The 125,371-nt window shown below is 46.8% G+C and overlaps 3 protein-coding genes and 1 pseudogene across 10 annotated transcripts; 2 read left to right on the forward strand and 2 right to left on the reverse strand.

Annotated features, from left to right (window-relative positions):
• Positions 1–3,453: 3,453 nt before the first annotated feature.
• Positions 3,454–19,484, forward strand: SPRYD3 (SPRY domain containing 3). The gene is made up of 11 exons (XM_084877320.1): positions 3,454–3,585; positions 4,986–5,132; positions 6,340–6,415; positions 6,915–7,039; positions 7,905–8,040; positions 8,832–9,017; positions 16,032–16,181; positions 16,574–16,631; positions 17,476–17,595; positions 17,684–17,856; positions 18,192–19,484. The coding sequence occupies exons 1-11, from the start codon at positions 3,509–3,511 to the stop codon at positions 18,324–18,326; spliced, it is 1,383 nt and encodes a 460-aa protein (XP_084733446.1). The 5' UTR covers positions 3,454–3,508; the 3' UTR covers positions 18,327–19,484.
• A 206-nt stretch (positions 19,485–19,690) lies between these two features.
• On the reverse strand, positions 19,691–37,925 carry TNS2 (tensin 2). Of its 4 annotated transcripts, none has more exons than XM_084877294.1 (29): positions 36,802–37,925; positions 32,234–32,342; positions 31,746–31,783; positions 30,831–30,869; positions 30,460–30,498; positions 30,002–30,051; positions 29,592–29,763; positions 29,292–29,342; positions 28,859–28,981; positions 28,709–28,773; positions 27,823–27,906; positions 26,690–26,802; positions 26,542–26,602; positions 26,205–26,280; positions 25,827–25,956; positions 25,672–25,737; positions 25,490–25,603; positions 24,108–25,319; positions 23,820–23,970; positions 23,124–23,713; positions 22,911–23,000; positions 22,446–22,571; positions 22,156–22,248; positions 21,954–22,031; positions 21,753–21,830; positions 20,715–20,883; positions 20,556–20,624; positions 20,408–20,437; positions 19,691–20,281 (listed from the first exon to the last, which is right to left on the reverse strand). In XM_084877294.1, the coding sequence occupies exons 1-29, from the start codon at positions 37,333–37,335 to the stop codon at positions 20,143–20,145; spliced, it is 4,689 nt and encodes a 1,562-aa protein (XP_084733420.1). In that variant the 5' UTR covers positions 37,336–37,925; the 3' UTR covers positions 19,691–20,142. The 4 variants fall into 4 exon arrangements, with proteins under 4 accessions (XP_084733420.1, XP_084733419.1, XP_084733421.1 ...); XM_084877293.1 differs by having other exon boundaries at positions 24,108–25,322; XM_084877295.1 differs by lacking the exon at positions 36,802–37,925 and adding an exon at positions 33,933–34,223.
• Positions 37,926–41,143: 3,218 nt separating this feature from the next.
• EIF4B (eukaryotic translation initiation factor 4B) lies at positions 41,144–76,504 on the reverse strand. 4 transcript variants are annotated; one of them, XM_084877308.1, is made up of 15 exons: positions 76,250–76,504; positions 66,796–66,933; positions 65,093–65,301; positions 61,808–61,924; positions 59,702–59,756; positions 58,973–59,107; positions 52,616–52,759; positions 52,344–52,517; positions 48,977–49,205; positions 47,833–47,945; positions 45,676–45,889; positions 44,899–44,954; positions 44,239–44,344; positions 43,972–44,044; positions 41,144–43,166 (listed from the first exon to the last, which is right to left on the reverse strand). In XM_084877308.1, exons 1-15 carry the CDS (start codon positions 76,260–76,262, stop codon positions 43,086–43,088), a joined length of 1,857 nt encoding a protein of 618 aa, XP_084733434.1. In that variant the 5' UTR covers positions 76,263–76,504; the 3' UTR covers positions 41,144–43,085. The 4 variants fall into 4 exon arrangements, with proteins under 4 accessions (XP_084733434.1, XP_084733436.1, XP_084733433.1 ...); XM_084877310.1 differs by having other exon boundaries at positions 47,848–47,945; positions 76,250–76,471; XM_084877307.1 differs by having other exon boundaries at positions 44,239–44,347; positions 76,250–76,415.
• Positions 76,505–98,578: 22,074 nt separating this feature from the next.
• LOC311619215 (protein mago nashi homolog) lies at positions 98,579–99,082 on the forward strand (annotated as a pseudogene). The gene has a single exon. The product of its transcript is annotated as a protein mago nashi homolog (transcript).
• The last annotated feature ends 26,289 nt before the right edge of the window (positions 99,083–125,371 follow it).

Consider the following 125,371-nt stretch of genomic DNA (forward strand, 5'->3'; position numbering starts at 1 on the left):
AACCTATTAGGATGGCTAAAATCTAAAAGAATGACAGACAATGTCCTCACTGGTTTGGCTCAGTGGATAGAGTGTCGGCCTGCAGACTGAAGGGTCCAAGGTTCTATTCTGGTCAAGGGCACATGACCAGGTTGCACATGACCAAATTGGGGGCACGCAGTAGGCAGCTGATCAATGATTCACTCTCATCATTTTTTTTTTTTTTTTTTTTTACTTTTTGGAACTATCCTACTTTATTTTCCTTATTTTACAAGGCATCTTAGGCCAGGCAACTTGTCCAGGGTTATAGGACTGACAGGTGGCTGATCCAGAAATCAAACTTCAATCTTCTTGACTCTCAGGTACACTCTTTGATCCACATCACCTTTATCCAATGTTGGGGTGAGATGTCCTAATTATAGCTGAGGCCATGATGAAGGTTGTAGAGTCAGAGGGGGCCCTTTTAGGCTGGTTTCCTTAGGCTTTTACAGCTCCTCCGCTCTTCCTTCTGGTTTTCTCCTTGTTTCTCATTGTAGAATTTCTAGTCAGTCGACTTTCCTGTAGTTCTGGGTAATGTCCATTTTATATTTTAGTTGTATTTTATTGAAATTGTTGTGTGTGGCTGCAGCTAAGTGTTTACCTGTGCAGCCATCTTGGATTCCATCTCACTCTCATCATTGATGTTTCTATCTCTCTCTCTCCATCCTTTCCTCTCTCTGAAATCAATAAAAATATATATATTGGCCATTTATGCCTAAGTATCTACTCAAGAGAAAATGAAATATATGTCCATACAAACATGAATGCAGCCTTATCTATATATATAAAAGCCTAAGCTACCGTTACAACCGGCCAACTGAAAGAGAGGTTGACCGGTCACTATGACATGCACTGACCAACAGGGGGTAGACACTCAATGCAGGAGCTTCCCCCTGGTGGTCAGTACGCTCCCACAGCCAACCTCCTGTGGCCAGTCAACCTCCTGTGGTCCTTCCCCACAGCTGTCCCTGATTGCCCCATCACTGGCCAGGCTGAGGGACCCCACCTGTGCACAAATTCATGCCCGGGGCCTCTAGTTTGTAATATTGTCCCAAACTGAAACAATCAAATGCCCATCAATAAGTGAATGATAAATTGTGGTATATTCATACTACTCAGCAATAAAATAGAATGAACTATTCATATATACAATAACATAAACAAATCCCAAAAGAATTATGCTGAATAAAAGAAGCCAGACCTTCCCCAAGAGCATATACTACAAGATTCCATTTATACAAAATTCTAGAAAATGCAAACTAAACTAATGACAAAAGCAGATTAGTAGTTTCCTGCAGATGAAAAGGAGGGATTATAAAGGAGCATGAGTACACGTTTGGGAGTGATGGAATGTTCACTATCTTGATTGTGGTGATATTTTCATGGGTATATTCAAAAGTTATCAAATTATATGCCTTAAATATGTATGGTCTATTACATGTCAATTATACCTCAATAAAGCTATTTAATAAAATCTATTTAGATATTAACCACAAATTATCAATTAGGTTCTGAGAATGTCAACAGATTGAGGATTCACCAAAAAGGCAGCCCCATTTGGCACCTGAAGATGAGGAAATCCCGAGTAGAAAAACAACCATCAGTAACATTTCAGAAATACCTTCTGCCAGCCATTTCTCTCCATCTCAGGCCCTAGCTAGCTAGTTTCTGGAGGGAGTCAGGAGACCCAGTTGTGACCGTGGACATGACTCTAGGAGCTGCGTGGCTGGTCACGCTTTAGCTGCCTTTGGGAAGAGCTGAGTTGACATTTGGGGTATTTTCACAGCTCAGGAAGAAGGGGTGGAAGAGAGGAAATGAAGGAAACAGAAGGAACTGGTGACAAGTTAAGGAGAGTAACTATCCGGAACCATGTAACTCAGGGGCTGGAAGGGAGCTAAGAGAACACATTTCAATACTTTTTAATAAGAATACCAAGATCTAGATCAGTGTTTCCCAAACTTCTCTCATGATGAGAATCACCTGGTGGAGTTGTTAAAACACAGATTCCTGAATCCCAACTAAGAAGTGCTAAACTAGAATTTTTGGGAACATATAGGTAAAATTGTATACTTAACTAGTGCTCTAAGACAGATTTTATATACAGAGCACTAAGTTAGGTATGCAATTTTACCTATATGTTCTCAAAAATTCTAGTTTAGCACTTCTTAGTTGGGATTCAGGAATCTGTGTTTTAACAACTCCACCAGGTGATTCTCATCATGAGAGAAGTTTGGGAAACACTGATCTAGATCTTTCCGTCACAGAATTGGGGCTCTAACCTAGGTTCTCAATTTTTCATCAACACCTATTTCCAGCATGCCAGTGGTCACTGTGTATGGTGTAAGAGATGATGACTTCTGTTTCATTCAACATTTGTGGATTGTCTATTTATAAGAATAGGATAAATCCCAGTGTCTGAAGTAGCTCACAGGCTAGCAGAGACAGGTCTACACACAGAGGGGACCTTAATAATACAAGTATAATTGTAATAAGGGCTATAAATGAGGTGCAAACAAGATAGAATAAAAATACAGAGGGGAAAAAAACCTCCTGATTTGGAAAAGGGATTTGGTGATGGGAGGAAATCAAGGAAGTCCTCCCCAGAATGGCAATAACACTTTCGAAGGTATTCAATAAATGCTTGTATCCTTCTTCTCTTCACATTATGACTCCAACCCCACTTTCTTATCACACCAGACTCCTTTGTTCCTGACATGCCAAGTGTTTGGGCTTGCGGAAGTTTCACGCCACTGTGCCTTTTGCATTCGAAATTCTCTCCTGGAATGGAATGTCCCCTAGTGAGCAAAAGGTTACAAAAAATGGAGCTCGCCGAAACCGGTTTGGCTCAGTGGTAGAGCGTCGGTTTGCGGACTGAAGGGTTCCAGGTTCGATTCCGGTCAAGGGCATGTACCTTGGTTGCGGGCACATCCCCAGTAGGGGGTGTGCAAGAGGCAGCTGGTCAATGTTTCTCCCTCACCGACGTTTCTAACTCTCTCCCTCTCCCTTCCTCTCTGTAAAAAATCAATGGAGGCCTGCTTCAGGCTCTTCATTTACAAAAAAAAAAAAAAAAAAAAGAGAGAGAGAGAGAGATCGTAATAAGATTCATAAGACTATAGAGTATATTAAAAGGAATCCCCACAAAGCTTTTGGCATCACATCTCGTGCAGACCGCGGCTCAGGAAATACTAGCCAGTATTTATCCGCGCGCTTCTACCTTCTCCGCCTGCCCAGGAGCCACCCCGCTATCGCCCCGTCAGCGCCCAGACCGCCCGGCGCTGCGCGCGCGCCGCCACGTCGCCGCCTCCCACGCCCCGACACCCCGGTTGGCAGCCCCACCCAGCGCTAGGTACCCGGTTCACCGGGCCGCGCCCGACCCCGACTGCGCCCTCCTATTGGCTCCTGCAGATGCCTGTCGTCCGAGGTCGTTTCGGATTGGTCTAGGAGAGTAGTTAAAGGCGGGCCTTAGGGAGTAGGTAGGGCGGGGACCCGGATGTGTGTGGTGGCGGCGGCCGAAGAGCTGGAGTGCGAGCTGAGAGGCCTATGGATGAGGAGGACGCGGCGGCCCCGGTAGGCGGGGATCGGGGGCGGGGTCCCAGAGATCCCGGGTCTCCCCCGGGCCTGAGGCGGGAGGCGGGAGCCCAGGGCGGCGCCTGGCGCTCTTGCCCGGAGGCTTCCCCGGTCGGGACCCTCGCCCCGCGCCAGGCTTGGGGAGGCTGGGCGTCGTCATCTGACAGGCTGGCCGCGGCGCCCCGGGCTCTCCTCTCAGTGGCCGGGCGGGTGGAGGCGGGGCTGGTGCTGCCGCCGCTGGCCGGTGCCACGGCTGCGGGGCTCTGGGGAAGCAGATGCCCCGGAGTCTGGGGCGCCGGCGCTACCTCGGATCAGCCCTGGCCGAGGGAGGAGAGGCACAGGCTGCCCGCAGGTGCTTACCCTTCTGGGCCTGCCCTTACGAAGCACCTACTGTGTGCAGAGCACTGTCAGGCCTGAGGGGACCCCTGTCTCAGGGTTTGGGGAACAGGGAAAGTACCGCACCCTTTTCTCACTTTTGGCTTCCAGGAAAAATTCATTCATTCACTCACTCACTCATTCATTCATTTGTTCGTTCATTCGTTCATTCATTCCTATGTTAGCACCATTGGTGGTTCAAACACCCAGATCATTCTACTACGCTCCATCTTCTCTGCTGCCCTCTGAGTGGATGCTGGCTCTCATCTGAACTGGTGCCACAGCCTCGTCATTCATGGTTCACCACCCCCGCTCCTCTTTTGGTCAGTTCTCCCACAACGGCCTGAATGATCTTTAAGTCTGAATGGCCTTAAGTCCGTATCATTTCCTCGCTTAAAACCCTCCACAGGTTTCCCGTCACACTTGGAATAAAGCACACAAACTCCTCGCTATGGTCTCTAAGGCCTTGATCTGGCCCCTGCCTTCTCGTTTTCCTCTTGTGTTATCTTTCCTGTTTCCTACACATCAGCCACCTGGCCTTTTGTTTCCCTCCCAGGCCCGCTCCCTTCTACCCCAGGACCTGTGTCCTGGCTGTCCCCTGGGCCTGGAATGCCCTTTCTTGGACTTGTAACATGCCTGGCTCCTTCTCGTCCAACTCTAATGTCTCCTCCTCAGAGAGAGGCCTTCTGTAGACAGAGGTCACCCCATGTTCTTGATCCCCTCACTCTGCTTTTTCCTCCAGTGTCTAACATGGTCAGATCTGCCTATGTTCTGGCCTGCCTCCTTACACTAGAATGGAAGCCCTGTTAGAGCTGGAATCCCCTCCATCTCGTCCACAGCGTGTCTGTAGCACCCAGAATTATAAAACGTTTGCTGAACGGAAGAATGAGGACGGAGATTGTTGAGGTCCACCTGGGCAACTGGCTTCCGGTCCAGCGCCCTCACCACATTGCTGGTAAAACAGGCTGAGATGCTTTGCTAAGGGCCCTGCTTCCTTCTCAATCCCTCTCTCCCCACCCACACAGGTTTGTTCTCATGAACAAGATGGATGACCTCAATCTGCACTACCGGTTTCTGAATTGGCGTCGGCGGATCCGGGAGATTCGGGAGGTCCGGGCATTCCGGTATCAGGAGAGGTTCAAGCACATTCTTGTAGATGGAGACACTTTGAGGTGAGTTTAGGGGAGTTTTCCCACATTTTCCTTCGTGTGCCAGATCTTAGAGATGAAAACGGGCTTTTTTTTAGGCAGGGGACTGTCTATCTGCCCGGGGAGGGTGGTGCCGTTGACCGTGGGGGCCTTTCTGCGTGGAGCAGTGTGTGCTGCTTCCCCCTGCACCTTCTTCTGCCCGTGACTCTGGGTCACTCTCCTGTCTCATTGGAAGCCGTCATGTGAGAGGCAGGAGGCTGCTGGGGGTCTCAGGAGTTGCCCAAGCGCTCAAGATTGAGGTCATCCATCTTGTGCAGAGAACAGACTTGCGTGCAGGGGTGGGGGTGGGGTGGATGGTTGAGAGGGTGCCAGGGGTCTCGTTGCCTTAGGTCAGTGGTCGGCAAACTCAGTCAACAGAGTCAAACATCAACAGTACAATGATTGAAATTTCTTTTGAGAGACAAATTTTGAAAACTTAAACTATTGTATATAGGTAGGTACATTGTTATTAACTTAGTTAGGGTACGTGGTATTTTGTGGAAGAGCCGCATGTGGCTCGCGAGCCGCAGTTTGCTGACCACTGCCTTAGGTGAAGAGTGACCATTTCAAAGGCAGTGGAGTTCCTGTTTGGGGAAGGATGGTTCTGTAATGCATCCTGCTCACCGCCTTACAACCCTTTGGGTTGTGCTTTTTCTCCCTCTCTCTCTTTTCTGGCTTGTACCCCTTCCCTGACTCCTTCCGAGCCTAACTCACAAAGTTGTCACTGAAGGGGGGAAGAAAGTAGTGTTATTTAGCCTGGAAACAAGAAAGCTGAGGAGTGGGGACTGAATAACTGTCTTCCAGTCTACGAAGGGCTATGGTCCAGAGGATAGAGACCAGCCGTTCTCCAGCTCCCGGAAGACGGAGCCAGAGGAAAAGGGCCGGAGCTGCAGCAGGAGGGATTGAGGTTAGACAGAGTTGTGAGACCCTTAGTAACTAAGGGAGGCCCTGCTGTCTTTTCCCCCTGGAAATGAAGAAACCAGGTTGCATTGGTCAGGGTGGCTTGGACCCTGATTGGAGGCAGCGGGAGGACCTCAAGTATCTTGTTACGGTGTCTGTGCCGATGTCCTAACGTGTGGCCTAGTGGATTCTCCTCTGTGCGGGCCTTCGCAGGGTCAGGGCTGGAGATGAGGCCCTTCCCCCAACTCCTGGGCTAGGTTGCTAATGGAACTTCCCACTCATTCCTCCTCAGTTACCATGGAAACTCCGGTGAAGTTGGCTGCTATGTGGCTTCTCGACCCTTGACCAAGGACAGCAATTATTTTGAGGTGGGCAGAGCAGGGGGTGAGATCATTACGCTCCAAGAACCTTTCTTTCCTTTTTTTTTTTTTTTTTTACTGGGTTCACAGTGTGGGCCTTTCCATTTTCCGTCAGAGCTGTCCTGTTGGCCTGTTGGCTGGGAAAAGGGCACAGGGTAGCATGGTGCCCAATCTGAGAGAGAGGAGCCCTGGAGTCCTGTCATGCCATCCCTTCAGCTCTCCTGCCCCTCATCCAAGTAGACTTTGATCCATGTCCTTTCCCACCATTAACCCAAGCCCAGCCTCTGCGTCCAGTCCTATCCATTAATTGGGAAGTATTTTCTAAGTAATCACAGTAAAGTAGGCCCCACTCTCCCAGTTCCCCCTCTGAGTGCCCTGTCTTTTTCTCCGATTCCCATGTCTGTTGTCTCTTTGAGCTCAGTCCCCTTTGATGGCTAGCCTCCCTTCCCCACACCAGCAGCAGTTCCCATTCCGATCTGTGCTAACTGCCCTGCTCTCCTCCCTCCAGGTGTCGATTGTGGACAGTGGTGTCCGAGGCACCATCGCGGTGGGGCTGGTCCCTCAGTACTACAGTTTGGATCACCAGCCTGGCTGGTTGCCTGACTCTGTAGCCTACCATGCTGATGATGGCAAGTGAGTTTCCTCCTGCGGAACCTAACCTCCATCCTATGGATTCGGGGGTTAGGGAATCCTATATAATAAAGAGCTAATATGCAAATGGTCATCACGCCCTGGAGCCCTCGAGCTGGGGCCAGGGGTCCTCAGGCCGAGCTGGGGGACCTAAGGCTGCGCCCCCCACCCAGGGGGGCTTGACAGGGGATCTGAGAGACCTGAGGCTGTACCCTCTGCCTGGCAGGGCTTAACAGGGGACCTGAGACTGCCCTACCCAGTGCCAGGCCGGGGGACCTGAGGCTGTGTCCTCTGCCCTGAGGGGTTTGACAGGGGTGGGGCAGGCTGGGTCTGGGTCTCATCCAATGGGGGTGAGGTCAACTGAGTCTGGTTCTCCTGCATTTTCGAAGCATGTGTAGGTGGGCAGGGACTTGACTCTAGGTCTCATGGTATGCCACAGACTCTGACAGGAGAAAGATTTTCATATACATTTTACTAATTTTCTTTCATCACTGATACTTTTATTATACAGAAAGAGCCAATAGCAATATTAAAATATTTCCTCTAATTAATTTCCTTTTAATGTGCATGAATTTTGTGTACTGGGCCACTAGTCTTAGATATAAAGGACTACCTCAGAGTGCCTTTGCCATTCCTTCACTTATCTTGGGGTATTTTCATAGACTTTTCTGATCAGGACAGGAAGATGGCTTACTGGCTACTCTTGGAGGTTTGTAGACTTAGAGGAAGGGTGGAACTTGTGCTAGGACATAGGTAGATGCTGTCACAGGATGACTGGGAAGCAGCAAGATGAGGCCTCAGCTGTTGGCACCGGGAAGAAGTTGAGAGGCTCAGCTCAGGCCCCGTGTCTGTGCTGCTCTGTCCACAGGCTGTACAATGGCCGAGCCAAGGGCCGCCAGTTTGGGTCAAAGTGCAACTCCGGGGACCGGATTGGCTGCGGTATTGAGCCTGTGTCCTTTGATGTACAGACTGCTCAGATCTTCTTCACCAAAAACGGGAAGCGGGTAAGTGGAAATCCCAAGTTGGTTTTAAGCAGTTTGAAGCTGTGTAAGAATTTGTGGGAGTGATAAGAAAGAGGCTGCTGGCTGGCGCTTGCTCCATCCCACCTCCTTCCGTCCAGCCTCAGGTTCTCCTGACATCTGGTGTAGGAGAAGACACTTCCCTGCCCAGGGAAGCTGGCCATTACCCAGATGAAAGATGCAGAGGGGCAGCTAGTGCCATGGCGGATGAGCAGAAATTGTGGGGGACAGAACTGGGGGAGGGTTTTGAGCAGGAACAAAGACGAGAAGATGATGGCCTGGCTATATAAGTTGGAGGTCCTCTTTGGGTTTTTGACTTGAATACTTTCGAGGATATGTCTTTTCTGTGTTTATTTTCTCTGTTTCACTTCTCCTTCCCTTTCTTCTTCAGAGAGAGACTAGAAGTAGGGAAGAGGTGGGATAAGAGCACACAGCAAAGAGAGCCACCAGCTCTGTGCCCAACCCTGGGAAAACTGCTTCCTCAGGCCGAGGCTGAGAATCCCTACTCCCTCAGCACCTAGGCCTCAGCATTTTCCTGCCTCCATGCACACACACGCATAGCAAGTTGAAAGCCTTGTGTTTGCCTTCTAGCTCTGTGAAAACCTTCCTCGGCTAGGAGTACTTAGCAGCTTTAAGTTTTTTCTCGACACCTCTGTTTTTCTGTCTGGCAGCGTATGTGATAATTGTTTTTTGCATCATCTCAGAAGCAGCCTGTGAGAATGAGATGAGCTATGCAAAAGTGAGCCGGATGGCAGCTCCTCTCTCCCCCATTGCAGGTGGGCTCCACCATCATGCCCATGTCCCCAGACGGGCTGTTCCCAGCCGTGGGCATGCACTCCCTGGGTGAGGAGGTACGGCTGCACCTCAACGCCGAGCTGGGCCGTGAGGACGACAGTGTCATGATGGTGGACAGCTATGAGGACGAATGGGGCCGCCTGCATGATGTCAGGGTCTGTGGAACTGTAAGTAAGGGGCAGCGGGGGTGGGCGGGAGGACTGGGCAGGACACCCGTGGGCACATAAGCAGGTCTGAATTGCTTAGAATTGGGGGTAAGGACGGTGTCTTTTGTAAGGTTTGGGGAAATGGGAATTTTGGCAGCATAGCCTGGGGGAGTCTTGACACGATTTTTTAAAATCTGTTTTCTTCTTAGCACTGATTCACTTTCTTCCCATCCCCTTCATTTGAGAGCTTTACTCTCGGAACAAGTAGCAGTTCTCCTTTGTCTTCTTTGGCTCCTTCGGCACCTGGTGAGCCCTGCTGCCCTGCACACCTGCCTTTGAGAGGCTGGGGCTGACTGGGAGGCAGGATGCCTGCATCCCCCGCTGGGCTGTATCACAGCTTAGCTCCCCAGGCTTTCCATTCACTGCTGTGGGGCAAGTGTGGTCACAAGTCCTGCTCATGTGGAAAGGTTCTTTGAGCTCATTTTGAGTAAATGTCAATGTCAATATCTTCTGTTTTCCCTCTACATTCTATAGAGGATGAGACTAGGGGCATAGGAAGGTCCGTGAGAACTCTTGTCAATGCACTGCTTGCTTTTTTATACATCTTGGTTAAAAAGATGTATTCTCTCTCTTTTCTGGCTTGTACCCCTTCCCTGACTCCTTTAGTCTTTTCATGCCTGCTTTAGTCTTTTCTTGGATTTTAAATTTTGTTGGGATGTGTGTGCACCTTCACATCTACCCTCTGTACCTCATGCTAGGTTGGGAGTGAATGGATGCTGAGTCGGGGTCTGGCCCTGGTCTCCAGGGGACTGCTCAGACCTCCCACTTCGAATTGTCCCTCTGCTGCCCCCCTTGCTCCCAGCTCAACCTTTTCTCCATCCTCTGGCCTTCTCACCGCCAACCCAGGCTGTTTTCAAATCAGCCTTTGAGAGCAAAACAGAAGCATGGGGGTGAGGTTGGGGGGTAGAAGTGGATAATGAGCAAGGCCCCCCCTCCTGCCCTTCTGGAGTTCAAGGTGAGTTAAACTCAAGGAAAATGGCAGAAAGTGTGTCGTCCTGCTGCTTCGGACACTAGGGTCCAAGGACTGCTATGCTGTGAGCCAGGAGGCCTTGGATGCCCACTCCTAGGCCCTTTTCTCTTTCTTTTCCACTTCCACCATCATTTTGACAACATCTACAGAGCTGAACTTGGGACTCAGCCAGGGCTGTGTTCCCGCTCTCATCCCTGACCTCTCTTCAAGAGTGTTTTCCTGGCGTGCTTTCCCTGCCTGGACCTGTCCCCACTCTGCTCCCGGCTCCTCCCAGGCAATCTTTTCTAATTGATGCAGAATCCTGTAGACATTTATAAATAGCCTTCATTTCTCTCTGCCCTTCCCCCAACACCCTCAGGACAAGCGTGGAAGATTTTTTTTCTTTCTTAGACATAAGCCGTTACATTTGGCTCTTTTTTTCAGACCCTCCAGCTTCTAACAGCTAGCAGAGTGGGCACACTACTCCCTGAACACTTGCTCCTCTGGAGCAGATTAGGCATGCGCCTCCTGAAGGAAATGTGCCTTTATGGGGTGCATCTTTCTAATAAGGGGACTTACCCACTTTCTTCCATCCCCTGGGCCTCCCGTCCACTTGTCTGTTGATCCCCTCCCTTTTGTGGTCATGCACTGAATTTCTGATCCAGCAATCAGAGGTGTGTCAGTCTGGAGGAGCCTAGGGGAGGTCATTTGGACCATGCCTGTGCCTCCTATTTCTATGTTCAGCACGGCTCTTTCTCCTCTTTGCCTTTCCTGTTTTATCATTCCCCTCTGTGGGGAGCCCTTCCATGGGACCTCAGACCTTTGCTGTGTTGAAGCTTGTTTATCCTGCCCTGGGTGACGTTCCCAGGAGAGCACCCTTTAGAACCACAAAGATTTGGGAGAGGTTTTGGTGCCCCCTAGTCCAGGGTTTCTTAGTACGAAGGCTGTGGGCATTTTAGGTGAGACAGTTTCTTGACGGACAGGATGCTTAGCGTCTCTGTCTCTGGGCATTGTGATGGCCACACGTTCCCTGATACCATGTTATGCTGTTGATCAAAAAATAGTCCCAGAGAAGTGAAGAGACTTGTTCAAATGTTAAAAAGTGAATTAGTACCTGGCCAGTGTGCTCAGTGGTTAAGCATTGACCTATGAACCAGGAAGTCACGGTTCGATTCCGCTCAGGGCACTTGCCTGGATTGTGGGCTCGATCTCTAGTGTGGGTGTGAGGCAGGCAGCCGATCAATGATTCTCTCTCACCATTGATGTTTCTATTTCTCTCTCTCTCCCTTCATCTCTGAAATCAATAAAAAGATATTTTAAAATGTTAAAAAGTGAATTAGTGACAAAACTAAGCCCAGATATTCATTCTTTGAATCCTACCCACTGCCTTTCCACTGCCTAATATGTGCTGTTACCTTCTGTCCAAGCCCACTCTCCTGTCGCCACTCATCTCCCCTCCTGCTGCCCTCTTCTCCTGCCCCCTTCTCTTAAGATGAAGCTGGAGTTCCTGGGCCTCAATTCCTCCTTCCCAGGGATTCTCTTGTCCTTCAGCCAAGGCCCTCCTGGGTGAGTTTATTTGGTTGCCTTGGTATTCTTTTATTCCTAGTCCTTTTTCTCAGTTTTGGAATCTCAATCATCCTTTCTTCTCCCTTTTCACTGGTTCTTCCCAAAAGAAGAGCAAATTCAATTTCTGACCTTTTTCTCTCCAACATTCATTATGGAAAATTTTAAACATACAGAAAAGTTGAAAAAATAGTACAGTGAACATTCATATACCCACTATTTACATTATTCAACAGGTGTTAATTTTTAAAAAAATATATTTTATTGATTTTTTTTACAAAGAGGAAGAGAGAGGGATAGAGAGCTATTGTAGAAACATCAGTGAGAGAGAATCATCGATCAGCTGCCTCTTGCACACCCCCTATTGGGGATGTGCCCGCAACCAAGGTACTTGCCTTTGACTGGAATCGAACCTGGGACCCTTCAGTCCGCAGACTGATGCTCTATCCACTGAGCCAAACCGGTTTTGGCAACAGGTGCTAATTTTCAGTCATGTTTGCTTAATCTGAGTGTCTATAAAGAGTTAGACCTGGCTCCTTTTTTTTTTTTTTTTTAGTTGATTTTTTGAGAGAGAAGAAGGGAGAGGGAAAGAGAGAAACACTGATGTAAGAGTGAAACATCAAGCAGCTGCCTCTAGCACGCCCCCTACCGTGGATTGAACCTGGGCATGTACTCTGATTGGGAATCAAACCAGCAACCTTTTGGTGCACAGACAATTCCCTGATAATGCCTAACCAACTGAGCAACACCGGCCAAGACCTGGCTTTCTTGAGTGGAATTCTTCCCCTGCTTCCTGTGGCCTCAGCTTACCCTCCTTCCTGGAACTCTGAGGGTGTTGGAGTGTAGCTGCTGCATTGCTCAGGAATGGGGGTGTTATCCCTCACCTCACCCATGCCCCAAAGCCTCGCACATGAAGGTAATGAGTAGAGGATGGGGGCGGTTAGTAAAGCTTGGAGATTAGACTCATTCTGTCTTTTCTTTGTTTTCTAGTCAGAGCTCCTTTGACAACTCCATAGTGACGGGGCAACAGCTTTGATACACAAAGGGGGGTGAATGAGGCCCCACCCTCCCAGGGGTCCTTCATGGCCCTAACTCAGGAGGGGACCATGTTGGGGCCTGAGCTGGCTGGTGGGGAGCATGTTCTTGGTTCCTGTTTCAGCTCCTCTACGCCCTCAGGGCACTGAGCCTTTCATTGCTCCTGTCAAGAGGGATTAGGGCTTCCGCTGGCAAGAGGAGGGCAGATACCAGCAGGGAGCACAAGCTGAGAAGTGCTATGGTACAGGGAGAGGGGGGGTGCAGTAGGCTCTCTGCATTCGAGTCTGCAGCCTCCACTCTGGCATTGAATCCACCTGTTGGCCTTTCAAGGCTTTGGTTGTGTTTGGAGGGACACATAAGAGGCAGGGGGGTATGAGAGCCCCAAGGAAAGGGTTCCCTCTACCTCCACCAAAGGTATAAAGGAGCATTCCTGCAGATTGGGCACTGTCTGAAGAGAAACACTGGGAGGAGGACAGATGGTCAGTTGGGGCAGAGTCATCTGGGAAGTGGCCATCTGTCTTGGGAAAACAGGACTTGGTGCTGAGAGCCTAAGGGCCTGTTCCCTTTGGACGTAAAGGCTGAGGTGAAACATCATTTCCTAATTTGTGATCGGCATGTCCAGTCTGCCGCAGCTTTGGGGTGACTATTAATGTTTAGGGAGCACTAATATGTTGGCCTGTTTCAGTATAACCCCCATTTCTGATTTAGGGAAAGGCAGAAATGTGTATTGATCACCTACTGGGTGTCAGGCTCTGTGATAAGCACTTGACACTTAATTTCGTCTTCTCACCTATTTTTAGAGATGCAGATAGTAGTATCCTGATTTAACTGATGAAGAAACTTAGGCTTAAGGAAATGCTCAAGGTTAGTGGCCAGTAAGAAATAGGAGTTAGGATCTGAACCCCGGTCTGATTGATTCTCTTTCAAACTAAGGCATCTGAGGCACAAATAAAGGACCAGCATCAGGCTTTACAACTAAGACTCTCCTCTAGGTGCCTAATAGCCCTAGTCTAAGGAGGGGAGGAGTGGATTGAAGCAAGGATGGTCAGGAAGGCCAAACTTCCCCTCACTCCATCCCTTAAGTTCTCTGAGAAGGTTCTGGAAAGCTTGGGGGGGACTTTGCCCAGGAGCAGGTGAGTGGATCCAAGAGGACCAGATGAATTGGGGTGGCTTCTGTCCTGAGGGGTGGGTGGCACCTCTCTTGAAGAGGGCACATTGTGCAGGGGTCTAGTCCAGCAGGCCGTCAGCAGTCTGCCTGAACTCTGTGAGTGCCTGTTAGTGTGTTTTATCTTCCTGGCCCTTTAGCGGAAGGCTGTCCATAGACGAGTCTGCAGCGCTGCCCTTCTCGGGGCTGAGCTAGAGGGAATGGTTGGATGGGCTTTCCCCAAGGATCAGGGTCTGGATCCGCTGTCTCTTGGCTCTGGGAGTGGAGAACACTTTGCTGTCTACGCTGAGGCCAGTTGGATGGAGTGGGTCAAGGGCAGCTGTGGAGTCTCCCACCCAGTTCTGCAATGCTGGGTGGAGAGGGTGGTCTGGGGGCAGCTCGGACTGGGTGGGATGGAAGCTCATTAGTGTGCATCAAGCTACAGCCCTCCCGGCTGTGGGGAGAGGTGCAGAGCAGGAACCCAGGCCAAGCAGAGAACACGCAGAGGACCATGAGCAGAATCTAAACAGTGTGGGTCTTAATCAGTGTCCAGAAGTCCAGCAGGTGACGCAGGGCACCCCGCTCTGGTGAAACAAAGCGGTGCGATCGACGTGTGGAGAAGACTGGGCTAGAGCGTAATGCCCTGGCTGCAGGAAGGAGAGGAGAGCCGGCCTGGGTGTGGGTTTAGGTGGTCTGTACATCCCTGGCTTTTACCCTGACACCCGCCCCCACCCTGCCTCCAGTTCTCTTTGGCGAGAAAGGGAGGCTGGGCTTGTGGTGGCAGGGCTTTGGGAGCCCAGAGATAAGAAGGGGACCAAGTCCCTTTATTTCCTCTCTGAAGGGGATGCCGAAGACAGGCTTCCTTGTTGTTGCCGGTGAGCACAATCCCTTTCCTGTTCAGGCAGGTGCTTTGGTGGGGTGAGAGGCCAGTGTTCCAAGGCGTCCAGGAGTATGTGAAGGAGGTCCCCAGGGAAAGTGTATTCTTCAGGGCTGGAAGGGTGGGAAGGTAGAAGAAAGTCTTAAGGGGCAGTTTGGCTAATGAAAAAGGGATTAAGGAATCCCAGGCGAGGCTGAAGGTGGGGGGAAAGAGGGAATGGAGTTGAGTCATAGTTCTGTTATTACCATGGCGACTGACAAATAAATCCTCCCAGATTGGAGTTGCCACCCCATCATGCCCAGGCAGGACCATGGTGTACTGAAGAGCCCTTCAGTCATCTCCCCTCTCGTTCCCTCTCCACACCTTTGCTCCAGCTTCGAAGAGCCACGAGGGGTCCTAGCTGGTTTGATCCAGTGGATAGAGCATGGGCCTGGGGACTAAGGGTACTGGGTTCGATTCCTAGTCAAAGGCACATGCCCGGGTTGTGGGCTTGATCCCCCGTAGGGGGCATGCAGGAGGCAGCCAATCAATGATTCTCTCTCATCACAGATGTTTCTCTCTCTCTCTCTCTCCCTCCCTCCCTCCCTCCCTCCCTTCCTCCCTCCCTCCCTCCCTCCCTCCCTCCCTCCCTCCCTTCTTCCCTCTTTCTTCCTGTCTGAAATCAATAATAGATAGATAGATAGATAGATAGATAGATAGATATATGCCACGAGGGGCTGGGAACTGGAAAGCTTGTCTTCCTAGCTTTGTTCTGCTGCTCCCCTCCCTCACATTAAATGAAGGAGGAGAGATGTCCTTTTGAGTTCTCTGGCACCTCCCTGGCCCCAGCTACAAACAGCTCTGTTTGAAGTCAAATAAAACAAACACCTTGAGAATTATTTCAGTTCAATCCCAGACGGAATTGGCTTCTGAGCTTCTCTCCCCTCCCCCGAACACCTGGCGTTGGCACCTTACCTGTCCCCATTAGGCCCTCCATGAAAGTGGCCAGGTCTCCTCAGAGCCTCGTCTTCTCTTCGCCTTTTCTCTTGTTCAGGGTGTACCTTTCCCCGCAGGGCTGTCCAGGGAAGTGATGATGTATCCTGTGGTTCCCAGCACTCAGCCATCCGCACTGCTGTGCTGTTCTCCCTGTCTCCCCCAAAACAAGGCTCAGTAGGCAGGCAGGTGCAGCATTCTGCAAGGGGCTCAGCCTTCTCGCTCATGCTGCTGTCGTTGCTACCCTGGCCCCATCTCTCTTCTCCCATGCCTGCCCAGAACACTAAGGCCCACATTGTACCTCTAGGATCTTTTACCTTTCAGCCAGGGTTTTTTGTCAGACACAGGAAACTGGTCCCCAGATGGCCTTGGGACCAGGTTTCCAGGGCGGTGTGAGCCTGTCTCCTTATCCTCCTCCCCCACTCTTCCCCGCAGCTGCTGGAGTACTTGGGCAAGGGCAAGAGCATCGTTGATGTAGGGCTGGCCCAGGCCCGGCACCCACTGAGCACACGGAGCCACTACTTCGAGGTGGAGATTGTAGACCCTGGAGAGAAATGCTACATCGCCTTGGGGCTGGCCCGGAAGGTGGGCACGAGTGCTGCTTTCTGCCTGTGGAGCTGCTCAGCTCTGGGGCTTTTGGGATGGGGCTGGGGATCCTGGTAAATCTGAGACAGAGCCTGGTTGTGTGTGTCTGCTGTGTAAGGGTACAGACCCCAAGTGACCCTAGGACTGCGAGTGTTGTGACTGCATCACATGCACTGAGCCCTGGGTGTGGGGTGGGGACAGCTTGCAGCCCAGGCCAGGAAAGCCAAGAACCCTTCTCACCTTCCCTGCTTCCCCTGCAGGGGTGAGGCTGCAGGGTGGTGAGCAGCCGTCTGGCTTGTAGCCTATTCCAGAAGACTGAAGGTTCAGATGCTACCCCCTCCTGTCCTCTTTTGTGCATTGTACACAGGTTTTCTTTCTTCTTTTTTGTGCAGGATTATCCCAAGAACAGGCACCCTGGCTGGAGCAGAGGGTCTGTGGCTTATCATGCAGGTGAGCAGGGGCTGCCCTGGGGAAGCTGGGGTTGAGAGATGTAGAGACTCAGGGACATCCATTTTCCTGGCCCCCCACAAGTGGCCTCTCCTCCAGCTTCTGGCTGGAGAGCTTTTCCCTGCTGTCATCTGCTTTTCTTCCAAACTGCTTTCTCCTCATCTGTGTTTTTCCTCCAAGCCCTAAAAGCCCGGGGAGCAGAGCCAGGGCGGGGATCTGGGCCCAAACTGGACATTCCAGGCCTCTGAGTTGGCTCCCTCTGTGCCCTTCCTGCAGATTCTGCATTTTCTTTTTTTGGTCATCTTGATTTCCTTTGGAGCTTTCTTTAGAAAGAACAAACCGGGAGCTCCCGGTCCCACCTGGCTCCCCTCCCCTCTGACCAGGTCCCTGAGGACTCTCCCCCTTAGCTCTTGATATGGGCCCTCATTGTCTCTCTCTGTATTTTTTAAAATATATTTTTATTAATTTCAGAGAGGAAGGGAGAGGGAGAGAGATAGAAACATCAATGACCAGAGAGAATCATTACAAACCCCCTACTGAGGATCAAGCCCGCAACTTGGGCATGTGCCCTGACTGGGAATTGAACCATGACCTCTTGGTTCATAGGTCAATGCTCAACCTGAGCCACACCGGCTGGGCTCTTTCTATTTTTTAATCTGGAGCCCTCCTCCTGCTTCTGTCTCTACATCTTTGTTTCACCCGTCTTCCCCCTTCCTCTGGGTCAGAAAGATGAGTAGGGAAATATCAACTTCAAGCAGGGGCTGCTGGGTGTGTGTGTGTGTGTGTGTGTGTGTGTGTGTGTGTGTCAGCCCCTCCCTCACTGTATGCTCTCCTCTCCCTCCAACAGACGATGGGAAGATCTTCCATGGCAGTGGTGTGGGGGACCCCTTTGGGCCACGCTGTTACAAAGGGGACATTATGGGCTGTGGGATCATGTTCCCGCGGGACTACATTCTGGACAGTGAGGGTGAGTGGGGTGGGGCAACCAGGCTGGTCGGGTGGAGGGTGGAGGGTGGGGGCCGTACTCCAGGAGTTCAGGTTTTCTGGTTTCCTAGGTGACAGTGATGACAGTTGTGACACGGTGATCCTGTCCCCGACTGCCCGAGCTGTCCGGAATGTCCGGAACGTTATGTACCTGCACCAGGAAGGGGACGAGGAAGAGGAGGAAGAGGAAGAGGAAGAAGATGGGGAAGAGATAGAGCAGGAGCATGAGGGCAAGAAGGTGGTGGTGAGTGTGGAGGGTTTGGGGTTGGACTAGGGTTCTTGGGCCTGGGCAAGGGCTGGTGTTGTTAGGAATAGAAAGTGGAGCCAGGGGAGGGAAGAGGGAAGGCCTGGCTGTGGGTGTGTCCTGTTCTGAGGCATTGGGAGTGACGAGTTGCTGAGACTTGGTTTCCAGCCTTAGGACGCCCTCTTGTGGTCACTTCTTGGATCATCCCAAGTCTCTCCTAGAGCGATGCTGGGGTTTGGCAGTGAGTGGGGTTCAGTCCTGTGTAGCTAGCTGGTACATCCTCAGAGAATAGGCCAGAGCTGCCCGCTCCATTCTTCTCCCACTCCCCCCCCCAGGTGTTCTTTACTCGGAATGGCAAGATCATCGGGAAGAAGGATGCTGTTGTACCCTCTGGGGGCTTCTTCCCCACCATCGGAATGCTGAGCTGTGGCGAGAAAGTCAAAGTGGACCTGCACCCCTTGAGTGGCTAGGGACTTTTCTCACACGCCGGCCCCTTCTCTCTCTCCTGTCCCTTCACAGGACCAGGTGCCCAGTTCCTGACTTCCCTGAGGATTTCTTTACCTGAGGCCCCAAGGGTGTATCGTCACTCTGCCCCTACCAGGTTAGGCCCCTGCCAAGCCATTCTGCACCCATGTTTCTGACCCGGTGCCACCCCTATCATCAGTCCCTGGGCCCTAGTCCCTGGTTGGACGGGGCAGACCCAAACGTAGTGTTATATCTGTGGGCCCCACTGCCCCCACTGCCCATGTGTGCGGAGAGGAGTGAGCACCTGCCTCAGCTGCTGTTTGGGCCTGAGGCTCTGCAGAGGGCGGAGCAGACAGCCCCTCCCCTATTTCCCACAGTATTTCTTCTTGCATTTCTTTTGTGTTCCCTGTCCTCATCATGGGAATCAGTTGCTGCTATCATCTCCTGGCTGGGCCAGGGGGCCCTCTCTCCTTCCACTCACTGCTGTCCCTCGAGTCTCTGTCCTTTCTCCTGAGAACCGCTTTCTCCCTCACCACCTACCTGCTCAGGCACCAGAGTTCCACAGAAGCTCAGTCTCCGACTCCCCCAGCCGGACACACAGAGATGGGTGTTTAGCGGTGTGAGAGAGGGGCTGCAGGCGGGGGGCAGAGACCGAGGCCTTTGTTCCCGTCTCCCCCTTGCCATCCTTCGTCTGCCGGTGGCCCCCTTGTGTCTAGTTCCCTGGGATGCAGGCTGAGCATGCCTCTCCTGTGGTAGAGAGGGCCGGACTCGTGCCCTCACGAGGGTCCCCACGGGTAGCTGGACTCCTCCCCCTTCCTCCCTGCTTGCTGCCTGTGCCAGTTGTCCGTTTTTGCTTCAGTGTTTGATTCTTGGTGGCATGTCTCCCCCCACCAAGACCTCCTGTCTCCTAGCCCCTTGACCTCTGACCCCCTCTCTATACAGTGACTTCTCCTGGGAGGAAGCGGGAGCAGGAGCTGTTGGCCTTGGTTTGCACAGAGCGGATAGGGCTCTGGGGAAAGGGGGGGTAGCTGTTGTGCTGCTGGGGCTGCCCCGTGGGCCCTCCCTTCGGTCCCTGCACTATGATGTATGAAATGTATGTACAGACAGAGATGTTTATACAGCCAATAAAGATGGAGTTTCCATATTTATCAGCATGGCCAGGACACAGGAGTCCTTTCCAGTGCACAGGGCCGGGGGACAGGGCTGAGGTGGGGGCAGCCAAGGGCAGCTTGCTCACTAGGACTCGTGGACCAGCGTGAGGCCCAGGATGGGGCTGCGTGTGCTCCGTGGACCTGGCTCTCCCACAGGCACGGCCCCGGGGAGACGTGGGCTTTGCCCTCCTGTGAATAGACACGACTCCACCTCCAAGTAGACATCATAGAAATTCTTTATTATTAGACAAAAATAGACTCTTTCCCCCCCTTTTCCTGTGATCCCACTCTGATCCCTCTGCTCAGAGAAGGCAGAGGAGGGAGTACGTTGCTCCCCAGCCTGCTCCCCTCTCCCCGCCACACTGGGACCTGCAGCTGGGTGGAACTGGCTCCTCTCCAGGGCTGACGTACAGGTGGGGCTGTCCTGATCGCTTCCTCACCCTTCACATGCCCATCTCTGCCATCTGCTCACGTGCAAGGTCATCTCGTGGGCCCGTCCACTTAGCTTAGCAGGCTGGGGCGGGGCGGGGGAGCAGTGTCCCAGGCTGGTGCCCACTGCCTATTCCTAAGGGAGAGGGCCGGCTCCGGGGCCCAGGCCGGGGGAAGTGAGGGCTGTGGGGTGCTGGGAGGGACGCAGTGTTGGTGTGGGCTCTGAGCTTGTGGCCTTCCTTCATTTCCTCTGGCCCAGTAGAACTTTGGTGATAAAGGTGACAATGGCGCCTGCAGGCTGATCAGGGTCAAGCTCTGCGAAGAGGTGACACACATTCTCCCAGGGGCTTGCCGGCTTCTTGGCCACGAAGCCAAAGATCCTAGGGGGACAAAGGTGGTCAGGTGGGGGCTCAGCACCCTTCCACAAGGGATACAGAGCCGGGGTGGGGAGGAAGGAGGCACGTCAATCCCGTGGAGGAAAGGGATTGCACTGATGGGAAGCTTACTTGGAGGTGGTTCCATCGGGGTTGGTCCATCTGCAAAAGGAAAAGAAGTGTGACGAATGCACCCCAGGGAATGGCTACCAGAGGAGGAGCTGGCCAGGGGCCTGGTTTGCAGGGCCCGATGGGGAGAAAGGGCAGGAGGGAGAGTCACCTCCGGTCCTGAGGGTCAGTGCTGGAGAAGGTGATGCTGTTCACTGGATAATGGCGGCGAAAGAAAAGCCTGTGAAGAGGAAGGGGGAGTCACACCCAGAAATTGGGGTCCCGAGGGCCTGTGTTTGGGATTCCCCAGGCGCTCAGGGCACACACTCACTTCCTTTGGTTGTCTGTCAGGGTAATGCCCTGGGCTGAGACCTTGAAGTGCACTACAGCTGGCGTCGGGCGGGGGCTGCAGCCCAGAGCTGCCGAGCTTGCCCGGGCGACCGCCTGGGGGCCCGTCAGTGACTCGGTCTCCACGGAAGTCAGGTAGAGCACACTGCAGGCTTTGGGGACAAGAAGAGGGTTGTGGGGGAGCACTGGCTCCATCAGCCCTGAGAGTTGTCTCCCCTCCCCCTCCTCCCCACCAGCTCTTGTACTTTTCCCTGGCTAGCTCTGCTCAAAATGCATTGGAATCACAAAGGTAACTTTTTTATAAATATATATTTTATTGATTTTCACAGAAAGGAAGGGAGAGGGACAGAGAGCTAGAAATATCGATGAGAGAATCATCGACCAGCTGCCTCCTGCACACCCCCAACTGGGAATGTGCCCGCAACCAATGTACATGCCCTTGACCAGAATCGAACCTGGGACCTTTCATTCCGCAGGCTGATGCTCTATCCACTGAGCCAAACCGGTTTTGGCATAAAGGTAACTATTAAAAAAGGCAGATTCTGCCAAAACCGGTTTGGCTCAGTGGATAGGGCATTGGCCTGCGGACTGAGAGGTCCCAGGTTCAATTCCGGTCAAGGGCATGTACATTGGTTGCGGGCACATCCCCAGTGGGAAGTGTGCAGGAGGCAGCTGGTCGATGTTCCTCTCTCATCGATGTTTCTAGCTCTCTATCCCTCTCCCTTCCTCTCTGTAAAAAAAAAAAGGCAGATTCTATGACCCCTAGATCTACAGTCAGAGATGCTGGAACTGGACCTGAGAATCTGCATTCCGACGAGCCCCCTCCCCAGGATTCTCATGTTCACAAAACTTTGAGAACCCAGACTGGGGACCTCCTTATCCAACCTCCCTACAAAGATGAGGCTCCCCTGCCTTATGGTTTAAAAGCATCTGCCAGCGCCCGTCCATCTCAAGGCCTTTCCGTGTGCTGTGCCCGTGTCTGCAGTGCCCCCGTGGTGCCCAGGGAGGGAGAGGCCCCTACCGGCGCCCTGCCGCAGGAGGTCTGCCGCTGTGCTCATGTTGGCAGGCACCGGGATCTCCGGGGTCTCCTCCAGAGGATCTGAAGAGAAGAGCCAGCAGGCAGGTCAGCAGGGAGTGGCATTGGAGAGAGCTGCAGAACTCCCTCTGCCATCCCAAAGGAGGGCAGGCTGCGGTGGGCGGGGAGGACAGACAAAACACCCACCTTTGCTGGGAATGCGCAGGCAGCAGGGCAGGGACAGGGGGGAGATGGAGTGCTGGGAGACCAGGGCGGAGAGGCTGCCTGCAGAGAGGTGAGAGAAGTCCTGGGGTGCCCGCAGGGTGCCCCAACCTTCCCCCCACCCTCCTGAAATCCCTTGGCCTCCCTAGACCCACCCAGCGTGGCCTCCCCGGCCCCAGCTTCTCACCAAAGTAGGGCTCGCTGGGACAACCCTTGATCTTCACGCCTTTGGGCCCGGTCTCAATGAGAAAATGGCGGACCAGCTGTTCCAAGGGGTCCCCTGAGAGGCCGGGAGGGGAGAGAGAGGCTTTATCAGATTCCAGGTTCCTGCCTCTATCCTGCTGGGATTCTTTCCAGTGCCTGAGAGTCACTTCCTGTCCCTCCCACCAAGAAGGGGCAGGGCCCGCCACCCCTTGTCCTGCCACTGTGCCTGCCCCGCCCCACTCCCCATCCCATTTGGGTCTGGGGGTTCTGTACCTTTCCAGGGCTGAGCACTGGGTGGGGGTGTAGCCACCTTGAGGGCCAGCCCATAGGCTCCTTGGAATGAATGGCTGTCCCTGATGAGGAAGGCCCCAGGGTCCTTGTCCTTCAGCAGGGCGATGGCTGGGGGAGGCAGAGTGTTCACTCACAGTGGCTGGCTGAGCCCCAGGCGGCTGCTCCTCGGCTCTGCCAGCCAGCTCCCCAGGCGCTGTCCTGACAGCTGGGGCAGTGTTGGGCATCTGGGCACAGCACTTTAGAATCAACAGGGAGGGTGCTGACAACAGCCAGTCTACATCTCCTTGGGCACAAAGCCGAGAATCACCTGCTAGTGAGGCGCTCCGCTCAGAGTCAACACTGAGACGGGTGGAGGCAGTAAGGGCGCCAACTGGAAGGCTGGCTGGATCGGGCAAAGCCCAGACAGAGCCCTGGAGGGTGGGAGCGGTGGGCAGGCTGGCTTCTCACCTTGGTCACGGGACAGGTGTGGCTTGTACCAGAACTTGGACGTATCCTGGACAAACTTGACGTTGCTCTGGCTCTCTTGGAGGGGAGGCTCTGGGGCAGGGAAGGACTGAGCTTGGCCCCAGGGCTCCCAAGTGCCCACACCATGCCCACCCCTGGGGAAAAGGTCTCTTCCAAGGTGGCCCCCCTCACACCCCTTCCTCGAGGCCTTTATACCTGGGGGCTGAGGGGTGTTATCTGGGAGCTGAGGTGCGAAGGTGACGTGGTGACTGGTGCCTCTGGCTGGTGGTGATGCCTGCCCTGGGCCCCAGGGGCCCGGCTGTGGCCCAGGCCCCGGCGGGTGGCGTTTCTCAGGAAGTGGGGGCTGGGTGGGGCCATTGATATCATAGGATGCTGCCACGGGGAAGGCAGGCGTGGGTGAGCTCTGAGGTGGCTCAGGGCTGGCCACAAGCCAGGGCATCTGGGTAGGCACAGGCGTGAGGGGGGACCCGTCCGGGCTGTCCGGTGGCTCTCGAAGGCCCTGCCAGGGGGCGTGGCGGAGGCCGGGCAGCGTGGTGGGCACAGGGCCCCTTGGGCTGCCACTGTCTGAGCGACCCCCGGGACTCCTCTGCTGAGGCCAGTCGTTGGGTGAGCTGGGCGGGGAGGTCGGGGATAAGGGGCTTGGGGCCGGAGGCTCAAGCCCACTTCTTGCTGGCAGCTCAGGAGGCTTCTCAGCGCCCCCCTGGGGTACAGGCAGCAAGGGCTCGCCAGGACTCAGTCTCTGAGGGGGTGCCAAAGTGGGGGACCTGGTGTCCTGCCGCCGGGTGCTGTGGGGAGGGAGGACAGGTAGTCAGCAGGGCCTCAGAGTCCCCCGTGGTGAGCTGCCCCCCCACCCCAGCCTTCAGTGTGTGGGGCAAAGAGCTGTTTGCCTACCTTTCCTTGCCCTGGACCGGGCTGCTGGTGTGCAGGGGTGTGGAGGGACCAGACATCTCTGAAGAGGTACTGCCCGGGGCATCTCGGGGAGACCGAGGCAGGGTGCTGTGCCTGCTGGGGCCCTCCCTCCAGGGCGCCGGCTCAGGCGACTCTGCAGGGAAGGGGAGAGTAGAGGCCGTGAGTCAGGAACAGGCCTCTGCCTGGCTTAGGTCTTTCGCTCTGTTCCTTCCCAACCATATTCTAGAGCCCTCCTCTGCCCGGGGCACTTCCCACCCCAGGGCCCCTCACCTGCAGATGTCAGGGGTCCTGCTGGGGCCAGGTGGCCGGGCAGCGGATACCTGTCCCCTCCCTCCTCTGCAGGGATCTCGTAGCTCAGCTTCCTGGATGGTGGGTAGGGTGGGCTGCCCGGCGACACGGAGCCAGCCCGTGGGGAGTGGGCCCCAGGGCTGGGGTACCCTCTGCCCTCACCCGCAGAGCCGAAGCTGTGGGGCACCCGGCCATACGCTGGGCAGAAACTGGGAACCGCACCTCCATAGCCGTAGGTCACCAGGGCAGGGTAGCCCGGATGCCCATACCTGCCTTCTGGGCACAGGGCATAGGAGCAGCCCTCGTGCCCTTCCTCGCCTGCCTTGGGTGGCTTCAGGCAGCTGTAGTCAGGTATTGGGGCATGGTGGTGCCCGCAAGCTGGCACCAGCAGGGGGAGCGGGTGCCCGGGCCGCACAGGGTGCAGGAGAGGCTTGCTGGCCTCGCTCGCCCACCCCTCTCCAGCCTCCCTCTCCAGCCGTAGCCCATACAGAGCCGTGGTGGGCAGCGCCAGCTTCTCCTGACAAGCGGGGCAGGAACACAGGGCGGTGGGCAGCCCAGGTTCCTCCAGGATCACCACCTCCCGGTAGCCTGGGGCGCGGTAGCCGAAGTCCCCGCCGGCCGGCTTCCCCAGCTCGGGGGCATAAGGGTACGGCCCCTCGGACAGCGACCTGCAGAGGCGCCTCTTCTCCACGGAGGCCTCGGCATAGCCCTGGGCCGGCCCCTCGTACCCATAGGCCAGCCGCCGCCTCTCCAGGGTGCCCTCTGGCTGGTAGTAGCCCCCATTGGGGACCCCGCAGGGCTCCCGGTAGCCCTGGCGGCAGGAGCAGTGGCGGCTGAGGGCAGGTCGGTGGCCCGCGTACGTCCCAAGGTGGGCGCCTCCGCTGGCAGGGGGCTGCTCCTCGTCATCCAGGATGGCCGTCTCGCGCCCGGCCCCCCGGCCCCCGCCGGCCACCCCGCAGCCTCCCAGGAGGCGGTCCAGCTCCTGCCGCTCGGCAGCGGTGGGGGGTGGCCGGCCGGGGGACTCCGCCGCCGGCTCAGTGGTGATGGTGGACGAATGGCCGGAGTCGCTGCTGATGGACAGCAGCGGGGCTGGGGGCAGCTCCGGAGAAGGCGCCGGCGGAGTCTGGCGGGGGGCTCGCTGCACCTGGGCGTACGGACTGCCATCGAGGGGGCCCCGCGTGTGGGTCAGGGAGCCTGCGTGGGGAGAGGAAGGGTGGCAGGCAGGGAAAGGAGAGTGTTAATGAGGGGGACAGCCCTGGAGACTCCGGCTCAGGGGGTGTCTCTTGGGAGGCGGACCTGCTTGGGGAGGAAAGAGCGCACCCCCCCACCCTCCCCTCCCGCCGCGGTTGGGCCGCTGCACACACCTTCCGCGCTGTCCTCGTGGTGCTGGTTGAAGTTCTCGTAGGAGTCCCAGCGCACAGCGGGCTCGGCCGTGTTGTAGTCCACGGTGATGGCGGGGTCGTTCCGGGGGGTGTTTCCTGCGGAAGGCCCACGCGGTGAGAAGCAGGCCCTCGGCCTTCAGCCCTGCCTGCCCCCCTGCGCTTACCTTTCATCTTCTCGGGGCTGGAGGAGAAGAGGAACTCCACTGACGCTTGGAAGGGGAACCTCTCATCTGTGAGGAGCGGACAGTGAGAAGCCAGGTCCCCCGCCCGCCTGCCCTCTCCTGGGACCTGGCCCTCACACCACCTGTCTCCGACTCACCCGTCCAGGCCTCGTCCAGCTGGTCTTTGGGAAAGGAGAGCCGTGGCCCGTGGATGGTGCACGTGTGGAACTGGACTCGGAACACCAGGGTCCGGTCTGTCCCCCGGCCACTCTTGTGATAGCACGTCACCTGGCGAGGGAGCCTGGGGTCAGGTCCTCATGTCCACTTCCCCCTCCTCTGTGGTTCTACCCTTTGGGGTGCCTGCCTACAGCCCTGCCTGGCCTCAGCCTCAAGGTGACCCCCGTGTAGGAGACCTCCCTTCCCCCTCCAATATGGATTGAATTCATGATTCACTAGAGCTTGTGCTGCTGGCAGGAGATGACAGTACCACCCGTCGGCCCATCTCCAAGCCTCCTCTTGTTGCCAAGGCCCCTCACCATGACGTCGCCTTTGAGGAGGAGGGCTGGCTCCAGGCTGATGCAAAGCTGCTGGGGACCAGGGCCTGCGATGTGACTGGAAGAGAGGGAAAGGCAGAGCGGAGTCAGAGGCCCTCAGGCTCAGTGGGAAGAGTCAGAAGGCAGTTGGGAGAGGGGAGTCTGAGCCCTGGGTGAGAGACCTTTAGCTGAGCCTCAGCTTCCCCATCTATGAAAGGGACCCCATGGTGGTGTCAGTTTCCGGTACAGTGGCTAGAGCTGGAGGCCTAGGTGCTTGGGGAGGCTGGAGAAACAGGGAGCTGGGGCCCAGGGGAGCAGGGGATGGGAGCACAGCACTCACTAGACTCCAGATGTGTAGACAAGCTGCATGGACTGGTAGATCTTGAGGAAGGGCTGGAAGCCTAGACGGGCAAGAAGGCACATGAGGAGGACTGAGTGACGGGGGTGGGGGAACAGCCCCCCATGGCGTACATCCCAGGCAGACTCACCTGTGCCAGGCTCAAAGGCTGGCAGCACAGGCACGAGCACATAGTGCAGGAAGAGAGGGCTGCTGTTCATTCTGATGGAGCCAGACAGCAGGCCGCTGAAGTAGTTGATGTATCTGGGGGGGACGGAGGGGGTGTCAAGAAGAACATAAGCCCCTTCCTCTGGAGGTCCCCTTGTAGCACTTCAACTGTGCACACCTCCCACCCACCCTTAGAAGGCCTGCTCTTCTCCTCAGCACTTTCCTCCCATTCCAGCCACCAGAAAGTTCTCCCTTGTATCTAACCTCAATCCTTCCTGCTGCTTCAAGATTTTATGCTTGCTGCCCCCTTTGCCTAGACCTTAGAGACAGAACCTTAGAGACAGAACCTGCAAGTTTCTCTTTTTTATGTTTTTTTTTTTTTTTTTTTTAAGTCTGTTTTTATTGCCGAAACTGGTTTGGCTCAGTGGATAGAGCATTTGTCTGCAGACTGAAAGGTCCCAGGATCGATTCCAGTCAAGGGCATGTACATTGGTTGTGGGCATACCCCTGGTAGGGGGTGTGCAGGAGGCAGCTGGTCGATGTTTCTCTCTCATCGATGTTTCTAGCTCTCTGTCCCTCTCCCTTCCTCTCTGTGAAAAAATCAATAAAATATATACCAAAAAAAAAAAAGTATGTTTTTATTGATTTTTAGAGAGGAAGGGAAAGGGATAGAGAGCTAGAAACATTGGTGAGAAAGAATCATTGATTGGCTGCCTCCTGCATGCCCTCTATTGGGGATCGAACCCACAAGCTGGGCATGTGCCCTGACCAGGAATTGAACCGGTGACCTTTTGGTTCATAGGTCAGTGCTCAACCACCTAACCACACTAGCCGGGTTGCAAGTCTCTAAAATAAGACTCAGCTTTATTTTCTTCATAGCACTTGTCATCCTCCAACACGATCTTGTCTATTCATCACAGGTTCATTGCCTTCTACTCCCCTGGAATGTAAGGTCCGTAAAAGCAAGGATCTTGTTTGTTCTGAATGCTCAGCACTTGGCCCAGTGCCTGGCACATCCAGGTGCCCGTTAAAGTGTGCTATGTGAGTGAGAAAAACTTGACCTTGGTAGCCATGGAGAGACTACTCCTCCGGCCTGTCCCCACCCAGGTGGCTCACCGGCGCTGGGAGGGCTGCAGATCCGCGGCCACCTTGTCCTCACAGAACTTCCGCATGGTAAGAGTGGCCAGTGCCTGGTCCGCCCTGGGGAGAGCAAATAAGTGCAGGGGGTGAGGGGATGGTCTCCATCCTGGTCTCCCATCTCTAAGCCCCAGGGGAGGATGAGAGAGGGGACCCCCAAATCTAGAGAAAACTTATTGTAGTGGTAACGAGAACTAGAAACCCCACATAAGTCGCTTTACTAGTTGCTGGACCTCAAACAGTTGTTCCCTGAGCTTTAGTTTCCTCATCTGTAAAATGGGGCAATTGGCCATGTTATGGGTTGAATTGTGTCCCCCAAAAAGATATATATACCTCAGAATGTGACCTTATTTGGCAATAGGGTCGTTGCAGATGTAATTAGTTAAGGTGTCATACTGGAGTAGGGTGAGCCCTTAATCCAATATGATTGGTGTCCTTAGAAGAAGAGAAGAAACACAGACACACAGAGAGAAGGTCACGTGACGACGGAGGCAGAGATTGGAGGGATGCAGCCACAAGCCAAGGAGCACTAAGGATTGCTGGCCACCACCAGGAGCTAGGAGGAGGCAAGGAAGGATTCTGCCCGGAGTCTCAGAGGGAGTGAGGTCCTGCGGACGCCTCAGTTTTAGATTTCTAGCCTCCAGAACGGAGACAATCAATTTCTGCTGTCTTAAGCCACTTAGTTCGTGGCAGCCCCAGAGAACTGTGATGAAGTACAAGTGAGAAAAAGGAGGTGGCAATGTCAGGTTATTGGTACATGGCTCTCTGAACACAGAGGTGGGGCTTCAGGGGGAATGGGCTGGCCAAGGACCAGCTGGAGGAAGGGCCATTGGGGAAGGGGCCACTCAAGCGCCAGGAGCCTCACCCTGCGGAGATCTTGCTGTAGTGCATGTAGGCAGAGACGATGACCCCGAGCTTGCTCTTGCTCCCCTGAGAATAGAGACGGGGATGCAGGGCCTGCTGGGACCCCAGGCTGAGGACAGCCCGGCCCTGCAAACCCGAGGTCCCAGCCCACCTTGCAGTACAGTACGACCACATGCTGTGGGTCAGCACTGAGCCAGGTCTCCATGGCTTTGCAGATGGAGCACAGCTTGTCCAGGGGGGGTGCGTGCAGCTCAGGCCAACCGAAGTCCTGGACCTGGGGGTGGGGGGTGCAGGGGTGAAACTTGGAGGGGGGGCACAGCCAAGAGAGATGGATGGAAAAGGGACATGGTGTATGGGTCTGGGGCAAGGTCGGCCTCTTGGCTGTCCATAGCAGCCTCACCACTTTCCACCTCTGTGCAGTGGGTTGATACCCGTGGCACCATGCTTTGGGGTGACTCAAATATATGTCATATGATAACGTGCTTAAGCGTGAAGTAGATACCAGTTGCTACTGTTAATAACCAGGAGGCTGGGGGCTTCTTGTGTGGGGATGATTCTGTTTGATGGCTTTAATGCCTGCCTACCTTGGGATTTAGGCGGGTCAGGTCGTGTCTTTTTTCCGAAAGGTTGAAGAACTGCAAGAAAAGGGGGGAGGCTTTAGACCTGACGCATGAAGATGGTAACGCCCGCAGTGACCCTAAGAGTCCTTCTCCAGAATGAGGAGGTTGCCAGGGCCCTGCCCGCAGCGACAGAGTCGTGGGCACTCCAGGGCGGTTCCAGCTGCCCCGGGCCCCGCCTCCGATGGCGTGACGTCAGGGCGCAGCCTAGCCCATCCAGGCCTCCCAGCCCTCCCATTGGCTGGCGGCGGCAGGCCCCGCCCTCACCAGGTACTTGTCCCGGTGCTTGGACTGCAGCACGTGAGCCAGCTCGCGCAGGTGGCTCCGGTGCCGCTCCTCGTCCGGCCGCGCCGGGAAGGCGGCGGCCAGGATCCGCTCGGTCACGTAGGTGAGGTCCAGGTCCCAGCGGCGCTCCATGAGCGGGTCCAGGCTGAAGCTCCTGGAAGGTGCGAGGCCGCGTGAGGGACGGAGGGGCGGGGTCTCGGAGGGGCGGGTGTGATGGATGGGTGTCTGTCTGACCGTGGGCGGGTGAGGCCTCCTGGTCCCCAGTGGGTGGGGCTGTCCACTTGGGCGGTGGAGCTGTCCCAGGGGGTTTTGCTGGGGCCCCTGCCCCTGGCTGAGGGGTGGGGACGGCGTCAGGGGCATCCCGTGGGCCCACCTTCGGCGCCCGCACTTACCTGGGCAGAGTGCTGCGCTGCTTGGAGTGGTTCAGAGACTTGGTGGATCCCTGGAGGGTGAGACGAGATGATGAGCAAGCGTCTCTTTGGGTGTCTTCCCCCACAACCCCCCACACTCCAGGGTTCTAGGGTCCCCACTCCAGAGATCTAAGAACTTTTGTCCTCAGAAGAGGCCTAGGTTCCTTTATTTATTTATTTATTTTTAATTTTACAGAGAGGAAGAGAGGGAATAGAGAGCCAGAAACATCGATGAAAGAGATGAGAGAGAATCATCGATCAGCTGCCTCTTGCACACCCCCCACTGGGGATGTGCCCGGAATTGAACCCCAGACCCTTCAGTCCGCAGGCCGATGCTCTATCCACTGAGCCAAACCGGTTACGGGAAACCTAGTCCTTCCTCCCATACTCCCAGCGCTTCCTGCTCCCGCCCCCACGCCGCCCCCTCCAGCATCACCTACCAGGTGCTCTATGCGCCTCACGGGGGCCGTGTTTCTCCGCTAGAGGCGGGCGGGGCGGGCGGGGTGGAGAAGGGGTGGTTAGGAGAGGAGCAAGGCCCTGTCTGGGCCCCGGGAAAGCGGAGACCGCCTGCCAAGTCCCTGGAAAGGCTCTATTGGGAAAGGGAGGAGAGTCCTACGCCCAAGAGCTCAGAGGAGAAGAGAGAGAAGGCTGAGACCATGTTTCCTTCTATCTCAGGATGAGCCATACCCACAGCAGTCCATTCAAGGTAACTCTGCCCTCCCTCCTCCCGCCCCTCCCCCTGTGGCCACCAGACTTTTGGACCCTGCAGCCAGGTTCCTCGCCTCCCCCTTCCGTCCCAGCGCTCACTCACCAGCTCTGCGGGAGGCACGGCCTGGCAGGACGAAGTCACCTGGAAGGAGACCTGAGTGAGGGGCTAAGCTCCCGGTGAAGCGGGCTCTGCTGGGCTTAAGGATGGGGCCACCCCTCCGCGTCAGCGAGGTGGAGGGGCTGTTAGGAGATGGGTGCAGGCTCCAGCTGAAGTCCCTCTATTTAAGGGAGCCTCCCCTCTGGCTCCTAGGTCCCTCAGCCCAGGCCCCCCACTTGTTGCTCTTGGCTCCCAGCCCCGTGCCCACACAGACCCCCATTCATCCAGCTGCAGGGCAGGAGTTATATATAGAGCCATGCAGGCAGGCCACGGCCAGGCACTGACACTGGCCTCTTTCACCGGAGACCCCGCCCCTGGGCACACAGCTCCCCCAAGCTGGCTCCAGGGCTCTGGGGACCCCCATACTGCAGGAGGGGGACCAGGGACCCTCCTCTGGGATGGGGTGTCTCAGGTCCCCAGTGGACAGGGTGTGCCGTCTCTACAGCTTGCACCTCTGCCCAGCCTCTCCGGGGCTGAGGACAAGACCCACCCAGGCATCCTGGGGCCCCCTCCCCAGAGGGAAGGCACAGCCCATCCGGCTGCCCAGTCTCTGAAATACTGCTCCCCCCACCCCCCACCCCACCCTTCCTCCTTCTCATTCATTCCCCACCCCCACTCTCTTGCCAGCTGCAGCCTGGGCACAGCACCAAGACAAACGCTGTCTAGCTGTCCACTCGCCTGGGCCAGACCTCCAGGGGGTGGAGTAGGGTGGCTCTTAAAGGGCCCGGAACAGCACCCTCTCCCACCTCAGCAGGGGCTCCCCAAGGAAGAGAGGGGTGGAGGGGTGGTGCCAGAGTGGCTGGAGAAGCCTGTTTTGAGGAGGAAGGGACCTCCGTTCCCTCCTCCCAACCAGGTACCCACCTTGGCTTCACATTTTCTGTGTGTGGCCACCTTGCAGACTGAGGGGAAAAGGGAGAGGAAGGGTTAGCAGGGGCTTTTCTGGGGTGACCCTCTCCCGTCTCCCCAGGCCCTGGAACCAGACGCCCTGTGACTTGCAGGAGGAAGGGTGGGGTGGGGGGTGGGGGGAGCAGTATTTCAGAGATGGAGTGGGGGGAGCAGGGGCAGAGATGGCAGTGGAGTACTACTGCCTAGGCCGGGATTGGGGAGGGGGCACTGACAGGGAGGGAGGGAGGCCCCCAGCCACAGTCAGGGTGGGAAGGTGTTGCTGGGGGTGTTGGCCATGGGGAGCAAGGGCTGTTGGGAAGGGGGGCAGCTGCCTCCCGGAGCCCATGCTGCCCAGGCACGGGGCGGTGTGCACATTTGTTTATGTTCCGCGGTCCTGCCAGCTGGAGCTGTGAGACAGAGCGGTGCTGGGCAGAGGCTCTCAGCCGCAGCACAGGGTACCTCACCTCTGCAGGACACGCCCGTCCCATCGATGGTCACCTTGCACACTGCACAGACAGGTGGCTTCTTCCGGAAAACCTTCTCCCGGAAGCTGTGTGGCTCAGCTTTCCTAGGCTAGGGGGGCGGGGGACAGACAGACAGGTGTCCGTTCACAGCGGGCCCGTCTCTGGGGTCAGGCCGGTTCCTTTCTGCCTCCACCCGACTGATTGAAGTCCCTAAACCGGTAGGACGCGCCGGCCACAGCTGTTTCCGGCCAGCTGTGGGCCTGTCCTTGACAGTGCGTGGAATCTGGCCCGTTGCAACACCCTCGCCGGGTCAGCTCCTCCCCACGGGATCACTCAGGCCCTGCACGTGGCCCTGGTGTGTGACCCGCTTGTGGTCACCGCCCCCCAGGAGAGCTTTCCTCCCGTGGAGGGGCCCTCTTACTCTCCCCTGTGAGGCCCCCCGTTTCTCCTCCCCTCTTACCCTCCCAGCCGAGGCTCATGCGCAGAGGGAGCAGCAGGGGGTCCAGACATGCATGTCGGAGGACAGTCCCTCAGCAGCACCCAGGCTGGCTGGTGGGAGTGGCCTCGGCCACTCCTGGTCCCCTGGCTCCTGCTGTCCCCACGCTCCAGGCAGCTGACAGGCCCTCCCTCCCTCGCCCCCCCCCTCCAAGAACAACATGTTTACTCATTGTGCACTGAAGCTGCAGGCAGAAGTTGTGTAAGAAGGCGGGCGGCAATGCTGGAGGGAGAGGCAGACCGGAGCGTGACCTTGGGGGAAATTTTTAGCTGCCTTGCTACTGGATGGAGTGAGCACCCCGTCGTTTGAGGGGGTTCAAGTGGGATCCCAGCATCGGCGGAGGGAGCGGGTCAGGGGTTATGAGGAGGCCCCATCCCTCCCACGGCGTTCCCTCCTCCCATCCTCTGTCTGAGGACCATTTGCCTCCTCTCTCCTGCCCATTTTTTCTCTCCTGGAGTTCAAGTTTCTGCCCCCTTCTTCCCTTCTATATATAGTATTGTCTCATGCTCCTTTGGGGGTAAAGCTGAAAAAATGTGGAGAAAACCATACCCCAACCCCAGCCTCCGACAGTGGGGGCTTCCAGGATCCCCAGCCTGGGGACCCAGGCAACACCCCTGGTCTCTTGGCTGCCTGTCCCTGAAACAGCTGGATTAAACCGGCAGCTGAACGCTCCTCAACTGGACCAACCTTGCTGGACCCACTAAGAAACTTGGGTGCAATTGGCATGAGCGGCACACAGAGGAGTGGAAAGCAAAGCCCCTGTGCCTAAGGCAACCCTGAGACCCGGCCGCCTCCCTCCCTCCCTCCCTCCCTCCCTTCCTCCCTCCCTCTCTCCCTACCGTCACCACCCCACCCCATTCCCCCTAAACGCCTCCACTTGGAGAAGGAGCCTCCTCTCCTAGCCTCGCTCTGGAGCTCCAGTGCAGCGCCCAGAAAGGCCCTACAGTGAAGCGTACCAAGACGCAGGTGTAGGGGCCGGGCCCCCCCAGGGCTGGCCTGTGTTGGGGCAGGAAGGTGACAGAGGAGCCAAAGCATCCCGGTTCTGCCCTGGCCACCCCAAAGGGGCAGAGTACGGGGATGGAGAGTAAGGGAAGAGGGCTGAAGAAGAGGGTCTGGCCCGGTAATGTGATCTCCTAGTCCCCTCCCCCACAGCCCCCACCTCCACCGCGGCCCCTCCTCCGCCCTGCCGGTGGGCACTCCTACCCTGGTGGTGGCCCGGCTGCTGTCCCTCCTCCCTAGGGCTCTGAGCAGCCGCTCCACGGGGCCGCTGGACTTCATGGTGTCCGGCCGTGTGGGCGCCGCGGCGGGCCCCGAACAATGCTGGGGCCAGGCCCGGGGCTTCCTGGAAGCGGCTGGCGAGGCCGCGGCTTCCCCTGGGTGGAGGGTAGGCTGTCTGGCTGGAGTGAGGAGAAGCCCAGCCCTGGAAGCGGAGGGGAGTACAGGCGGGAAGGGGGCAGGTCGCTGCTCCAGGAAGTGGGGTGGGGGGAGGATGGGGGAGGCCCGGAGATCAGGTTCCCAGGATCTATCCTGCTGGGAGTGTCAGCCCAAGATCTTCTGCCCCCACCCCCAGCCCTCTTGCTCTGGAGCGGCCCTGAACCTAGGAATCTATCCTAACCAGGGATCTGCGATGACCCTGAGATCCGCTTCCCCCGCCCCTCCCCGGCGGTGCGGCCGGATGGGGGCAGGGTGGGAATTTAGGTCTCCGGGCAGGGCTCAAGGGCCAGCAGGGAACACGGAGTCCTGACCAGGCTGGCCTCCCAGCTGAACTCTCAGGCTCTCTGGGGACTTCTGGTGTTTGGGGGGGGGTGAGGGGGGTGAGGGGGGGTGGGTGGGCCCTAGGAAACTGTCCTGGCCAGCCCAGGATCCTAGGATCCAGAGTGCATCCTGCGGATCAGGGAAAAGGGGGCTGAGGGCCAGCTTCTGCCTCAGTGTCACAGGTTGTGAAGTAGGAAAAGGAAAACATGCGTGCCCCTCCTTCCCCCACTCACGCTGGCAGGCAGATTCCAGCCAGCAGGCTGCTTTGCCCGCAGGAGTGATCCGTCCCCGCCCGGCCCAAGGCGTCTGAGGCCCTTCTCCTGACAGCCCCCAGATGCTCTGCTCTGACACAGGCCCCCGCTCACTCACTTCTCGGGCTGGTTTCTGCCCAGCTTCTCAGATCCCTGGCCCCTCTTTGGGCTCTGCCACTGCGGCCCCAGGGCTGCCCCTCCCCCAAAGCCTGAGTACCACGTTCATGGCTCCCCGAGCTCTGCCCTCCTTCCTCAGCAGCTGTCCCAGGACCTGAGTATGGACAGGAGTGCCCCCCCGCCCCCCCACATACTCCACACCCCTCCGTGGGCCTCCTGCCTCCCTCCTGGGCACTGGGCCAACTTCCTGTCCCGGGAGTCAAGGGAAGGAGGTGGTTTGGGGCCTTGGAAACAGGGGAAGTGATCTTCCAAAAATATAAGGGGTTCATGCTCTGGGGTCTCAGCCCCAAGCCTCGGACAGCACCCCTGGGACCAGCCAGAGCTGTCACTTGAAAGAATGTGCAAATACCTACCCCCCTCATTTGCATGGTATTTACTGAATGTCCCAGCGCTGCGCAGCTCCCCCAGCTCTGGCATCTCCCACCAGGTCCTTACCCGGCCCTCTCCCGCCCTCTTGCCCCTGGGCTGGACCGGTCCTGCCTTCTCCGGATGACTCCCCTTGTGGGAGCCCACTCAGGACACTTCTGTGGACCTGCGTGGGCTGGGCCTTGCCTGAGGCTTCTCTCTTGAAGCTCTAAATCTCCTTCCAGGTCAGGGGGTCTGTCCCCAGGGTACCTTGCCCAGAGGGAGACATCTGTGTGGCAAACGAGGGCCCCTAGCCTGTAACTGGAGAGGGGCACTGGCTCTGCAACCCACTCCCACCCCACCGGCTCTGGCCGGGTCCCAGGACATTCCAGGCCCCAGGCCAATGTGGGCAACTGGGCCTGGCCTCCTCCAGTCCCCGGCGCTGCTGGGGGAGGAGGGACGCTGGTAGGTGGGTGGCCTTTCTCTGCTCCAGTTGCTCACACCCTGACCGGGACCCTTCAGCGTGCTCTTTCCTCCTGCTCCCTCCAGAGGGGCTGAACGTCCCCTCCCCAAGAAGCCACCCTCCTCTGCAGCAGGTCTTCCAACATCTCCTGACCCTCCCTCTTTCCTTGTGGGGTCTCACTGAGCCCTCTGGGTGTCTGGGGAATTCTGGCTTTGGGTCCTTCCCCACCCTGTGAGGCACCTCGGAGGGAAGATGGAGAGAGGGAAGCACGGGTCCCTCGGCCGCGCGGAGCGGGAAAGCAGCTCCCTGGGGCAGGCCTGGAAAGGCATGGCCAGACCCCAGGACCCTTCTCCTGCCTGCCTGGAACATTCCAGAGCCCGTCAGCTTCTCCCCCGGCCTGGCCCCCATCGCACGCCGAAGCCCGGGGTTTGTTTGGAGAAACCCCTCCACCCACACTCCCCCTTCCTGGAAATAGCTGTGGTTGGATGAGAGGCCGGGAGCCCGGCCGCCACGGAGGAGGGGTGAGGCGCGGGAAGGCGGGCGGGAGGGAGGCGGCGTCTGCGGGTGTGCCAGGGGGGGTCTGGGGAACTGAGAGCAGCAGCAGCCCCAGGGGGCCGAGGAGTGGGGCTGGAAAGTGAAATCGGCCTCCTGGAGGCCTGCTTCCTGCCTCAGTTTCCCCGATGTGAAGTAGAGAAGGAAAATCCTCCCAGGCAAGGGCGGTCCGGGGCCTGCGCGTGGGAGATCGTGCCCCACGGCGACCCGGGAGCGGCGCCCGGTGCGGGGAGCGCGGGGCCCGGGGGCGTGTGCGCACCGGGCTCGCCAAGGCGTGACGGCCCCGACCGGAGTTTGACCGCCACCCGCGCCCCGCCCCCTGGTCCCCGTCCCGGCTGCCAGCTGTCTGGGCTCGCCGCGGCCCACGCCATCTCGGACCCCCGGCCCAGGGAGGGCCCAGGGACGCCGGCCCGGCTCCCCGCGCCCCCTCGGGCCCGGCGGCCCCGCGCCCCCTGGCGCCCGCCCCCGGCACTGCCCCCCGGGCCGTGACGCACAGGCCGCCGCCCTCCCGCCCGGCGCGGCCACTCACCTGCGGGGGGCGCCCGGCGGGGCGGGGGCGCGGCGGGGCGGGGCAGCAGCAGCAGGGGGAGCCCCCGGGCCAGCCCATCCCGGCGGGGCCCGCGCTGAGCGGCCGCGCGGGAGGCGCCGGAGGCGGGAGCGGGCGCCGCGCTCCTGGGCTCCCTCCCGCCCGCCCCGCCGCGCTCGCCCGCGCCCGCGCCGCCCTCTCCTCTCCTCCCTCCCGCGCTTCTCCCCTCCCTCCTGCCCCGCTCCAATCCCCACCTTCCGCTCGCTCCCGCCCCTCGGCCTCCTCTCTCCCCGCGCTCCCCACCTTCTGCGCACCCCGCTCACAAAGCGCTGGGAGGAAGGAAGGAGGAGCGCAGAGGCGCCGGGAGATGGGAAGAGCCCGGGAGGTTTGGGGAAGGTGGACACGGAGGACACAGGCCACAGAACCCTCACGAGCCAGACGGACGCAGAAGAGAAGGTGGGCCCAGGTCCAGACGGCACTGGAGGCCGGGGAGAGAGCTGCCTTGGCCTCTCCGATCGCCCCTCCACAGGGGTGCATTGGACTGGGCCTGACCCCGGAGCTGGAGCCACCCGCGCGGCGCGGCCTGGCGGGGCCAGCGCCACCTGACCACGGAGCACTGGACTCAGAGGAAGATGCCTGGGTCACCTGTGTTCCGAGTCTCTGGACACCCTTTCCTGGCCCTCAGCCTCACACGAGACTTCGCAGGTGTCACCTGGTCTCCCCGAAGGACTTAGCAGCGAGGACCTCCATACCAAGTTCAATACCAACCTCCCCAACCCACACACACACCGCCATTGCTAAGCAACTCCAGGCAGCCCACCCACTGCCCTGCTTGGGGGCTGGACGGTCACTCCCACTCCCTGGGAGACTTTCATGAGGTCTTCCTCCCATTTAACTCAGGCCCCAGGCTTCCAATGGGGTGGAAGTTCATTCTGTGGTTTAATATCACCCCCTTCTTTTGCAGAGTCTGAATCTGCCTCTGGGTAGTAACTTCTTGTAACGGACTTACGGGGCCATGGGGCGGGTTTGGGTTGTGCCGCCCTGGAGGGGAAGGTAAAGGAAAGGGGTCTCTTTCTAGAAGCTCTGAATCTGTATACATTCCCAGATCCCCCAATGTTCTTTAGCCGTGAGCACTTGCTGAACCTCTGTCTCTTCCTTCCCCTCCCTACTGGATTTTCCGTGATGAAAACAGCGGGAGTTGGGGGAGGGGGGCGGGGCGGGGGCAGCGTCCAGGGGGAGGTGGCTTCTGAGGAGCCAGGGCCCAGGGCTCAATGCCCAATGCCTGCTCAAAGCAGCCAGTACCATCACCGCTAAGGCCCTCCATCCTTTTTATGCTCAGCCTGCCTCTGGCAAGAGCTGGGAAGTCTGGTTCTGATTACCAGGGGGTGGAGCCCCTGATTTCAATCTGTCCAATCTAGCAGCAGGGAAGAGGCTGGGAAGCAGCACATGGTGACAGTGCGGTCCCCCAGAGACTGGCATTGGGAGGGGTGGGTGTTGCTGGGACTAGGGAGCCATGATCTTACTGCTCTTGGCTGAGTTGGTGTCCAACAGGCAGTCCAGAGGTTAGAGCAGTCACTGGGGTCTGGAGGGAGGGGCTGGGGGGTTGGAATGGAGCTGGGGAGGGAAGAGATTGGGAGGAGAGACAGGAGTTAGGAGAGCAACAGGGATCAGAGGCTACTGGAGGCGGGTAGGGCTGAAGGTCACTGTATTTTGGCAAGATTTGATTATGTCATTGAGAAACATGCGACGTGAAAATTGGTTCAATTCTTTGGAGCATATGCTAGTTCTTTAAATATCTTGCCTTTTCCAGAGTCTTTGGTTGGCCCTCTGATACATGTTAAGAGGGTAGGTTCTAACCTCTAAAGGTATCTAAAGGTGAGATGGGATTCAGCCAAGAGGCACTTGATTGAATCTCAGAGTGGTGGGTGGGCTAGAGCCTTTCACTCAAGCTGGTGTTGCTGTCCTCCAAGGAACTGGGGAGGATCATAAAGTGGGTAGCTGAACTACCAGCTCAGACTCGATGCTCGCTCTCACTGTGGGGGAAGGAGGCTGCCAAAAGGAAGCTGATGAGAGGCTGAGTGAAAAATTATTTTCACATAGGGCCAGCCAGGCAGACCAAGAGCTGCAGGACGGGGAAAGGGAGGAGGAAGCCAGGATGATGTTAGTAAAGTGAAACAATTTTAGCAACACCTCACCCACCTCCCTCCAAGCAGGTTTTCTTACCTTGATTATGCAGAGAGCAGCCCATCTTGGCACCGAAGGCTGAACCTCCGCTTCCAGGGTCTGGGGCCATCCCATGCCTGTGACCCAGTGTGTGGAGATCCTTGGGGTGGGGATTCTAGGAGGAGGGCACTGAGGGTTGGAAGAGCTCTTGGTCAGGGGAACTTGTGGAGGGCTGGGCGCTGGGAACCAGGAAGAGTGGGGGGAAGAGCAGAGCTGACCCAGAGGCGGATCTCCTGGCCGAGGACAGAGCTTGTATTGTCCAACCCGGAGGCTGCTGCAGTTGGGCGGGGAGCAGCACAGCTTGCTTCTTCCAAACCCCTTCTCTCTGGTGAGGTGGGAGGGGGAGGGGAGGCGAGTCCCCCCTTCACTTGTGGCCCTGGGGGCTACTATGGTTGCCGAGAAACAAGTTTTATTTGAGAAATAATGCTTCCCAGGAGCAGATGTGTAGCTCTCCCACTTCCTGTGAAACCAGATGCTGTGAGCTCACTTAGCACTTGAGGTAATGCCCTCAGCACTAACTGGGATCCAGAGCCTCGTGCTTGATTCTGTTTAGGAGAAAGTAGGCTACATGGCCCATTGTACACATGGGACCCAACCAACCTAAACGGGATCCTTATAAAGTAGGATGTCATACCTACACCCTCTGGTTGCTTAGGATTTGCAGCAAAGGCTGGCCAGGCCTGAGGTGCATTTCTGCTGCAGGACTGAGCGGTGGGGGCAGACCAGTGCCTGCCTTTCCCTCTTGGGACATGGGAGAGGGAGCTCCTTCCTCCCTGCCCCTTCTTTGCTCAACCAACATGAACCTCCTTCATGTTAGCCTGTCCCACTTTCATTCCCTCCTCCCCATCACCATTCACCAGACCTCAGTATTGCAGCGAGGGGAGTGGCTCGAATGAAGGCTTGGAGAGTGAGGCGGCCTGTGAAGAGGCAGTTCAGTAAGCACTGCCAGGTAGGTCCTCAGGCAGCCTGGGCAGGCCCTTTTCCCTTCCTAAACCCACATGGGCAGGCTGTACAGGGAGCCTCTTTCTTATCCCTCAACTTAGAAGAGATCAATGTACCAGCAAGAAACCAGACCAGTTGCTGCAGTTGGCCCAGGGGAAAGCCACTTATGTAACTCCCAACTCCCTTCACTTGCCCCTAGGCTCCTAGTCCCCAAATTGAGGTTTCCTGGGCTTTCTGTGCTCCACCCCCTTGTGACCTTAAGGATTCTCTGCCGCTCTCCTAACCTCTTTCCTGCCCTTGCAACAATGAACAGTTTGTCCCCGTTTGGAAAATTCCCACTAAGTCGGAGCCATGATTAAAAGTGGTAACCTAGCCCTGGCCAGTGTGGCTCAGTTGGTTCAGCTTTGGTCCCATGCATCAGGACACTGGTTCAATTCCAGGTCAGGGCACATGCCCGGGTTTCAGACTTAATTCCTAGTTGAGGGTGTATAGGAGGCAGCCAATATCACTCTCATATCAATGTTTCTAACCAATTAAGGAATCTTAAAAAAAAAGTGATAACCTAGACTTTGCCTGTGCAGTTCAACCCAGGAAAAGAGGCTGCAAGGGCGAGGCTTATGGAGGCGGCATTGCCTCAAGGACATGAGGCTTTATCCGGAGGTCCCACTTCATCTTAGTAAACAAACAGCATAAGAAACGGAATGCAGATATGCTCAAGTGATAAGAAAAGTTAACACCAGCCGAAACCGGTTTGGCTCAGTGGATGGAGCGTCAGCCTGCAGACTGAAGGGTCCTGGGTTCGATTCTGGTCAAGGTCATGTGCTTTGGTTGCAGGCATATCCCCAGTAAGGGAGTGTGCAAGAGGCAGCTGATCAATAACTCGCTCATCGATGTTTCTGGCTATCTCTCTCCCTCTCTGTAAAAAATCAATATATATATAAAGTTAACACCAGACAAAAATGCTGGAGGGCAGTTGATGTGAATTTTGTTCTTGGGCTTCAATGACGAGATCAGTTCCCCTTGTAAACCCGCCCCCCCCCTCCCCCCCCCCCCCCCCCCCCCGTACTTGCACAAAATGGTACGGAGATGGGAAGGCAGGGAGGGTAGCACTGTCCGTGGGGAGCCCACAAAAAGGACTTGGGACCATGGAGGGCATCGTTAAAGAATTTCAGCATTAAAATGAACTTTAAAGATCAGATTTATTTGGAGAAAACAAAAAAAACCCACAACCCAAAGGATGGGATTCACATCTCAAGACATCTCCCAGGTAGTAAGTCTACAGATTACAAATCATTTTCATAGAAGATATTTTTGTACAAATTTTACATGTATTGAGTAGGACATAAATCCCTGTTTGTTTTAATGGGGGACATGGTAGGGGAGTGGGGAAGAACCGCTTTTTTGGACACAACTATTTGGAAGGAGTAGACTTGAAGAGGGCAAACCCTATCTTTTCATCATCTACAGCAAATGGTTAAAAAACCCTTTCCTGGCCATCCAAGCCAATTAGTTACTTCACTTGTAGTTTTTTTAATGTCCACTGGGTAAATGATTCATTATGCCAAGTGCTGCAGCACTCATACACCAACACCCCGCATAGCTGGACAGGCTAACCCAGGACTGATGGGAGGAGGGCTGCAAACAAGAGACCAAGCTCTCATTTCTGTGTTAGATACCAATATTGCCCATAGGGATTCCACCTACTGAGCTGACAGCACACAGGAACACATGGAAGCAGGCAAGTTAAGTTACTGTGTTGCAAGGGAAACCAGGACCTCATTAAAGAGTTCTCTCCATTATCATTTATTTTCAAGGGAAGCTAAAAACAAAACAAAACATCACACTGATCTAGGCCACATTATAAATCCAAACATTGGTGTGGGATTTCAGTGGAGAAAAGGAAACTTGTAGGGGGAAAAAAAAAATAACCCCACCCCCCAAAATTAAAAACCTTGAACAAAAACCCCAATCAAGGTCATAAGAAAGGCTCCCCATTTAACTGTCCCTATTTATCCCCCCCCCTCACCACCTAAGACCATTCTAGTTTTCTGAGGTGTGAAAGGGGCCAGGACTGAACAGGAGAGTCAAAAGGCAAAGGAGCCAGGATTTACGTGAGAAGAGCAGTGATTCCTCATTTGACAGCTCCCAGGGGCTGATCCAGATTGGCTGGGGCACTGGGTCTGTGGCTTCCACAGAAGCTGCTTTTTGGGAGGTATAGGAAAGAGTAGCATGAGGAACACAAGACAAAAGTCTAAATTTAAAAGCTTCAAGATTTCAACAGAATGTGGGTATTTGAACTTTGAGAAAGGATAGTGTTGAAGAAAGGGCAAAACCAGGACACTTAAGAAACTTGGGAATTCCCACACCGCTAAGTGCTTCCTGCTCCAGGAAGTAACCATTCATGTGTTTATTGGAGGTCATATCATTTTCCCCTATTTCTGGTTCAAAATAATTCATCACCTCCCCAAAGCTTCTTTTCAAACCACGATTTTCCCAGTTATTTTGGTCACCGAGCAGTCCTATCCTTTAGAGGCTTGTAGACTCACTCCCAGCTACCCCCCTGGGGGGTAAAAATGAAGGCATTCCCCCTAGGCTGGCCCCGGGAACTCAGAATTAAATAAGAGGGGCTGGCAGCCTCCTGGAGACTAAAACTTCAGAGACTAAACCTACCTTTCCAAGAATGGGGAATTTATTCAGATATTTGAGAATTCATAAATGCCACATTAGGATGTAAGAATTAAAGGTACAAATCTTATCCTCTTCCTCATACCTGTCCTACTGCCCTACTGGACTCCAGACATTGCATCACTGTCACTGCCATTTTCCTAAATGGAGGCCCCCAGGCACTGATCACATGGGGACTGCATGTGTCATAAAAGTGCACAACTTTCCCATTAAAATATGCCTGTCTTTCTGGCTATATTGACGATTCTCCAGTTAGTTCAATACTTTAAAGGCTGCAGCAGCATGCAAAAAAATTTCATTTCATTTCGCTTTTTTAAAAAAAGTTAAGAAGTCTCCAGGAGATGTGAGTTTTATTTTGTCTTGTCTGGCTAGAGGTTTGGTTTGCTCTTGAACGTTCCAGGGTAGAGAGAGACTCGGAGAAAACAGGATGTAGAGGTCTAGTCGGTGTAATCTTCTCCCTCGTTTTCATCTTCACCATCCACAGAGAGAGCAGCATACTTGCTTGCAGAACTGAACTTCTGTAACAGAGAAGAGTGATAAAGTGACCAAGGCGTTAAATCCTCATGTCAAAATCCAAGAAACAGCCGAGACCGGTTTGGCTCAATGGATAGAGCGTTGGCTTGGGAACCAAAGGGTCCCGGGTTCGATTCCGGTCAAGGGCATGTGCCTTGGTTGCGGGCATATCCCCAGTAGGGGGTGTGCAAGAGGCAGTTGATCGATGACTCTCTCTCATCGATGTTTCTAACTATCTCTCTTCCTTCCTCTCTGTACAAAATCAATAAAATATATTAAAAAAAAATCCAAGAAACAGCCCAGCCAGTGTTGCTCAGTGGTTGAGAATCAACCTAAGAACCAGGAGGTCAAGGTTTGATTCCCAAACAGGGTACAAACCCAGGATGTAGATAGGCAGGAGGCAGCCAATCAATGATTCTCCCTCATCATTGATGTTTCTCCCCCCCCCCCACCATGCTCTCTCTGAAACCATTAAAAAAATATTTAAAAACAATTCCAAGAAACTGGATTCTGATACTTTAGACCAGATCTCAACCACCTGCTTGCTCATTAGCTTTTACTGAAGCATTTCCACAGTTAGGGAGAGCTGTCAAAGGCATGCACGCGTGTTCTCATCCAAGTCACACACCACCCTTCATCTTGAAAAAGGGATGAGGGCAGTGAAAGGTAGAACAGAGAAAAATGCTAAACTTTCATTAGTTCCAATGAGCAGCAGTGCCTTATTTCCAACCACTGTTTGCAGCCTAATGTAAGTGGGGTTTAAAGGGAAAAGCTAAGGGGAGTAGAGTTGGGCAAGCCTTTGACACTTACAGAGGCTGGACTTTCTTCAGGTTTCTTTGGCTCAGGTGCAGATCGGGAGTCTTGATCCTTTTTGCCATCTTTCCTGCAGAGATGAACATAAGACCACATCTTTAGGAGAGGACTCTCTCAAAACCTGTAAGCAGTTCTGAGGCATTCAAGAGGCACCTCCAGTCAACAGTTCTTGATACCTAGACACTGTTATTTCTAGATTCTCAGAATAACAACTTTTTTTAGTGATTACACAGTTACGAACAACAGGAAAGGGAATACACGTACCTCTCCGACTCCTTCCAATGGTCTTTGTTCCCTCCATCTCCTGGACCACGGTTGGAGCTCCCGTTTTGGCCTTTTGGGACACTCACCCCATCGACTTTATTTTCATCTGCTTGAGTGGAAATGCAAAAACAAATGGAAGGCACGTAAATAACTACTCTCCCTCTCCTAGGTTTCCTAAGGGTTGGAGAAAAATGTGCTCATCATGTACCCAGGGAAATTAAACCTCACCCCAACCCGACTTCCTTCCTAAGCCCTTCTTCCCACGTACTCTATATATATCACACACACCCCTCCCCCAACGAGATCCACTAAAAAGTTCCACTGTAGGATTACACCATTATGAAAAGCCAACCGGCAATAAGGCTATGACGCTGTATTGTGAGTGACCTTGGCCTCGCAGATGGTGACATTTCTAATCTGTACTGAGCATGTTATTTTCCTTCCGATTCCCCCGCCCCCTGTTCTACCAGGAAAGGGCAGGGTTCCATGCTTTCTCAAGAGAGACCACTCCTGCCCTCTAATGGCAAGAAAAGACAGATAATCTAAGAATCTTAACACAAAACCTGGTGCAAAATACACTGAAGTCCAGTATTTCATGACTTTATAAGCCTTTTAATTTAGGTCTCTAGCTGAAAAATCCCGTTCTCCTTTTGATCTTACCTTTCCTTGCTGGTCCTTCCTCAGATGGTTGAGCTGGAACCACTTTCCCCCCACCACTAAAAGAAAAACATGTAATCACATCAACAGTTGTCTTAAAGAAGAGATAGGAAACTTATCATCCTCTAAGCTATATGAAGAACCAAAAATACATAATGCTGTGATGCGTTAAAATACAGGAAAGACAGCAACAACAAAAGCAGTTATTTGAACACTTTAAGTGCCATGTCCTTTAGAATCATCACAATCACGCAAGGCTAATATTATTCTGTTTTACAAATGAGGATCCCAAGACTTATGGAAGTGATCCTCCCATTGCCAACATGTGGCTACTATGGGTTCTAAGTCTAGTATTTACAGATTTTGAGGCTATAAAAACCCTAGAAAATGGAACAATTGGTGCTCAGGAGCCAGCTCCAGTATACCACTGAATCTGAACTAACAGAGTAGATAGGTTAGGTGCTATCTAAGGCCAACCTCCCACAGGGCACTTTCTATCATAACATCACAACATTTAAGTGTCTACAGGTGCCCTGGTTGGTCTTGCTCAAATGTTAAGAGCGTCAGCCCGCAGACCAAAGGCACATACTTTGGTGCAGGCTCCATCCCTAGCCCAGGTAGGGCCTGCTGTGCAGGAGGCAACCCCAGTGTTTCTCTCTCTCCCCTCTCTCAAGAAAAAAAGAAAAGAAAAGAAAAAAAAAAAGTATATCCTCTGGTGAGGATAGGAAAAAAAAAAAAAGATTCTACAGCTAACCGACTGCTGTTTCCAAGCTGACTCACCTTGTAGGGGATTGCTGCTCTGTGTCTGAGCTCTGAGATCGAGCAGGAGGGTTAGAACTTCGCTTCACCCAAGCATTCTCCTTTGGTGGAGGGGCTGGCATTACCTTTAGAGGCTGTTCAGGTTTGGGAGGCTTAGAAGTTGGAGAGTGACAGTCTTCCTCCTTATTGAATGTTTCATTTTCTAGAGACTTCTCACTCTCTCTCCTTCGTGAATCTGTGAAGTCAGAGTGGGAGAGGGTCAAATGATCAAAAATAGGCTTATTGTGTGGGAAATGGTCTACATCCATATTTACTGCTATCATTTTCCTTAAATACAGACTCTAACTTGGCTCCCAAAATATGAGAAAATGTTTCACTAGTGCAAGAGAAACTGGAAAAATGACTCTCCAAGGATAGCCCCTGACCTTTAGGATGATAGCTTTTCTAGTCCGAATGTTAAAATGGTCATACTTGGAGAATGATATTATCACACACACACATACACACGTGTGTGTGTGTGTGTGTGTATGTGTGTGTGTGAAGGGGACCTATGGCCCTAGCCGTTTGGCTCAGTGGATAAAACGTCAACCTGTGGACTGAAGGGTTCCGAGTTTGATTCCAGACAAGGGCACTTGCCTGGGTTGTGGGCTCAATCCCAGTGTGGGGCATACAGAAGGCAGCTGATCAATGATCCGCATCACTGATGTTTCTCTCTCCCCCCTTTCCTCTGAAATCAATTAAAAAAAAAAAAAAATCTCACTCATATGTTGGATATAATGATCAACATAAACTGATGAACAAAAATGGATCCAGACACAAGGTAGCACTGAGCAGACAGTCCAACCTCAGGGAGAAGACCGGGGGAGATTAGAGATCAAAAGACTTGTATGTATGCATAATAGCATGATCAATGGACACAGACACTGGGGCGGTGGGGGCTTGCCCCTGGGAGTGGGAGGGTTATGATGGGGAGGGGAGAGGAGACATGTAATACTTTATACAAATAAGAAAAAATAATAAAGGGGTCCTATGTTAAATCTGCAAAACCCAGAAACCACCGATCAATTTACAGGCTCAACATACACAAATATATAAGTAAACATGATACAATCAGATTTATACATTTATGAAAAGTATAACACACTACTCCCTACCTCCCCCTTTGTCCCCCCACCTCAGAGATTGAGCCCACAACTGGGCATGTGATCTGACTGGTAATCTCCTGGTTCACAGGTCAATGCTCAACCACTGAGCCATGCTGGCAAGGCTCGTGTATCTTTTTTTTTTTTTAAAGCACCAAATGTCTCCTCAAAACTAGGAGCTTATTTTATCAGATTCTTTTTACTCTTTGAGTGCAAGCTCTTCAGAAGTAGGGATATAAACCCAACCATCATATTCCTACCTGGGTACAAAGAGGCATTATATCCTGTTACTAAGAATCTACACCAGCATGAATAATTTATTACCAGGAAACTGCTACAGCATGTGGACAACTATTTCCAAATCACCCCAGCCTTGAGCCATGTTTTGAAATGCTCAAGTACAAATCAATTTAGCGGTGGAAGGAGAAGCCTTAAAATAAAAAACACCAAAAAACAAAAGACCAACCCCACCCCAATAAAACAAAACAAAACACTGGCTCACATTAAGGGAAGAGAGAGGTGTTGTAACTGAACAATTCAGTTTCCAAAGCACTAGCCATGCTTATGACCAAGCAGTAATTCAAGGGAGGAAGAAAGAATCAAGAGCAGAATATCATCACTTGAAACACTGGCTGCTCTGAATAAACAAAACTCAGATGTCAATACATAAAATGAAAAGACAAAATGTAATAGAATTATTGATTGGCTGCCTCCTGCACGCCCCCTACTGGGGATCGAGCCCGCAACCCAGGCAAGTGCTCTTCTTGACAGGAATCAAACCTGGGATCCTTCAGTCCGCAGGCTGACTCTCTATCCATTGAACCAAACCAGCTAGGGCTTTAGAAAATTATTAAACAGATCATTTAAGCCTACCTCTGGTGCCCATTTCTCAGATTTTTCAGAGCAGGAGGTGTAAAACTAATACCAATCTGAACTAATCCAAATAAAGAGTCCAAAATTGAATTCAACACCCCAAAGTCTCTGCATAATTTGAGTATGAATAGGTTATGGAAAATGGCAACAATATGATACCCACCCTGGTCTGACTTACTTCTGCCAGACGTGGCTGAGGTCCCAGACTGTGATGACTCACTTCCTGTCCTTGACCGTTCCCGTTCCTGAGTTTCTTCACTTCGCCAGCTTGGGTGCCTGTATAAGAGATTTAACAAAATATGTACGTCTAGCTCAGTGAAGGCCACCTTGAACTCATGCTGACCCCCCAAGTAGGATCACTTTTTGCATTGGCTAGGATTACGAACATTTTCCTATATAATCTACAACACTGCCCTCCCTTACTGAAAATACAATTCTGCAAGTCATTTAAAACTAGGCCCAGTTGCTGAAACTGGTTTGGCTCAGTGGTAGAGCGTCGGTCTGTGGACTGAAAGGTCCCAGGTTCGATTCCGGTCAGGGGCATGTATGTTGGTTGCAGGCACATCCCCGGTAGGGGGTGTGCAAGAGGCAGCTGGTCGGTGTTTCTCATCAACGTTTCTAGCGCTCTATCTCTCTCTCTTCCTCTCTGTAAAAAAATCAATGAAATATATTTAAAAACAAAACAAAAACTAGGCCCAGTTGTCCAGAACATTGCTGTAGATGGTTTCTACCCTATTAGAGCCAATGACACCTGTAATGACTCCTTTAGTATCTTAACACTTAGATAGTGTAACCAACATACACACAAGTAAAAAAAGAAAAATATAAAGAAAACAAAATCTGGAAAAAAAAAAAAGAAAAAGAAAAATCGTAAACATCTCTCTACTTTATCTCTAGTAAATTGAAAGAGGTAAATCTGCCCACTCACCATGGTGGGATTTTACTTTATATACTAAAGCAGGGCTTGCAAATTTTTCTTAAGGGCCCAGATAAACTTTACTTATAAACACATGCCCAGATCATAATTTGTGGACTCCTGTATTAAAGTACCACCAATTTATATCCATTGCAGATTAAACTGAGCAGGCCTTTTGAAAAGTGTGAAGGATAGACAATGACTCTTCACAGGGTTAAACCGTCCATGTCCTGCAGACCACCTGACAGCCCCAGCCCATGTACACTAAATACTGATAAATGACAACCAGTAACACCCACACAGATTTCCCAAGTACCCCCTGGGGATATAATGTCCCTACTAAGAACCACTGGATTCAGAGATGGGAAATTCATATTGACAATAACCTCACCTCTCTCGAGGCCGCCGTTCTAGTTTTGGCTCATCCAGCTGACGCTGCAATTTCTCTTGTTCCTTCTGTAGCCGCTCCTCTACTTCTCGTTCTCTAGCAGCTGTGTCAACAGGTTTTGCCCCTCCAAAGATGGAGGCTGCTCGACTGGACTGGGAGGTGCTGGCAGAGGAATCTTCTTCCTTAGGAGCGCTCCGAGGCTTTAGATTCAGTTTGGGTCTTTGGAGGGGACCTACATAAAATAAAACTCTAAGTAATAGGTTTTCTTTCTTGATTAAAAAAAAAAATATATATATATATTTATTTTATTGATTTTGTACAGACAGGAAGGGAGAGAGATAGAGAGTTAGAAACATCGATGAGAGAGAGTCATCGATCAGCTGCCTCTTGCACACCCCCTACTGGGGATATGCCCGCAACCAAGGTACATGCCCTTGACAGGAATTGAACCCGGGTCCCTTCAGGCCCCAAGCCGACGCTCTATCCATTGAGCCAAACTGGTTTTGGCTAAGTAATAGGTTTTCAAAACAGAAGCTGATGGCTGGAAGCCAGATTCCCAGACAAAGCTTTTACATGGAATTCAGATTAGTGGCCTAGCCAATGCAGCAGAGGTTAAGAAAGGAGATTAGAAAATGGGTGGTTTGAATAATCAAGCCCAATCAATCTTTTCATTACTACATCCATGATGTACTACTAGACTAAGAGAAAGACTAAAAATAGTAAAAATTTACACAAAATAACCAATCCTTTATCATGATTATTATTATTACTACCTGGGAAGAAATTTTCAACTACAATAGACTACTACATGAAAATATCTTGTTCAAAAATGTGGTCTGCGGAAGATGAATTACTTCAGTAGGTTAAGAGCTTGTATGACAGGGCTCTATCTAGTCCTATACTCTTGCTCTGCGCATAATATATATTTGACAGTGATTCATAGGGCAAAGCATGCAACACTGAACTTCTGAATGAGCTCTACAGGACTCTGATTCAAGTTACCAACATTTCTCAAAAGATAAATTTGAGTGTTTCAAGGAAACCATGTTTCTCAAATTTGGTGTTTATTCTAAATATTTCACACAGAAAAAAATACAGAAGAAAGCCTATGTGCATTCTCCCTCCCAGGAGCAAGCCCGTGCCCTTCCCCTCTCCAAGTCTCCCCCGGGTGTGAACCTCTGAAACTCAACCAGGAGCAACGAGCACTGAAGCTCATCCTGGGCAAACCCCATGAACCTGTCCCCAAGGACCGCTCCTAGTGAGCCAAAGCAGCTCAGCCCAGGCTCATTTCCCCAGGCCCTTCTCCCCACCTCCCCGCCCTTAAATTTAAAACAATATATATTTATTTCAGAGAGGAAGGGGGAGGGATAGAAACATCAGTGATAGGAGAGAATCATTGATTGCTGGCTGCCTCCTGCACGGCCCCTACTGGGAATCAAGCCCACAATCCAGGCATGTGCCCTGAACTGTAATCGAACTTGGGACCTTTAGGTCCACAGGCAGATGCTCTAAACACTGAGACAAACCAGCTAGAACTCCCTAGCCCTTTTTCTTTTTTCTTTTTTTTCAAATATATTTTATTGATTTTTTACAGAGAGGAAGGGAGAGAGATAGAGAGCTAGAAAACGTCGATGAGAGAGAAACATCGACCAGTTGCCTCTTGCACACCCCCTACCGGGAATGTGCACGCAACCAAGGTACATGCCCTTGACTGGAATCGAACCCGGGACCTTTCAGTCCGCAGACCGACGCTCTACCACTGAGCCAAACCGGTGCCGGCTCCCTAGCCCTTTCTTATTTCACTGTCCCCAACTTGCATACAGGCACTGAGCAAGAAGGAAGCCAAGGGAGCAGAGCGATGGAGAAGGGAGGGAGGCAGCAGAGACAGGAGTGAAGCTTGCCTTGGTGGGCATCGCTCCTTTCTCTGCTTTGCTTGGGCCCCACCCAGGAAGCCCTATTCTTGCAGGAATCTTCCTGCAACGGGCCTCTATATTTATACATTCCTTGAATGGAAACAGATAACAGCATTGCTTTTAAGAATTAAATAACTTGTAGAAAAAAACTGGAAACGCTATTTTTGCTTTGTGTTTTTGAGGGAGGAAAGACTACTGTGCTGGACTTTCAATATGGCTCTTATGACTTCTGTCACCCCACTGTGTTTTGATAGTTGTCTAGGTCTACCTTCCTTAATTGGGGGACTATAGGTGATGATATACATAAAGCACTTGGCACCAAGTCAGGGCTGATAAAAGGTTGTTAAAAGGCTGGGGTTGGCTGAGACTGGTTTGGCTCAGTGGATAGAGTGTCGGCCTGGGGACTAAAAGGTCCTGGGTTGATTCTGGTCAAGGGCATGTACCTTGGTTGTGGGCACATCCCTGGTGGGGAGTGTGCAAGAGGCAACTGGTCGATGATTCTCTTTCATCGATGTTCCTAACTCTCTGTCCCTCCCTCTCTCTCTCTGTAAAAAAAAAAAAGGCTGGGATTGTTGTCTGAAAATAGAAAAACTGTGGGCCAGATACCTTAATTTTTCAATGATATCACTAAAGTCAGAACACAAATGTTGGCCATTTAGTAATACTTTTTTGAGAGGTCAGATTTAGAACACACACTTTTATAGAAATGTTATAACATTAGGGGCATAATTTTAAAATAGGTATACTAACATCTTAGCATTAATTAATATCATCAATTTACTGTGGTAATTAGTAATGGCATTGAAATCAATAACAGTTGGTTTTGAACCCCATAGTGCCAATTACTAGCTGTGAGACTTTATTACTGCCTTCATTAGAAAGCTGGGACTAAATACCACCCACTTTAAGTATAGCTTATTAAATGTGATCATATCGCTGAAACCGGTTTGGCTCAGTGGATAGAGCGTTGGCCTGTGGACTGAAAGGTGCCGGGTGAGATTCCAGGCCAAGGGCATGTACGTTGGTTGTGAGCACATCCCTAGTGGAGGGTGTGTAGGAGGCAGCTAATTGATGACTCTCTCTCATCGATGTTTCTAACTCTCTGTCCCTCTCCTTTCCTCTCTGTAAAAAAAAAAAAAAAAAAAAAAAAAAAAAAAATATATTAAAAAAAATTTGATCATATCATAAAGATGTCGGAAAAAGTTTTTTTTTTCCTTTCCAACTTAGTTTACTCAATACTTTTTGACCCAAATATCTATATACTAAAGGAAGTTAGAAATACTTTTATTTCCATTATGTCACCCATATCCAATGCTCTTTCCATTACACTCTGCTGCAACCTTTACAATATATAAATTTTATCTGTGTCCACTTAAGGGGTTTGAACATAACTGAGAATTTCCCCATCAGTTTGTTCATTGGTCTGCCTCATTAAGCAAGCATAATAAAATGATTACCTCTGTCATCACGCCTATAATCATCCCGAGAGTAATCATCTCTAGAGCTCCATGACCGATCATCACGTCTCTCATATCTGTCCTCATAGCGGTCCCCGCCTCCTCTGTAGTCATCATCCCTTCGGTACCCACTACCAAATGCTCTTCTGCCACTGCCTATCCTGGAATCATAGCCTGTAAATAAATATACACCAAATTGTGATCATCACACTGGAGGGAAGAAAGAAGTTTTTAAAAGAAAGCAATTTAACTTAATGGTGTTTTATAATGACCTCTATCATAGTCTCTGCTGCCTCTGTCATCATAGCGATCTCGGCCACCATATCGATCCATATCCCGGCGTGGGCCATCACGATAACTGTCCCGATACCCATCACGATATCGGTCTGAATCATAACGATCTCGATCTCGATACTCTGGAGAAGAGACAAGTAAAAAACATATTTTTGGACACTAAAGAAACAAGAGAGGCAATTAGGTATTTGATTTCATGAGTTCATATTCATTGCTGTATTGATTTTTATAAAAATAAGTCACATTGTATAGAAGAATATGTATTGAAGTATTTGGTATTTACTGAAGTATTCTTGGTATTTGACTTCAAAATTTTTTCTCTAGCAATCCAATACACATTGCTGGACTAACAATTTAGGAGGAAGTTAGGGGAGAGAAAAATATACATTCCACAATAAATTTCCCAGGATTAAAGATTTAGGTATTAAAACATCTATATAATAAAAGCCTAAGTGACTGTTATGGCAGAATGACCCATCGCTATGATGCGCACTGACCACCAGGGGACAGATTCTCAATGTAAGAGCTGCCCCCGGTGGTCAGTGTGCACCCACAGGGGCGAGTGCTGCTAAGCCAGAAGCTGGCTCATGACTGTTGAGCTCAGCTGCCACGGAGGGAGCCTCTCCAGATTCCATGGCAGCAGGTTAGGATGAGCAAGAGTGGTGTGGTGTAGTACCCAGCCCTGATTTGGGCTTCTCCCTGACCACCTGCTGCTTGGTGCACTGCTATATCCCCCGAGGTGTCCCGAATTGTGAGAGCGATGTCCGATTGCCAGCTTAGGCCCTTCCCCTCTGTATATCCAGTGGCTGGCAGGCTCCGTCCAGCCTGGCCCCTATTGGGACTGGGCAAGATGGCTGGATAGGCCCTGATCACTGGCAGGCCTAGGGACCCCACCCATGCATGAATTTAGTGCACTGGGCCTCTAGTGTAAGTATAAAACATTTGAAGAAAATATAGTTGGAATCTTATAACCTTGGTGCCAAAGATCCAATCAGATATCAGTTAAGTTTAGCATGAAAATAAATGAGACATCTTGTGTTGGCAAAGTTTAGAAGAGAAAGTCAATTCCTACACTGTTAATGATTTTAAAATAGTACAACTACTCTCAAAGTTGTTTGAGAACTATGTATTAAATTCTGTATTGTGGGCCAATATTTCTAGGAATTTTTCCTGAGCTAATAACTGGACACAAGTACAAAAGGAGGTTCATCGTAATGTTCTCTCATAGATTAAGTAAATTAGAGGGCATCCATACAAAGCAAAACTGGTAAATGTAATTACTAAATGTGTTCATGACATTATTTGAAAAAATTATAAACTTTTATTTTACACACACACGTTAATGACAGAAATTTTTACAAAAAAATGTAGCTCAGGAGGCAACTGTGAATAGTATTGTAAAAGGGAGTAGTGGCTATTTAACTTCAGCAAACTTGCTAGATCTTCCGATTTTCTGACAAAAGCTGGGAACTCATGCCCTAACCCAGGGGTCCTCAAACTTTTTAAAGTGGAGGCCAGATCACGGTCCCTCAGTGAGCTGGAGGGCCGGACTATATGAACTACTAATTCCTACTGTAACACCTCGGCTGCGCTCACTGCCCAAAAAACCTGGCGGGCCGTAGTTTGAAGACCCCTGCCCTAACCGGTTTGGCTCAGTGAACAGAGTGACAGTCTGTAGACTGAAGGGTCCCAGGTTCAATTCCAGTGAAGGGCATATTACTGTGGTTGTGGGCACATCCCCAATAGGGGGTGTGCAGGAGGCAGCTGATAAAGCTGGGAAGCCAGATTTTTATAAGAGAAATTTCATTTTCTAAACAGGAACCAATACTTTGAGTTTAATCATTGATGCATAAAGACCAAAGAGGAGTATTAATTTTGTTACTACATTTTTATAAACAATTATTTCATTTTGCAAAGGCCATCATTTTGTCTATGTGAACAGACATTCTATGATAGTTTAAATTTATAAATTGAAGGACACGCCGAAACCGGTTTGGCTCAGTGGTAGAGCGTCGGTCTGCGGACTGAAAGGTCCCAGGTTCGATTCCGGTCAGGGGCATGTATGTTGGTTGCGGGCACATCCCCGGTGGGGGGTGTGCAAGAGGCAGCTGGTCGATGTTTCTCTCTCATCGACGTTTCTAGCTATCTCTCTCCCTTCCTCTCTGTAAAAAATCAATAAAATATAAATAAATAAATAAATAAAATAAATTGAAGGACATGCTGATGTTAGTAACTATATACAGGAAAGCATGTGAAATAGAATTTAAAAAACCAAACATACAAAAAATCTGTGTGTGTTTATTTTTAAATAATTTTTAATTTCTGGGGAGGTAGTGAACTCTATACTCAATTTCACTTAGATAATATTAAAAAAATTATAAACTTGTATTGACTAAGAAAACAGGGATCAACAGTGAAGAAAAGAAGCACATCAGCACACTGTTACTAAGACAGCCAGGAAATATACAAGTTTCGAGATTTAATATAGATGTAGCTTAAGAACTCCCTCTACCCTCTATCCACAATCATGAGGGTGGTTACATCACCATGCAAATATTTTTACAACTTATCTATTAACACCATATATATATATATTTTTTTACAGAGAGGAAGAAAGAGGGATTCTCAGAAACATCGATGAGAAACATCAATCAGCTGCCTCCTGCACAGCCTCCACTGGGGATGTGCCTGCAACCAAGATACATGCCCTTGAATAGGAATCGAACCTGGGACTCTTCAGTCTACAGGCTGACACTCTGAGCCAAACCGGTTATGGCTACATATATATAATTTATAATATAAATATATAATTTATCTTTAATGTTTTTATTTTTTTTTAATCTTTATCGTCTAGATTTTTATATCGTTCCCCCCTCCCCAGTTCCCCTACACCGGTTCCCACCCCACTCTGCCCTTACCCCCTCACTGTCCTCATCCATAGGTGTGCGATTTTTGTTGAGTCTCTTCCTGCACCCTCCACACCCTTCCCCCGAGAATTGCCAGTCCACTACCATTCTATTATATTCACCAGTTTATTCTGTTCCTCAGATATTTATTTTTAGGTTCGCTTGCTGATAGATATGTATTTGTTGTTCATAATTTTTATCTTTACTTTTTTAAGAATACCTCTCAGCATTTCATATAATACTGGTTTGATGGTGGTGAACTCCTATAGCTTTTTCTTATATGTGAAGCTCTTTATCTGGCTTGCATAGTTTCTGTTGAGAAATCATCTGATAATCATATGGATGCTCTCTTGCAGGTAACCAACTGCTTTTCTCTTGCTGCTTTTAATATTCTCTCTTTGTCTTTTGCTCTTGGCACTTTAATTATGATGTGTCTTGGTGTGGTCCTCCTTGAATACCTTTTGTTTGGGATTCTCTGGTCATCCGGGACTTGTAAGTCTATTTCTTTCATCAGGTGGGGAAGTTTTCTGTCATTACGAGAGGCCCAATGCACAAAGATCCGTGCAAGAATAGGACTTCTTTCCCCTGGCTGCCAACACCGGCTTCCCTAAGGCACCCAGGACCCAGGCTGCTTCGCTCCTGCCACCACCACCCACCAGAACCTGGGCTGCTTTGCTCTGGCCACCACTGCCACCCATCATGGGCATGCTCTGAGCTGCACCAAGGCTCTCACAGCACACTCCCACCCGTAGCGTGTGTCCACTGGGGCTGGAGGCAGCATACAGTCCCCTCCCGCCCATCTGTGCGCGCAGCTCCTCCTGAGGTGGTTGTGACGCCTTAAGATGTCCTAGCTAATCTGCATATTACATCTTTACATATATTAATTTCTTCAGTATCTTGCTCTCTCTTCTTCTGGCACCCCCATAATTCGGGTGTTGGTACGCTTGAAGTTGCCCAGGCTTCTTACACTATCTTCATATTTTTGGATTCCTTTTTCTTTTCCAGTTGGGTACTTTTTGCTTCTTTGTATTTCAAATCTTTGACTGGATTCTTATAGTCCTCTAGTCTGCTGTTGGATCTCTGTATATTATTTTTTATTTTAGTCAGTGTATGCTTAATTTCTAGTTAGTCCTTTTTCATATCCCTGAGGGTATCGCAAAATTTATCAACATTTTCTAGAAAATTCTTAAAAAACCTTATCACCGTGGTTTTGAACTCTATATCCAGGCGTTTGCTTTCCTCCATTTCTGACCTGTTCCTTTATCTCTGCATTTTGGCTGCTTTCCTGAGTTGATAGAATTGCTTTATGTGCTAGGTATCCTATAGGGCCCAGTGGCTCAGCCTCCCCAGTTACCTGAGGGGACACTCTTGGTGCACCCCTTTGTGGGCTGTGTGCAGAGTCTTGTGGTAGTTAAGCCGTGATTGTTGTTGGTATCACTGGCAGGAATTGACAGTCAGGACAATTGGGTGTGATGATCAGCTGTGTCTATGACGGGATAACTTCTGGGCTGGAGACACCCTTATAAGACTTGCTTCAGTGCTCAGGGAGTCTGACCCTGAGTATGTCCCTTATGGGTCTGAGAAGTTATAATCTGTCTGGTCCCACTCTGACCCCAGGGTACACTGGCTCTTGGGTCTCCAAGGAGGCGCTAATTTAGCCTTTGGCACCCAGCAGGAGCTATGGAGAGATGTGCCCAGATGAGGCCCATCTGTGAAGCAATGTAAGCTGCTATGGGCCTTGGGCCTTCTTTTGGATGTTCTGAGTCTCACTGACTCAGCTGCAGTCTATTAGGTAAGTTTAGAATTCAAAGGACCAGGGCATTCATATGCAAAATCCTTTGTGCTCAGATAGGATGGGGCGGAGTCTCAGGGCAGAGCAACCAGCAATTGCTTCCCATCAGCCTTGCCCTAAGAGACCCCTGGGTCTCTGTGTCCCACGATAATCGCGGCAAGCACCTCTGAGAGAAAGCCACCCTTGAGTTTTGCCCACTGCCAGACAGTCCAGTTTCTCCCCAAATGAGTCTGGGTCCCCAAAGTCTTGCCTGGAACTGGAGTTCAGAACAGTAGGGAGCTTTTGTCTCTCTCCCACTTAAAAAAGACAGCTGCATATATTCAATTGTCAGCCCTCTCTGTGTGCGTGCCACCATATCTCTGCCTTCTGCAGCTCCTGTGAGTCTCAGCGTGCTTTTCTCTTTCCTTCTAGTTGTAGAATTTCCACTCAGCCAGCTTCCTTGTTTCTGGATGTCTGTTTTGTCTTTTAGTTGTAGTTTTGAAACTGTTGTGTGAGTCAGCAATTCTGGTGTTTACCTATGCTGCCATCTTGGTTTCTCCTCCAACACTATATATATTGTTTTCAAATTTTTACACTCCCTCCCAAGGTTTTGAATTTTATCCCCATTGTTACATGGATATTATAAAGTAGTACAGTATAGAAGCAAACTAATAAGTTAGTAACTTCTTTACTGAGGAGTAAATTCTTTCCCTTTAAAAAATACATTGTTGAGTATTTCTGCATGTATTTTAATAAAGTTGCATAATTTTCTCCATAAACATTTTACAAAGCTTCTGTTGCACTTAGGTGATATGTGTAAAAGTTGTAATTCATCCTAATTCCTACTCCATGACACTCTTTATTCCCCTTTAAATTATCTTTTAGTTGCAGTCTAAAGGCCCGGTGCAAAAAGGGGTCCCAGACTAGCCTGGACCCCTACTACTTAGCGCTGCTGTGGAGGCAGGAGAGGATCCTGCCACTGCAGCTGTGCTTGCCAGCCATGAGCCCAGCTTCTGGCTGAGCGACACGCCCCCTGTGGGAGTGCACTGACCACCAGGGGGCAGATCCTGCACTGAGCGTCTGCTCCCTGGTGGTCAGTGCTCATCATAGCAACTGGTCACTCTGCCGTAATGGTAACTTAGGCTTTTGTTATATAGATTGTTTCTCTTTCTTAGTATAAACAATGTCCAATGAGTATAGGATTTTTGTCTGTTTTGTTTACTGCTGTAGCCTGAATTTACAACAGTGTCTGGCATATGTAAGGCAGACATTTAGTATTTTCTAAGTGAATGAATTTTGTAATTTTAAAAGATATTTTTACAAATTTACATTTTGACTGCTTCTAATAATGCAAGAAATGTTTGTACAGGAAATTATCCAATAATGTAGAACTTAACTCTTGTTTCTATCAATTAGCCTGTGGTAAAACTGGTTTCATTACATGCCATTTCACTTAAAAGTTGCAGAACCTACCAATGATATCAAGTGAGGACTACTAAATACTACTCTATACCCATCAATCTTGCTGGACTCTTGTTAATTCAAGTACTTTTTACTTTGTAGAATCTGTTGGGTCTCTATAACAACTGTCTCTAAAAAAAAAAAAAAAAATAGAGAAAGTAACACAGAAAGAAGGAACTTGATAAAAATGAACTTACTGTCTCCAAAACTATCATCACCTCTTCTAGGTGGGTAGTCATCAAAGCTGTCTGTGGCAGGACGGGCCCTCCAGTCTGTATCTGTTTTGTCAGAATCCCGATTTCTATCTCGGCCAAAAGAACGATCATCCCTGTCTATAGATATATAAAATAAAACAACAAACAAGTCCATAAAAACATTTGCTCAATATTTATTGCATTCATAGAAAACTACCTTTAATTTATTTCTTGCTCATACCACAGCACAGTCACGAAGTTACAAGTGCACTCTCCAGTTCAAATGAGTGACATATTACCTCACATTTATTCCTACTGGCTTAATGCTTATTTGTCAACTTCTGTATTAGGAGGATTCCTGATATATATATATATAAATAAATAAATTAGGGCCTTCTTGTGTCCAATGTGCCGTTGGGTACCTAATTATACATTTAACACTCACTTATGTCAATCAGGGCTTCTCAATCAACACTACCAACATTCTGAGCTGGATAATTCTTTCTTGTGGGGGGCTGTCCTATGCATTATTGGATTAATCCTGGATTCTATTATGTTAGTAGTACTCCCCAGTTGTGACAACCCAAAATGTCTCTGAACATCAACAAATGTTTCCTATGGGCAAAAATCATCCTTAGTTAAGTACTGCTCTAGGTTAAAGTAGGGCTACCACTATCTACCTCTATTAAAATTTGACAATAACCAAACAAGAGAACTGGTCAGTTTCCTTACCTTTATCCTGGGCTTGATCAGCAACGTCCACTCGAATTCTCCTGTTACCTAGAGACTAAGAACATAGGACTATATTAACCAACCTTTTGCCCCATTATGCACAAATCCCATGAGGGACTTTGAACATCTGGGCAAAGCAGAAGCACTGGGGGAAGGAAGATAAAGGAAAAACATTGTAATCTACCCAACACTCCAATTTGTTGGCTAAAGAATCCTTTATAAAAACTTGAAAACTGAGATAATCCCTTAGTTAAAGTTGGGCTTAAATGATGTCAGACCCATTAACTTACTATTTTTATAAAGATAAATTTCACAGAATAGTTAATTTAACTTTTCAACTATCAAAGGCAATTTAATACCAAGTACAATAAATTAAAAATAATTCCCAGGCAACTAAACAAAACACACATTTGGGTCTAGAGTAGTTATTCATTCAAGCATTTATAGAGCCCTTACTATGTATCACAAAGTTGCTTAAAGCATGGTCTCTGTATAATCTTAAATTCTTTCACTTAATATTACCTTTGGGTAAATCAGTTTTTCCAGGATACCATACCCCCTGATTTCCCTTGCCCACATCATTATTTATATACTTTGAACCCAATTAATTCTACTGCTGATTTTTCCTCATTTCACAGTAGAATCTATAATTGAAGAAGGATAACATTGCATTTGTTAAAAATACCCAGAATTATATTAAATACTACTATAATAAAATCTCTAAATACACAGCAGCTCCACAGTTTGGACCATGAGGACATTTTAACATTTAATCTAGCAAACTTCAGATAACTATATGCTATTCTTTTAAAAAAATTTATCTTTATTGTTCTATTATAGATGTCCTCTCTTTCCCCCATTGACCCCTTCCACCCAGCACCTGTTCTCCCATGCTATTCTCTCTTATAATCCAGACTGAGAAGTTAAAAATTAGTAATATTAATAAGATCTAAAGAAGAAATATTTTGGAGTAATTTCAGCTTTTCATCTGTTTAACTATATCAGTGAACTTTTATTTCTAACTAGCATTTACTTCAGATTATCAAAATATTTTTTTCTTCCCAGATGTAATTAGTTTGATTTCTAAAGTCACTAGAGGTAAAAAAAAAAAAAAAAAAAAAAAGAAGTTACATGGGTTATTTAAGTGTTACACTGTTAAATAACCCATGCTTTACTAAAAGGTAAATAAATGCTTTAGTATCCTGCTTGCCTGGCCTATGTAGTACCAACCATGTAATAACTGTATCACAATTAGATTTAATTTCTATTTTGATCTCATGTATTATTGGCTGAATCTCCTCTCCCTACTGAACTACCAATGTATCTAGATAGAAAAACATCTATGGTCAATGATAAAAAGCAGGACTGAATGTTCCTAAGAGCATGTATTTATTACAAACGACATTTGAATGAGAAATGTTTCCGAACCCTCTTAAAATTATAACAAAACATGCCGGGACTGGTTTGGCTCAATGGATAGAGCGTTGGCTTGGGAACTGAAGGGTCCAGGGTTCGATTCTGGTCAAGGGCATGTACCCTGGTTGCGGGTATATCCCCAGAGGGGGGGTGCAAGAGGCAGCTGATCGATGACTCTCTTTCATTGAGGTTTCTAACTCTCTATCTCTCCCTTCCTCTCCATACAAAATCAACAAAATATATTAAAAAAAAAAATTATAACAAAACATGATTATTTCCTTGAAATGAGATAATACCTTTTAATATTAACCTGATTAATAGGATTTTTCTGCTTGGCTTGATTTGGTCAGAATACTTTTGGGGGGGAGAGGGGGCGGGAAAAGAGAAGACACCAGAGCTTAGGCAAAACTAAGAATGAATGAATGTGAGATTCTATTAAAGACTTGGTGTGGTGAATTTCTTCCACAATTTTCCACCTAAATACCTCCCTGAATTATTGGCGCCTGTTGAACTTGCTGAATCGCTGTGTGACTTTTAAGTGTTACACTGTTAAATAACCCATGCTTTCCTTCTTAGATATTCTGGGAACCTTTGAAACAGTTACTGAACCAATTTAAAGAAATATCAGTTTGATAAATACCAGATTTGTCAGCTCCCACCCCTCAAACGCTCCACCCTTATTTTCATTACCTCTTCATTGAGGCTCAGGGCAGAGAACAAGGAATCCAGGTCTTCGAACTCAGCATAACCAAAACCTTTCAACCTCTCTGGATTGCTGGGTTCACGTGGTAAACGCACTGCACTGATCTGAAGTAAAGAAAGAAACAAACACAAAAAATGTTTCCCAAATCAATGTTTTGGTTCATTTGCCTCTTTTGACCACCATAAATTATATGCAATAAAATTCAAAGGGATAGAAGACAGACATCATTATATACCTTATCAAACTTCTTCAACTTGAATATAAATTTAACCCTTGAATTTGATTGTAAACTCTCTCATCCCTAACCCCTCTACTGAATTCTAAGAAGGCAGCCACTGATTTTTTACTCTTTGAAGCACAGGAAAAAATTCACTCACCTAGTTTTAATTTGAGGGTAAGCTCTCTGTGGCTGCAGCCATCTTGGTTGAGTTTGTTTGCATATTCACTCCTGATTGGCTTGTGGGTGTAGCAATGGTATAGTCAATTTGCATATTATGCCTTTATTAACCACTGATTTGATATTTATTCTGGGTTCTGATATGTAGATTTATTATTCTGATTGTAAAGGCAGGCTTTTTTTCTTTTAAAGTTTCATAAAACATTCCCTGGTACTAATTTTTATTGATTATTTACAACAGGTTATGTTTTATGTCCAATTTTAAGACTGCTTTCAAATTCTTTTATTTTCTCACCATCTCCTTTCCGTCATCCACATGTTTTCCTTACCCTTTTGATTTACTACTAGAGGCCCGGCGCACGAATATCGTGCACAGGGAGTGACCAGCCCAGCCTGCACTCTCTCCTATCTGGGACAGCCCTTTCACAATCAAAGACTGCTGGCTCCCAACTGCTTGCCTGCCTGCTTTCCTGATTGCCTCATAACCGCCTTTGCCTGCCAGCCTGATCACCCCCTAACCACTCCTCTGCCAGCCTGTTTACTCCTAACTGTCCTCCCCTGCAGGCCTGGTCCTTCTCAACTGCCCATCTTGTGTTGGAGTGATGGTCAATTTGCATATTATTCTTTTATTAGATGGATGGGGGCCAGCTGGCTTGCCCTGAAGGATGTCCCGGATCAGGGTGGGAGTTCCCTTGGTGCATGGGGTAGCCTGGGCGAGGAGCTTGCGATGGTTTGCAGGCTGGCCACACCCCCTGACAACCCAAGTGGAGGCCCTGGTATCTGGGATTTATTTATCTTCTATAATTGAAACCTTATAGCCTGAAGTGGAGACCTGGGCAGGCAAGGCAGGCGGAAAGCTTGGATTCCTCCATCTCAGGGGGCAACTCAAGCCTCCTGGTCTTTCCAGTTCTGTGGCTGCTGCCAATTTTGTTGGGTTTTATTTATCTTCTATCATTGAAATTTTGTAGCCTTGAGTCGAGGCCTAGGCCGGCAAGGACAGGCGGAAAGCTTGGCTTCCTCCATTGCTGGGGAAACACAAGCCTCCGTCCTGCTCTCTGTGGCTGCAGCCATCTTGGTTGATTTTATTTGCATATTCACTCCCGATTGGCTTGTGGGTGTAGCGGCGGTATGGTCAATTTGCATATCATGCTTTTATTAACCACTGATTTGATATTTATTCTGGGTTCTGATATGTAGATTTATTATAGTCTTTAAAAAATTCTAGTTTAATTAAACTCATGATACAGTAGAAAAAGGAACAAAACATGAAAGGAGAAGTATCTAAAAACCAGTTCCCGGGCATACAGGTGAAAAGCCTGAATGGACCAGATTTTATCCAACATTCAGAGAAAGAGGCCATTAGAGGAAAATCACGAACAGGTCAGTCTTCTAGTTGGTCTACATAATTAAATAAAAGAAAATTTGTAGGTGGCAGTATTTAATCACATCAGTGCCTGGCTGATGAGGCTCAGTGTTGAGTGTTGACCTATGAACCAGCAGGTAATGGATGATTCTGGGTCAGGGCACATGCTTGGGTTGCAGACTTGATCCCAATTAAGGGACGTGCAGGAGGCAGCTGATTGATGTTTCTCTCTCTCCCCCTTCCTTTCTGAAATCAATAAAAATATATTTAAAAATATTGCCGGGACCGGTTTGGCTCAATGGATAGAGCATCAGCTTGGGGACTGAAAGGTCCCGGGTTCGATTCCGGTCAAGGGCATGTACCTTGGTTGCGGGTATATCCCCAGTGGGGGGTGTGCAAGAGGCAGCTGATCGATGACTCTCTCTCATTGATGTTTCTAACTCTCTATCTCTCTCCCTTCCTCTCTGAATTAAATCAATAAAATATATTAAAATATATATATATATATTTAAAAATATAATCACATAAAAATAAGTACAAAATAGAAGGGAGCAGCTTTTAAAAATTTTTTCTCATTGGCAAAGTCTGGAGAAAAACTGGATAGAACTTGAACCTGTTGCTCATTTGTTTCATTTTTTTCAAGTCCTTAGTATTTTTTAATCAAAGGTTTGAAAAAAAAAAAAAAACACAACTTCTAATCACCTCTATACTCTTGAACTTTCTAGACCAGCATTTTGAAACATACCATAAGAAGAGATGAAAAACTACCATTTGCGACAATATTGATGGATCTTGACAATATTGTGCTAAGCGAAATAAGTCGGTCAGAAAAAGCCAAGAACCATATGGTTTCACTTATATGTGGGATATAAAACTGAAACTCACAGAAACAGGCAACTGTATGACGGTTACTAGAGGGAAGGGGAAAAGGGACCAAAAATATGGTAATGGAAGGTAATTTGACTTTGGGTGTTGGGCACACAATACAAGATTCAGATCATGTACCATAGAAATGGACACTTGAAAACTTATATAATCTTATTAATCAATGCCACCCCAATAAACTTAACAAGAAAATACTATCTTAAGCTTTTAAACCAAGCAAACTGTTAATATAAACTATGTTATCTGCTAAGTTAAATATGTTCTTACAAAAAATTAATAATCTTGATGTATGGCTGAATATCATTAACAGAATGGCTGAGTTCAGAGAAACTTTCTACCTTTTAACATTTAACAGGGTATATCACCTTTAAGCTTCTTAATGAGAAGGGGCATAGGTTTGAGAGTCTCTCCCTGTATCAATAAGGTATTGTTAATTTTTCTAAGATTGTCCTATTGGTGTTGGATGAGAACATTCTCAGCCAAGGAGCCTAAACATTTAATTATACACCTCCTTCTTCCAAGTCTAGACACAGTTTTAGAATCTTTCTCAACACAGAAAATCAGAGAGCGTCATTATCAATAATGCTACTTTTCATATCTAGGTAATTGCCTAACCTTTAGACTTACATTTAATCCTCTAAAGAATTCTTTAATGGATTCTTCAGTCACATCATAGGGCAGGTTCCCTAGAAAAGCAGTGTAGGGTGGCGATTTGGGAAGACGGCTCCTGTCAATATTGGGTTCCCGAGCAGCCCGTGGAGCAGTGGGCAGGATGGAACGGTCAATTGGAGGTGCCCTATACACATCATCATCATTACTGTGCCAAGTGGTTGAAACTAGAATAGAAAAGTGGACATAATTAGAGGAACCTTCCCTCACTGCCATTGTAGAATAAAGGACCTATGCTAAGTGTCAAGTATTAAATAAGCTACCCTAAGAAAGAAACAGTAATATTATAATCAGAAAAGCAACACAAAAAGACTCAAGTCTATTTGTTTCTAAGTATTTCAAGGCCCAGGCTTTAGTTAATAGAATCATGGTGATTCTTATTCTTTATGTAGAAAAAAAGGGGGAGAAGGGGGAGAGAGAGAGAGAGAAGATATATCAACTACTTATGGAATATTACTATGTGCTAGATACCTCATATTTAATTACACCCCATCTTATCTTTTTAACAATCCTGAGATTGTTCCTCATTCTAAAGAAGAAAACTCAGATTGCCAAGGTCACACAGATGGTAGAGCAGTAGCTTGTGATCCTGGTGGAGCTAGGATTCTGACCTGGGTCCCTCTCATGACAGATGTATTTAACCACTATGAATAGCTCTCATTCTTACCTTTCAGCTAAAGGAAGAGTTTTCTTCATATTTTACCCTCCCTTTATTAAAAAAAAAAAAAAGATTAGCCGGGACCAGTTTGGCTCAATGGATAGAGCGCCGGCTTGGGGACTGAAGGGTCCCGGGTTCGATTCCGGTCAAGGGCATGTACCTTGGTTGCGGGCGCATCCCCGGTAGGGGGTGTGCAAGAGGCAGCTGATCGATGACTCTCTCTCATCGATGTTTCTAACTCTCTATCTCTCTCCCTTCCTCTCTGTACAAAATCAATAAAATATATTAAAAAAAAAAAAAAAAGATTAATTTTGCTCCTATAGCATTGCCCATTAATTTGTACTTCAGGTATCAACACTTATGGAAAGTACAATCTATGAAACTTATTATGAAAATAGGTTACAATAGAAAAATTATTTTCAGTCTACAACAAAAGCTTTTAGGAAAAAAAAAAAGGTTAATCAGATTTATTCCATATCTAATGATTATATATAGCTCTTACCTAGTCATAGAACTTGTCCAAATGACATCCCATAATTCTGCTTATTTTTCCATCAGTTACTATTCCTATACCCTTTTCTCAGACCACTTTTATTTACCCAGGCACACTGACTTCATAACAGCTCCTAGAATGAATTTCCTTGACACTATGAGTATAAGCAGCTTATAGATTACATTGCAATATTCCTTTTATGAGGACTTCAAAGAAGTTTAAACCAGTTCTTACTTTTCACATGAAGAATGAGACTAAAAAGGATGTACCTTAAGAAAAATTTGTTAATGCAAGAGCCAGAACTAGCTTTCTTGAGTCACAACTTTAGACCATATTACAAACTCTCAAATCTACACCTAAACCTAAAATTCCATAAAATATATAAACATAAGACTTCAGGTTCTACAAAATGAGTCCTTTCAAATTGCAAGTGTGAGCCACCATTATTACACAATAGGTTTTGTCTAGAAGATAATGAAAATCCGAAGTATGACGGAAAAGAAAAATTACCATCTCCTTCCAAGTCGTCGGTTTCATCGGCCCAGCTGACTGGTTTGGGGACATAGGTGCTTCCTCCACCACTCCCTCCATCCTCAGCCAGAAAGTCTGTTAGGGAGATAGTCTTCCCCTTCTTATTCTTCTTTTTTGCTGTTTTAAAAAAGGGCAGAAAGATTATTAATCAATACCTGGGTATTTACAGGGTTATTCAATGCACTATTGTTAAAAAGATTTCTAAAGAAAGTAACACAGCCCTGGCTGGAGTGGCTTTGCTAGTTGGTTGGGCATTGTCCTATGCACCAAAGGGTTGCAGTTTCAATTCCCACTCAAGGCACATGCCCAGGTTTCAGGCTTGATGCCCTAGTAGGGGGGTGTACAGGAGGCAATTAATCATTTCTTTCTCTCCCTCTCGAACAAAATAAAACATAACACACAAAGCAACATAAAGGTTTATCTAAGGTTTAGAAGATGGCATTTATATGGAGAAATACTATGCATATGTATATAAGAAAACAATATATTGGCACAGAAAAAAAAAAGGTTGCAGAATACATATTCTTTAAGTTCTTTTAAGTTCTTTTTGTTTAAATACACAGTATTCTTATGCATGAAAAAGGGTCTAGAAAGATTTTCAAGGGTGCCTTATGTGGAGAAAGGCTGGGGTGAGGGCAACCATTTAAAAAATATATATATTTTATTGTTTTTTTACAGAGAGGAAGGGAGAGGGATAAAGTTAGAAACATCGATGAGAGAAAAACATCTATCAGCTGCCTCCTGCACCCCGCCCACTGGGAATGTGCCTACAACCAAGGTACGTGCCCTTGACCGGAATCGAACCTGGGACCTTTCAGGCTGACGCTCTATCCACTGAGCCAAACCGGTTTCAGAGAGGGCAACCTTTTATTCCCTACTCTATTCACTCATGTAATTTGAGACTTTTTAATTTAGCAACTACTTGCATTTTTAAACAGGTTACAAATTTGTTGTTCCTGGGATAAAAATAAAAACAAAATCCCTATCCCTATAACATTCTGTATGACACTACTGTTTATTTTAAAAAAAATGTTTTCATTGATTTTTAGAGAGAGAAAAGGATAGATAGAAACATTGATGAGAGAGGATCATTATCAATTAACCTGCCTCCTGCATGGTCCCTCCCGGGGATCGGGCCTGCAAGCCGAGTATGTGCCCCGACTGGGAATTAAACTGAGACCTCTTGATTCCTGGGTTGACCCTCAACCACTCAGCCACGTCGACCAGGCTATATGACACTTGTGAAGATCGTCTGATACTTGTAAAATAACCATGAGAGGTTGGAATCACTGCCATCAAAATTTACAGAAAAATAAATGAAAACTCAGACAAAATGATTATGCTGAAGTTACAGAACTATTGGATGGCAGAGCTAGAACTGAACCCGGGGTTTTGTATACATGTCTTTTAAAAAATATATTTTATTGATTTTTCACAGAGAGGAAGAGAGAAGGATAGTTAGAAACATCAATGAGAGAGAAACATCTATCAGCTGCCTCTTGCACCCCTCCAACTGGGGATGTGCCCGCAACCAAGGTACACACCCTTGACTTGAATCGAACCTGGGACCTTTCAGTCCGCAGGCCGATGCTCTATCCACTGAGACAAACCGGTTTCAGCTGCATACATGTCTTGAGCTCTTCCCAAAGGAGCCCAGCTTGTAAGCAGCTTGTTATTAGTTCCATGGCAGGTTATAATAATCATGGTAACATGCTGTATGCACTGTCATTTGAAAGTGTTAAAATGGTAAGATTTGTATACATAGCTGAGTCTCTCTGCCCTCTAAAAACTTTTTTTTATCTCCTTCCCTACCTTAACAACACATATGAAAATGAGATATTATACCAAAGGGAATAAATAAGAAATTCCTAAGAATCAACACATTTAAATGTTTTCCAGTCATGAAATCTTCAAGAATCTTCAAGAGACTCCATTTAGTGGACTGATTATTTAGTCCTCAGTACTTCCGAGATGGCACCAACCAATAGCTAATGCAGAGCTGAAAGGACTAAGTCAAGTTCTAGAACTGGCCCCCAAGAGCAGTCACTACATGGTAAAAGAAGCTTTATTGTAACAAAGATCAGTTTCATGGCTTTTAAAGCCATGAGTTCATCCTCCATGTTCCAATTCTTTAAATTTTCAATCCAAGAAAAATCTGTTAACTTGATGCACCATTCGCTTAACTAAAAAGGGTGCTCTTTCACTTGGTACCTACCCGCCTTTCTTTTAAAATCCAACTTATTCCTATAAAGTCCGTTTGCTATGAATAATCTTTTGGACATAGCAAGAACTTGAAGTATTATGGTATCAATGTGCAAACGAGATGAACTTGGCTGCAATAACACAGGGAAAACATGGCCTTGAATGTGAAGTTTCCATGCTTCTCTCAAGGGAATTAATACTATTCCTTCTCCAAAAGTATAATTTATGATCAACCAGGTTATATTGGATCTGTTCTATGCTTCCAAAGAAAGCTGCTCCTGGCTCGTATGCAAAGGCCTAGGGAATTTGAATAAAACATAAAGCATACTTGTGAGGTAGAAAACTTATAGTGTATAGGCTTATTTTAGTTTTCTCTATGTCCTCTAATTCAAATATACTGTCTGGGACTAGTAAGATACTAACTAGAGCACCTTTCCCTCACAAAACTTAATTTAATGTCATCAGCTATGACCAATTATTAACCTGTCTGATCACTGGGACAATAAAAATAGAACTAGTGGTTAGTCTATACAACGGGATCAAGTTCAACATAAGATTAATAAGAATTTGATTAAGGTATCCCTTTCCCCTTTGTTCTACATACACATCTAATAAAAATGCAGAATCTGAAATTAACTTGCCCTTTGGTCTGCTTTTGGCTAAAATCAACTTTCTCGATCAGGATTTCTCAACTTTTACCCCTTGACTCTTGACAAACAAGTCTCCTTCAATGTTATTTGAAATTCCAAAAATAATAAGCAAAAAAAATTAAAGCACTGTTGTAGAATACCTTTTCAAATCATACATCTCCACTTCCCCTGATTCTGTCACTGCCCACTCTAAAAATTTCTGGTTGAGAAATCCATGTTGGATGATGCCAGATTTCATTTAAAGAGGCAAAAACTCTTTCACAAGATTTCTAATTTGTTTGAATTTAGCAGAACTGATTCAATCACAATATAAGCAGCAGAATTAAAGAAATTAGCCTTTATATAGTAAAATCAATAAATCAAGTGGGTGCCAATGTTTGCTTCACTCTATTTTATTCCAAAAACTGAAAAACCATGTTATCTAAATCTTCTATGCCCTCTGCTCCTCTAATATCTATCTAGGCCCATATGTTTAGGATTTCAACAAAGTTCTCTTTATAAGGCAAAACATTGTTTTTAACACTCAAGGTTTATCAATTCCTTGACACAATGATCAAATTGATGACCTACGTCAGTGTTTCCCAACCTTCTCTCATGATGAGAATCACCTGGTGGAGTTGTTAAAACACAGATTCCTGAATCCCAACTAAGAAGTGCTAAACTAGAATTTTTGAGAACATATAGGTAAAATTGCATACCTAACTTAGTGCTCTGTATATAAAATCTGTCTTAGAGCACTAGTTAAGTATACAATTTTACCTATATGTTCCCAAAAATTCTAGTTTAGCACTTCTTAGTTGGGATTCAGGAATCTGTGTTTTAACAACTCCACCAGGTGATTCTCATCATGAGAGAAGGTTGGGAAACACTGATCTACGTAACTCATTTTTCTTTAATCCAATTGGCTAAAAAGTGAAACCAACTTCACAAAACAAGCCCCAATTTAAGACCAAACCTACACGGACTAAGGGGACAGGGGTGGGGCGAAGGAGGAGGGAGGGAATACATGTCCCAGAAACTTTATTAAATCCTCTGACTGCCTGCTGCCTCAATTACGATTGTAACTCACAAGCACTGTGTACAGTGATCTCTAGGTATCCAAGTCCCATGCTCCTTCCCCCATGAATACCCAAATCCTCAGATGCTCAAGTCCCTTATATAAAATAATGGTAAATGCTATATAGTTACTGTATTTAGGGAATAACAACAAAAAAAAGTATATATTGTCCGTACACATGCAACCATTGCAGACCTAAAACTACACAGTATATGCCCAGCAATCATAACCTTTACCCCCGAATGTTTTTTTTCTGTTAGTGATTAGTGACATCTGCCCAAGAGACACCTGAAGGTAGGGGCCCTACTGTACTTGTGAAGCTCTTTTATATGCTCATATAGTTAAATAATAGATCTTAAACCCAGCTGGCATGGCTCAGTGGTTGAGCACCAACCTATGAACGAGGCGGTCATGGTTCGATTCCCCGTCAGGGCATATGCCCGAATTGCGGGCTCCACTCCAGTGTGGGGTGTGCAGGAGATAGTCCAACAAGGATTCTTTCTCATAATTGATGTTACTATCTCTCCCTCTCCTCTATGAAATCAATAAAAATCTATTTTTAAGACATCTTAAAAGTATTTTTCAAAATTAAAGGAATACAAGTCCTAAAACAAGAAATATCTCTAGCATTAATAAACAAAATGTTATGATATATAAAAAAAATAAATACAACTAATCAGCTTAACTGTCAGTTTCTTAATTTCTACATCACCAACATTGCAGGCTAGGTAATTCTGTTGAGAGGACTGTACTGTGCATTGTAGAATGTTACTAGCATATCCAGTTTCTATTCATTAGATGCCAATAAAAGTCCCCACCCCACAATAAAAAATGCCTCGACACTGCTGTATGCCTCCTGGGGAAGACAAAATTGCCCCTGGTTGAGGACCGCTGTTCTAAGTGTTATTTTCACATCAATAAATAAAAGGACAAATAAAAGGAAATGTTAGCCCAAGGTAAAGTACAATAGCAGAAAAGTGAAGGCAATAAACCAAGTATTCAGGATTATCAGGTTGCAGAAAGTAAAAAATATGCTTTATTTTTCTCAGAATGTGTCCCTCTTATTACTCCATTGTATTGGTAATAAAAACACAATTGGCAGCTACTGGAGTGATAAAATCCAGAGAGACTGGCAGATAGTTCTATATTTCAAAACAGAGGATATCTTAAAGTACTATAAGCAATAAAGCCTTTTGGTTGTACAATGCTGCCCACTCCTGCACCTTTCTTAATCTCTTATTTAGGAAGGGGAGTTGAATAATTATTAACATTCAGATGAGTCTTTGTCAAAAATTAAGTTTCTTGCAGAAATCGGTTTGGCTCAGTGGATAGAGCGTCGGCTTGCAGACTGAAAGGTCCCAGGTTCGATTCCGGTCAAGGGCATGTACCTTGGTTGCGGGCACATCCCCAGTAGGGGGTGGGCAAGAGGCAGCTGATTGATGATTCTCTCTCATTGATGTTTCTAACTCTCTATCCCTCTCTCTTCCTCTCTGAAAAATCAATAAAATATATTAAAAATAAAAATTAAGTTTCTTAATTTTAGATCCTGTCAGACTAAGTCCCATTTATTTTATAGGGTTATCAACTTTTCTGAATGTTTTAGTAATCACAGGCTAAGTCAGAAAGTGTCATAAAAACCTGTATAAGATCATAGCAGTATTATTCATACTAGGCAAAAAACCTGGAAACAACCCAAATGTCCACTAACTGATGAACGGATAAAATATAGATGTCTATACAATTTGACATTAAGATCTAAGTTCCTAAATATCCTACAATACAAATGAATCCTGAAAACACTGTAAGTGAAAGAAGCTAATAATGAAAATCCACATATTGTATAAGACATTCAGAATAGATAAATACAAAGAAACGTAGATTAATGCTGGAGAGGTGAGGATAAATGACTGCTAATGGATAAGTTGTTTCTTTTAGGAAGTCAATCCCGACAAATCCTCCAGAATGAAAGATTAATGTTAACAAATGTTTCCTTAAAGAAACAGCATTGTATAAATGCAATCAATGCACCCAAATACAAGAGTATCAGAACTACAGTAATTAGAGCTCCAACTGAAAAGAAGCTTCATTCAATGCAATATCATGATGTTGAGAGGCCTTTCCTTTATTGCATTACAGTTCAGCAGAGTAGAGAATAAAGACTAGGTCAGAACTAATAAGCTCCACTATGTCAACCCCTGGGTTGTTACATATGAACCCCTCTTCTCTGCTCAATTTCATCTTGACAGAGTCAGAGGAAAACGCCTACTGCCCTTTCCACTCAATTTGACAATTATAAAAATAAAAAATAAGCACCTAATACACATCCTGCTAACTACCACACAAAGTACTTGGAGATTATCTGTAAGAGAGGAGCTATAAACATTGAAAAGTAACTTCTTGCTTTGGGTATTTTCCTACCATTAGGACCAAAGCAATATTTATTGCTGACGTTTAAACTGACTTTGGTGTATGCACTTATAAATGTACAAACACATACTTATTACAAATAAGCACTTGGTTAAAAAACAAAGAAACCCACCCACCTGAAGTTCATTTTTTTCTCACCACCATGAAGAGAATAAATTCTAGGCCATTTTGAGACTAATACCAAATAGTAGCGTATTGCATTATAAGCCATACATATATGGTTTGTGAATTATATGTCAAAGTGGTTTAAAGAGTACATACTATCATTGGACACCATCCGCTTTCTATAAAAAACAATCAAACAAGATCCCACATATAATGGCATTTTGTAAGTGTTAAGCAAATGAAAAGGGCCTTTTGTGGGCATATATAAATACTATTTCCAGTTTTAAAGCATTTTACTCTCAAAAATTAACCTGCATCAAACAATTAACATCAAGAAATATACTGAATTACACTGAGAATTTTATAGTTTTACTAGAGCCTGGTGCACAGTAGGGTCCCTAGGCCTGGCCTGCCATCAGGGACATCTTCCACCGCTTCCTGCAATTGGCCCCACCTCTACCAGGAGTAGCCCTCTGTGGCCTGGCCCCACCTACATCCCCCACCACCCACCACCCACCCCTGGTTCCCTGTTCACCATCAGGCAATTGGAGCCTGCCAGCCCAGGAAAGGGACCAAGAGGTGGTCATCATAGTGATTGGTCCAGAGGTCCTTCTGGTCATTCCACCATTAGGATCAATTTGCATATTATCCTTTTATTATGTAGAATCACTACAGCCATATTAGCTGAGTAACCAATATCTTGGAATACTGGTCACTCAACAAAATCAGTGATTAATTGGAGAAGATTCAAACTGGGTAAAGAATTTTGATAAACTCCAAATTCTTCAAGGGCAGACTGTCAGATGTAAACTCGTGCACAGATACTAGCATAGTCTTATGCACAGTTCACAATCTAAAGAGATTTAAGGAATTAAAGGAGATGAGAGCTTCCAAGGAGGTAGAGTAAATATGGAACAGGAGATATCACTAATCCTGTTGACCCTTCTGGTTTTCACTCACTCTGTAAAATGAATGACACAAATTGCTAATATGTCTTCCACTTCTAAATATTCCACAAAAGTTATGGAGAAAGGGAGTATAGCTTTTCCACTAAATATGACACTAAGCTGTTATGATGGCAAATGCAGGCTGAATAAGCACTTTGTTTCAGATGAAGCTTTTGGGCAGCACCCAGAACTTATGACATGGAAGCCAACCTTGTTATTTCCAAGTGGATAATGGAGGAGTCAGGAGTCTCAAAGATTTCGACTTTGCTCTGCCACCTGCATACAGTATGACCTTGAACAAATAATTTCATCTTCTTCAGCTGGGAGATACCACCATCTAGCTACATTTATCTCAGAGCATCAAACGAGACAAGAGACATAAACGTGCTTGGTTGTCCAGTGCTACATCGACGAAAAGGTATGTTCAAATGCACCTCAATTCCCTCAATTTTCCAAAGACACACACAATCCTTAAGTCTCCTGTGTAATAACAGAGATGATAAATTCCCGGTGGTAAACGAGTGTCCAGAGATAGCAGGGGTTCAATAAATATTTTGTAGCATGCAAGGTCAGGCCTGGAAAAAGGAAGGAGTCAATCCTTGGTACTGCAGGGGGTTGGTTGGTTCCTGGGCCTCTGTGGATACTAAAATCCTCATATGCTCAAGTCCTTTACACAGAATGGCACAGTATTTGCATATACACTACATACACCCTCCCATATACTTTTAATCAGCTCTAAATCACTTAGAATACCTAATACAAAGTTATGCTATGTAAATAACTGTTACACTGTACTGTTTAGGAGGTAATACAAAGTCTATACATGAGCAGTACAAGCTAGCTACATAGTACACGCCAGCAACACAACAATCCCTGCCCCCCAATATCTTCCATCTCCGTGGGTTGAACCCTCAGATTAGGAATGCCCACTGTATGTCCCCAGATCCAAAATTAATGCTACAAAATGTTGCACAGTTCACTGCTAATTTCATTAGAAATGCAAACAGACTTGCATGACAGTGATATTCCCCCCCTCCACGAAGGTTAAACAGAAACCAACTCCAGCAACTACCGTAGTATTTTAAAATCACTCCTAGTTCTCCATATCTCGGGGGGGGGGGGGGGGGGGAGAAAGAGCTGAATCCCACCACTGAAGCTATAAAAATTCAACCAAAATGGAAGCTGTCAAGGGATCTGATCTTGCTCGTCATTGTATCTCCAACACCACGAACCGTGCTAGTCTAGTTCGCGTTCGGTAAAAACGTATCGACTTAACCAGAAATTTAGGACTCCACCTTGCTTCCTCTCTTCCAACACGTGGGCGCACCGCCGCGGGTTTCCCAATCCCACCTAACTCTAGTAACTTCGGCCTCCAAACCTAACATTATACCCTTTCCACACGCAGGCCGGGCCACCCTCCAAAAGGGGAAGTGGAAGGGCACAAAACACAGGCACCTAAAACCCTGCCATCTGCGCTCTCGCGCGTGCTTCTAAGGCGCGCCCGTCTCCACTACCTTCAGCTCTCCTTCCGCGCACGCGCACCACGGCCACCTCCCGCCCCTCCAGCTACTCGCGCTCGGGTTCTAACTGTCCCCCCCCCCCTCCCCCCGAATCCCCTGCCCCCACTCCCGTCCGCAACGGCCTCGCGCCGGGGAGACCTGGTCTAGCGTGCACCGTCCGCGCGCCAACCGCCTCCTCCTGTCCTCCACGCCGGCACAGCGCTTCGCGTCTATGAGAGGGCCTCCCGCCTCCCGCAGGTCTCTCTGCGCCTCCTCTTCCTTCCAACTCGAGCCAGAGTCCACCATTACTCCCCGCGCCAACCTCGCGCAGATGGGGTGAAAAGGGGGTGAGGAGGAGGGTGCCCTTCCCCTCCCCCCAAATATCCCGAGGAGGTAACCCAACGGGGCCAAGTCGCCTGCCTGCCGCAGCCTCCAAACCCCAAGGGAAGCAGTGCCGCCGATCCCCCGACTCCAGGGAACCAGAAGATCAGGCTCGGAGAGTGGCCTGGGAACCCGGCCCTTGGACGCACTCGGCCGCTCACTCACCTGAGGCCGCCATGTTGGGAGAGGGAGAGAGAACGCAAAGGACCCGGATGAGGCAATCACGTGATTATAGCGGGAGCTCCGGGCTAGGAGTCGCGAAACTGGGAGGGAGCGGGGAGGAGGAGGGAGGCCGGAGGCGGGGCGTTGCTGTTCTAGGCCCGTAAAGCTGCGTGAGGAGGTGGCGCAGTGTCCTACGGGAAGACCTACGCGACGTGTTGGCCCTAAGGGGTGGGGCCTGGGCTGTCGCGAAACCGTAACGCTTTACGTAGCATTACGTGCCGACTCGGGGCAGGGCCTGAGCCCGGGGCGGGGTCTCCTGGTCTTCGGACTTCCGGTCGGTGGCGTCAGCGGAAGGGGCGGGGCCTCATTGGCTAGAGCCCTTTCTCTGGGAGGGAATGGAAGCGAGCTGGAACTCAGAATGGGTGTGCTACAATTGGTTTTCTGAAGGCGAGGATTCTGGGTTTCTTTTTAAATTTCTGTGTGTTGAAGCAAAACAAGCCCACAATCCTGGGTAAGGATGGTTTTAATTGAGCTTGTTTAGAAGGAATAAAAGTAAAAGGTAGAGAACACTTAACTTGCCATGTGTGTGTGTTTTTTTTTTTTTTTTTTTTAAAACCTCATTTAATTCTTCATTTCACTGGCTTGGTTCAGTCCAACTCAGGCTCCATTTTTCACAGACGAGTGCTATCCATGCTTCTCCAGCTAATGCTGCACTTTATCATATATTATTTGTCATATTAGTATTTCATTCAATGAAAAATTACTATATGTCAGGTACTGTTACTGGCTTTTTTGAATACAAGTGATAAAACCTGCTGGAACCGGTTTGGCTTAGTGGATAGAACGTCAGCCTGCGAACTGAAAGGTTCCAGGTTCCCGGTCAAGGGCATGTACCTATTATAGATAGCTGGCACATTCCCAGTAGGGGGTGTGCAAGAGACAGCTGATGGATGATTCTCTCCCATCAATGTTTCTAACTCTCTATCCCTCTCCCTCTCTGTAAAAAAAACAATAAAATATATATTTTTTTTTAAAAAAAGAGAGAGATAACAAAACCTCCCCAAAGGAGGTTACAGTTCAGTAAGGGAAAAATAAACACTCCATAATCAAGGTGATTTTGATAAGAGGTGACTGGGTGGAGCTTTAGATTGCCTTGTCAGGATAGACAAGCCTCCGAGGTAGTGACATTTAAACTGAGATCTGAATTACAAATAGCCAGCCCTGTGAAGATCTTTAGGAGAAGTCAGGAGATACACAACTAGGTCAAAAGCTCCAAGGCCTAAACATCTTGGCAAGTTGAAGAATTTAAAGGCTGGTAGCTGGAGTGTGGTAAGGGAAGGATACAAGATGGAGTTTGAGAACTAGGTAGAGGTTGGATCACGTGTGGCTTTGTAAACCAGGTTTAGTAGTTTGATTTTATTCCAAGTGGGTTGGGAAAGCATAGAAAATTTTGTACTATAAGGGAATGTCATTACTTGAAATAAAAATTTGAGAAGAATTAGTATCTTGATGTGGTTGGTGTTTACGACTGTGTATGTAAAAATTCATTGCATAATACACTTAAAATATGTGCATTTTACTTATAGAAGTTATATTTTAATGCAAAAAAGGAGGCCACAACAAGAATACTCAGGCTATTGAGTGGAGAGTGGATTATATAGATGCAGTAATGGAAGAGAAAGACCAGTTAGTTAAAAGGTGTTGCTAGCTGAAACCGGTTTGGCTCAGTGGATAGAGCCTTGGCATGCAGACTGAAGGGTCCCAGGTTCGATTTTGGTCAAGGGCATGTACCTTGGTTGAGGGCACATCCCCAGTAGGGGGTGTGCAAGAGGCGGCTGATGGATGTTTCTAACTCTCTATTCCTCTCCCTTCTTCTCTGTAAAAAGTCAACAAAAAAAGGTGTTGCTGCCAGAGCCTCATTATGACTTTTCTTTTTAAAAAAATAACATATTTTTGTTGGTTTCAGAGAGGAAGGGAAAGAGAGATATAGATTAATGATGAGAGACTATCATTGATCAGCTGCCTCCTACACACCCACACTGGGAATGAGCCCCCATCCTGGGCATGTGCCCTGACCTGGAATCGAACTGAGACCTCCTAGCTCTATTATGACATTTCGTAAACTCTAGGCACTTTTGCCTTTATAAGCTCCTTTCTCCATAAAAGCAATATTAAAAATTATATTTTATGATTATTGGTTTAAAGACAAATATATTAATACTAGAGGCCTGAGAATTTCAGGTGCATGAAATTCATGCCATGGTAGAATCCCTAGGCCTGGCCAGCCATCAGGGCCTTCATTCTGTGCCGCCCTCTGGTGGCCAGCGCACATCATAGCCAGCAATGGAACTCTGGGTTGAACTCCTGAGGGGATACTTTGCATATTAGCCTTTTATGTATAGAAATAACACATGAAAACATTTTCTTTAACCTCAGTGGTGGGGACTAGGTACTGTGCCTGCTGTGCCTACTGGATAAGTCAGCGCTAGCTGCTATAATCCTTGTGAGAGAAGATGGTGGTCCAGCCATGAGTATAGAGATGGAAAGGGATAGATGCAGAACTATTTTGGAAGTAGGCTTGGTGATTGCATAGTCATGGAGAGCACAGGAGAGGGAGCTGTCAAAGATGACTCCCAAGTTTTTGGCATGAACATATGGGTGATGCTATTCAGTTAAATCGCAAAGCCTGGCGTAGAGCAGGTTTGGAGTGTGGGTGTGTGGGCTCTGTTTTGGCAATATTAAGTTTGAGGTGGTTACCAGTTCAGTGCTTCTCACATTTTAATGTGATTATGAGTTACCTAGAGAATTTGTAAAAAGCCATATTCCAATTCAGTAGGACTGGGGCAAGCCTGAGATTTTATATTTCTTCTGGTTTGGGTCATTAAAATGGAATGATATTTGAGAATTAAGCAAAAAAAGCATTGGCCCAATTACTGTTGGGGACAGTATATTTCAGAAAGTTCTGAGAAAAGCCAAATAAGATAGAAATGTACAAGGTAGGGAAAGACTTCCATTTTCTAAGCACCTATATATTTCATGGTAATACAGGCAGTTAAAAAACTAATTTGCATAGCCCTCACAATGGCCCTCACAAGGTTAATACTATTTTTTTAAATATATATTTTATTGATTTCTTACAGAGAGGAAGGGAGAGGGATAGAAAGTTAGAAACATCGATGAGAGAGAAACATCGACCAGCTGCCTCCTGCATCGCCCCCACTGGGGATGTGCCTACAACCAAGTTACATGCCCTTGACCAGAATCAAACCTGGGACCTTTCAGTCCCCAAACCGATGCTCTATCCGTTGAGCCAAACCGGTTTCGGCTCCCCTATCATTTTTACCCTGACCACTACATTAGTCTCCTAATGAGTTTGTTTGCTTTAATCCGTGTAATGTGTAGCTACCAGATTTATTTTTCTAAAGCATAGTTCTGAATACATCCCCTTGCTAATAAACTTTCCTACGACTCTTTCTACTTGGCTTGGGAGAACATTCAGGATTGGTATACTCCCTCCTCAAATCATTTTTTTTCTACTATCCTCCCTTGTCTGCAGTTATATTCCAAACATGTACACCTGTGTTTTTCTAACTTATTCTCCCCCCCACCCCCTTTGCTCTTTGTTTTTTGCCTGAATACTCTTTCCTCATTCACTACCAAATCAGTCAATAATCAAGGGCTCTTCAAAAGGAAGCTTTTTTTGAGCTTCTTTCTCTGAATTCCACCAGGACTGCACCTATATCTTCTTTTGGCATTTGTCATTTTCCTCCTTTAATTGCCTTCACTCCTCCTCCATCAACTCCTCAAGGGCAGAGTTCATGTTGATTATCTTTGTGTTTTCTGTGCATCAGCATTTGGAACATTATTAGTGCTCAGTATATATTTATTGTTGCTACAGTCAGACTTTCAAGGAATTATACTCATTGAGGCTATCTTAACACACATTGATTCATATATCTGGATTCATTTAGTGTTCATCAAACTGGAAAATGTAGCCTTTAAAATCAGTGATTTCTTCCACAGGAAAAGAGCAAACAAGGTTCCTCTTTTGGACTTTTTCAAACTTAAAAATGTTTGGAAACTAGGTTAAAATAAAGCAAAGAAGCAAATGCATATGTTTATTTTCCAGAGTCTGAGTTTACTAAGCTAATTGGCTTAACTTAATATTTGAGGTTTTTACAATAACTTGGTTGAAATAGTCCAGATTTTCTTTTGAAAACCATCCTGTTATATATACACACTCAACACAAACAAATAAAAATATATATAAACAGCAAATACTTATACATGGCAGTTTAAAAAAAATCTCAACTACAGCCAGCTTGGTTGGTTGGAGTGTCATCCTGTACATCAAAAGATGGCTGGTTTGATTCTCAGTCAGAGCACATACCAAGGTTTTGGTTGGATCCCTGGTCAGTCAAGGCACGTGAGGGAGGCAACTGATCAATATTTCCCTCTCACATCTTTCTTCATTCCTCCTTCTAAACAACAAAACAAAACAAAACAAAACAAAACCAAAACACAAATGTTATCTTCCTATAAAAAACAACCTCAACTATATTAATAAATTTTAATTATATAGCCCTAGCTGGTTTGGCTCTATGGATAGAGTGTTGGCCTGCGGATTGAAGGGTCCTGGATTTAATTCCAGTCAAGGGCACATGTCTGGGTTGCAGGCTCAATTCCCAGTAGGGGCATGCAGGAGGTCATCCTTGATGTTTCTATCTCTCTCCCCTCCTCTCTGAAATCAATAAATATATATTAAAAATATTTTAGTTATATAAATAATTCCCTGTCCCTCTCTGAGCCATAGAATTCTAATCTGTAAAAGGAGGGTATTTAACTAGATGATTTCAAAGATCTTTTTTGTCATTTTATGATTTTATCATTGGTGATGCTAATTGTGGATATTATTATCTTCCTTCTTGTAAAACTGGCAAAGACATTCTTCAGATAACCAGGACTAAGCTAATCTATAATAATAAAAACATAATATGCTAATTAGACCAGACGACCTTCCACCAGGGGTCTTCAAACTATGGCCCGCGGGCCACATGCAGCCCCCAGGGGAGTCTGATCCTGCCCGCCAGGTTTTTTGGGCAGTGAGCGCAGCCAAGGTGTTACAGTAGGGATTAGTAGTTCATATAGTCCGGCCCTCCAGCTCTCTGAGGGACCGTGATCTGGCCCCCACTTTAAAAAGTTTGAGGACCCCTGTTCCAGACGAAGCCAGGGCTTCGAGGGAAGCCCAGGTCCTGGGTGCCAGGGGGAAGCTGGTGCTACGTAGCAGCCGGGAGGGTGGGGGTGAGGGCAGAAAGGCCTACTCTTGCACAAACTTTATGTATCGGGCCTCTAATCCATTAATTAGAGAATATGGTTCATATGCCAGTTACTTCCATTTTGTTCAGCTTGTGTAGCTGAAATAATAAACTGTCATCGTTTTCTGCTTTATGACCGCACAAGCCAAGCAAAATTTGTTATTACTTTAACAACGTGTATTTATCTAAAGTAAGTCCTTTTATCACTGAGTTTTGAATGTGTAAGGTTAATTTTAAATATATATCAGTATTATTTAGGGGTTCTATTTAAAAAATCTTTTTTTAAACTTTTTTTTATTGTTTAAAGTATTACATATAGTAGTACATATATCTCCCCCTCTATTGCCCCTATTTACTTTACTCCAGTTTTCCCTAACCCCAGTTGCATGCCCTCATCCCATGCCCACTGTGTCTTGTGTCCATTGGTTGTGGTTATATACAAGTCTTTTGGTTGATCTCTTTTCCCCCCTCCCCAACACTCACAGCCTTCCCGTTGTAATTTGAGTCTTTTGGGCGCTTTACTGCAACCAAGGTACATGCCCTTGACCGGAATTGAACCTGGGACCCTTCAGTCCACAGGCCAATGTTCTATCCACTGAGCCAGACCGGTTAGGGCTTTTGTCAAATATTAATTGAGCATAATGGTTTGGGTTGATGCCAGAAACCTATCATTGTCTCACAATTAAAAGATGTAAAAGGCTGGTCAACCTTGAAGCTCTAAAAGGTCAGAGCCAACCACTCCCTATCTAATTGAGACAATGGTAACTGAGGCAACTTCTCCATCAAATAATCATGAAATCCTTACTGATAAGATAATCCAATTATTACCTGTCTAAGGGCTATGGGTGTATCCCAAACTTGCTTACGGGTAATGGGTGTATTCCATAGTCTCAATAAAAGGGATAGCATGGCCCGAGCCTAGAAGTAGTCCTCCCACTAGAGATGGGCTCCCACCTGGCCCCCCATATTGCCAAATTAAATTTATTTTAGTCTCTTTCACTTGTATGTGGCCCTTCTCCAGAACCTGAACCCTGAACTGGAACTCTGAACCATGCGGATGTGAAAGGAGTTCCTACAGGTCAATATCTGGGTTCTCTATTCTTTGCCATTGGCCTATATGTTTGTTCTCGTGCCAGTACCAGGCTGTTTTGAGAACAGTGGCTTTGTAATACGGCTTGAAATCTGATATTGAGATCCCACCGACTTTGTTCTTTCTCAGGATTGTTGTGGCTATTCGGGGTCTTCTTTTTTATTCCAGATGAATTTTGGGGGAGTTCTTTGTAAGTCTGTGAAATATGCCATTGGTATTTTATTTATTTATTTATTTATTTATTTATTTATTTATTTATTTAAGCTGTGTGTATTTTTATTTATTAATTATTATTTTTAATTTTTAATTTTTATTAAATTATTATTTGTGTACATATTTTATCATTGCCCCCCCTCCCATACACACCCACCCTCCCCAGAGTTTTGTGTCCATTGGTTGTACTTATATGCATGTATACAAGTCCTTCGGTTGATCTATTATCTCTCCCAGATCTCCCTACCCTCCCCGCTGTAATTTGACAGTCTGCTTGTTGCTTTACTGTCTCTATATCTATCTTTTTGTTCATCAGTTTATAATGTTCTTTATTATCCATAAATGAGTGAGGTCATGTGGTGTTTCTCTTTCATTGACTGGCTTATTTCACTCAGCATGATGTTCTCCAATTCCATTCAGGTTGCTGCAAATGATGAGAATTCCTTCTTTTTTATGGCAGCATGGTATTCCATTGTGCAGATGTACCATAGTTTTGTGATCCAATCATCTGCTGACAGGTACCTAGGCTGTTTCCAAATCCTAGCTATTGTAGATTGTGCTGCTATGAACATAGGGGTGCATATATCCTTTCTGATTGGTGTTTCTAGTTTCTTGGGATATATTCCTAAGAGTGGGATTACTGGGCCAAATCGGAGTTCCATTTTCAGTTTTTTGAGGAAACTCCACACTGTTCTCCACAGTGGTTGCACCAGTCTGCATTCCCACCAGCAGTGCACGAGGGTTCCTTTTTCTCCACAACCTCGCCAACACTTGTCGTTTGTTGATTTGTTGATGTTGGCCATTCTGACAGGTGTGAGATGGTACCGCATTGTTGTTTTGATTTGCATCTCTCAGATAATTAGTGACTTTGAGCATGTTTTCATGTGCCTTTTGGCCTTCTTTCTGTCTTCTTTTGAAAATATTCTATTTAGGTCCATTGCCCATTTTTTAATTGGATCATTCATTTTCCTTTTATTTAGTTGTATAAGCTGTCTGTAGATGTTGGAGATGAAACCTTTATCAGTGATAACATTTGCAAATATGTTCTCCCATACAGTGGGCTTTCTTGTTGTTTTGTTTATGGTTTCTTTTGATGTAAAAAAGCTTTTTATTTTGATGTAGTCCCATTTGTTTATTTTCTCTTTAGCTTCCATTGCCCTAGGGGCAGTATCAGTGAAGAAGTTCTTTTGGCATATGTCTGAGATTTTGCTGCCTGTGTCTGCCTCTAGTATTTTTATGGTTTCCCGTCTGATGTTTAAACCCTATATCCATTTTGAGTTTATTTTTGTGTATGGTGTAAGTTGGCGATCTAGTTTCATTCTTTTGCATGTATCTGTCCAATTTTCCCAACACCATTTATTGAAGAGACTGTCTTGACTCCATTGTATATTCATGCCTCCTTTGTCAAATATTAATTTGCATAGTGATTTGGGTTGATATCTGGGTTCTTGATTCTATTCCATTTATCTATATGTCTGTTCTTGTGCCAGTACCAGGCTGTTTTGAGGACAGTGGCTTTATAATATAGCTTGAAATCTGGTATTGAGATCCCTCCTACTTTACTCTTCTTTCTCAGGATTGCTGTGGCTATTCGGGGTCTTTTATTGTTCCAGATGAACTTTTGGAGAGTTCTTTCTAGGTCAGTGAAATATGCCGTTGGTATTTTAATGGGGAGTGCATTGAACCTATAGATTGCTTTGGGAAGTATGGACATTTTGATGATGTTGATTCTACCAATCCATGAACATGGTATGTTCTTCCATCTGTTTACATCTTCCTCTATCTCTTTTTTCAATGTCGTGTAGTTTTTTGTTATTTATTTATTTATTTATTTATTTATTATTTTTTAACATATTTTATTTATTTTTTACAGAGAGGAAGAGAGAGGGACAGAGAGTTAGAAACATCAGTGAGAGAGAATCATCAATCAGCTGCCTCCTGCACCACCCCCACTGGGGATGTACCCGCAACCAAGGTACATGCCCTTGACTGGAATCGAACCCGGGACCTTTCAGTCCGCAGACCGATACTCTACCACTGAGCCAAACCAGTTTCAGCAATAATAATAATCTATACTAATAAAAGAGAAAGATGCAAATTGACCATACCTTTGCAACACCTACCAGCCAATCAGGAGCAAGTATGCAAATTATCACAACAAAGGTGGGAGGTTAATTTGCATACTCAGGCGCTGAGCGGCTGGAGGTGGGACAGGACACTCGCATCATTGCTATGGTGACAACACAGGCTTTCTGCACTGCCCCAGCAGCTCCGGGCCTCTGGGCAGCGTGGGAAGGCAGAAAGGTGGCTCTGGGCTGGAGCAAAGGTGGCTCTGGCTGGAGCAAAGGGGGTGCAGGAAGCCAGGGGAAGGAAGGCCCATTCTTGCACGAATCTTCATGCATTGGGCCTCTAGTAATAATAATAAACCAGAATGATATATAAAACAAACACTTTAAAGGGACAACACATACACTGAGTCTTTCTCAGTAATATTTTCCATGGGGATCTGTACTGTCTAGAGCACATGTGTCAAACACAAGGCCCGCGGGCCAAATCCAGCCCGCCAGGCCTTGCAATGTGGCCTGCACCGCGCTGTTATCACTGCACTCCGCTGTCAGTTTATGACATTGTCAGTTTATGACTGTTCAGTAAACCATTCGGCCCGCGATTTAGGCTGGATTTTAGATTTTGGCCCCTTCTCTGATTGAGTTCGACACCCCTAGTCTAGAGCTTACTAATGTAGGTTCTCATTGCAAGGGTAAACAGGACGCACAGTGCACGGGGAAATAAAGAGGATAGAATATAGGAGTCTTTTTTTACTATGAGGAATTTGAAATATGCAAATGGTTGTGACACAAAAACATTTTTAATCTTCATCTTTGGAGAAGAAGCAGGCATCCCCTCAGTGGGAAAAGTATGGCTAGGTCACCTCCCAGGGTCTGTCACTTATAGAAGCTACCTTAGGAAGGCGAGGAAGGGCAGGGAGACCTCTGGCCAGTGTAGGGTTCTGTTATGATGGTTATTCCCTAGTAGCATTTCACAGGATTCTCTCACCAGCCTTCCTCTCTCTTTGTACCCAAGGCTGCAAATGCAAAGTGCCTCCAGGAACCCAGCAGGTAATGTGAATGATTAAAGTACCCTGGTAGGCATTGGGACATACTGCAAGCAGAGCATATACTCCCTGTGGCAGAGACACTTACTGTTCACTCAGTATCCATGAGCTTCTTGCTGCGGGCATGTGCCTAGTTCTGGCAAATGGACTGTCAGTGGAAGTAACGTGTGTCCTGTCCAGTCAGAAGCTTTACACACGTTTGTTCTCGGCTTATGTGACTGTGGAGAACACAAATCGAAATAGAGCCATTAGGTATAAGTAGCCTGGGTCCCTGAGTCACTGCTAGGAAGAAAGTTGCCTGATTCACCCTGGACTTTGCATGAACAACAACAACAAAAAAATCTTCATTGTGTTAAAACCCTTCTATTTTGGTACGGTAGCTTAGCCTATCCTATGCATCTTCTTTAAAGGCAGCGGTCATGACTCAGTCCAGACTCCTACTGTCAAGTGAAGTGTGGGCTCAGCGTTGTCAGTCTTCCACTTTTTAGAAGATCAACCAGAAATAAGAATTTTGGGGGTTAAGTTCCAATACTGCTCCCATCCTTCCATTCTGTACCACCCCCACTGTCTTTGCTCTACTTATGACTTTCCTTTTCCCTCTGCTTCAGGAATTGTCCCACTTCGTTTCCATTTAGTCTACCCAGCACACAGTGAGTGCCTGCATCAAATTTCCTAAAACAGGGCTCTGTGATGGTTAACTTTAAGTGTTAACTTGACTGGGAAGAGATGCCAAGGCAGCTGGTAAAACATGATTTCTGGGTGTTTCTGTTAGGGTGTCCCTGGGAGAGATTAGCCTTTGAATTAGCCTTTGAACAAAGCATCATCGCCTTCACCGGTTTTGATGCAGCATCATTCAGTCAGATGAGGACTTGAAGAGAACAAGGCAGAGGAAGGGCGAACTCAATGTCTCTGCTTGTGCTGAGATATCTATCTTCTCTTGACCTTGGACATCGGTGCTTCTGGCTCTCCAGCCTTTTGATGCAGACTGAATTATACTACTGGCTTTCCTAGACTTGGGGACAGCAGATCATGGGACTTCTCAGCTTCCATAATTGCATGATCCAATTCCTATACTAAATCTTATGTTATATATTTCTGAATATTCTATTGGTTTTATTTTTCTGGAGAACTCTGACTAATGTACACATTCTACACCTTTCCAAGGCCCTACTCCCTAGCATTGAAAGCACTTCATAATCTGCCTTTAGTTTGCTTCTCCAACATTATCTGTTGCTCCCAACTTTTGCCTTGCCCAGACACTGTTACCATTCTCTTCACCTAGAATAGCTGTACCTTCTCAGTTTGCCAAGTCCTACCTATTCCAACACATTGCCCCAAGTCATCTTCTTGGCCTGTCTCTTATTTAGTTGTGCATTTGGTTTATTCCATCCTCCTAATTAGATTATAACCCCAGGAGGTATTTGAAAAAAAGTATTTATTGATTTCAGAGAGGAAGGGAGATAGAAACATCAATGATGAGAAAGAATCATTGATTGGCCGCTTACACCCCCGACTTGAGATCGAGCCCACAACCTGGGCATGAGCCCCGACCTGGAATCGAACTGTGACCTCCCAGGATATATATATATATATATATATATATATATATATATATATATATATATATATATATATATATATATATATTTAAATACATTTTTATTGATTTTTAGAGAGGGAAGAAGGGAGAGAGAAAGAGCGATAGATGGAAACATCGATAACATCGATGGGCCGCCTCCTGCACACCCCCTATTGGGGATTGAGCTAGAAACCCCCGGCACGGTGCCCTGACTGGGAATTGAACCAGTGATCTCTTGGTGCATGGAATGACACCTAACCAACTGAGCCACACTAGCTTTGTTTCTCTCCCACTCCTGGAAGTATTTTATACATTTTTTCCTCTCTCCTCCAAGGTCTTCTACCTTATAAATGTTCTCTTTTTTTGGTTAATTCTCACCTGAGCATATTTTTTCCACTGATTTTTTTTTTTTTTTTTTTTTTTTTTTTTTTTTTTTTTTAAAGAGAGAGTGGAAGGGGAGTGAGGGAGGGGGAGAGGAAGAGAGAAAAACATTTATGTGAGCAAAACAGATCCGTTGGTTGCTTCCTGCATGAACCCTGACCAGGGCTGGGTATCAAACTTGCAACCCAGGTAGTGCCCTTGAGCAGGAATGGAACCCATGGCTCTTTGATGCTTGGGTCCTCACTCTAACCTGCCAGGGCTACAAACCATTCTTTTTAAAAAATATATTTTTATTGATTAGAAATGAAGGGAGAAATAGAGACATCAATGATGAGAGAGGATCACTGATCTGTTGCCTCTAGCACGCCTTCTACGGGGATCTAGCCTGCAGCTGGGCATGTGCCCTGACAGGAAACCTCCTGGTTTATAAGTTAACGCTCAATTGCTGAACCACACTGGCGGGGATAAATGCTCTTTTTTATGAGGATTTCTGCTTGAGTGTAGGTGGGATTTTTCTTGCCCAAACCCAACCTCTATCACCAAAGATGCCATAGTTTCCACTTCCTGGATTTGAGATTGTTAGTCAAAGGAGAAACTAGGGAGGACTTTGGCTGGAGATTTGTCATGTAGGGTTTCAAACCTGAATCCAGCTCTGGACCCAGGCAGGAGAGCAGCCTGGGGTTGCTTATTAGGACAGGCTTGTTTGACATTAGCAGAGACAAGTTCTCTCTTTCCCCTTTCACTTACCAGTTCAGACTTTTTAATTCTGAAATATGTTTGAGAAACAACTAAAGGCCTCTCAGGAGTTTACCAATCTACAGTTAATTGTGTGCTTTTGGCAGGTATTGGTAAGAAAATAATTCAACTAATTAATAATTTTTATTGTATGTCTGTGGATAAATGAGAAATGATTAGTGAAATACTCTCTAACAGACAAATCAAAGGTAAATGCAACAGGGGACAGCGGTAGGGATGACATAATCACAAAGCCTGGTCAAGTTGACCTTTCCCATCTTGACCTTGCCGTGTTTGGGACGATCTCATTCCCGCTCTCTTTCCTTATCCAAATCCTACTTGTCCTGCAAGGATCAGCTAAGACCACTCCTTCCCGGAAGCCATCCCAGATGACTCCACACTCTATTGCCCTGTTTTGAATACCAGGGTTAGTAATCTTTGCCACAGTTTAGAGATTAATGATGTATATAAACTCTTCGCTGCTTTGTGTGATTTCCCAACTAAATTCTAAGTTATTTGAATATTACAAATAACAATAAAGCAGATATGTTTATTAAGCATTTGTTATGAGCTTGATGCTATGCTAATATATATTTTATTTAATTTAAGCCACCAAACAACTCCATGGGAGATACTGTTATTATTACCATTTTATAGCTGAGGCAACTATGTTATAGGATAATTTTCTAATGGCTCACATACAAATGTGAAGTGAACACACATCAAATATTTTATTTAACTCACTAAGGAGGGAACCTACAATTTGTTAAAAACAATTGAAAGAAGAATCTGAAGAGCAGACTTTATAAGCTATTAGGAATGCTGAAATGAATTTGCCAATAGGGACAAAACTGGTTAATATCCTACAGGTATGAAAATGTAATATTTGGAATCATCTTTTCTGTTGGGTGGGAACCAATTTTATCTATCTGGACAAAGTTCATTTGTATTTCTCTGGACAAAATAATTTGTATTAATGTCATTTTTTCAACTTACAAAGCTGTAAATGAATCTAGTAAAAAAGATTATACTGAACATATTGATTATCTTCTTGGTATAGCCTACATAATAAAAGAGTAATATGTAAATTAACCACCACTCTGCTCCACAAACCACACCTGCCAGCCAATCAGAGTGAGTATGCAAATTAACTCCAACCAAGATATCTGCAGCCACAGAGGCTTGGGTTTCTCTGGCAATGGAAGAAGCCAAGTTTTCCACCCACCCTAGCATGCCTAAGCCTTCACTCCAGGATACAAAGTTTCAATTATAGAAGGTAAACAAATCCAGAAAGAAATGGCTGCCACCACAAAGGGAGCAGGAGACTTGGCTCAGCTCCAGGCTACAAAGTTTCAATTGTAGAAGGTAAATAAATCCCAGATACCAGGGCCTCCAGCTCTGATCGTTGGGGGGTGTGGCCCGCCTGCAAACCACCACAGGCCCCTCACTCAGGCCAACCCAAAACCCAAAGAAACCCCTACCCTGATCCCGGACACCCTTTAGGACAAACCAGCTGGCCCCCACCCGTGCACCAAGCCTCTATCCTATCTAATAAAAGAGTGTGTGATTGACCATCACTCCAACACACAATATGGCTGCCCCCATGAGGTCAAAGATCCTGCCCCTATGTAGACACAAAATGGCCACCACAAGATGGCCTGCAAGGGAGAGCAATTGTGGGTGATCAGGCAAGTAGGAGAGGACAGTTGGGAGGCACCAGGCCTGCAAGGGAGGGCAGTTGAAGGCAATCAACCCTGCAGGTGACGGCAGTTAGGGGTGACCAGGCCGGCAGAGAAGGGAAGTTGGGGCAAACGGGCTGGCAGGGGAGCAGTTATACATCAATCAGGCTGGCATGGGAGTGGTTAAGAGGTGATCAGGCTGGCTGGCAGAAGCAGTTAGGGCAATCATGAAGGCAGGCGAGCAGTTGGGAGCCAGCAGTCCTGGATTGTGAGAGGGATGTCCGACTGCCCGTTTATGCCTGATCCCACTTGGACCGGGCCTAAAAGGACAGTTGGACATCCCTCGAGGGATACCAGATTGGAGTGGGTGCAGGCTGACTGAGGGACAACCTCCCCCCAACCCCCATGCACGATTTTCATGCACCGGGCCTCTAGTCTGAAAATAAGATGTTGAAATCCTAATTGGGAATCTTTAAAATAAACCATTTTCATAAACTTGAAAAAAGTCAAGCCCTGGCCATAGGTATGGCTCAGTTGGTTGGGTGTCCTCCCATGCACCAAAAGGTGGCCGGTTGGATTCCTGTCAGGGCACATGCCCTGGTTTCAGGTTCAATCCCTGGTTGAAGCATGTGTGGGAGGCAGCTGATAGATGTTTCAATCTCATGTTGATGTTTCTCTCCCTCTCCCTTCCTCTCTCTCTAAATACCAATTTTTTAAAAAGCCCATCTGAATTGCATCTCTGATAAAAAAAAAACCAACACAAAACAAAGAGTCAAAGGTACAGGCCCCTACAGATTTAAATAACACTGAAGGGTCCCTGGACAAAGCCCAGAATTTAGTTCCATTGAAAAACAACTCAGGAGTCTTGCTCATTTCAAAGTCTTTCAAAAAAATTTTCTGCACACTATTCTTTTATTCTTCAGCATCTAGCACAACATGTGGTGCATATTAGGTGTTTAATCAGTGCGGGCTGGCTGATTGATGAGAATTTTTGAATGGTGGATTATAAAGTGCATGCTAGATTGAAAACCATGACCAAAGTATTTTGTATCTTCTTCATCAAGAAGTAAAGTCTATTTTCTTACTCCTTGAATCTGGAAATGTTTTGTGATTTGCTTTAGCCAATAAATATGTCAAAAGTGATGTGTGACTTTTGGAGCCTAGACTTCTAGAGACCTTGCAGCTTCCACGTTCACTCTCTTGGGGCTTGCCATAACCAAATAAGAAACGTAGGCTATTTTGCTGGAGACTCACATGGAGGAGAACCAAACCATCCTGGCTGACAGCCCCAGCCAACTGCCTTTTATGTGAAGGAGGCCATCCTGGTCCAGGTGACTACAGCTGTCTGAACAACTTCAAGTGAGACTAGCTGAAGAACTGCCCCCTGAGCCCAGCAAAAAATTGCAGCAGATTTGTGAGAAAATAAATGGTTATTGTTTTAAGCCTCTAAGTGTGGGGGTGTTTTGTCTTGCAGTGACGGCTAATCTGATATAGTACTGTCTGTGCAGTCACCGAAGGTCAGCCAGGGGAGGGAGACAAGTGCTCTCCATTGGGAATATATATAGGCTGCTCCTCCTGATTAAATTATCTAGCTCAGCTGTCCTGCACTCAGCTGGTTGGGAGCCTGTGGTACTCCTGGAAGGAAATGTCACTACTACTTGGGTATGTGATTTGCCCCAAACCTTCTAGGTGCCCATGTAGCCCCTTTGTCAAGCTTATTATCTGCCCTGGGCTGGGCACTGGTAGAGAAGTAGAAGCCTCTTTAAAAGAAGAAAGGCAGCAAACAAGTAACACACTTCCAGGAAGTTTACATCTGAACATGGACACGTGCTCAAATCAAAGAACAAAGTTAATCTTATCCTGATATTTTCTCCTCCCTTCCTTGAATCTCCATGACACTTTCACTTTCCAGATATCTTTCTACTTAGCTTGTTTGAGTGCCAACCTAGACCAGTGAGTAAGTAAGAAGGACAGGTGGGGAAATCAAGAGATTCGTCCAGCACCACCCAGAGGCTTAATTGTGGGCCAGATCCCAGGCCTCCTGCCATAGTGCCCAGAGCCCAATGCTGGGTACTGCTCCAAGCAGGTGCTATGTGATTTTTCTCCAAGGATCCTCAGTCAGGATGTCCATCATAGATATACATATGAACTCGGATGATGCCAGTGTGGCAGTGTGGTGTCAAGGGCAAGATCTAGTTCAGTCTGTTTGCTCCATCAGCAAGTCAGGCAAGTCTCAATATCCTCAGTGAGATTAAAATTATACTATCTACTTACACATTAAAGAACCTGTAAATTATGTTTGGCCGGAGTGGCTCAGTGGTTGAATGTCAACCTATGAACCAGGTCACTGTTTGATTCTCAGTCAGGGCATATGCTCAGGTGTGGTCTTGATCCCCAGAGTGACTTTTGCAGGAGGCAGCTGATCAATGATTCTCTCTCATCCTTGATGTTTCTATCTCTCTCCCCATCTCCCTCTCTGAAATAAATAAAAAAATACTCAAAAACAAACCAACCAACCTGTAAATTATGGTTGTATCTGGAATGAGGTATGGGTCTGGGTGCCTGAGCTAGGAGGAAGACTTACTTTTTATTGTTTATCTTTTGTACTATTCAACTTTATAATTGTGATGATTAATTTTATGTATCAATTTGTCTGGGCTAAGAGATACCCAGGCAGCTGGTAAAACATTGCTTCTGGGTGTGTCTGTGAGTTGATGGAAGAGATTGGCATTTGAATTAGTGGACTGAGTAATGACCACCCTCACCAGGGAAGGTGGGCATCATCCATTCTGTTGAGGACCCACATATGACAGAAAGGCAAAGGAGGACAAATTTTCTCTCTGTTTGAGCTGAGACCCCCATATATTGGCACTCAGATATTGGCACTCTGGTTCTTGGGCCTTTGAATTCAGACCAGGACTTACAGCATTGGGCCCTGATTTCCAGGCCTTTGGACTTGGACTGTATTATACCACAGTGGCTTTCCTGGTTCTTCATCTAGCAGAAGGCAGGTCATGGGACTTCTCAGCCTCTATAATTGTGTGAGTCAATTCCCGTAATAAATGTCTCATTTATATCTCTCTCTATCTTATTGGTTCTGTTTCTCTGGAGAACCATGACACAGTAATCATAGGGCAAACATTATTCATTCAATAACAATACTAATTAACCAAGAAATAAGTGATTCATCCATAATAATTCTAATTAATATCATATTAAAAAAAATGAAATTATGTCTTTCTCCAGTGGTATACTTGAAGTATTTGACACTTCTTCCTTTATAGGCCAAAATTATTTTTAGTAAGAATCATTAGTTTTTTATTCACTTTTCAGCTCTAGAATAACTTAAAAATATTACTTAACTTAAAAGATATTATTCAGCCCTGGCCAGTGTGGCTCAGTTGGTTGGAACATAGTCCCGAGCAGAGCACACACCTAGGTTGCCAATTTGACCCTAGTTGGGATGCATATGGGAGGCAACTGATGTATCTCTCTCACATCAATGGTTCCCTCCTCCTCCTCCTCCTGCTCCTCCTCCTTTTCTTCTCTGCCTCTCTAAAATATAAAAAAGAAACAAAAGATATTATTCAAATCCAGTAAAACATTTCATGTATGAAGTAAAGATAGCATTGTCAAGTAAAAATATTATATCTTGCAGTTTGCATTGCCATTATTTTAAATTTCAAACACAAATGAAAGTTCTAACTGTCCACATAGAATGACAGAATTGGAGCAAGTTGCCCAATGAAAATATTGAAAAGAAATTGGAGGTGCATGTGGGTGGAGAAGCCAACTATTAGCAGCTATTTGGCCAGATGGTGGTGCTGTAAGACAGAAAGTCAAAGTACTGCATAATAGTGCTGGGTTAGACAGGAACAGCCATCTGCACCGGGAAGGCCACCAGGGGGCAGAGGAAGATTAAGAGTCTTGCTGCTTCCCCAAAGCCAGCTGGAGTTACCAGTCAACAATGCCACCAGCTGCCCTTCAATGAAACGGAACATGGTAACAATGAAGTGCCAGGAACAAAACAGAATAAGTCAAACAGGTGCAGCTCTTGAAACTAAACGCTTAAAGGTACAGCTCAAAGTACCTCTCCAGGCTCATCCCCCAACCCTCCCCTGCTTCCTCTAAGCCTCACCCTCTACCACATTTTCCCCTTCTCTCTTCTGTCCTTCCTTCCCCCATATTCGCTGAATATCAAAGCTTTTAGCTAGAGCCTGGGAAGGTAAGGGAAAGATCCCTGTGGATGAGGTAGGAAGGAGCTAAATGAGGGGCAATGTGTATGTGTGAAGTGGGTGTACCAAGTGTGACTGGCAAGGAGGACCACACTCCCAAATCCTGGCGCTGGAAGAGTGTGGCTGGAAGAGCCAGGTGAAGCCCCGTGGGGCTGAAGATGGGTCAACAAGGGGGAGAATGAAAAAGCTGGGGCTGGGGAGAATCAGGGGCCTGACCATGTAGTTAGGGCATTTCTGAGACCATGGAAGGATGCTAAGTAGGTGAGAATACCGTGCTGGATGGTATGTGGAGGACAGTTGAGGGGTTGCTAGTGACCACGAGAAGACCTTCCATTAGGCAGGTGTTGTAGCACAGAGGAAAGATGGCTGCAGCCTGGACAAGGTGTGTAGATGAGAAGGGAATAGGTATGGATATATCTTGGAACTAGACTTCACTTTATACTTAATTAGATGTAAGGGGTAGGGTAAGAGAGATGAAGGGGTCAAATATGATTCTCAGGTTTTGGGTATGAGCAATAATTAAGAAGAAACTGGTGGGGAGACTGAGGTCAATGATTCAGTTTGTTGTTTTTTTTTTAAATCCTCATCTGAGGATATGTTTTTATTTTTATTTATTTATTTATTTTAAAATATATTTTATTGATTTTTTTACAGAGAGGAAGAGAGAGGGATAGAGAGTTAGAAACACCGATGAGAGAGAATCATCGATCAGCTGCCTCTTGCATCATCCCTACTGGGGAAGTGCCCACAACCAAGGTACATGCCCTTGACCGGAATTGAACCCGGGACCCTTCAGTCCACAGGCCAACGCTCTATCCACTGAGCCAAACCGGTCTCGGCTGAGGATATGTTTTTAAATTTATTTTTAGAGAGAGAGGAAGGGAGAGAAAGAGAGAGAGAAACATTGATGTGAGAGAGAAACATGAGTCAGTTGCCTCTCATACACACTCCAACCAGGGATTGAACCCTCAACCTAGATATGTGTACAACCTTTTGCTGTACCGGATGACCCTCCAACCAACTGAGCCACCTGGCTAGAGCTCAATAATTCAGTTTTGAACAGGTTAAATTTGAGATTTGCCTAAGAGATATCTGAAAGAAGGCATCAAATAGAAAAATTCCATGGACTGTTCAGGAGTTCAGAAGGAAGGTCTGGAAGTCTTTGGTGTATAAAAAATACAATTAAAGCCATGGCAATGTATAAAATTACTCGAATAAGTAGAATACAGTAATAAGAAAAGAGGGTCTGGGACCTATCGGGAGGAACATCAATGTTTATGAGGAACATCGATGTTTATAGATCAGATAAAGGAAGTGAGCTGGGGAAGAGACTGAGAAGGTATACCTGGAGGAAAACCTGAGGTGAGGTGTCAAAAAGGCCAGGGAGAGACGATGTTTCAAGAAGGGAGCATTCAGCTGCTGGAAGCCAAGGGGTCTAGGAATATAAGGAGTGTCAAGTGTCGGGTGATTTTAACAATGTGGAGTCTCTGGGAACCTTAGCGAATGCAGTTTCCCTGGGGTGATGGGAACCCAGGCCAGCCTGGAGAGGGCTGAGGAGTGAACAGGGGCAAGGAAGGGGCGAGCCGGTGAAAAGGGACAGGTTGCTGGAGAAGGTCAACTGATGGTGTCCAGTTCTTTGCTCCTGTCTTTCCCTCTGCCTGAGACGCTCACCTTGCATGAATTCTTCATGTATAGTAGGTCCTAATAAGTGGTTTTGAATGGACAGCTGGACAAGTGAGTGGATAAAATAGCCTGGTGGACATCACAGTGGTAGAGTAAGAACAATAGGGGCGGAGTGGTGTGTGTGTGTCAGACTGAATGAGAGAAGCTGCTAGTTTCTTAGAGGATATTTCTCTCTCTCCCTCTCTCTCTCTCTCTCTCTCTCTCTCTCTCTCTCTCTCTCTCTCTCTCTCTCTCTCTCTCTTTCCCCCATGCAGGAGTGGAGCCCTGAAGGATTCCAGATCCTCTTACGTTATCTGCCCCCCAAAAACAAGCTTAAAGGACCAACCAAATGTAGACAAAGAAACAGAAATGCAAACAGAAGCCCTGCTCTCATCAGCAGTCTATCCTCACAGAAAGCTCAGAGGTCAGAGGTGAGGGAGCAGGACTGGGGTGGAGATCAGGAGAGGCACCTGAATTCCTGTCTCCCAGCACGTAGCTGGAAACCTCAGGTATTTCCTCATTTTTTTCTAATGACTATCCCAGAAAAATCTTAGTTTAATTTTTACTTTACTTTTAATAAAATCACACAAAGCTATAAGTGGAAATTATTTGCACAAGCATACTGAAAATATTTTTTTTCATCTTTACAATAACATCTTTAACTATTAAAACGAAGAGGATTGGGATCAGAAATACAAGGAAGCCATCAACTTGACTTAATTGTTGAAATCTGCCAAAGTTCAGAGAGCAATTGGCGAAACAGAAAATGCACGGATTTGATATTTCAGATCTCAGTGACATTTTGGCTTATAGGAGTTATTTGGAGGTATTTTCTAATTAAGAGGAGAAGAAGCAGCTGGAGCCTCTGGAATGTAAATATCAGATAAGATCAGGACCCTTTCTTTCCAGAGCTTCCATTTTTTTCCCTCTAGAAGGAGTATCACTTTCTTTCCCAGAAACTAGTTTCTGTCTTCTTTAGTCCCTGAAGTTTATCTTCTTCCGTGGGAAGAACTTGTCTCCCATAATCTTTCTATGTCCCCCATGTCAGCCCTCATCTCTAGTTTTGGGTCTCTCCTAAGGCTCCTTTGGCTTGTACAAGGCCTGTGCTTCTGAATCCGGAGGAAGACTTTTTTCTTAATTGGATTTACTGGGATGACACCAGTTTAAAAAAAATAACCGAAAAGTCATCTGTAAAATGTTGCTTCAATGAAATGAAAAAAAGTCTTTTTCGTATCAAATTGTGACTGGCGATGAAAGTGGATTTATTTTGAGAATCCCAAATGCACAAAAACATGAGTTGATCCAGATCAACCATCAACATTGACTACAAGGCCAAATCGCTTCAGAAAGAAGACTATGCTCTACGTTTGGTGGGATCAGGAAGGTGTGGTATATTATGAGCTTCTAAAACCAGGTGAAACCATTAATATTGATCACTACTGTCAAAAAATAATCAATTTGAAAGACGCTTTGATCATGAAACGACCAGAATGTGCCAGAAGACAAGGCAAAGTAATTTAGCTTCATGATGACACATCATCACACACTTCAAAACCAGTTAAAGACATGTTAAAAGCTCTTGCCTGGGAAGTATTAACTCACCCGCTGTATTCACCAGACCTTGCTCCTTCAGATTATCACTTGTTCTGATCGATGGCACACGCACTTTCTGAGCAGCACTTCAAAGCATTCGAAGAAGTGGAAAATTTGGTCTCTGAATGGTTTGCCTCAAAATAAGAAAAGTTCTATTGGGACAGTATCCACAAATTACCTGAAAGAAGGGGATATGTTTAGCTAGAGGTGGACATTACTTTAAATATGGCATTTTTGATGTTTCTCTTGAAATTTTCTTTGATTACAAAATCTGCTATTAATAACTGGTACACCTTATATATATGCACATGTGTGTGTGTGTGTATGTGTGTGTGTGTGTGTGTGTGTGTGTGTGTGTGTGTATTAGTAGCCCTGTGCACGAATCCATGTGCCAGAAGGTCATTGCCACCCTCCTGTAGCTCCTCCTACCCTCTTCTCCCCTTCCCCCCTCATGTCTTGCTGCTCTGCCCCCTCCTGTGGGTCTCTGCTGCCCGCTTGTAGTTTGATGCCCCACCCTCCTGCAGATCTGTGATTCTGTTGTTACGCTGTTGGTTGTTACACCTCAGGGCATAACGGATAATTAGCATATTTTTCTCTTATTATATAGGAGATCTCTCTCTCTCTCTCTCTCTCTCTCTCTATATATATATATATATATATATATATATATATATATATATATAGATAGATAGATAGATAGATAGATATATTATTTTTTTTTTAGGCAATATCATAGCCATGGAGAGTGACTTTTATCTGCATCACAAGGGCAAGTTCGGCCACAACTTTCTGGAATTTGAGTTCTGACCGAGTGGGAAATTGAGATATGCCAACAACAGCAATTACAAAAATGATGTCATGATCAGAAAAGTGGCTATGTACATAAGAGTGTGATGGAGGAACTGAAGAGAATAATTGATGACAGTGAAATTACCAAAGAGGATGATGCTTTGTGGCCTCCCCCTGATCGAGTGAACCGGCAGGAGCTTGAAATCATCATTGGAGATGAACACATTTCTTTCACAGCACCAAAAATTGGGTCCCTTGTTGATATCAATCAATCCAAGGACCCAGAAAGCTTATGAGTATTTTATTATCTTGTCCAGGATCTGAAGTGTTTGGTCTTTAGTCTTGGATTACACTTCAAGATTAAACCAATCTAGATTGAATATTGGTGTGGTCACAAGGGGTGGTGGGAGTAGCTGTTTTTAATTAACACTATCAGGAAATTTTTGTGTATATCAGGGCAATATTTTTTTTATAAACTATAAATGATTGTCTTTAATAAATACATAACAAAATGCAATTTTTGTTTTATAGAAAAGAAAAAATAAATTAAAAGGCAGTATATTGTTCAGTCTTTTATTCCACAATTCCAAACTCCAGAAGACTCTAAAGACCAAAAGTTACTTGTAATTCACTTCCATGAAGCTATTTATCATTTTCATATATTCCACTTAGTGTGAATGTTGATACATTTCATTGCAGAAATATCAATGTCTGATTCCATGGTCCCAGGTGCCACCTCAAGCCCCACTGTGGTTTCCCTTACACAGTATCTGTACTACGTGTCTTTTCTGAAATCTAAAAGATTCTGAATCCCAAGAGTCATCCGGACCCACGGGTTAAGTGAAGGGATTGTGGTCTGACAGCCAAGTCCAGGCTTAAGTTTTACAGCAAAAGGATTTCAAGCTTGAATGCCTGCTCCTTAGAGCTGCTGGCAGGGAGGGCTCCCAGGAAAACAAGATGGAGTGGGGGGACTTGGACAGCTCGGGCAGTGACTATCTACTGACTGGAACACAATGTAGTGTTTCAATACTTTAACAAGAGCAGCGCAGGGGTATGCCAGCTGCCTAGGAGATAGGGCTTCATCTCTTGCAGGGGCCAGACTACATTCTCATCTCCTCACTTGTTTCCTTCAAACATTTAAATGAAGCTCTGGTTGGGGATAAAAGAAGTGAAGCGTGTAGAACACTTAAGGAACTCAGTGGGTCTCGGCTACTTTGATTGTTCCTTCATCCAGTAAGTGTTTCTTGATCACTTTGTACTATCTACGGGGTGGGGAGGGGGAGAGGCAAGACAATGCTTACACTACTGGGTGAACTCAAGCAGGAAGACAATGTGCATTTGCAGTTAGAAGCAAATTGGACTGAGTAGCTTAAAGTCAGATTTCAGAGGGGGAGAGTTTGGCCTTGAGAAAAGAAAACTTGTTGGGTAAGAAACGTGCCCTCGGTGATGTTAGGAGGCCTAGGCCAGGTCAGGCTGACTCACTCTGCAACCATAACACCGTCCTTTCCTCTCTGGTCCCAGTCTTCCTCAGCAACAAAATGTAGACTTAGCCTTCAACCTACTCTCTTCCTTTCCCCTCTCTGTGATACCGAATATCTGAAGGACTATCATCTAGGAGAAGAGAAATCAGACCTAATCTCTGTGACTCCCAGGGGCACACCCAGACCAAAGTGTGGAAGCTGTGGGAGGCAGATTTCTGCTCAAATGAAGGACTTTCTAAAATGTTGTCCTACAGTCAGGAGGGCTGCCTGCCTCATCCGCATCCCAGAGAGGCAGTCCCAGGTTTGGGCACTGGGCAGGGACTCAGAGCAGATGGCCATGTGGTCTTTGCCCATCCAAAGGATCTGGAATTCCGTAAGCTGGGCCTCCAGAAAGGCCTGGTATTTGTAGAGCGTTTGCCACCTTCCCAAGTGACAATTTCATCTAATTGTCTAGAAGACAACAAGGCAGGAACTCCCAGTCTTTAAGGAGGTGTTGGGGCCCAGGACCCTGGGTGAAGAGCAGAAATATTCTCCTGAATGACTGGATGTTAAGGGAGGGGAACTTATAGTCATTTGTGCACATACAACATAAAATGCAAATTGTTTAGTAAAGAGCAGAATATAATCAGTGGGAGTTTAGTGGTGACAAGGGCTGGCAGGGGTCAATGGAGTAGTTTGAGTCCTCACTATCCTCTGCCCTCTGGAGTGAAGGGGGAATGCAGCTGCTGTCCTTGAGGAGTGTAAAGTGGGCTGACTCATCTACAGGAAACTGTGAGGGGATAAGGCCCAGCAAAGTCTGTTCTGCTTGTTGCCAGAGAGGAGAGGTGAACTGAGGGTTACAGAGAAGGACAGAGAAGAGAGGTGAACTGAGGGTTACAGAGAAGGACAAGCAGAGGTAGTGGACACATGTTGATAGGTAAGGATGAGTGGAATGTAGAGGGCAGAGGATGGGCAGGAGTGGTGATGGGAGCCCCATGAGTAAGGTCTTGGAGAGTCACCGGCCTAGGTCCACAAATACTCTCCTTCCAGAAGTAAAGCAGGGCCAGTTTTGGAGCCGACCTAGGGATCACAGAAGTGGGGACACTGATTTAATCATGAAAATACCTCCCCTTGGCCCGCATTTGGGAGCATGCCAAATATATATATACTGAGTGGCAAGATTATTATGATCTCTGAATGCATAATAATCTGGCCACTCAGTGTGTGTGTGTGTGTGTGTGTAATTCATGCACCGGGCCTCTAATATATATATATTCGTGAATGGGTGGGGTCTGGCCAGCCTGGTCAGGAGGAAGGGACATGGGTAGTTGGCTGGCCTGCCTACTGGTGGAACTCCTGGTCGAGGGGACAATTTGCATATTAGCCTTTTATTATATAGGATATACACTGAGTGGTCAGATTATTATGTGTTCAGAGATCATAATCTGGCCACTCAGTGTGTATATATATATATATATATATATATATATATATATATATATATATATTCATTGATTTCAGAGAGAAAGGGAGAGGGAGATAGAAACATCAATGATGAGAGAGAATCATTGAATGGCTGCCTCTTGAATGCCTTACACTGGAGATTGAGCTTGCAACCCAGGCATGTGCCCTCAACCACTGAGCCACATTGGCTGGGCAATACTGCTTTTTAAGGATGAGTTGTGTATTACTTGATGGAAGCTTGACTAAGCCAGAGAGCTTGCTGGGAAGGGCTAGGGTGGGGTGATAGAGTCCTGAAAGTGGCTGGCACATGAGAGACAGCTCCAGGGAACCCCAGGAAGGCTTTGATTGAACCTGGGTGGTGACTGTCCAGCTACCCTACCAACCCAGGGACCTGATAACTCTGAGAAGGAGAGTGTGGCTGGGCCTGGTGCCAGACAGGACTCAAGACAGTGCCAAGGCAGGTAGCAGGCAGCAGGCAACAGGCCTTTGAGACCCTGGCTGGGCAGAGCCATGTTCTGCCGGCAGAATGTCACCTTTTTAGGCCTGGGCCTTGGGGCAGCTGGAGGGTTGGCATCCTGGGGTAGTAGCAGGGACAGACCTTTAGTTATTGTTTTTGGCCCTGCTTAGCCCCACCTATGCCCTTGCTACTCCTGCCAGCTCAAGGTTATCTCCATGGTGATGTACTGCCTGAGGCTTGCCATTTGCCCTTTCTTTCTTTCTTTCTTTCTTTCTTTCTTTCTTTCTTTCTTTCTTCCTTTCTTTCTTTTTTTAAAAAAATATATTTTATTGATTTTTTACAGAGAGGAAGGGAGAGAGGTAGAGAGCCATAAACTTCGATGAGAGAGAAACATTGACCAGCCGCCTCCTGCACACCCCTACCGGGGATGTGCCCGCAACCAATGTACATGCCTCTGACCGGAATCGAACCTGGGACCTTTCAGTCCGCAGACCGATGCTCTATCCACCGAGCCAAACCGGTTTCGGCTGTGCCTGGGACATTAAAAAAAAACCCAAAAAACAAGATAGTGATGCCTGGCCAGTGGGCATGGGTCAGTGGTTGAGCATTGACTTATAAACTAGGAGGTCACAGTTTGATTCCCAATAGAAGGCATGCAGGAGGAAGCCGATCAATGATTCTTTCTTATCACTCATATTTCTATATTTCTCTCCATTTTCCTTTCTCTCTGAAATCAATAAAAAATATTAAAAAAGAAAAAAATGATAGCAATTACCTTACATGAGCTTAGTATCTGTTCTACATGCTTTAATATTCATTCAATAACTTTTGTAGCGTACAGGTGTTTCCTCTGGCTAGAATGACTTATAGGGTCTGTTGGAAAGCCCCTGGAATTTCTTAGAGTTGTGAGGGGTGTGAAGTGGGGCCGAACACCGAGGAAGTTCAGCCATTTTCCCACTAGGTTCTATTTTTTAGTACAAAGAGGCTTTATAAAGAAAGATTCCTATCGGCATTGTAAAAAAACCCTGTAGGTCATGGCTGGTGTGACTCAGTTGCTTGGGCATTGCCTCATGCAATGAAAGGTTGCAGGTTCTATTCCCACTCAGGGCACATACCTGGGTTTCTGGTTCGATCCCCAGTAGAAGGCATGCAGGAGTCAGCTGATCCTTGTTTTGCTCTCACATAGATATTTCTCTCTCTCTTTCCCTCTCCCTTGTTCTTTCTCAAAAAAAAAAAAATTCTTTAAAAAGAAAAGGATCCTTCTACTCTCCTCCCTCCTTCCCTCAAGTGGGCCAATTCCCTCAAGATGAGCAAATAACCTCCCATTCAGGTAGGTTATTTGCTCATCTATGTATTCATTCATCCATTCATTCACTCATTCATTTTAAAGCTAGTGAGAGCTGATTGTTAAATTCAGGAATTTTTCTTGCCAGAATTAAATAACTAATAGCTTGAAATTGACCACAGTGTGAATATTTACACCATGAAAATTGGCAAATGCTGTAGATCAGGGAGACTTCATTTATTCTCAAAAACAGTGCCCCCTACTGTTTGATGGTGATTTAACATTTACTGAAACTGCTAAGTCCCAGGTGTAACCAATGAGCATTATAGCCTAGTTTTTGCCCACAGGAAACTTATAGTTTATCATTGCATTGTCCAGCATGGTAACCATTAGCCACTTGCCACTACTGTGGCTACTTAAATGTAAATGAAATGAATTATTATAGTAAAAAAATCCATTTCCTCAGGCATGCTAGCCATATTTTAAGTGCTCAATAGCCACTTGTGATTAGTGGCTACCGTAAAGGATAGTACAGATATAGTATACATTTCATCACTGCAGGAAGTTCTATTGTTCTATTGGATACTGTGTGGAAGCAGGAGAAGGAGAAAGAGGAACAGACAAGGCAAATGGGTCATATATGCAGACTCAGACTAGACCTTCAAAATGAGAGAACCAAGTGCTCAAGGCTGTGGCTTTTATGTAAAATTTTCTGATTAAAACCTTTTACATAAAAGCCACATCTATCTATCTATCTATCTATCTATCTATCTATCTACCTATCTACCTACCTACCTACCTACCTATCTATCATCTACCTATTTCTGTGTGTGTGTGTGTGTGTGTGTGTGTGTGTGTGTGTGTGCGCGCGCTGTGACTTGGATACGAACCGCGGTTGCTGCGGTCACAATATCATCTATCTATTTCTATCAAGAGTTTCATGAAGCAGTGTAATAGTAGTATTCACCCTTCCCACATGGGAGGCAGTCTAGTTTAGTTTGTTCTACCCTCTTTTACTTATTTTATTAAAAATACGTTTATATTGGTTAGCTCTTTCTGCTCATACCCCTCAGTTTGAAAAACACTGCTTAATATTAGTGGGGTGGGGCATACTGGAAGAAATTGCAGTGGCTTTTGAAAGGAAAAGAAGGAAATTGCAGTGGCCTTTGGAAGGAAAAGAGGGAAAGGAACAGCCGTAAGTCTGGCAAAAGGAACTAACTTGAGGGGAGATCACGGGCCACAAGGAACTGAAATTCACTCTCCATCTCTGGGTGCCTCCCCCATCCTTCCCACCGCTGGCTCCCCAACCGTTTTGTCTGGCCTTGAATGTAAATCATTAGCTCTAGCAGCAGACATAAACAGGACTCAAACACAGGCATGTGTGGGAACGGCCTTAAGGAAGATCAACAATGAATGTCCTCAGATAGCTGAGGAGGGAGTGATGGCGAAAGGTCAGCCGATTAGACCTTGTGGTCTGGGGTGGGGTTTGGGGAGAATTCTGTGTGCTTTAGGTTCAAGCAGTATAATGCCTTAGAATCCTCAGAAGTTTACCTTAAATTCCCCCTGCTACAGTCATTTCATCATTTTTTTACAGAAAAGTTATTTTAAATCTTCACTCAAAGATATTTTTTCCATTGATTTCTAGAAAGAGTAGAAGGGGAGAGGAGGGGAGAGAAACATTGACATGAGAGATACACACTGATAGGTTACCTCCCGCATGCACCCCTGGAACCTGCAACCAAGGTACCTGCCTTTGAATGGGTATTGAACCCGAGCCCTTCGGTCTATGGGCTGATGCTCTATCCACTTAGCAACAGGCCAGGGCTACAGGAAAATGTTTTACTATATATCAAAATATGTCTTTACTCGACTTATTTTTAATTGTTTTTATCAAAAACGGAATTGATACAATTATACCATGTGCTTGATTAACAACCACCTGGCCACTACCCAGGATAAGAAATAGATCATTCTGAGCATTTTTGAGATCTTCCAGGTGCCATTCCATGACGTCATATTGCTCCTTCCTGGAGGAAACCTCTATCCTAAATTTTGGGTTATCATTCCTTTCCTTTTTCTTGTAGTTTGTCACATGTATTGAGATCTTTAATCTGTAGTTTAGTTTTGAGTTAATATTATATAAATGAAATCACTGAATTCTTCAGCAACTTGAATTTTTCACTCAATATTATTTTCTCTTTTTTTATTTAATAAATATTTATTGTTCAGATTATTACAATTGTTTCTCCTTTCCCCCACCCATAGCTCCCCTCCACCCGGTCCCCACCTCACCCTCTGCCCTTACCTCCTCCCTACCCCCTCACCCCCACTGTCCTCATTCATAAGTGTATGATTTTTGTCCAGTCTCTTCCCGTACCCCCCACTCAGATACCCCTTTCCCCCTGAGAATTATCAATCTCCTCCCATTTTATGCCCCTGATTCTATTATATTCACCAGTTTACTCTGTTCCTCAGATTTTGAATTCACTTAACTTTTAGATTCACTTGTTGATAGATATAAATTTGTTGTTCATCGTTTTTATCTTTACTTTTTTCTTCTTTTTCCTCTTTTTAAAGAACACCTTTTAACATTTCATATAATACTGGTTTGGTGTTGATGAACTCCTTTAGCTTTTTCTTATCTGTGAAGCTCTTTATCTGCCCCTCAATTCTGAATGATAACTTTGCTAGGTAGAGTAATCTTGGTTGTAGGTTCTCGCTATTTATCACTTTGAATATTTCTTGCCACTCCTGTCTGGCCTGTATAGTTTCTGTTGAGAAATCAGCTGATAATTGTATGGGTGCTCCCTTGTAGGTAACTAACTGTTTTTCTCTTGCTGCTTATAAGATTCCCTCTTTGTCTTTTGCTCTTGGCATTTTAATTATGATATGTCTTGGTGTTGTCCTCTTTGGATTCCTTTTGTTTGGGGTTCTGTGCACTTCCTGGACTTGTAAGTCTATTTCTTTCACCAGGTGGAGGAAGTTTTCAGTCATTATTTCTTCAAATAGGTTTTCAGTATCTTGCTCTCTCTCTTTTTCTGGCACCCCCACAATTCTGATGTTGGTATGCTTGAAGTTGTCCCAGAGGCTTCTTACACTATCTTCAACTTTCTGAATTCTCTTCTCTTATTGCTTCTCCAGAGGAGTGTCCTTTGCCTCTTTGTATTCCAAATCTTTGAGTTGATTCTTGTGTTCCTCTAGTCTGCTGTTGGGTCTCTGTATAATATTTTTTATTTCAGTCAGTGTATGTTTAATTTCTAGTTGGTCCTTTTCCATATTCTTGAGGGTCTCTTTCATATCCTTGAGAGTCTTTCTAAATTTATCAGCCTTTTCTAGGAAATTCTTGAAAAACCTTATAACTGTGGGTTTGAACTCTGTGTCTAGTCGTTTGTTCTCCTCCATTTCGTTCATTTATGATCTGTTTCCTTGTCTTCTCATTTTCGCTGCTTCCCTGAGTTGGTAGGGTAGCTTTGTGTGCTGGGTGTCCTATATGGTTCAATGGATCAACCTCCCAGTTACCTGATGTGGACACTCTTGTTGCACCCCTTTGTGGACTGTGTGTACAGCCTTGTTGTAGTTAAGTCTTGATTGTTGTTAGTGTCACTGGGAGGAATTGACCTCCAGGCCAATTGGCTATGGGGACCCGTCTTTAATAGAAGAATTGCTGTGCTGGAGACACGTTTATGGGGCAATATTATTTTCTGAGATGCATCCAACTTGGTATGTGTAGCTATATTTTATTCTTTTCCACTGCTGTGTAATATTGTTGCATTATTTAAAGAAAACACACCCATAAGAGGAAAACGTGGCTGTAAAATGGCATACAACTTCAGTATTCGTTGTTTAAGAGTACTTCTATCCTCATTTCCATTTTAAGCCTTTGGCTCAACTGCATATTTTTCATTTTCTCATGGTTAGTGCTGGTAGGAGGGCTCTGCTCCACATGGCCATTCAGATACAGCCCCTTTCTCTCCTGTGGCTCCATTCTCCAGATTCTAGAAATTCTTTCCATCTTGCCTATAAGTGGAGAAAGAGTGGAAGATCCATTTCATCATGTTCTGACCAGGGCTTTTGGGATAAACAGTCTCCCAGCTCCCTAGGATCACTGTGACTCTAATTCCTTGAGGTGCTCCTGTGTAAAAAATTCTTTACCAGCTCATCCACAGGCAGGTAGGGCCAGCGGGGAGCAAATCCTACTCAGATTTTGCTTGGGGCTCCCTCTACACAGATTAGAATAACCACTCACGTATGAAACCTTATGGAGGAGCAGTTCTGTGTACCTCTTAGTGGGCAGAGCTGGGTTTAGATGTTAGAAGTCTGCGGATTTTCACCCAGTAGGAGAAATAACATTCTAATAACTGGAGTGCCCAATCGACACTATCTAAAGTCACTTAAAACTTATCTTAAAGTCTTCACACAGGGGCCTGACATCAAGAAGGCTATAAATAAAATTCCTATCTTGGGAGACCAATTTGGAACCATTCATTCATTCCACACATATTTATCAGACACTGTGCCAGGTGCTGGGTCACATCTGAGTACCAACAGACAAAAGCCCCTAATCTCCCAGGGGCTGGTGGGTGGGAGAGCAGCAAGATAAGCGCTGAGTAATTTGGAAGCCCTTTCACAATTCCAGGGTTAGAGAATGTGTGGAGCTTTATGGAACTTCATGACTCATTTCCAATTGCATTTTTTTTTCAGGTTGATTGTCACAACCCTTAAAATAGGGCGGGCCAGGCCAGTGTCTTTGATCTGTAAAGGTATGCTCAAGAAAGGAAAAATCTTTATTTCACTCATGCTGGGGTGGGGGTGGGGGGATTGGGGGGGAAGAGGCTCAGAGGGTGGCTGACTCAGGGTCATGAAGGTAAGGACAGGGCTGGGACAAGGACTCAGATTTTAGAGCTGTCCAGCTTTGCTCACTCTGGTGTGCGACTCAGACCAGGTGAGGCCAGAACATCCCTCTGCTTACTTCCTGTCACCAAGGAGCGCTAAGGGTTGACAGGGGGGAGGCACCTGGGCCAGGGTGAGGGGACTGGTATCTCGTTCCTGTGGACCAGTGAGCATAACCAGATTGTGACAGGACTTCCAGAGAGGCAGGGAGAAAGAGGCAATGTGGAACCTGCGAAGAGGACACTGAATTCTGGTGTTTACGTACTTATAATGATAGAAGTCTTATACAGCATTTAGTGTGGATTAGATAGGCTCCTAAGAGCTTTGCCTATGTTAATTCATCTAATCCTTCCAACAACCTGAGAAGCATGCACTATTTTTAGCTCTATTTTAGGAACAAGGAAAGGAAGGCACTGACAGATAGAGCGCCTGCCCTCAGTCTCTCAGCTAGCAAGTGGCTCACCAGGGGTTTGAGCCCAGGCAGACTAGGTCGAGGTCTGCCTCTCAGAGGCGCTGGCCTCTGCCACTCCTGGGTGTGGGGCCCACCCTCACTCCCCAACTCCTCGCAGCGGGCACCCGGCCAGCCCGCTGCCCTGGCATCTGCTGCACCCCCTCCAACCTGATCACCTCCAAAGCCCGGTCCAAGGCCGCATTCTTCGGGGGCGGGGCTGAGGGGCAAAGAGGAACTGCAAGAACAAAAAGAAGCTTGTGTTGGGGTGGGAATCCCCTGAAAGCCTCAGCCAAGGTGGGAGTCAGGAAGGCGAGGGGAGGAATCTAGAAACGGCGCCCAAGTCCTGGAGTGTGTGTGTGTGGGGGGGGGGGGGAGGGGGGGGAGCGGAAGAAGTGGGGCGGAGGAAGACATAGGAAGGAGGCATAGGGCTAGGTTGGTTCAGCCAGAGCGGGACGGGCAGGAAGCGGGTCCCAGGATCCCCCAAATTCTTTACAGAAACCTCTGGAGTTGGAGAAGCTGCTCCTGGCTCTGCGCTGTCCGCAGACTGGTTCATTTCCTGAGCCAACCGCGTGGGGAAGCTGAATTCTTGCCAGCTCCCCATTTTCTCTTTGCGCTGACACTGCACTCGAAGGTGCACCCATCTGCGCCCACGTGGAGCGAAGGGTGGCGCTTGAGTGTCCCCAGCCCTGCGGGCCCAGGGCCTACCCCCCTTCCAGTGGCCTCCTGGAGCCTGGGGCCACGTCTCCTGCCGCTCCTTCCCCCAAATCCCACCAGCTGGAGAAGTCTCTTGGTTTCCAGTTTTGTCCTGGGACTCCTGCAACCTCCTTCCAGTCCCCTAAAATAAGAAGGGGAGCTCTTTCCTATAATTAATACTCAGGAGGAAAAATTTCAGGGTGTGTGTGTTTAGGGTAAGAGTTGATTGTAAAAACAAAAACAAAAAACACACCATGAATTTATTTTAAAAAATAAATGAAAAACATTTACAAAGCCATTAAAAAAATTAAACTTTTTTGAGAGAATCATAGACTTGCATTTGTAAGAAACAGCACAGAGAGAACTTCATGTACCCTTTTCTCAGTTTCTGCAAAGCTGACAACTTACAAAACTATAGCACTACCTCTGGCCTTATCTTCTCTTTAACCCTGGCCAATCACTAAATTGTTTTCCATTTCAATAACTTTCATTTCAAGAATGCTATATCTGTCTATCTATCTATCAAAGCCTAAGTGACCGTTATGACCAAATGACCAGAATGACCAGAACAACTGGTCGCTATGACGCACACTCACCACCAGGTGGCAGACGCTCAATGCAGGAACTGCCCCCTGGTGGTCCGTGCACTCTCATGGCCAACCTTCCCGGAGCTGGCCAACCTCCCCCAGTCCCTCCCCACAACCTTCAGGCCCTAGGCTGGGACAGGAAACTGGGGGTGGGTGGTGGCAGATGAAGCCCCTTTCCCTGGGGGGCTGAGGGCCCACTCCCTCCTTGGGGCCAGTGGCCAACCTCCTGTGCCCCGTTTCTCCCCCTGGCCAGCAGGCCCGGATTGACATCCGCCTGCCGGGGTGGCAGTGCTTTGGCAAGAAAAGGAGGAGGGTGGGAGGTGAGGAACCACAACAGTGGTGTTGGCATCGGCATCCATTCCTTTCATGCCCGGTCTAGTGGCAGTAGCGTCCTCTCTCGACCCAGCCCAGGGAATGGGGGAGAGGGAGGGGCGCTATGAACACAGTTTGTGCGCAGAACAACTGTTTCTGCACAGAACACAGTATGTGGGCAGAACACAGTTTGTGCACAGAATACAGTTTGTGTGAAGAAACAGTTTTGTGCGCAGAACACAGTTTGTGCGCAGAACGACTGTTTCTGCGCAGAATAAAGTTTGTGCGCAGAACACAGTTTGCGCGCAGAACACAGTTTGTGCGCAGAACACAAGTTTGTGCCCAAATACAAGTTTGTGCACAGAACACAAGTTTGTGCTCAGAACACAAGTTTGTGCGCAGAACACAAGTTTGTGCGCAAAACAGAGTTTGTGCGCAGAACACAAGTTTGTGCCCAGAAAACAAGTTTGTGTGCAGAACACAGTTTTAGCGCAGAACACAGTTTGCGAACAGAACATAGTTTGTGCCCAGAAAACAAGTTTGTGTGCAGAACACAGTTTTAGCGCAGAACACAGTTTGCGAACAGAACATAGTTTGTGCGCAGAAACTGTTTCTGCGCAGAACACATTTTGCGCGCAGAACACAAGTTTGTGCTCAGAACAAAAGTTTGTGTGCAGAACACAAGTTTGTGCGCAGAACACAAGTTTGTGCACGCATCACAAGTTTGAGCGCAGATAACAGTTTGTGAGCAGAAACTGTTTGTGTGCAGAACACATTTTGCGCGCAGAACACAAGTTTGTGCGCAGAACACAAGTTTGTGTGCAGAACACAAGTTTGTGCACAGAACACAGTTTGTGAGCAGAAACTGCTTGTGCACAGAACACAGTTTGCGCACAAAACACAGTATGAGAACAGAACATAGTTTGTGTGCAACTGTATCTAAGCAGAACACAGTTTGCGCGCAGAACACAGTTTGAGAACAGAACATAGTTTATGAGCAGAAACTGTATCTAAGCAGAACACAGCTTGCCCGCAGAACACAAGTTTGTGCGAAGAAACAGTTTTGTGCGCAGAACACAGTTTGTTTCTGCGCAGAACACAGTTTGTGCACAGAACACAGTTTGTGCGCAGAAACTGTTTCTGCGTACAAACTGTGTTCTACGCACAGACTGTATCTATGTACAAACTGTGTTCTGCGCAGAAACAGTGTTCTAAGCACAGACTATTTCTAAGTACAAACTGTGTTCTACACAAAACAGTTTCTACACACAAACTGTGCTCTGCGTACAAACTGTGTTCTGCACACAAACTGTGTTCTGCGCAGAAACAGTTTTGTGCACAAACTGTGTACTACACACAAACTGTATTCTGTGCACAAACTGTGTTCTGCATATTGTGCTCAAACACAAGTTTGTGCGCAGAGTTTGTGCAAAGAACACAGTTTGAGCACAGAACACAAGTTTGTGCGCAGAACACAGTTTATGTGCAGAACACAGTTTATGCGCAGAACAAAGTTTGTGCGCAGAACACAGTTTGAGTGCAGAACATAAGTTTGTGCACAGAACACAAATTGTGTGCAGAACACAAACGTGTGCACAGAACACAAGTTTGTGCGAAGAACACAAGTTTGTTCCCAGGAACACAAGTTTGTGCGCAGAACACAAGTTTGTGCCCAGAACAAAAGTTTCTGACGAGAAAAAAGTTTGTGCCGAGAACACAAGTTTGTTCCCAGAACACAAGTTTATGCCGAGAACACAAGTTTGTGAACAAAACATGTATGTGACTAGAACACAAGTTTGTTCCCAGAACACAAGTTTGTGACTAGAACACCAGTTTGTGGCCAGAACACAAGTTTGTGCCCAGAACACAAATTTGTGCCGAGAACACAAGTTTGTGCTCAGAACACAAGTTTGTGCCCAGAACAAAAGTTTGTGCCCAGAACACAAGTTTGTGCCCAGAACAAAAATTTCTGACTAGAACACAAGTTTGTGCCCAGAATAGAAGTTTGTGACAAGATCAAAGTTTGTTCTGAGAACACAAGTTTGTGCCCAGAACACAAGTATATGCCCAGAACACAAGTTTGTGCCGAGAACACAAGTTTGTGCCCAGAATACAAATTTGTGACGAAAAATAAATTTTGTGCTTAGAACACAAATCTGTGACTAGAACTCAAGTTTGTGTCCAGAATACAAGTTTGTGCAAAGAACACAAGTATGTGACTAGAACGATGTTTGTGCCGAGAACACAAGTTTGTGACTAGAACACATTTGTGCCAAGAACAAAAGTTAGTACCCAGAACACAAGTTTGTGCCGAGAACACAGTTTGTGCTGAGAACACAAGTTTGTGCCCAGCACACAAGTTTGTGACGAGAAAAAAGTTTGGGCCGAGAACACAAGTTTGTGCCGAGAACACAAGTTAGTGCCCAGAACACAAGTTTGTTCCCAGAATACAAGATTGTGATGAGAATACAAGTTTGTGCCCAAAACACAAGTTTGTGCCGAGAACACAAGTTTGTGCCCAGAATACAAGTTTGTTCCCAGAACACAAGTTTGTGCCCAAAACACAAGTTTGTGCCGAGAACACAAGTTTGTGCCTAGGACACAGGTTTGTGCCCAGAACACAAGTTTGTGCCCAGAACACAAGTTTGTGCCGAGAACAAAAGTTTGTGCCCAGAACACACGTTTGTGCCCAGAACACAAGTTTGTGCCGAGAACAAAAGTTTGTGCCCAGAACACAAGTTTGTGCCCAGAACAAAAGTTTCTGACTAGAACACAAGTTTGTGCCCAGAACAGAAGTTTGTGACAAGATCAAAGTTTGTTCTGAGAACACAAGTTTGTGACGAGAACACAAGTTTGTGCCCAGAACACAAGTATATGCCCAGAACACAAGTTTGTGCTGAGAACACCAGTTTACTCCCAAAACACAAGTTTGTGCTTAGAACACAAGTTTGTGCCCAGAATACAAATTTGTGACGAAAATAAATTTTGTGCTTAGAACACAAGTTTGTTCCCAGAACACTAATCTGTGACTAGAACTCAAGTTTGTGTCCAGAATACAAGTTTGTGCAAAGAACACAAGTATGTGACTAGAACAATGTTTGTGCCGAGAACACAAGTTTGTGACTAGAACACAAGTTTGTGCCGAAAACACAAGCTTTGGCCCAGAACACAAGTTTGTGACTAAAACACAAGTATGTGCCCAGAACAAAAGTTTGTGACTAGAACACAAGTTTGCGCCCAGAACACACGTTTGTGCCGAGATCACAAGTTTGTGCCCAGAACACAGGTTTTTACCCAGAACACAAGTTTGTGCCAGAACACAAGTTTGTGCCGAGAACTAAAGTATGTGACAAGAACACAAGGTTGTTCCCAGAACACAAGTTTGTGCGGAGAACACAAGTTTTTCCCCAGAACACAAGTTTGTGTCCAGAACACAAGTTTGTGCCCAGACCACAAGTTTGTGCCGAGGACACAAGTTTCTGTCCAGACCACAAGTTTGTGCCGAGAACACAAGTTTGTGCCCAGAATACAAGTATGGGACTAGAACACAAGGTTGTTCCCAGAACAAAAGTTTGTGACTAGAAAAAACTGTGCCGAGAACACAAGTTTGTGACTAGAACACAAGTTGTGCCGAGAACACAAGTTTGTGCCCAAAATAAAAGTTTGTGCCCAGAACACAAGTTTGTGACTAGAACAAAGTTTGTGCACAGAACACTAATTTGTTCCCAGAACACAAAGCTGTGCCGAGAACACAAGTTTGTGCCTATAACCCAAGTTTGTGCGCAGAACACAAGTTTGTGCCCAGAACAAAAGTTTGTGCCCAGAACACAAGTTTGTGCCCAGAACAGAAGTTTGTGACAAGATTAAAGTTTGTTCTGAGAACACAAGTTTGTGACGAGAACACAAGTTTGTGCCCAGAACACAAGTATATGCCCAGAACACAAGTTTGTGCCGAGAACACCAGTTTACTCCCAAAACACAAGTTTGTGCCGAGAATACAAGTTTGTGCCCAGAATACAAATTTGTGACGAAAAATAAATTTTGTGCTTAGAACACAAATCTGTGACTAGAACTCAAGTTTGTGTCCAGAATACAAGTTTGTGCAAAGAACACAAGTATGTGACTAGAACGATGTTTGTGCCGAGAACACAAGTTTGTGACTAGAACACATTTGTGCCAAGAACAAAAGTTAGTACTCAGAACACAAGTTTGTGCCGAGAACACAAGTTAGTTCCCAGAACACAAGTTTGTGCCTAAAACACAAGTTTGTGCCGAGAACACAAGTTTGTGCCCAGAACACAAGTTTGTGCCCAAAACACAAGTTTGTGCCGAGAACACAAGTTTGTGCCCAGAACACAAGTTTGTGCCCAAAACACAAGACACAAGTTTGTGCCGAGAACACAAGTTTGTGCCCAGAACACAAGTTTGTGCCGAGAACACGTTTGTGCCGAGAACACAAGTTTGTGCCCAGAACACAAGTTTGTGCCCAGAACACAAGTTTGTGCCCAGAACAAAAGTATGTGACAAGAACACAAGGTTGTTCCCAGAACACAAGTTTGTGCAGAGAACACAAGTATGTGACTAGAACGATGTTTGTGCCGAGAACACAAGTTTGTGACTAGAACACGTTTGTGCCAAGAACAAAAGTTAGTACCCAGAACACAAGTTTGTGCCGAGAACACAAGTTAGTTCCCAGAACACAAGTTTGTGAGTAGAACACAAGTTTGTGCCGAAAACACATGTTTGTGCCCAGAACACAAGTTTGTGCCCAGAACACAAGTTTGTGCCGAAAACACATGTTTGTGCCCAGAACACAAGTTTGTGCCCAGAACACAAGTTTGTGCCGAGAACACATGTTTGTGCTGAGAACACAAGTTTGTGCCCAGAACACAAGTTTGTGCCCAAAACACAAGTTTGTGCCGAGAACACAAGTTTGTGCCCAGAACACAAGTTTGTGCCCAGAACACAAGTTTGTGCCCAGAACACAAGTTTTTGCCCAGAGCACAAGTTTGTGCCCAGAGCACAAGTTTGTGCCCAGAACACAAGTTTTTGCCCAGAACACAAGTTTGTGACTAGAACACAAGTTTGTGCCCAGAACACAAGTTTGTGCCCAGAACACAAGTTTGTGCTGAGAACACAAGTTTGTGCCCAGAACACAAGTTTGTGCCCAGAACACAAGTTTGTGCTGAGAACACAAGTTTGTGCCCAGAACACAAGTTTTTGCCCAGAACACAAGTTTGTGCCCAGAACACAAGTTTGTGTGAAGAACACAAGCTTGTGCCCAGAACACAAGTTTGTGCTGAGAACACAAGTTTGTGCGTAGAACACAAATTTGTGACTAGAACACAAGTTTGTGCCGAGAACACAAGTTTGTGCCCAGAACACAAGTTTGTGCCTAGAACACAAGTTTGTGACTAGAACACGTTTGTGCCAAGAACAAAAGTTTGTACCCAGAACACAAGTTTGTGCCGAGAACACAAGTTAGTTCCCAGAACACAATTTTGTGCCGAGATCACAAGTTTGTGACTAGAACACAAGTTTGTTACTAGAACACCAGTTTGTGTCCAGAACACAAGTTTCTGCACAGAACACAAATTTGTGACTAAAACACAAGTATGTGCCCAGAACAAAAGTTTGTGACTAGAACACAAGATTGTTCCCAGAACACACGTTTGTGCCCAGAACACAAATTTGTGCCGAGAACACAAGTTTGTGACTAGAACACATGTTTGTGCCGAGAACACCAGTTTCTGCCCAGAACAAAAGTTTGTGCCCAGATCACAAGACTGTGCCGACAACACAAGTTTTGCCCAGAACACAAGTTTGTGCCCAGAACACAAGTTTGTGCCAGAACATAAGTTTGTGCCCAGAACACAAGTTTGTGCCCAGAATATGATTTTGTGCCCAGAACACAAGTTTGTGTGCAGGGCACAAGTTTTTGCGCAGAACACAAGTTTGTGTGCACAACAAAAGTTTGTGCGCAGAACAGAAGTTTTTGCACAGAACAGTTTTGTGCAGAACACAGTTTGTTGGCAGAACACAGTTTGTGCGCAGATATTGTTTCTACGCCACACAGTTTGCGTGCAGAACACAAGTTTTTGCCCAGAACATAAGTGTGTGCGCAGAACACACGTTTGTGCCCAGAACACAAGTTTGTGCGCAGAAAACAAGTTTTTGACCAGTACACAATTTTCTGCGCGGAACACAAGTTTGTTCTGAGAACACAACTTTGTGCGCAGAACACAAGTTTGTGCTCAGAACACTAGTTTGTGCACAGAACAGTTTGCTCAGAACACAGTTTGTTGGCAGAATACAGTTTGTGTGCAGAAAGTGTTTCTACGCAACAGTTTGCACGCAGAACACAAGTTTGTGTGCAGAATACAGTTTGCGTTCAGAACACAGTTTGCGCGCAGAACAGAAGTTTGGGCCCAGAACACAAGTTTTTGCCCAGAACACAAGTTTGTCTGTAGAACACATTTTGTGAGCAGTAACTTTTTGTGCGCAGAACACAATTTGCATGCAGAACACAGTTTGCCAACAGAACATGGTTTGTGGGCAGAACACAAGTTTGTGCCTAGAACACAAGTTTGTGCGCAAAGCACACAATGTTATCCAAGAATGAAGTGCCCCTGGTGAACAAAGGATTCCTGGCTACTGGAGGAATAGTTAGTGCAGTCAAAACTGATTGGGTAAAATCATTTTGGTGAATCCTGGGCACAGAGGTAGGAGAAAAAATTGTGATTAGCTGAAGAGTTGAGGAATACTGGTGTTTAATTGGTTGGGGTAAAAAATAACAAGTGGGGTAATAATCAAGCCAACAGTAGACAATGACTGAAGAATTTCAATGAAATAATACATCTGGATAAAGGCAGATTTTCTCTTAATAATCTACAGGTGTATTTTCAAAGCAATACTGGGGAATGGATTTCACAGCTCATAACCTTAGTAGTAATTGTTATTCTCATTTTTTTTTGTAAGGAAAATTTAACTTCTAGTACTAAAATAAGATCTATAATAAATGTAAAACTTGGCATAATATTGGATTTAATCTACCAGAAATTAATCTTTCTCCAATAATGTCATATATATATATATATATATATATATATATATATATGAAGGCAGTTTTGAAATAAAACTATTTACTACAACCAGCTTTTTAAAAATATATATATTTTATTGATTTTTTTACAGAGAGGAAGGGAGAGGGATAGAGAGCTAGAAACATCGATGAGAGAGGAACATCCCACTGGGGATGTGCCCGCAACCAATATACATGCCCTTGACCAGAATCGAACCTAGGACCTTTCAGTCCACAGGCCAGTGCTCTATCCACTGAGCCAAACCATTTTTGACTATAACCGGCTTTTGCTGTAGCACACATACCACCTAACCTGTTTGAAATAAAGTTTCTTTTTTCCCTTTTACCTTCATGATTCATCTTTGAGTATCTCTAGGCTTAAAAGGGTTGTTATATCAGTAAAAACTCCAAGACACAATTTCTTGAAGTCCACCTTCCCTTTGCCTTATATTTTATATTGCTTTATCTTTGCAATTTTGAGTGAATAGAAATTCATGTATTCTACTAAAACTATCCTTTAGAGTAGGGGTGTCAAACTCAATCAGAGAAGGGGCCAAAATCTAAAATCCAGCCTAAATCGTGGGCCGAATGGTTTACTGAACAGTCATAAACTGACAATGTCATAAACTGACAGCGGAGTGCAGTGATGACAGCACGAGGCGGGCCACATTGCAAGGCCTGGCGGGCTGGATTTGGCCCGTGGGCCTTGTGTTTGACATATGTGCTTTAGAGCATGCAAACAAAAACAAAACAAAAGGTTAAAAGCCCTCGCCAGGTGGCCCAGTGTGTTGGCCTGTGCCCTGGAGGGTCTCAGGTTTGATTCCCAGTCAAGGCCATGTATCTGGGTTGCAGATCTGATCCCCACCCCTGGTCAGTTTGTGTGTGGAAGCAAACCGAGTGATATTTCTTTCTCTCTCCGTCTCCCCTTTCCCCTCCCTTCCCCTCTGTCTAAAACCAATGGAAAAATAAATATCCTCACTCTCTGGTGAGGATTTAAAAAAAGAAAAGGTAGCAACTTCGATTCCTGGTCAGGGCACATATCTAGGTTGTGGGTACGATCCCTGGTTGGGGCACATACATGAGGCAACCGATCAATGTTTCTCTCACGTTGAAGTATCTCTCTCTGTCAAAATCAATGATGATGATAATAAAACATATCCTCCAGTGAGGATTAAAAAACCAAAAATCAAAGAAAAACAACAACCAAGAAAACATCTCTTACACGTGTATTTCTCAATAGTGCAGTGAAGGGAACATTCCCTAAGGACTCTTAGAGAAATTATTTAGAAGCAAGTGAATGGATTGTATGTGAAAAATATGCTCCAACCTCTCCCTCTCCCTCATTCTTTGGATTCCTTCCTCTGAATCATGCTGTCAAACTTCTGGTAACTCAGCTTCATTTAGTGTATGCCTCTCCTGAGTCCTGGTTTTAGCCAGTCAATGAAAGAAAGAGGTCCAATCAGTCCACGTTGCTGGAGTCAGAACACTCAGTTTGGAATCTTTGAACCCACATAAATAAAGGCTATTAATAAATTCAGTCCAATTTACCAGTAAAACTGTGCTTCTTCCTCTCTGGTTTAGCACCCTTAGGGTCCAGCCACACACATATCCCTCAAGTTTGTGTCTCCATAAATTAGCAAAATCTTTTGGTTTGTGTGTTTTCTCCTCTAGAGTCAGATTTTGTGCTTGTTCCCCTGCCTGTGCACCCAAGACATCCATTGCACATTGGCTACCACAGGTGAAGCACGTACAGTCTTCAAGCAAGACAGGACCAACCTCAGTAGACAGAGAAGGAGAGGCTGCCTTTGCCAGCCAGTGAGACTTAGCGAGGCCTGGGTAGTTAGCATCTTGAAATACGTATATCCCCTTTGCCCATTCTTAGGATCCTCCTAAAGGCCTTGGCTTTTCTGTAAGACGTGCTTGTGATTTCAACTTGTGATTAGTTCAACAACCTGCAGCGTCTGCTTCCCAGTCCAGCTGCCTGTGACTGCAGGAGTTGAAAATCCATTTAGGAAGTCTTAGAAACAGCCTGATCCTCTTGAGCCAAGAATGTAAAACTTTGAGCTTTCCATTTCCTTTCTTTGAGCTCACCAGTGCGGCCAAAGCTGCCAGACCACAGCAGAGCCCTCAGTTTCCTTTTCCTTGCCGTTATGGTCTATTGTAACAGCTGTGCAGTCTGCCAAAGCCTCGCCTTCCAGGCAGCCCCAAGTGGTAAAGGAAGTTACTGGCTTTGCCATTACATGTGCTAACTGGGACTTCACTGCCTTCAAACCCAGTCAAATCAGGTAACTGCTCCCAGATCTCCTTCTTGAAGGTCTCACACCTGACTCGTTGCAGGAAACAGAAAGCATTCCAGCGTAGTCCGACCCTATAGACATACTCCTGCCTGTGACTCATGGTCAGGAAGCTACTACTTTCTCCTGATATAGCTGCCTCTTGGTCCTCACAAAACAAATGACTGGACACTGGACACAGCCAACAACCCCATGACCACGCTTGCCAGCAGAAACAACCGAGCTGCAGGAGAGGGTCTTTGTCTCACTTATACCTTCCAAATATGATTGAATTCCATCTAACAATAGAACACAACTCACATCCTAGTTGCAAGGGTGTCTGAGAATTGTACGTTTTAGCTTTATGACCTCTGGAGCAGAAAGGCATGGGTTTGGAATGGAACTGAGTGACAATCCATCCTGTCCCCTGCATTTGGACTTTGCAGCCAGATTGCCTGGGTTTGAATTCTGAGCCTCAGTTTTTTTCATCTGTAAAATGAGGCTTATAATACTACTCAACGTATAGGGTGGTTGTTAAAAGGAATTAAATTAATATGTGTAAAGTATTTAGCATAGAGCCTGACACATAAAAATATTCAATGTTAGTTATTGTTATTAAAATTGCCAGTGCTGTTATAATTCATTCAGGATGAAACAAAATTAAATAAAACAGGGTACCTGCCTTTAAGGAATTTACAATCTCATGAAGGAGGTGAGAAATAAAAAGCTAAGTATGCTGTGAGGCAAAATGAAACAAAGGCAGTTGGAAAATACAGTTCTGAAGCTCCAGAGAGACTAGGGCTGGAGATAAATATTGAGCTATCAGCTCAGAGATGACAGTAGAGTCAAGGAATAAAAATAAAATTGCTCAGGGAGAGGAAGGGTTAAGGACAACTGAGATGCCTATGTCAGAGGGCCAGCCAAGGATGCAGACAGGCAGCCCAGTCAGCGTAGTTCAGTGGTTGAGTGTTGACCTATGAACCTAGAGGTCATGACTTGATTCCTAGTCAGGGCATATGCCTGGGTTGCAGGCTCAGTCCCCAGTGTGGGGTGTGCAGGAGGCAGCTGATCCATGATTCTCTCTCATCATTGGTGTTCCTATCTCTTTATTTTTCGAAATCAATAAAAAAAAATTTCTTTTTTAAAGGATGCAGAGAGGCAGAGACAAGACCAGGGGAGTACAGAGGCATGGATTCCAAAAGCAACAGGCCTCACGGCTGAAAAGATGAGCAGGTAGAGGAAGCAGTTGGACTCGAACTGGTGGCCTCTGAGGGGCTGTAGTGGCAGTGTGTTGTGCAAGAGGGAAGTGGAGAGAACTTTGGGGTGAGGTAGTTGACAGGCTACCCTTTGGGTTCCAAGGGAAACTAAAGGCACACACAAGTGGACACTAAATGTGAGGGTCAAGGGTCCTGCTTCCCCAGTTATGCAAGGCTAATTCCATCATCTCCTTTCATTTTAACTCAAATGCCACCTTTTTCCAGACTGCCCAAACAATTACCTGCTGGATGGGCTTCTATATTCAGTGGGGCTGAATCATGTTGCCTGCTGGAATTACCCCTCTTTCAAAAATGTCCATGCCTAACCCTCAGAGCCTGTGAATATTTTACCATATACGGCAAACGGACCTTGCAGCCATGATTGCGGTAAGGATCTTGAGATGGGAGGTCATCATGAATTGTCTGGGTGGACCTGATGTAAGTCAAAGGGCATTCTTATAAGAGGGAACGGGAGTCTGAGTCAGAGGAGACGTGATGGCATGGAAGCAGATGTCGGAGAAAGAAAGAGACTTGAAGAAGTTATGCAGTTGATTTTGAAGATAACAGGTGGAGCAGAAGTTAAGGCAGTTGGCCTTTAGAAATTGGACAGGCAAGGGAAACCGATTCTCCCCTAAAGCTTTTGCCCTGCCCACACACTGATTTTAGGATTTCAGAACTCCCAAACTATAGGGTAGCAAATGTGTGCTGCTTTAAGCCACTGAGTTTATGGGTATTTGTTTCAGCAATAATAGGAAACGAATACACCCCCCAACTCCTGATTCCCCATTCCTGTCCTATTTCCCCCCATAATACCTCTTCTAGCAATTATATTATTTACTCATGATATTTATCATTATTGTCTGTCTCCCTCTGCTAGAATGTAAGCTCTGCAAGAGCAAGGATGGTCTGTTTTGTTTATTCCTGTATCCCCAGCTCCTAGAACAGTTCTTGACACATGGTAGCTGCTTAAAAAATATTTGTTGAGCCGAAACCAGTTTGGCTCAGTGGATAGAGTGTCGGCCTGCGGACTGAAATGTCCCAGATTTGATTCCAGTCAAGGGCATGTACCTTGGTTGTGGGCACATCCCTAGTAGGGGGTGTGCAAGAGACAGCTGATCGATGATTCTCTCATCGGTGTTTCTAATTCTCTATCCCTCTCTCTTCCTCTCTGTAAAAAAATGAATAAAACATATTAAAAAGTATTTGTTGAAGGACTCATTAAATGAATGGAGTAGGACAGAAACAAAGATAGGGGCAACAATTTTTCCCTGAGGGCTGTAGATTCCTGTGCTATTATAAAAGTTAACAAATTTTTTTTTGGTATTTGAATCAGCAGTGTGTGGTTCAAAAGGTGTAGAAAATATGCAAAGGAAAGTAAGTCTTCCTCCCATCTTGATTTCCCTACATCAGCTTCTCTCTTCAGAGACAACCATTATTTCCAATTTCCTGTGTATCTTTCCAGACATCTTTGCATATACAAAGATATATACAAATGAATATTATCTAGATATATATGTATGTGCATATACACTGAGTGGCCAGATTATTATGACCTCTGAATGCATAATAACCTGGATAAGTGCATGATTTCATGGATGGATGGGATTCTGCCAGCCTGGCCAGGGTGAGGGGATATGGGTGGTTGGCTGGCCTGCCTACTGATCGAACTCCTGGTCGAGGGGACAATCTGCATATTAGCCTTTTATTATATAGGATATACACTGAGTGGCCAGATTATTATGTGTTCAGAGATCATAATAATCTGGACACTAAGATATATTATATATATTATGTATGTACTTGTTGTTTTTGCCTTTGCCTTAACCCGCCTCCCCCCCCACACACCTCCCATGGCAGTAAATGAGCCATTCTGCCTCTTCCATACCATTTATTAACTTAGTATCTGGTCTGGATTGCACCTAGACAGGAGATGAGTGAAAGGGGACAGATAATTCCATGTTATAACTTTGGAATTGCTAATTTTCCCATTTAGCATTTGGGGGACAAAATGGGTCACCCCCCGCACATTCATCTTCCCACAGAGATGAGGAAGACTGCCCAAAGGCAGTATGCTGTTTAAAACAGGGGTGTCACCCAGCCAACGTGGTTCAGTGGTTAAGCGCCGACCTATGAACCAAGGGTTTCAGGGTTCGATTCTTGGTCAGGGCATATGCCTGGGTTGGGGGCTCCATCCCTACTGTGGGGTGTGCAGAAGGCAGCCAATCAATGATTCACTCTCATCATTGATGTTTCTATCTCTCTCTCCCTCTTTGAAATCAATAAAAACATAGTTAAAAAAATCCACAACAAAACAAAACAAACACAGGCATGTCCATGGCCTGCATCAGAACAGACGATGGTGTTGACTTGAGGTACAGCTTGAGTCTGACTCTCAGCCTTGTCAGCCTATCGGAACCACATAGAGAACTCTTTCCCCGGAACAATTCAATCAGAATCTGTGGAGATGAGGTGTGGGCCTTGGTACTATTTACAAAACTCTGGTGACTTGAACTGCAGCCACGGCTGAGAAACCCTGGGTTAAGTTATACTACATGGAGGACAGAGCTTGGGACTGGGAACCTGGGGATATGGTTTCCTGCTTTAAGCTTCTCCTGCAGTAGCCTCAGACAAGTCACACGATCTCTGTGAATCTCAGTGCTTACCTCTGAGCCAGAGCCAGTAATACCCACTGCCCTGCATACCTCACAGGATTGTAATGAGGATCAAATGCATAAGCGCCCTGGGAATTGTGGGACATTGTCTGAGGGAGGAATAGTTATGTCAGGTGTGTCGTCTCAGGTTTCTTCAGTCAGCCTGCCTCAGCCTCAAGCCCTGCTCAGGCTCTGCCAGGGACTTTCTGCTTCACCCTGAGACAGGTCCTTATCCCATCACCTTTGCTGGGATCAGTCTCTTCTCAGGCCTGTGTGCTCCCTGTCCCACATCTGGCTGCTGAGACATCAGTTTCTCCTTTTTAGGAGAATAATGACCAAGGAAGGCTGGATTCCCCCTGACTAAATTACAGCTATGGCCAGCAGGCCAGTGCAACCCTCCGGGGTGCTCCGCAGACTTCTGTGTGTCTGAGCAAGCACGTTCTATGTTACACATTTGGAAAATGGAGGGGTTGGCAGGGCTGGAAAACTCCAGTCTTTCCTAAAACAAATCTCAGAAAGTAAAGCTCAATTGTCTTCCCCAGAGACATCTCCTGTAGATTCCTGCAGGGATAGGAGTGCGGGGTGAAGAATGTAGGGGTTGGAGAGGAAAGAGAAGCGAGTGAGGCAGGTGGTTATGTTTTCAGAAGGGCGAGCAATACTTGACCAGGGCACCGTGCTTTTGGCTGGAATGATTTCCTCCAGGTGGTAGAAGTCAGGCACCCAGAGGCCGCAGGGGTCCCTGCCCACAGAAGTTCCAAGATAATCTCTTACGTAACTCACGCTCAGCCCTCCTTCAGGAAGAGCAACCCGTGCTCCGTTCCCGACCCATCTTCTCTCAGGGCCCTACAGTAATAAAGATTCCTACCTGTCCCTCTGTGGGCTTCTCTGCCACTCATAGGAGCTGCCTGCCCTGGCACTGTCCTCTGGGCCTCAAACAGTCTTTACTTTTTCTCCACCACGGACCCACATATTGTTAGAGACCACAGAGTAAGCACACTGTATTTCTCAGTCAACACTGAGGTTTCCATTTTAGTAAAAAATTCATTACCTTGGATCATCATGCATCCCCCTTTTATTTTCATGCCTCTTCGCTCTACAACCCTCTTTGCCTATAACACTTGCTACCTGCTAACATGCTATATTATTTTTATTTTTTATTATCTGTTTCCTGCCGCCAGAATATAAGCTTCACGAGGAGAAGGATTTTGTCTGCTTTGTTCACTGATGTACTCCGCCCAGAAGACTGGCTGGTACACGGTCCTCAGCCAGTATTTGTTGAAAGATAATAAAAATGCACATACTTTTGGGCTGTTAGGTTGTGAGCTCCATGAGTTAGGGACAATACCCACTTTCTCCCCCCCCTGTTAATCTCTTTTTAATACCCATTTTGCTTACCATCTGCATACTCAATGCCTAGCATAGGGCTTGGCACAAAATAGACACTTCATAAATATTTGCTAATATGGCAGGCCAGCATACCATTTTTAGGAATTTATCCTATGGGTATGATCAGATAACATACCTGTTAATCACAAATATTAATTGCATATTATTTAACATTAATTGCAGCATTTTTGCACAAACAAAAACTACTGAAGACCAAGACACCCATCACTAGAAGACCTGGGTTAAGCACATTTATACTCTACACACAGGAGTCCTAGGCAGCAATAAAAAAAGGTGTATGATGTACAGGAGATTAAATATAATGGCCCCTTCACCACAAAATTTTGGTTGCTGAGACCTGAGAGAAAATTATTCTGAGAGTCCTTCTAAAATAATGACCACAACATCATTACTGTGCAGATGCAATAATAAGTCTTATGTAAAATGATGTTAGATTTTGTCTGACAGATCTAGATATCACAAAGTTGAATTGGTT

Source organism: Pipistrellus hanaki, assembly GCF_964339955.1.
Source record: "Pipistrellus hanaki genome assembly, chromosome: 3".
Lineage (NCBI taxonomy): Eukaryota > Metazoa > Chordata > Mammalia > Chiroptera > Vespertilionidae > Pipistrellus > Pipistrellus hanaki.

Bases quoted from the DNA above. Each gene is read 5' to 3' on its own strand.
- SPRYD3 (XM_084877320.1), top strand. From the start codon at position 3,509: ATGTGTGTGGTGGCGGCGGCCGAAGAGCTGGAGTGCGAGCTGAGAGGC. The intron at 3,586-4,985 runs GTAGGCGGGGAT...CCACCCACACAG, and splicing joins AGGAGGACGCGGCGGCCCCG to GTTTGTTCTCATGAACAAGA. The intron at 17,596-17,683 runs GTGAGTGGGGTG...CTGGTTTCCTAG, and splicing joins CTACATTCTGGACAGTGAGG to GTGACAGTGATGACAGTTGT.
- TNS2 (XM_084877293.1), bottom strand. From the start codon at position 37,335: ATGCACCCCTGTGGAGGGGCGATCGGAGAGGCCAAGGCAGCTCTCTCC. The intron at 30,052-30,459 runs GTAGGTGATGCT...CTCACCCTCCAG, and splicing joins TGAGGCGCATAGAGCACCTG to GGATCCACCAAGTCTCTGAA. The intron at 27,907-28,708 runs GTGAGGCTCCTG...TGCTCTCCCCAG, and splicing joins TACAGCAAGATCTCCGCAGG to GGCGGACCAGGCACTGGCCA.
- EIF4B (XM_084877307.1), bottom strand. The intron at 59,108-59,701 runs GTAAGGAAACTG...ATATATCTATAG, and splicing joins TGATCAAGCCCAGGATAAAG to ACAGGGATGATCGTTCTTTT. The intron at 44,955-45,675 runs GTGAGTCAGCTT...TTTTTCTTTTAG, and splicing joins GAGCAGCAATCCCCTACAAG to TGGTGGGGGGAAAGTGGTTC.